The sequence below is a fragment of the Lonchura striata genome, chromosome 8 (genome assembly GCF_050655825.1).
Source record: "Lonchura striata isolate lonStrDom1 chromosome 8, ASM5065582v1, whole genome shotgun sequence".
Taxonomy (NCBI): Eukaryota; Metazoa; Chordata; class Aves; order Passeriformes; family Estrildidae; genus Lonchura; species Lonchura striata.
This window is the reverse complement of record NC_140710.1, coordinates 104136-231265: the sequence shown is the minus strand read 5'-3', so window position 1 is coordinate 231265 and position 127130 is coordinate 104136. Positions and strand designations below refer to the sequence as shown.

Genomic DNA, 127130 nt, shown 5'->3' with positions numbered 1-127130 from the left:
CTCAGTCACAAGCCCAGCCCCAGCATCCATGTCAGAGGCATAAAAGGGATGTGGCAGCAAGAACCCCACAGTCCCTGTGCCAGCCCTTCGGATCCTATGGAGTGTGCAGCCCCCTTTCCCAGCCCTGCAGTGATTACAGCAGCCGCCCTACAAATCCCCTTTCCCAGCCCCAGTGATTTCAGCTCTTCACCCACAAGCTTTATTTCACTGCCATCTCTTCCGTTTCACTTCCTCCTCAACACCTTCCCAGCAGTGCTACGTAACACTGCTTCTGGCTCTCAGGGCAGGATCTTTGCTTTTGCTTTAGCTCTGTATGGTTTCAGTTCAGCTCTTGAGCCCATATTCCTGCCCCATCCTAACCATCCCTCCCCCAGTAACTGCTCTACACTCTCTATCAGAGCCCTTGAAGCAATTTCAGCTCCAGCCATGCAATTCCCATCCCAGCTCCATATTCCCTATCCCAGCTGCACAGGGGTTTTACCCCGAACCCTACCACATTTCTGTGTCCTCCGGCTCTGCTGCCTCAGCTCCAGCTCCTCAGCTTCCTACTGCCTGCATCTAAAAGCTGCTCCTGCTTCTCACTGCTGCTTGGAGCTGTTGATAAGGGCAGAAATCAGTTAGTGTCATAATGTCAATGCCTCTTGCAGCTATCCCACCCACCCTAATGGGATCCCAACTTTAGGGACCCTTGAGCCCTGAAGCCAAACATCTACCTTCCCCCACAGCCTGGGTTTCAGCCGAGCACCTCCCCAAAGGCCCCCTCACCTCCCCCAGGCAGCCCCAGGGGCTGGGAATAGCCACCGGGCCCCTGCTCCCACATCCCAATAGGTGCCCTTGTGCTGCTGCGTGGGCCCTGGAACCCTCCGAGCCCCCACATCCTCAGCCTCTGCTTGGTTCCACGGGGCAGGGGCTGGGAACCCCCAGGCATCTCCTGCAGGCCCTGCACTGCAGCTCCATGCCCCTCTCCCAGGGCATTTATCCAACTCCAGCCCCAGCATTTCCACTGCTCCACATTGTTTTGGGCTTGACTCGTGCCAAAGTCCTTATTCCACACCCTGAGCCTTTATGTCTCCGGTGACCTCACAACCCGTGATTCAGCCCCAGCCGCACAACCCTTACTAAATCAAAATCGGAAAAAGAAAACAAACAGAAACAAATTAAACTTAATAAAACGAACAAAACAATGAAGTAATGCAATATAGATAAAATTATTAAGTAAAATCAAAATCAAATAGTAAGAAAGCAAACAACCGGCTTTATTCCCAGTATTCTCAATGTTACTTTAAATCCAGAAAGCGCGAAAGGGCTACTCCCCAGTGACAGCAGCCGGTCCCCCCTGCGCCACGCCAGGCCCCGCACCAGCCTCTGGCCGCCCGAGCCGGGCAGGGCGCGGCGCAAACAACTGGACACCGCCGGCCCCCGGACGCCGCCGCAGGCAGACGCGGGAGTCGCGTGCGTGCTCACCAGCGCTCCTCGGATCGGCAGCCGCGGGGGACCCGTCCCGGCGCAGCGGCGCTCCTCCTCGGAACGCGCTTCCGCAGCTCCCGTCGCCTCCAGCCCCGCCGCCGAACTGACGCCCCCGCCTCCCCCACGCACGCTACTTATGCCTCAGAGCCGGGCCAGCCAGCCAATCACAACCCGAGGCAGCGCCGGCCCCACCAATCCGAGCCCGCCCATTCCCGCCGCGCTCGGCTCGCGACCACCCCGCGCTCCCCTCACGCGCCGCTCCCGCCGCCGCCATTGCAGGGGCCGGGTCCGCCCGCTCCCCGCCGTCAGCCCGTTTCCCTGGGAGAAATCCCGGCCGGCGCCTGACGGGGAGCTCCCGCCCGCCCTTCCCGGCCCCAGCGCCTGCCGAGGTTGCGGCAGCAGGGATAGCGCTCCGCCGGCTCCCAAAGCGGCGCCGGGAGCGGCGCCTCAAGCGCACGGGGGAGCGGGGCCAGGCTGAGGAGTCGGGCCGCGACTGAGCGGGCCGAAATCGCAGGAACCGCGCCCGGATTGGAAGGGCGGCCGGGATTGGACAGGGCGGAGAAAGGCGGGCCGGGATTGGCGGGGCTCGGGAGCTGCGCGGCCGGGCCCGTGGCAGCATGGGGCGGAGCCCGCGCTGCTCGAAGGGCCCGCGGGCGCCCCGGGTCCCGCTCGGAGACCCCCTGTCCCCTTCTCGGCCCGTGCTCGTGCCCGGCTCCCGGCGAAAAGGGCCCCGCAGAGCCCGAACTGCAACCGCCCGTCGGCACTCGGGGCAGGGGAGAGGCGCAGCCCGGCATTGGTTCCGGGCGGCAAAGGCGGACTCCGCGCTAGCAGCTCGGATCGGGGAGCGGCGGCGACGCGGCGGGGAGGCGACTCGGTGGCGGGGAGTGGGGAGGGCGCGCAAAAACAGTGAAGTGCCCGCGTCCCCCTGCCCGCCCTCCGCCTGTTGCGAGCCCGATGCTCACCCTCTTTCTCCCGACACAGTCGTCGGATGCTATAGAGGGGACAATAATATTGACGTTCACATTCATAGATCAGCTTTTTGCAGCACAAGTATTTCGATATGGTACAACTTACTTTTAACTGCTTTGTATAGTATAATTTTTATAATAAAACCCCTACCTACTACCAAATAGAAAATAAAAATCCCCTTTATTCTAAACTATATTTAATTATTTCTATATTTCTATTTTTGATTTTTACAAGTACTTATCTATCACAACATATTGAGGTACTATATTTCGATATATAATATTTATGACACGTAATGTGTTATAATAAGACACATACAGTAAAATACGCATTACGTACTGTATTGATTCCTATTGTTTTGTAGTATTCATATATCCACACATATTAATTATACATTTCTAGATGGATATTTATATTATATAAACATATAAAATACTCTACAGCAAACAATATAATACCTAATAGTAATGGATAGCATTATTTATGTTACATGTTTAATTTATATGTTTGCCGTTTATATTTAAAATTGAAGTTTTATATTCCCATTTTCATGTTTATGCATTTGTTTTGTTTCATTAGAGTTCTAGTTAAAACACTGCAGTTATAATCTAATTCCTAAAAATAAAATGCCAAAACAAACAGCATCAAATTCCCACCAGTACCGTCCAACAAATTCAAAAAGGCTCCACCAGCCAGCCAACTACCAGCAAAAAAACCCGCACTACACTCCTTTTACTAGCAGCTCTTATCACGTCACAAAAACGAAACAAATATTTTTAAAAAGACAGATAGAAACCCACACAGCAAATCACAAAAACCACTAAAAAGAAAAGAGCGGGTGGGTGGCGAATGAGGGGAGGGAGTCACGCTGGGTGCCGTCCCGCAGAGGGATCCAAAGCTGCCCCAAAATTCCCAGGGAGGGGTGTGTGTAGAATACCAAAACCTGGCAAGTGTTTCGTTTTTATAGCTATTGGTAAAGAACAGGAATCTATGGCTAAACTCATTTGGAAAGAAGCCCTCTCTCTATCCACTCATTTGTACCCACGAATGTAGGAAACTCTGACTGGGGACGGGCAGTAGTTTTGAAAATCATGCCCTAGCGTTTTTCTCTAGGAACGAACCAAGCGAGTGCCCTGAAACCAGCGGAGCAAGGGGCTGAAGGGAACAGAAAGGGCTCCCGGCACCTTTTGCCTCCGTTCTCAGCTATTCCCCAAAACGTGTCGCAGTCCTGGAAGAGGCGTTTGCCATGCAGCCTGCCAAAATAAAGACCTGTCAAATCCTAGCTCTGCCTTTTGTTTAACGTGTTCTTACTTCCTATTTATGTCATCACAGAAAGCAAGGAAGGAAGAAATGTGACTGGTTCCCACTATTGCTCCGTGCAGGCATTTTTAAAGGCTGCTGTACTTCTATCCTCTTTTTCCCCTCCAAGCTTGACTTTTCCCCTCCTTTTTCGAGGTCTGCTGCTTTGGGTGTCCCAAGGAGGGCTGAGTTCCTCGGCAGGGGTCTTAGGAATTGGTGCTGATTCTGCTTTTTGCGAAGGTGTATCAAAGTGTGCCAGCAAAAGGACTGTTTTCTCCAGGGGAAAGCTTTCTCTCAATGACCATCAATGCATGTACGTGCTTTAATCGTGTACCCAGATGGATTAAGAAAAGACAACACCCGTAGCAGATTTCCAATGGATCAGTGTCTGTGAGAAGTGGGCTGTGTGCTGGAGATGGAGAGACGCTGTTGGAGGGTGGCAACAGCGGCAGGTGTGAGCTGATGTGAGGATGATGAGGGCTCAGAGCAGCCCCAGGTGTGAGCTGTGAGGATGAGGAGGAGGGGCGGCTCCTGCCGGGGGGAGGTTATTTTAGGGCGAGGGTTTGTCCTTGCTGGCTTTTGCACGGAGCTGCTGGAGGAGAGGAGTTTTTGGGGGGCTCCCGGGGCTGTCTCCTGGAAGGACGGTGGGCGCTTCGGACAGGGTCCGGGGAATCCCCTGGATACACACTTGGGCACGTGAAGCATTGCTCAAAGGAGGAGCCGAGGGACAAACATTTGTGCCGAGAAGCAGCAGCCAAGGAGGTGAGCCGGTGCGCCTTTATAACGGGGACTTTTCCCCTTTCCCTTTGAAATTTCGTCATCCTGAGGTTGAATTGGAGGGGGCAGTCCTGTTGTCCCCCCTTTTAAGGGGTTTGGACTGAGGTAAAAAGCCCCCTTTTGCCATGGTTTGAGGCAAGGCGCTTCTTTTCTTCTCTTCTAGAGGACGCGATTGAAGGGAAGCCTACGTTTCTGTGCCCTCGTTGGGGTGAGGTGAGCGCCGGAGCGTGGCGTCAGAGTCGGGGCTTCAGAGGAAGGGAGCTGCAGCCGTGGCAGCGCTGGCAGGGCGGGGGTCGGGCTGTGCCGCTGCATTCGGGGCGCTTCTTCTGCCCCCGGCCCGGCAGCGAAGGGTCCGGCGCGGAGCCCTGCCGGCAGTGCCGGGGCTGGCCGGGGCGGAAGGGGAGCTGGGCGCGGCTGGGCTGCCGCGGGCCCGCCGGAGCCGCGCCGGTGCGAGCCGTGCGGAGCCGAGCGGAGCTTTGGCCGGGCCGGCGGGCGGGGGAGGCGGCGCGGGCGGGGCCGGTGCCGGCCGGTGCCGCCGCTCCGTCCGCTCCGGGCGCGGGGCTCGGGCGCCGCCGGGGCCCCCCGGGCCCGGTGCCGGCCCCGCCGGGCCGGGGGCAGCGGGCGGGGGTCTGCCGGCGCGGCGCCGCCTCTGCCTGCCGGAGGAGCCGCTTTCCTGCCGGAGCCGCGCTGCGCCCGGGGCCGGGAGCGCGGCTCCGCATCTTCCAGCCTCCCTCGCTGCGCTGCTTTTGAGGCGCTCCTGAGGAGCTCCTGGGATCGGTGGCTTTTGATCGGCGTCGCTGTAGGAGAAGGGCCCCGGGCGCTTCTTGGTTGTTACCGTTCTTGCTTCGGCTGCTCATGGCAAGGTTTTTGTTTTTGGGTTGAGTGTTGTTGTTGGATTTATTTTTGATCGGTTCTTAGGTTTTTTAAGGATGCGTTTCTAAAGGTTTACACTGGTTTTTATGGGTCGGAGCATGGAGTAGAGGGTCGTTTTTCAATTCGGTTGTGGAGGCTTTTATTAGCGCGAGGGCGTAGTATTTGTTTTGCTGGGCTTGAGGGAGTGCCCTGGAGTTAATCGGTGAGGTTTTTTTTAATATTGATGAATGCATTCTTGTTTATTACACTATAGGGGTTTCATTCGTTTGGCTTATTTGATTGCCGTGTATGTTTCATTGTTGCAGAGAACTTGGGAGATATTGTTTGTGGTTACATATCTCTTTTGGCGACGTGTTTCTTTCTAGGTGGTATTTGTGTTTTGATGGTTTGAGGCAATTTTTGTTTCTTGAGTTAGGAATACTTATTTTGTTGTTGTTAATTTAATTTTTTTTGTTGTTGTTGTTTGATGTGTTTGGTTGTTGTTTTTATTGGTTTTATTTTTGGGAGCATGGGCATTTCCATGGTGGATCTCTTTAGGTGTTTATTTTATTTGGGGGGTGAATTTTTTGTTTCTTCGTGGTTCCCATATTTTTATATCTGTAATTATTTGGTGGTTTTTTTTAGTTAATTTTATAGAGCATTGGGTTCTCTTTATGAGTTAAAGTAGTGGTAGAGTTTTGGTTATTATTTTTTTTAGAATCGTTGGGAGTCTCTTGTATGGTTTGGAGTATGGTAAGTTAGTTGGCTTTTTTTTTTTTCCTTTAGAGTGGTTTTTGTGATTTGCTGTGTGGGTGTCTATAGGGTTTTTAAAATGTTTGTTTCGTTTTTGTGACGTGATAAGAGCTGCTAGTGAAAGGAGTGTAGTGCGGGTTTTTTTTTGCTGGTAGTTGTTTGGCTGGTGGAGCCTTTCTGAATTTTTTGGACGGTACTGGTGGGAATTTGATGCTGTTTGTTTTGGCATTTTATTTTTAGGAATTCGATTATAACTGCAGTGTTTTAACTATAACTCTGATGAAATAGAACACATGCATAAACATGATAATGGGAATATGAAACTTCAATTTTAAATGTAAATGGAAAACATATACATTAAACATGTAACATAAATAATGCTGTCCATTACAATTAGGTATAACCTTGTTTGATATGGAGTATTTTATATGTTTATATGCATATAAATATCGATTATAAACATAAATGTCCATACAGAAATGTATAATTAATACATGTGGATATATGAATATTACAAAACAATAGGAATCAATACAGTACCTAATGCGTATTTTACTGTATGTGTCTTATTATAACGCATTTCATGTCATAAATACTGTATATCGAAATATAGTACCTCAATATGTTGTGATAGAATAGATGAGTACTTGTAAAAATCAAAAATAGAAGTATAGAAATATTTAAATATAATTTAGAATAAAGGGGATTTTTATTTTCGATTTGGTATTAGGTAGGGGTTTTATTATTAAAATTATGACTAGAAATAAAATAAAATTAAAAGTCTTTGTATAGAAATATATCCTAAATACGTTAAGATCTATATGAAAATTTAAAGGTAAGTAAATATAAGTATTAGCAGTGTGTACAAAATAGAATTTAAAAAATAATTTATCTATCTCGCTACCTTATTATATATATATATAAAATATATTTATAAATACATCTATATAAAGTAGAAGTTCAAATGTGACTATAATGATGAAAAAAATATAAAAATATTCGAAAATCGTTTAAAAAAAGGGCTTTTTTTGTTTTTATTTGGTTGGAGGCAGGGCTTTAATGGAAAAGATATGAATATACATTTTAGTTTGATATCATTCTAAATATGGAAATATATAATCAATGTCTACAGGTGTATATATAAAAACATAAAAGTGAAATAAAAATTAGAATAGGAATAAATGTTAAGAAATTTAAAAAATACGATTATACGTCAATATCCATTACCAATCCGACTGTGAGTATAAATCTGAAAAATATAAAAACAAGCTTTGTTGAAATGCAGTTTAAGAGGAAAGCTTTTTTCTTTCGGTTCCTGTCGGGTCGCAGGCAGGCTTTTTGTTCCGTTCTTTCCCGCGCGGACGCTTTGGGGCGTTCGCTGCCGAGGCCGTGCCGGCGGGGACGGCGCGGTGCTGCCGCCGTGTGGGCAGAGAGCGGTACTGCAGCCCGCCGCCCGCGGCCGCCATCTTGGGAGTGGCGTGGCGCGGCCTCGCTTGACCTTCTCGAGAGGGCGCGAAAACGAGGACGTTGAAATTCGAGGACCCGTGTCTGTTTTTTACACTGCCTGAATTGCCCGCACCGCCGGCGTCCCCCGACGGGATTTTCCGCGGCGGTTCTGGTGCCGTGCACACGGGCTGTGGGGTCAGCAGCACCGCGAGCGTGCGGGTTTTTGGCGGGAGCCGACAGGCATGGGCGAAAAACGCCTCTCTCCGTCAAGGTCCCCACGGGCCGCCATCGTGTCGCGGACCCTCTGGACAAGTGCTGCCGCCTTGTGGGCACAGGGCGGTACTGCAGCCCCCCAGCCGGAGCCCGGCCGAAGCGGCGGGAGGGGCGAGGGGCGGGAGCGAGCGGCGAGCGGGGCGGTGTCTGTGAGTGAGGGGAGGGCTGGAGGCGGCTCCGCGGGCCGAGGGCGGCCGGGGCCGGTGCCGGCGGGCGGCGGAGGCGCGGTCGCAGCGCTCCCGGGCCGCGGCCGAGCGGCATCGGAGCAGGGCTGCGCCGCCTTTCCCGGCCCCGCGCCCCTCTCCAGACGCCGGGAGCGGCCGCGTGCCGGAAAATGCCGCCGGGGCGGCGGAGCGGGGCCCTGGCTCTGCCCGCCCCTCCTGCCGCCCTCCCTGGAATGGTTCGAGGCGTTATGGGTTTATTGAGGTAGAAACATTTATCTTGTTGTTACTAATTTAAGGGGGTTTTTTTTGTTGGTGTTTTTTTGTTGTTGTTTGGTTGGTTGGTTTTATCTTCGGTTTTGTTTTGTTTTGGGTTTTTTTGGGGGGGGAATCTAGAAAGATACCTTGTGTTCCTGGAATGTTGCATTCTACCTCTGTTCTTTTCCCAGTTAGTCTGGATCCTCTGCTTACGTTTTTCCCTTCACTTATTAGATTTCGTGGATATGCTGGCTGTTCTGATGGAGGGCAGTGATGGTTTAGATCAAGAAGTTGGGTTCTCTTTAAATGAAGATGTGATTATCCAAACAGTTCCCTGCAGTGCTGTTGCCCCTGCTGCATTAGCAGCCAGGAATATGCTGTTGCTTCAGTCTGAAAATGGAACAGGTACTGGGTTTTTTCTTATGTTTTGTGTCATTTCCAGCAATGGAGTGAAAGTAGGAGAAGGAGAAGATTTTAATTGCATTCATCCATACAGATGTCTTTTGTGGACCCATTTGGGCTAGTTGACTAAATCTGGCATAAAAGATAGCACAGAGATTTTAACTGTTGAAAAACTCTGAGCAGGAAGTGTTCCCACAGTGCAAGAATCCTTTGAGTCAGGGTGTTTTAATACTGTAATTCATAAGTTGTCTAGAGGAGGAATAGAAGAAAGTTAAACTAAGCTACCTTTTCAGGAAGAAGAACTAAACCTCATTAGAAGTCTGTATGGACACTCATTCTGCAAATTAAAGGAGCAGGAAGGAAGGCAATTGATGGTGCTTCAATTCTCCATCAGAGGCCTAAGACAAATGTCTTTTAACAGATTTCTTAATTCAGTTAGTGTATTTTCATTTCCCTGAATGACTCCAGGTAGACAAAGGCACAAGGGAATAGTGGGTTTTGAATAGCCCAGGATACTGCAGGTGGAGCTCCTCAGGAGGTGGCACGTGCTTTTTGGCTGTTGCCACAAACCATGGAGCTTTGAGCCATCCCAGGTGCCAGCAGCACCCTGAGCAGTGCTTACCAGCACCTGGCACTGGTAAACATTCCTGGCACAAAGGATTTTCTCTCTGTGGCCGAGCTGTGTCCGTGCAGGTAGCAGGGACAGCCATGCCATGGTCAGGGTTGCTGCTGCAGCACGTCCCATTGTGTCCTGGTAGGATTCGCTGAGCGCTAGTCACAAGAAGAGTGTCTAAAGTGATTTCTAAGAGAAAAGCTGCACGGGGTCAAACACGATCTTTCCTGTGGTTTTTGTAGCCAGATCACCGTCGGTTCCCAGCACTGAACCAGGGCAGGGTGTGCCGTAGCTTGGCTCGTCCCTGAACGGGTGCCACCGTGCCTCTCCCTTCTTTACTGCCCAAAGCTTTGTGTCCAGGCACAAGGGGAGTAGAGAAGCTTCCTGCCAGGAGATTGAGAGGCAGCCCGTGTGCTCATTCTTCTGTTCCATGAGCCTTTCCTGGCAGAGACGGGGCTGCATGGCGCTCCCTGCATTTGCAGCACTGGTACTTGCTGATAGCACAGCTTCTTCTCCCATCCTCTTGCTGGCTGCGAGGTCCTGTTACCTTCCCTCATGTTACCTTCTGGCTCTTTTCATCCCTAACTGAATTTAGTTTTCCCTTGGGAGTGATCCCTGGGCTTCTGGTGCTTGCCCGTTTCTCTCTGCATGCTATATAATTTTATTGTTCTGGGAAGACTTAAGTTTCCACTTAAGCTAACAGGGTGATCAAAAAAATGTATATAAAATGTCTTAGCTTTGGCCTTCTCTGCCGCAGGTGCACTGAGAAGGGAAAGAATTGTGAAAGGTATGGAGCTGCCTTCTCTGGCGTACCACCAAGCCCCCATCCCCAGGCTTCTGCTCTCCTGCTCTCTGGTTTCCAGTGCAGAATCAGCTGCCCACGGGTGCAGCATGGTGACAGTGCACTGGTGGCACAACTGCTCTGTGGTGTATTTCTTCCAGAAATAAAAAGGGCTAATTTCTTGTAATTTGCCAAAGAGAGGGGAATGATGGAATGAGTCTCTTGGAGGCATCTTTTCTCCCGTGGTCAGTAGACACTGTTACTTGCCTTCTGTCAGTAATTTCACAGTCTTACCCTTCATTTTGTTGCAGATGCAGAAGAAACAGCTATGTAACAAGGTGCTATGTGACGCGTGCTGTGAAATTCATTAACTTGCCGCTACCTGATTATTGCAAGCAATGGAAAGGTAAAGAGATAATGGTGTTAGTAGAGCAGGGCTCGGATCACATTATTTGATTTAAACCATTATCTGTTGTGAATCTTCTGTTACCAGTGAGCTACACGGCAGTGGCAGCAAAACTTGTGTAGCACACGGGTACGGTGATGTGCCAGATTGTGCCAGCTGTGTGGGCAGCTCTGCCCAGTGCCCCCAGTTGTGGCTTTGGCATGATCCCCAAGTGGCTGGCCATGGCTGTGCTTTGGCTGAGAATGGCCATCCACCAAGAAGAGGGTGGAAGCTGTGGCAGGTACCCAGAGAGGGAACGTGCTCTTGAGAGTGGCTCCAGAGGCCTCTGGTTTGAAGTCATTAGGCAGAGCCTTGTGCTTTGATGCTTTTCTGATCCACAGTCAAAGCAAAAAGCAAGGGTACTTCCTCTGACAAGAGGAAGAGCCATCATTTAGCCTGGCTGAAATCTGTCAGAAAAGTGCTTTGCAAAATGCGGTTGTACTTGGAGTGGCTATTGCATAAAACAGATGAAATTTTGCTTGAGGAAGAACTCAGAACTGTCAGCTGCTTGTGCTACTGGACACCAGATATCCCTAAGCCTCCTTCATTGCTAGACAAGAGTCTTCTTGCATGAGCACTGCATAAACACAGTGAAGGCATGGTCTCTGCACTACAGATTGTGCAGCCTGATACATGAGAGTAGATGTATCTGGATGGACAAACGGGGAATGGCAAGAAACAAGGAGAGAAATATCACAAAAGTGATTTTATGACTGTTAAAATAATAATATATCAATGACCTGAGTGGTCAGAAGTCCCCTAGAGGCTTCCTTGTTGTCTTGTCGGTTGATTGTTGGGCTCCAAGAAAAAAATACTTCCCTCATTCCTTCTGTATCACTCCTCAGCCTTGTTTAGGTGAAGAGAAGAAAGCCTTGGAACAAGCAGTGAGACATTTCTCTTGTTTCTCCTCTGAACACATGAGAGCAGACGTCCAGGCAGTATGAAGTTAATGCAGGTCTGCTAAAGCCCTTGTGCAGTAAAGATGGAATTGGGCAATAGTTGATGATTGGCTGTACAGCATGTGCATCTGTCTCTTCAAAGGCAGATGGAGGACTGCAGATCTCCATCCAGAATGTGACCCACAGTGTAACCGGGAGCATATGCTGTGCCATTGGTGATGCATGTGGCAAGGACTAGTAGCCCATTTGTCTGCAGCTTGTCCCCATATGATTTCTTGCATGCCCCGTGGCAGGGCTGGTCTGTGTTACTCAGGTTCCAGAAGGCTGCGATGCAGTGAGAGTGGCATAACAAGTAGTTCTGACCTGTAAGGGCACTGGTTCCCAAATGCCTCCCAAGCAAGGCTGCTGCTCTCTCTTTGGCTATGCCAAGCAGCACATCTTGCTGCATATGTGGTCACCAGGGTGTGCAGATTGCACTGCACCAAAAGTCTCCGCCACCAGTGTTGGCTGAATAATGTATTTTCACAACAGATATTATTCTGCATCTGCCTTGTGACTTTTAATTTCCGTTTTCTCTGGCAGCTTTTGGGCAATGTTTGTTATCCAGTATGTGCCAGATTATCACCATTGCCTGAGTGTTTCTTTTTGTCAGATTGAGTTTTCCTTTTCTCCAAGGAATTTGCGGCTTTTAAGCAGAAAATAGTTACATTTCTTAGCTGTTTGCCTGTGTGGTTAAAACAGGGCAATGCATGAGGCCAGGACCTCGCTTTGCTTTCAGAACTGATCCTGTCAATGCTTCCTGGCAGTGTTTCCTTTCTCACAGCACCAGGTCAGGACTGTTTCAGCATTTTGCTGGTAGTCAAGGGTGAGTCCAGCCATCCAGGTTGCCCCTGCTGTCCCCATATGGAGGATGCTCCAGCAGACTGAGGTCAGAGTGTGTTATGTGGCCGTGAGCTGAGCCATACACAGTCACTTCTTGTCTCTGGGCAGAGGACTTTGCTCCTCTGTTCCATTAAGTTACCAAGAGTGATCGTAGCTGAAGTTAATTTGTTAAATAATCCAGAAGTTTGCCTTTTCCTCCTTTCTTTCCTGAGTTCAGAAGTTGGTAACCTAAGCACCCAGCCGTGCTGTGCATCCCTTAGTGCTGTGTCTGTTACTGGCAGGGCTTGGGGCTTGGGTCCGGAAGATCTGGTTTGTTTGTTCCCCTGGGTCTGGAGGAATACAGATTTTATTTATTTTGGTTTTTTTTTTTTTTTTCCTTTAAAAGCTATCCAGCAGTTTGTCGGTTGAAGCAGAAGACAATCCTTTGCACCGATACGTACTCATGTGCACATGCTGATCAGCTGAGGTGTTAATGCTCAAGGTGAGTGCTCCAGCATTTAATCAATGACCAGTCATTGATTTAGCACATCCACAAGTTTCAGGAAGTAGTTCCTCCATTGCATCCAGCTTTTAGAGTACCTTTAGACACTAGAGATACTTTTTAATGTGTGCCTAAAATTCTCTATCCTAATTCAGTCAGACTGCCCAATGATACGGGCCGAACTGTCAGCAGCCTAAATAGCATTTCATGGCTGTCATTGTGGTTGGGGAATTGCTTCATGTCTGGGTTTCTTGCCAGAGCCTGAGGAAAGGAAGTAGCCAAGACCAGGTGAGAAGCGGTGTAAGGTAGGCGATTAATTTCTGGATTCCTTTGCCACTCACAGAGCAGCTGCTAATGGGCTGGGCTTGGGGAGTCTGGTTTACAGGCACTTGGAAGTGCTGATACCATCTGGTGAAATGTTAGGTGTCTTTTTAAGAGAAAAAAATGAAAGTGTTTCTGTTACAACGCTGAATAAAGAGCCTGGGCGCAGCAGTGACTGCCTAGTAGCAGAGGGACAGAGGCTGCCTGCAGGCAGGTTTGTATCCTCCATAGAGCTGGAGCAATGGCAGGATTACTTTGCCTGCACGTTCACTGCTTTGAGGGAGAAACAGGGTGGGAGAAATTAATGTAATAGGGAACAGAAGCACAGACTTGAGACTGTGCTTATTTCGTTGCCGTGGTGAAATAAAGCAGGGACATTTGATGATTTTTTTAAAATGTATTTATTTAAAGAAAAAAATGTGGCAAATCTTATCAGAAGAGTTTAGGTTTCTGGCAGCTTTACAAGTCTGGTACCCTGTGCCTACGTACAGTATTAATAATGGCTTTGCAGTATTTTTGGTTAAAATTTACGTTCATTAAAAATTCTTCAAAGCACTCCGTAATTGGTGGGCAGCATATGAAAGGTTTATGAACATTGAACATGTTTTACAGTTACCTTTGAGAAGGACCCTTTACATCCGTGAATGCCTGCCTGAGGTGGCCTCTGCTTTAGGACTTTAAAGCTTAAAGAAATCCTATATACAGAAGAAATTCGTCCCTGTTACGGTGGCGAGGCCCTAGCAGAGGTTGCCCAGAGAAGCTGAGGCAGCCCCACCCGTGGAATTGTCCAAGGCCAGGTTGGATGGGGTTTGGAACAACCTGCTCTAGTGGAAGGTGTCCCTGCAGGGGATGGGATGAGAAAAGCTTTGGGGTCCCTTCCAACCCAAACCATTCTCTGATTCTACGATTGTACATGTTGAAAAAGGAGGCTGTGGCCTTATGTGCTTAGGTACAAACCTCCCACCGATTCTTCTGAACATACCTGTTTAGTCATTTATTCTTTCCTTTGTGCTTTCACAAGAAGCCCTTGTGCCCTTCAAAATCTCCGTAGGAGTTTGTGGTCAGTTTCCAGAATAAACAGGGATGGAAACCCGAGCAGTTTGGTGCATCCCTACTTGCTGCTGGAATGATTGTGCATTTGACTGACAGGGTTTTGTTCCTAAACACAAGAAAAGTTTTATTCCAGTGCCACACTCAAGCGTAGCAGTGGGGCCGTGTGCGTGGCTGACCCAGCAGATGGGGCAGTGTCTTCATAAAGTAAATATATAGTAGCAGTCCTTAAGGATGTGGCCCTTCTGGGAGTGCTTGCATGTTTACGTATCAAAACCGTTTACAGAGAGGGACCTTTTAATGCAGTCAAACTGCTACGGAAAAATTTTGGTTTCAAGACCATTTAATTAAGGTTAATGAAGTCTGGGACTTGGGCACTGTATCTCGTGCAGTAACGCACGTCTCTGTTCTTGATAGATGTCTTCCATTTGCAACAGTAGTTACATACTGGGGACTCAAATCCCCATTGTCCCCATGCCTTCAGAGTAGGGCAGGCTCTTGTCTTAATTTTACATTATAATCCTTTCCAAATGGAGACATAATGACATAATTCATTGTTGCATTTTGAAACAGTGTGGTCAGCGTGAGGATTTGATCGAGCAGTTCCACTCTTCCAAAAGTACTAAGGTGCTTGCAGATATTTGATATTGAGCTATTTTGGCTCTCAATTGCAATATGAATAGGTCAGGCAAGGCCTTTGAAAGGAACTTAATAGATACATCTCACAGTCACAGAGAAGCAGGAAACTCTTCTGCTAAAATGAGCCTGGGTTTGTGAAAGGTCGCAGTTAACCTTTTAAAGTAAGTTTTTGCAGGTCTGCAGAGCAAATACTGCATTTTTAATGGGTATGGGTAGAATCTCTGTTTTACTGATAATGCTCCAAGTTTTATTTTTTCTCCAAATTGTAACAGAGCTTCTTGTAAGCTAAGCAGCCAGCCTTAAGGCTTTTGCTTTATTGCTTCACAGTGAATTACTGAAATAGCAAGGCATTGAGCAGTAAGTACAAGAAGCAGCATAAGCTGCCAAAATAGCAGCAAAATACTTTATTACTGTTGTTATTATTATTATTATTACTATTGGTGACTTTTAAGTGCTGTCATCATTTTTTCAGAGACTGTTGTGACACAAATAGCCACCCAAGTTGGCTTAACTTAAAAGTTCATTTTGTTTGCCTCTATAAGCACCAATCACTTAGAAATTTGGGGAAGGGTCTAAAAAGGACTTCATATAGATACCGGTGTAGGTGGGTGTACAGATGTCTGTACATATTTAGCTATCTATTTATCTATCTTTACATACAGATACATGAAACATTTATAATAACTATACTTTCCTCCATTCCTAAGCTGCTCCCAGAAGTGCTTTTCTGCTGAATTTGGTGTTGCACATGTGACACGGGGGATGGGTTAGAAACCTCTGGTGGGGAGACAGGAGTTCAAATGCAGTCTTGGGCCTGGCATCTAAACCAAAACAAGCTTCTTCCAGGCTCCTAAAGCTTGCTCTGAGCCAACAGACACTTCTCTAGGCTACGTGGGCTGGGGTTCTCAGTAAATAAGTGACAGTGTCATTGCATCATATGGAAAGTTTAGATTGGGAAAGCTGAAATTGTCCTCGCTAAACGTTGGCATGTCCTTGTATTTGATAACATAGAGGCCCAGAGGATGTTTGTCATTGAGTGTCACAGCAGGAAGGAATGCAGGAAAAACCCCTCTTTGGTGGGGTCAGGACAGGATCTGCACCCTGTTATGCTCCTGCCCTGACAGAAGCTCAGCAAGCTCCTGTTGCTCCGTCAGGCCCCTGCAGGAAAGCTTTGAACAATGGTCAATGCAGGAGAGATGTCACAGGTGATGGAGCGTGTTTGTGCCAAGGCACAGTGCAGAAGTGAGCCCTGGCTCCAGTGAATGCCACATATTTTTATGAGTTTTCAGTGTGTTTTCAAAAGTATCCCTTGGAATGCAGAACTGAGGATTAAAACTAATAGCTGGCTGTGTCAATACTGAGTGGTTTTACTCTGTAATGGTAGAATTCAGTGGCCTCTTCACTTCAAAGGTGTCAACTGAAAGGTGTTGTGATGAAAAAGAGGTGGAGATGAACAGTGCTTTGAGAGAGCAGAAATGAAGGTTGCGGGCAATACTGAAGAAGAAGCAGATGCAGGTGGTGAGGGAGTTGGATTTTTGCGAGAAGAGAGTGTTTCTCAGGAGCAGAGAGCCAGCGGGCTCTCCGGGGACAGCAGTGCTGGGGATGAGGTGAGTCTGTGCCCTGCACAGCTCCCTGGCCCCGTGATGGAGAGTTGTCCCAGTGGCTGTAGCTTGGGGGCCGAGTCTCCATCCTCTCAGCTTACCATGGGAGCCTATCCCAGCCCAGCAGAGCTCCTGGAAATCTCCCTGTATTCCTGCTTAGACTCTGGTCTTTGGTTTGGTCTGGGCAGTGCCCGGTGCTTTGCTCAGGGACCGTCCAGCCTTGCCCTGTACTTGCACTGCTGACCCCAGCATTTGCCACACTCTTCCCTGGGCTTTGATTGTGTTTCTGGACTCAAAGCTGTGCTTCTGACACTCGGTTTCCTTTGGCCTCGCTATGTGTTAGCTCAGTCTTTTGCTACCAGCCTGCTTCCCTGCTCAAGATTTCAATTGCTGGAGAGATGTGCAGACTCCCTGTAGAGCGTAGATTGGAGAAGCTCAGAAGCCATCTGAGGGCCTCCCCCAGAAATAAGCCAAGGGTTTGGTGCCTGTTTAGCTTCTCCGTGTTTGGCAAGTTCAGCTGTGCAGCCTGCCCTACAAGCAGGCATTTAAGCTAGATCATACTCAGAAGTCTCTCTTAGGCAGAGATAAATAATTGCTTCTACACTCAAGTCTCCCACCTCAGCCTGGGAACACAAGATGTGGGGCAGAATCAGTGAGGAGGGACCCAACACCAACTGCCTGAAACGCACGATATACCCTCAGAGAATGCAGCTGCAGTGGCTGAGGGGATCTTTGAGGTCCAGGAAATGAAATGTCTTAGGAACAGGCTATCAGACTGTCCCTCTGGAATTGCAGCTAAATTTAGGTTGCAGATTATCAGAGCATCCATTTGCTCTCTCCCTGGCCATGGCAATGCCTGCACAATTCCACAGCACATTCAAGAGGATGTTAGCAACTTGCTCAGTCTGAGGATCATCTGTTTCCTACCGATGGGTCTTTGCCCACCCTCTCCTTGCTGGAGGGCATGAGGAGCCCTCAGTCTCAAGGAGCTCTTGCCTTATTTGGCCCTGTGGAAACCACAGGAGAGAGTGGAGCTCTTGCTGAAATTGGATCCAGTATATTACAGGAGTGATGACTTCCAAAAGTGTCCTAAGGTGGTACAAGTCAGCATGCTGGCACCCTCAGTCTCTACCCTCATTATTTCTGACAAACACTGTTCTGTTTCCTCAATTATTCTTGTATTTGGAGAAAAAGAGTGTTCACAGCCTTGTTCTAAGGACACGGTGCAGGGATAAAGATAAGTTTCAAACCATTACGTAAGAATATATAACATAACCCCAAACGTAACAAACACAGTGGATCATATAGTGCCTCTACACGCCTTCTTCCCTCAAGGAACTTTAAATGTTCTAAGAGTCATAAGCATATTTAATTACTGGGGAATGTTTAAGCACAGTTTCTTGCAAAGGAGGAAAGAAGAGGACTGCTAGGATCCTTCCCGCTGGAGGTTTTGCGTGGTTAGTGCCTTCTGCTCTGATGGAAGGCCTTGGTATAGAGGATTCCTCTGGCGGAATCCTCTGGTATGCTGGCAATTAATTAACTTTTCCTACCTTGCACACATGGAGATAGTGAACAAAAATCCTCCTCTATTTGTGTCAGAAGGTTATTGAGAGACTGGGTTCGAGAGAGTGACTGCCTAAGAGAAATTCTCCTAGCAGCCACCTCAGAAAGCCTCAAGAAGGAAGCAGCCTTGGCTTCAGTGTTCCCACTTGTCCAGCACAGGCACCTGGCGTGGGTTGGCTTCACCTTCTCACAGGCACGGTGAGGGGCACTGCCTGTCCTGGGGCGCTGGGGCACTGCAGCCCAGCACATCCAATTGACTTTTACATTTCCAGCTCTTAGGAGTGAGTTCTTCAAAGTCACAGCTCTAGCAGCAGCAGGAGAAAAATCTAGAGGCTTTCATGAGCAGCACTTAGGCTCTGCAGAAAACAGAGTCCAAGGCCACTTCACTAGGACTACTCTGGAGAAGGACAGAAAAGAGAAATTCAGCCTAGCCTCACCCCCACGACTTTGATTACCAGCTGAGGTAGGGTTAAATGAGTATTTAAAGAGGTTGGGTTCACTGACACCTGCTGGGATGCATTACCTCTTGTTAGGATGAACTAAGAGTTCTGCTGAGCTGAAGTAAAAGGCTTATATTTGTCCTCTTTGGGATGAAGGGGCTCTCAGTTGGCTTCAGTTCTTGTAAGTTGCCCTGATGATGCTGTAATGGAACAGGCTGACCTGTGGTTTAGAGCTTGCTGAATTAAATTAGTCACAGGTGACAAATGCAGTGTCCACAGAAGTCCCTCTCTGCCTGCTGAGCTGCAGCTCTACTTTGGAGGGTAATGAGTAAGTAAGGAATAAACACATTTTGACTTTCAGGGTTCGAGCTGCACTTCCAGCTTTTTTAATTAAATAAAACATTATAAACTCAGCAGGCTTGCTCTGAAGACCCTGAAAATCACAAAATCATTAAGGTTGAAAGGGACCCACCAGTGGAGTCATCTTGTACAATGTCCCTGCTCAAGCAGGAGGAAAATGTCTGAAATCAGAGCTCAGTTCCCTATTGCAACAGTGGTAGGGTGGAATTTTGTCTCTTTTTCGAGTTTATGTTAAAAGGTGTAGGCAGCTGTGATGGAAAATTGTAAAACTGGACGTCTTGCTGACCAAGCCCAGTGTTCCTTGACTTTAAATGCTGCACAGATATGAGACTACCTAAGTTTGTGATCCTCCTGCTAGTAATCCGAGTGCAAGTGTGTCAGGGATATGGAAGTCCTAGAGACCAAGCACTGAGTCATTACAAAGGAGAAATACATGTCAAAGAGAATCATGCAGGTTCTTGCCAAAATGTATTTATTAAGAGATGGACCCTGAATTTTTCAAATCCTGCTGTAGGGCAGTGTCACTTGGGCTTTGCCCTAAGGTGGAATTCTGTGTATGCCAGGTATTCCTCTTTATTCCTCCCACTGTTAGGATAAACTGTGGCATTTTGTGTCCTAATCCAAGAATCAAAAGCTGTTCTTTCCCTGGCTGGGACGGGTTCCTCAGTCCTATGAGGGTAATACAGAGCAACAGACAGCACTCAAAGCTCCTGTCATATGGCACTGCAGGGTGCACATTGTGCAAGCAAAAGGAAGAACTGGAGACTATAGGAGATCAACCTAATGAACAGCTCCTGAGCTCTGCGGAGAAGTGATACAGCTCCCTGGAGCACTGCTGGAAGTAGCAGAATAATTGGCTGCAAATAATGCTGTCCAAATGGAGGGCTTTTCTGTCACAGAAATGGAGAAAATTACTTTCATTATTCAGTTAGCTCCTGGCACGCTGGTTTCAGTGGTGCTTTTGACGCAATCTGAGCCTCCAAGGTGTGGTACCAGAAGAGGTGTTGCCAGCTTCTCCTAAGGCCACCATACAGACATGCGAGTATGTGAAAGTAACTGATAGCTCTAGCTCTAGTTCTGGTTAGAGATGTAGGGAATGCCCCTTTACTATGATAATATGCTGTAAGAGCATCTTCAAAAGGAAGGTGTCAGAAATTCTTTAGTGTTATTTTTGTGCTGTGGTCTGCAGAGGTGTAGCTGTCATTCCAGAACTATTTTTGTTTTGATGGTTTGAGGCATTGTGGGTTTGAGTCAGGAATAATTTTTTGTTAAGTTTATTTGTGATATTTAAAAACCCAGCTCCGCGTGGGCCTGGATGCTGATCCCTTTTGCTGGTCAGTGAGAGCATCTGGCAGCTCATATTTCCAAGTGCTTTATTTAACAGGAAGCTGGTTTGTTCCTTCTTGTGAGTAGGATCGTTGGCTTTGCATGGGCAAAGCCACTCCGGAATTTCAGGCTAAGAAAAGAGTTAGGGAACTCTTTTCAAACATAGTCCTGGAGAGGTAGCAAGCAGCTTGGCTTGGTGATCCTGTGGGGAAATAGAAGAATATCTGTTCTGATTTCTGTCTTCTCTTTCTTCCACAGCTGATTCTGTATCCCTGACTTCCCTTCACGTCAGGGACACGTGGCTTGGAGCACAGGAGCTGGATTTGTCACTTAGCTGCGGCGGGTTGGTGCAGGTAACGAATTACAGGTGACTTGGAAACTGGGGAACAAAGGGAAGGATCTGTTATGTCTCTTAGCAAAAAAATTGGCTCCATCAGGGCATTAATTCAGGGGACTGACACTTCACCTTTAACGTTCTGTCCTGCTCCATCCTCATTGCCGTGAGCCATGAGAGCCTCCTGAGCTGTTCTCCTATAGACCTACCTTGTCTGGTCAAAAAACAAATCAGTATTTTATTACTGGGTGCAAACTTGGGGAAGATTTTATTCATCATCTCTCAGTGGGACATTAAAGCTCCAATTTCCCTTTTCTGGAACACTTTGAGAGACAATATTACTTCTGTAATTTTTATTACAGGCATTTTTATCTTTTTGAAGAACCAAAAAGACTGCATGCGTGTGCCCTTCATATCCATCCTCTGCCTAATACAGGACAGGAGAAGAAGGCTGCAGAGCTTCCTACACTGGGGTGTAAGTAGCCAGTATGAATAGAAGACTGGGCTAGGGAATTAGGACGGTTTGCTTGGGTTTAAAAAGCTTGAATGGCACTTCAGGACATTTATGTCAGACATGGTTTGTTTTTATTACCCTTTTTTTAATTAAAAAAAAAAAAAACAAACACGCACACAAAAAAAACCACAAACCAAACCAAAACAAAACCCTAATCCATCCCTGCTGCTGCGATGTGGGACCAAAACCCGCGTTCCCTGCGCTCGGAACAGGTGAGGGGTGGAACTAAAGCCCAAAGGATTTTCTGCTCAGTGACTGTAGCTGAGTTTTATTGGGAGCTCTCTGGGAAATCTGGCACATCGTTCGGGGATGTGGCCGTGAGGGGAGCGGAGCCCAGCTGCAAACAGGCAGTGCCGGAGCGAGAACCTCTGCAATGCAAACCGGGCTTTCTTCCGTGGAATCCCGGCTGTGTGCTGCCCCAGGGCCTTTGTACAAATAGCGTCACCGGAGCTGCACGTTCCTTGTGATGTGGATGGGATTTAGGGGGGGTTCAATAAAAAGGAGATGCAAAATGAGGGAATTGCTTTTACGTGTAACTATTCTTGTCCTAGAGGAGCCATCAGCTCTGTCCCGAGAGCTGAGTTACGAGTGTGTGTGTTGAAAGAGCCGCAAGCCTTTAGGGGCTGCAGTTTGTGTGCCCTGTGCTGAGGTGCCCTGAGGAAATGTGTGAGCCGGAGGGAGCCGGGGCCGGGCGGAGGGAGCCGAGCTGTGGGAATGGGCGAATGGAGGCGGGTGCGGGCGGGACTAGGCGAGCGTGGGCGAAAGCGGCCGAAAGGGGCCGAGGAGGCGAGCGGAGCCGAGCTTTGCCGAGTTCAGCCGAGGCGAGCCGAGCTTTGCCGAAGAGGCGAATGGAGGCGAATGCGGCCGGAAATAGCCGAGCGTGGCCGACAGTAGCCGAAGCTGGCCGAGGAGCCGAGTGCAGCCGAACGGAGCCGAGCTCTGCCGAGCGCAGCAGCCCGGGCAGGGGGGGCGCCGGGGCGGAGCCGGGGCGCTGGGAGGATCCCCTCCTGTCCCTCTCTCTACCGCTCCATCCTCCTGCCCGTATTCCCCTGAGTATACCCTCTCTTTCCCCCGTTTCCGTGTCCCCCCCAAACCCGGCTCCTTCCTGTCCTGTCCTGTCCCTGCCCCGCTGCTCCGTTCCATTCCCCCTCTCTCCCTCCTCTGTGCCCCGTCCCTCTTGCTGCCCTGCCGGCCTTTCCCTTCCCCGCCCGCTTTCCTCCGCAGCCCGACCTCCCTCCCCGCTCTTTCGCATGTCCCGCTCTCCCTCCTCTCTTCCCGTCGCCCCTTCGCTTCTTTCCCCCGCAGCCGCGGGGCTCGGGGCGCCGGAGAATAAAGCCCCGAGGGCCGGAGCCCGGCGCCCCCCGGGCCTTGCGGGAGTCCCCGCACGGGGCCGGAGCTCTCGGCGGATCCCCCGCGCCGCTCGGACCCCGCCCCGGCGCTGCCGGACCTGCGGCTCCGCCGGCATCGCGCTGCGAGCGGCCCCCGCTCCGTGCCGTGCCGGCCGTGCCGCGTCCCCGCCGCCTCTGCCGCTCCCTCTTTCTGCCCCTGGCCCGCGACAGCGAGGCGGGGCGGGAGCTTCGAGCCTTCTGGGGGCTGCCCCCCCTTTCTTGTTGCGGCGGAGTCCCTTTCTGGGGGATGGAGGTGTGGGAAGGGCTGGAAGGGAGTGCTGGGCTGCTGTCCGGGGCAGTTGGACTCGTCCTGTGCCTTCTTCGGGGGTCAGGGTTAGGGGCTGAAGACTCGGGGCTCTGATGGCATTTGGGGCACCCCAAGGTCCCCAGGAGAGGGACGCACACTGCGGTGGAGGAGCGGGTGGGTGGCGAATGAGGGGAGGGGGTCACGCTGGGTGCCGTCCCGCAGAGGGACCCAAAGCTGCCCCAAAATTCCCAGGGAGGGGTGTGTGTAGAATACCAAAACCTGGCAAGTGTTTCGTTTTTATAGCTATTGGTAAAGAACAGGAATCTATGGCTAAACTCATTTGGAAAGAAGCCCTCTCTCTATCCACTCATTTGTACCCACGAATGTAGGAAACTCTGACTGGGGACGGGCAGTAGTTTTGAAAATCATGCCCTAGCGTTTTTCTCTAGGAACGAACCAAGCGAGTGCCCTGAAACCAGCGGAGCAAGGGGCTGAAGGGAACAGAAAGGGCTCCCGGCACCTTTTGCCTCCGTTCTCAGCTATTCCCCAAAACGTGTCGCAGTCCTGGAAGAGGCGTTTGCCATGCAGCCTGCCAAAATAAAGACCTGTCAAATCCTAGCTCTGCCTTTTGTTTAACGTGTTCTTACTTCCTATTTATGTCATCACAGAAAGCAAGGAAGGAAGAAATGTGACTGGTTCCCACTATTGCTCCGTGCAGGCATTTTTAAAGGCTGCTGTACTTCTATCCTCTTTTTCCCCTCCAAGCTTGACTTTTCCCCTCCTTTTTCGAGGTCTGCTGCTTTGGGTGTCCCAAGGAGGGCTGAGTTCCTCGGCAGGGGTCTTAGGAATTGGTGCTGATTCTGCTTTTTGCGAAGGTGTATCAAAGTGTGCCAGCAAAAGGACTGTTTTCTCCAGGGGAAAGCTTTCTCTCAATGACCATCAATGCATGTACGTGCTTTAATCGTGTACCCAGATGGATTAAGAAAAGACAACACCCGTAGCAGATTTCCAATGGATCAGTGTCTGTGAGAAGTGGGCTGTGTGCTGGAGATGGAGAGACGCTGTTGGAGGGTGGCAACAGCGGCAGGTGTGAGCTGATGTGAGGATGATGAGGGCTCAGAGCAGCCCCAGGTGTGAGCTGTGAGGATGAGGAGGAGGGGCGGCTCCTGCCGGGGGGAGGTTATTTTAGGGCGAGGGTTTGTCCTTGCTGGCTTTTGCACGGAGCTGCTGGAGGAGAGGAGTTTTTGGGGGGCTCCCGGGGCTGTCTCCTGGAAGGACGGTGGGCGCTTCGGACAGGGTCCGGGGAATCCCCTGGATACATACTTGGGCACGTGAAGCATTGCTCAAAGGAGGAGCCGAGGGACAAACCTTTGTGCCGAGAAGCAGCAGCCGAGCAGGTGAGCCGGTGCGCCTTTATAACGGGGACTTTTCCCCTTTCCCTTTGAAATTTCGTCATCCTGAGGTTGAATTGGAGGGGGCAGTCCTGTTGTCCCCCCTTTTAAGGGGTTTGGACTGAGGTAAAAAGCCCCCTTTTGCCATCGTTTGAGGAAAGCCGCTTCTTCTCTTCTAGAGGACGCGATTGAAGGGAAGCCTACGTTTCTGTGCCCTCGTTGGGGTGAGGTGAGCGCCGGAGCGTGGCGTCAGAGTCGGGGCTTCAGAGGAAGGGAGCTGCAGCCGTGGCAGCGCTGGCAGGGCGGGGGTCGGGCTGTGCCGCTGCATTCGGGGCGCTTCTTCTGCCCCCGGCCCGGCAGCGAAGGGTCCGGCGCGGAGCCCTGCCGGCAGTGCCGGGGCTGGCCGGGGCGGAAGGGGAGCTGGGCGCGGCTGGGCTGCCGCGGGCCCGCCGGAGCCGCGCCGGTGCGAGCCGTGCGGAGCCGAGCGGAGCTTTGGCCGGGCCGGCGGGCGGGGGAGGCGGCGCGGGCGGGGCCGGTGCCGGCCGGTGCCGCCGCTCCGTCCGCTCCGGGCGCGGGGCTCGGGCGCCGCCGGGGCCCCCCGGGCCCGGTGCCGGCCCCGCCGGGCCGGGGGCAGCGGGCGGGGGTCTGCCGGCGCGGCGCCGCCTCTGCCTGCCGGAGGAGCCGCTTTCCTGCCGGAGCCGCGCTGCGCCCGGGGCCGGGAGCGCGGCTCCGCATCTTCCAGCCTCCCTCGCTGCGCTGCTTTTGAGGCGCTCCTGAGGAGCTCCTGGGATCGGTGGCTTTTGATCGGCGTCGCTGTAGGAGAAGGGCCCCGGGCGCTTCTTGGTTGTTACCGTTCTTGCTTCGGCTGCTCATGGCAAGGTTTTTGTTTTTGGGTTGAGTGTTGTTGTTGGATTTATTTTTGATCGGTTCTTAGGTTTTTTAAGGATGCGTTTCTAAAGGTTTACACTGGTTTTTATGGGTCGGAGCATGGAGTAGAGGGTCGTTTTTCAATTCGGTTGTGGAGGCTTTTATTAGCGCGAGGGCGTAGTATTTGTTTTGCTGGGCTTGAGGGAGTGCCCTGGAGTTAATCGGTGAGGTTTTTTTTAATATTGATGAATGCATTCTTGTTTATTACACTATAGGGGTTTCATTCGTTTGGCTTATTTGATTGCCGTGTATGTTTCATTGTTGCAGAGAACTTGGGAGATATTGTTTGTGGTTACATATCTCTTTTGGCGACGTGTTTCTTTCTAGGTGGTATTTGTGTTTTGATGGTTTGAGGCAATTTTTGTTTCTTGAGTTAGGAATACTTATTTTGTTGTTGTTAATTTAATTTTTTTTTGTTGTTGTTGTTTGATGTGTTTGGTTGTTGTTTTTATTGGTTTTATTTTTGGGAGCATGGGCATTTCCACGGTGGATCTCTTTAGGTGTTTATTTTATTTGGGGGGTGAATTTTTTGTTTCTTCGTGGTTCCCATATTTTTATATCTGTAATTATTTGGTGGGTTTTTTTAGTTAATTTTATAGAGCATTGGGTTCTCTTTATGAGTTAAAGTAGTGGTAGAGTTTTGGTTATTATTTTTTTTAGAATCGTTGGGAGTCTCTTGTATGGTTTGGAGTATGGTAAGTTAGTTGGCTTTTTTTTTTTTCCTTTAGAGTGGTTTTTGTGATTTGCTGTGTGGGTGTCTATAGGGTTTTTAAAATGTTTGTTTCGTTTTTGTGACGTGATAAGAGCTGCTAGTGAAAGGAGTGTAGTGCAGGTTTTTTTTTGCTGGTAGTTGTTTGGCTGGTGGAGCCTTTCTGAATTTTTTGGACGGTATTGGTGAGAATTTGATGCTGTTTGTTTTGGCATTTTATTTTTAGGAATTCGATTATAACTGCAGTGTTTTAACTATAACTCTGATGAAATAGAACACATGCATAAACATGATAATGGGAATATGAAACTTCAATTTTAAATGTAAATGGAAAACATATACATTAAACATGTAACATAAATAATGCTGTCCATTACAATTAGGTATAACCTTGTTTGATATGGAGTATTTTATATGTTTATATGCATATAAATATCGATTATAAACATAAATGTCCATACAGAAATGTATAATTAATACATGTGGATATATGAATATTACAAAACAATAGGAATCAATACAGTACCTAATGCGTATTTTACTGTATGTGTCTTATTATAACGCATTTCATGTCATAAATACTGTATATCGAAATATAGTATCTCAATATGTTGTGATAGAATAGATGAGTACTTGTAAAAATCAAAAATAGAAGTATAGAAATATTTAAATATAATTTAGAATAAAGGGGATTTTTATTTTCGATTTGGTAGTAGGTAGGGGTTTTATTATTAAAATTATGACTAGAAATAAAATAAAATTAGAAGTCTTTGTATAGAAATATATCCTAAATACGTTAAGATCTATATGAAAATTCAAAGGTAAGTAAATATAAGTATTAGCAGTGTGTACGAAATAGAATTTAAAAAAATAATTTATCTATCTCGCTACCTTATTATATATATATAAAATATATTTATAAATACATCTATATAAAGTAGAAGTTCAAATGTGACTATAATGATGAAAAAAATATAAAAATATTCGAAAATCGTTTAAAGAAAGGGCTTTTTTTGTTTTTATTTGGTTGGAGGCAGGGCTTTAATGGAAAAGATATGAATATATATTTTAGTTTGATATCATTCTAAATATGGAAATATATAATCAATGTCTACAGGTGTATATATAGAAATATAAAATAGAAATAAAAATGAGTATTAGGAAGAGAGAGACTATAGATAGCATCATACTTAAATCTACATTTAAAATATACATTTGAATATAAATGCGAAAAATAGAGATACATTTAAATGGAGTTTAAATAAAGGGTTTTGTTTAAAAGATTTTTACTTGGATAGAGGCAGGGGTTTTTTTTAAGCAATATAAACCTTTTAGAAATCTAAATCTAACTATAGAAATATATAAGCAATCTAATAAGATATGTATAAAAAAATAAAATGTAATAAAATCTAATAGGAATAAATGTAAGAAATGATAAAAATACAATTTTCCATCAATATCCATTACAAATCCGACTGTGAGTATAAATCTGAAAAATATAAAAACAAACCCTGTTGCAATGCAGTTTAAGAGGAAAGCTTTTTTCTTTCGGTTCCTATCGGGTCGCAGGCAGGCTTTTTGTTCCGTTCTTTCCCGCGCGGACGCTTTGGGGCGTTCGCTGCCGAGGCCGTGCCGGCGGGGACGGCGCGGTGCTGCCGCCGTGTGGGCAGAGAGCGGTACTGCAGCCCGCCGCCCGCGGCCGCCATCTTGGGAGTGGCGTGGCGCGGCCTCGCTTGACCTTCTCGAGAGGGCGCGAAAACGAGGACGTTGAAATTCGAGGACCCGTGTCTGTTTTTTACACTGCCTGAATTGCGCGCAACGCCGGCGCCCCCCGACGGGATTTTCCGCGGCGGTTCTGGTGCCGTGCACACGGGCTGTGGGGTCAGCAGCACCGCGAGCGTGCGGGTTTTTGGCGGGAGCCGACAGGCATGGGCGAAAAACGCCTCTCTCCGTCAAGGTCCCCACGGGCCGCCATCGTGTCGCGGACCCTCTGGACAAGTGCTGCCGCCTTGTGGGCACAGGGCGGTACTGCAGCCCCCCAGCCGGAGCCCGGCCGAAGCGGCGGGAGGGGCGAGGGGCGGGAGCGAGCGGCGAGCGGGGCGGTGTCTGTGAGTGAGGGGAGGGCTGGAGGCGGCTCCGCGGGCCGAGGGCGGCCGGGGCCGGTGCCGGCCGGCGCCGCCGCTCCGTCCGCTCCGGGCGCGGGGCTCGGGCGCCGCCGGGGCCCCCCGGGCCCGGTGCCGGCCCCGCCGGGCCGGGGGCAGCGGGCGAGGGTCTGCCGGCGCGGCGCCGCCTCTGCCTGCCGGAGGAGCCGCTTTCCTGCCGGAGCCGCGCTGCGCCCGGGGCCGGGAGCGCGGCTCCGCATCTTCCAGCCTCCCTCGCTGCGCTGCTTTTGAGGCGCTCCTGAGGAGCTACTGGGATCGGTGGCTTTTGATCGGCGTCGCTGTAGGAGAAGGGCCCCGGGCGCTTCTTGGTTGTTACGGTTCTTCCTTCGGGTGCTCGTGGCACGGTTTTTGTTTTTGGGTGGAGTGTTGTTGGATTTCTTTTTGATCGGTTCATATGTTTTTAAAGGATGTGTTTTTAAAGGCTTCCAATGTTTTTTCTGGGTCGTAGCATGTAGTAGAGGGTAGGTTTTTAATACGGTTGTGGAGGCTTTTATTCGAGCGAGTGCGTAGTATTTGTTTTGGTGGGCTTGAGGGGAGTGTCCTGGAGTTAATCGGTGAGGTTTTTTTAATATTGATGATTGCATTCTTGTTTATTATATTATAGGGATTTCGTTCATTTGGCTTATTTGGTTGCCGTGTATGTTTTATTGTTGGAGAGAATTTGGGAAATATTGTTTGTGGTTACATTGCTCTTTTGGCGACGTGTTTTTTTTTTCTAGGTGGTATTTGTGTTTTGATGGTTTGAGGCAATTTTTGTTTCTTGAGTTAGGAATACCTATTTTGTTGTTGTTAATTTAATTTTTTTTTTTTTTTGTAGTTTGATGTATTTGGTTGTTGGTTTTTTTTAATTAGTTTTATTTTTGGGAACATGGGCATTTCCGTGGTGGATCTCTTTAGGTATTTATTTTATTTGGTGGTGATTTTTTTGTTTCTTCGTGGTTCCGATTTTTTAATATCTGTAATGATTTGGTGGGGTTTTTTAGTTAATTTTATAGAGCATTGGGTTCTCTTTATGAGTTAGCGTAGTGGTAGAGTTTTGGTTATTATTTTTTTTAGAAACGTTGGGGGTCTCTTGTATGGTTTTGGAGTATGGTAAGTTAGTTGGCGTTTTCTTTTCTTTTTAGTGGTTTTTGTGATTTGCTGTGTGGGTTTCTATCTGTCTTTTTTAAAATGTTTGTTTCGTTTTTGTGACGTGATAAGAACTGCTAGTAAAAGGAGTGTAGTGCGGGTTTTTTTGCTGGTAGTTGGCTGGCTGGTGGAGCCTTTCTGAATTTGTTGGACGGTACTGGTGGGAATTTGATGCTGTTTGTTTTGGCATTTTATTTTTAGGAATTCGATTATAACTGCAGTGTTTTAACTAGAACTCTAATGAAACAAAACAAATGCATAAACATGAAAATGGGAATATAAAACTTCAATTTTAAATATAAACGGCAAACCTATAAATTAAACATGTAACATAAATAATGCTATCCATTACTATTAGGTATTATATTGTTTGCTGTAGAGTATTTTATATGTTTATATAATATAAATATCCATCTAGAAATGTATAATTAATATGTGTGGATATATGAATACTACAAAACAATAGGATTCAATACAGTACGTAATGCGTATTTTACTGTATGTGTCTTATTATAACACATTACGTGTCATAAATATTATATCGAAATATAGTACCTCAATATGTTGTGATAGATAAGTACTTGTAAAAATCAAAAATAGAAATATAGAAATAATTAAATATAGTTTAGAATAAAGGGGATTTTTATTTTCTATTTGGTAGTAGGTAGGGGTTTTATTATAAAAATTATACTATACAAAGCAGTTAAAAGTAAGTTGTACCATATCGAAATACTTGTGCTGCAAAAAGCTGATCTATGAATGTGAACGTCAATATTATTGTCCCCTCTATAGCATCCGACGACTGTGTCGGGAGAAAGAGGGTGAGCATCGGGCTCGCAACAGGCGGAGGGCGGGCAGGGGGACGCGGGCACTTCACTGTTTTTGCGCGCCCTCCCCACTCCCCGCCACCGAGTCGCCTCCCCGCCGCGTCGCCGCCGCTCCCCGATCCGAGCTGCTAGCGCGGAGTCCGCCTTTGCCGCCCGGAACCAATGCCGGGCTGCGCCTCTCCCCTGCCCCGAGTGCCGACGGGCGGTTGCAGTTCGGGCTCTGCGGGGCCCTTTTCGCCGGGAGCCGGGCACGAGCACGGGCCGAGAAGGGGACAGGGGGTCTCCGAGCGGGACCCGGGGCGCCCGCGGGCCCTTCGAGCAGCGCGGGCTCCGCCCCATGCTGCCACGGGCCCGGCCGCGCAGCTCCCGAGCCCCGCCAATCCCGGCCCGCCTTTCTCCGCCCTGTCCAATCCCGGCCGCCCTTCCAATCCGGGCGCGGTTCCTGCGATTTCGGCCCGCTCAGTCGCGGCCCGACTCCTCAGCCTGGCCCCGCTCCCCCGTGCGCTTGAGGCGCCGCTCCCGGCGCCGCTTTGGGAGCCGGCGGAGCGCTATCCCTGCTGCCGCAACCTCGGCAGGCGCTGGGGCCGGGAAGGGCGGGCGGGAGCTCCCCGTCAGGCGCCGGCCGGGATTTCTCCCAGGGAAACGGGCTGACGGCGGGGAGCGGGCGGACCCGGCCCCTGCAATGGCGGCGGCGGGAGCGGCGCGTGAGGGGAGCGCGGGGTGGTCGCGAGCCGAGCGCGGCGGGAATGGGCGGGCTCGGATTGGTGGGGCCGGCGCTGCCTCGGGTTGTGATTGGCTGGCTGGCCCGGCTCTGAGGCATAAGTAGCGTGCGTGGGGGAGGCGGGGGCGTCAGTTCGGCGGCGGGGCTGGAGGCGACGGGAGCTGCGGAAGCGCGTTCCGAGGAGGAGCGCCGCTGCGCCGGGACGGGTCCCCCGCGGCTGCCGATCCGAGGAGCGCTGGTGAGCACGCACGCGACTCCCGCGTCTGCCTGCGGCGGCGTCCGGGGGCCGGCGGTGTCCAGTTGTTTGCGCCGCGCCCTGCCCGGCTCGGGCGGCCAGAGGCTGGTGCGGGGCCTGGCGTGGCGCAGGGGGGACCGGCTGCTGTCACTGGGGAGTAGCCCTTTCGCGCTTTCTGGATTTAAAGTAACATTGAGAATACTGGGAATAAAGCCGGTTGTTTGCTTTCTTACTATTTGATTTTGATTTTACTTAATAATTTTATCTATATTGCATTACTTCATTGTTTTGTTCGTTTTATTAAGTTTAATTTGTTTCTGTTTGTTTTCTTTTTCCGATTTTGATTTAGTAAGGGTTGTGCGGCTGGGGCTGAATCACGGGTTGTGAGGTCACCGGAGACATAAAGGCTCAGGGTGTGGAATAAGGACTTTGGCACGAGTCAAGCCCAAAACAATGTGGAGCAGTGGAAATGCTGGGGCTGGAGTTGGATAAATGCCCTGGGAGAGGGGCATGGAGCTGCAGTGCAGGGCCTGCAGGAGATGCCTGGGGGTTCCCAGCCCCTGCCCCGTGGAACCAAGCAGAGGCTGAGGATGTGGGGGCTCGGAGGGTTCCAGGGCCCACGCAGCAGCACAAGGGCACCTATTGGGATGTGGGAGCAGGGGCCCGGTGGCTATTCCCAGCCCCTGGGGCTGCCTGGGGGAGGTGAGGGGGCCTTTGGGGAGGTGCTCGGCTGAAACCCAGGCTGTGGGGGAAGGTAGATGTTTGGCTTCAGGGCTCAAGGGTCCCTAAAGTTGGGATCCCATTAGGGTGGGTGGGATAGCTGCAAGAGGCATTGACATTATGACACTAACTGATTTCTGCCCTTATCAACAGCTCCAAGCAGCAGTGAGAAGCAGGAGCAGCTTTTAGATGCAGGCAGTAGGAAGCTGAGGAGCTGGAGCTGAGGCAGCAGAGCCGGAGGACACAGAAATGTGGTAGGGTTCGGGGTAAAACCCCTGTGCAGCTGGGATAGGGAATATGGAGCTGGGATGGGAATTGCATGGCTGGAGCTGAAATTGCTTCAAGGGCTCTGATAGAGAGTGTAGAGCAGTTACTGGGGGAGGGATGGTTAGGATGGGGCAGGAATATGGGCTCAAGAGCTGAACTGAAACCATACAGAGCTAAAGCAAAAGCAAAGATCCTGCCCTGAGAGCCAGAAGCAGTGTTACGTAGCACTGCTGGGAAGGTGTTGAGGAGGAAGTGAAACGGAAGAGATGGCAGTGAAATAAAGCTTGTGGGTGAAGAGCTGAAATCACTGGGGCTGGGAAAGGGGATTTGTAGGGCGGCTGCTGTAATCACTGCAGGGCTGGGAAAGGGGGCTGCACACTCCATAGGATCCGAAGGGCTGGCACAGCGACTGTGGGGTTCTTGCTGCCACATCCCTTTTATGCCTCTGACATGGATGCTGGGGCTGGGCTTGTGACTGAAACTAGAACAGGATGTGTAGTGCGCACGTGGCGGGTTTAACATTGCGCCTGAAAATCCCGGCAATGCAGTGATATGTTCTCGGTCTGCGACGGCACCTGTGGGGCTGGGGGCAAAGTCACTGTGGGGCTGGCAAATGGACTGTGGGGCTGGGATTGTGTCTGAAAATTGTAAAAGAACTCTATTGCTGAGAGCGGGGTTCTGGGCTTTGAATTGAAATAATACAGGCTAGGCACAGTGGCTGGGCATTTTTGGGTAGGAGCTGAAATCACTGCAGGACTGGGATATTGATTCTGGGGTGGGCTTAGACACCCTGGGGCACGAGCTGAAGTGTTGCAGAGCTGCAGCCAAGGCCAAGATCCTGCACGCTGAAGATGGAGAAAGGCACAGCTGGAGCTAACGAAGAGAGCTGGCAGTTAAATAAAGCTTGTGGGTGAAGAGCTGAAATCACTGGGGCTGGGAAAGGGGATTTGTAGGGCGGCTGCTGTAATCACTGCAGGGCTGGGAAAGGGGGCTGCACACTCCATAGGATCCAAAGGGCTGGCACAGGGACTGTGGGGTTCTTGCTGCCACATCCCTTTATGCCTGTGACATGGATGCTGGGGCTGGGCTTGTGACTGAAACTAGAACAGGATGTGTAGTGCGCACGTGGGGGCTCTAACATTGCGCCTGAAAATCCCGGCAATGCAGTGATATGTTCTCGGTCTGCGACGGCACCTGTGGGGTTGGGGGCAAAGTCACTGTGGGGCTGGGATTGTGTCTGAAAATTGTAAAAGAACTCTATTGCTGAGAGCGGGGTTCTGGGCTTTGAATTGAAATAATACAGGCTAGGCACAGTGGCTGGGCATTTTTGGGTAGGAGCTGAAATCACTGCAGGACTGGGATATTGATTCTGGGGTGGGCTTAGACACCCTGGGGCACGAGCTGAAGTGTTGCAGAGCTGGAGCCAAGGCCAAGATCCTGCACGCTGAAGATGGAGAAAGGCACAGCTGGAGCTAACGAAGAGAGCTGGCAGTTAAATAAAGCTTGTGGGTGAAGAGCTGAAATCACTGGGGCTGGGAAAGGGGATTTGTAGGGCGGCTGCTGTAATCACTGCAGGGCTGGGAAAGGGGGCTGCACACTCCATAGGATCCAAAGGGCTGGCACAGGGACTGTGGGGTTCTTGCTGCCACATCCCTTTTATGCCTCTGACATGGATGCTGGGGCTGGGCTCGTGACTGAAACTAGAACAGGATGTGTAGTGCGCACGTGGGGGCTCTAACATTGCGCCTGAAAATCCCGGCAATGCAGTGATATGTTCTCGGTCTGCGACGGCACCTGTGGGGCTGGGGGCAAAGTCACTGTGGGGCTGGCAAATGGACTGTGGGGCTGGGATTGTGTCTGAAAATTGTAAAAGAACTCTATTGCTGAGAGCGGGGTTCTGGGCTTTGAATTGAAATAATACAGGCTAGGCACAGTGGCTGGGCATTTTTGGGTAGGAGCTGAAATCACTGCAGGACTGGGATATTGATTCTGGGGTGGGCTTAGACACCCTGGGGCACGAGCTGAAGTGTTGCAGAGCTGCAGCCAAGGCCAAGATCCTGCACGCTGAAGATGGAGAAAGGCACAGCTGGAGCTAACGAAGAGAGCTGGCAGTTAAATAAAGCTTGTGGGTGAAGAGCTGAAATCACTGGGGCTGGGAAAGGGGATTTGTAGGGCGGCTGCTGTAATCACTGCAGGGCTGGGAAAGGGGGCTGCACACTCCATAGGATCCAAAGGGCTGGCACAGGGACTGTGGGGTTCTTGCTGCCACATCCCTTTATGCCTGTGACATGGATGCTGGGGCTGGGCTTGTGACTGAAACTAGAACAGGATGTGTAGTGCGCACGTGGGGGCTCTAACATTGCGCCTGAAAATCCCGGCAATGCAGTGATATGTTCTCGGTCTGCGACGGCACCTGTGGGCCTGGGGGCAAAGTCACTGTGAGGCTGGGATTGTGTCTGAAAATGGAAAAAGAATTCTATTGCTGAGAGCGGGGTTCTGGGCTTTGAATTGAAATAATACAGCGTAGGCACAGTGGCTGGGCATTGGTGGGTGGCAGCTGAAATCACTTCGGAACTGGGATATTGATTCTGGGGTGGGCTTAGACACTCTGGGGCACGAGCTGAAGTGTTGCAGAGCTGCAGCCAAGGCCAAGATCCTGCACGCTGAAGATGGAGAAAGGCACAGCTGGAGCTAACGAAGAGAGCTGGCAGTTAAATAAAGCTTGTGGGTGAAGAGCTGAAATCACTGGGGCTGGGAAAGGGGATTTGTAGGGCGGCTGCTGTAATCACTGCAGGGCTGGGAAAGGGGGCTGCACACTCCATAGGATCCAAAGGGCTGGCACAGGGACTGTGGGGTTCTTGCTGCCACATCCCTTTATGCCTGTGACATGGATGCTGGGGCTGGGCTTGTGACTGAAACTAGAACAGGATGTGTAGTGTGCACGTGGGGGCTCTAAGATTGCGCCTGAAAATCCCGGCAATGCAGTGATATGTTCTCGGTCTGCGACGGCACCTGTGGGGCTGGGGGCAAAGTCACTGTGGGGCTGGGATTGTGTCTGAAAATTGTAAAAGAACTCTATTGCTGAGAGCGGGGTTCTGGGCTTTGAATTGAAATAATACAGGCTAGGCACAGTGGCTGGGCATTTTTGGGTAGGAGCTGAAATCACTGCAGGACTGGGATATTGATTCTGGGGTGGGCTTAGACACCCTGGGGCACGAGCTGAAGTGTTGCAGAGCTGCAGCCAAGGCCAAGATCCTGCACGCTGAAGATGGAGAAAGGCACAGCTGGAGCTAACGAAGAGAGCTGGCAGTTAAATAAAGCTTGTGGGTGAAGAGCTGAAATCACTGGGGCTGGGAAAGGGGATTTGTAGGGCGGCTGCTGTAATCACTGCAGGGCTGGGAAAGGGGGCTGCACACTCCATAGGATCCAAAGGGCTGGCACAGGGACTGTGGGGTTCTTGCTGCCACATCCCTTTATGCCTGTGACATGGATGCTGGGGCTGGGCTTGTGACTGAAACTAGAACAGGATGTGTAGTGCGCACGTGGGGGCTCTAAGATTGCGCCTGAAAATCCCGGCAATGCAGTGATATGTTCTCGGTCTGCGACGGCACCTGTGGGCCTGGGGGCAAAGTCACTGTGAGGCTGGGATTGTGTCTGAAAATGGAAAAAGAATTCTATTGCTGAGAGCGGGGTTCTGGGCTTTGAATTGAAATAATACAGCGTAGGCACAGTGGGTGGGCATTGGTGGGTGGCAGCTGAAATCACTTCGGAACTGGGATATTGATTCTGGGGTGGGCTTAGACACTCTGGGGCACGAGCTGAAGTGTTGCAGAGCTGCAGCCAAGGCCAAGATCCTGCACGCTGAAGATGGAGAAAGGCACAGCTGGAGCTAACGAAGAGAGCTGGCAGTTAAATAAAGCTTGTGGGTGAAGAGCTGAAATCACTGGGGCTGGGAAAGGGGATTTGTAGGGCGGCTGCTGTAATCACTGCAGGGCTGGGAAAGGGGGCTGCACACTCCATAGGATCCGAAGGGCTGGCACAGGGACTGTGGGGTTCTTGCTGCCACATCCCTTTTATGCCTCTGACATGGATGCTGGGGCTGGGCTCGTGACTGAAACTAGAACAGGATGTGTAGTGCGCACGTGGGGGCTCTAACATTGCGCCTGAAAATCCCGGCAATGCAGTGATATGTTCTCGGTCTGCGACGGCACCTGTGGGGCTGGGGGCAAAGTCACTGTGGGGCTGGGATTGTGTCTGAAAATGGAAAAAGAATTCTATTGTTGAGAGCGGGGTTCTGGGCTTTGAATTGAAATAATATAGGCTAGGCACAGTGGCTGGGCATTGGTGGGTGGCAGCTGAAATCACTTCGGAACTGGGATATTGATTCTGGGGTGGGCTTAGACACCCTGGGGCACGAGCTGAAGTGTTGCAGAGCTGCAGCCAAGGCCAAGATCCTGCACGCTGAAGATGGAGAAAGGCACAGCTGGAGCTAACGAAGAGAGCTGGCAGTTAAATAAAGCTTGTGGGTGAAGAGCTGAAATCACTGGGGCTGGGAAAGGGGATTTGTAGGGCGGCTGCTGTAATCACTGCAGGGCTGGGAAAGGGGGCTGCACACTCCATAGGATCCGAAGGGCTGGCACAGGGACTGTGGGGTTCTTGCCGCCACATCCCTTTTATGCCTCTGACATGGATGCTGGGGCTGGGCTTGTTACTGAAACTGGATCAGGATGTTTGGTGTATATGTTTTTTAATTGTGTAATCAGATGGATTAAGAAAAGCAGACACCCGTAGCAGAATTCTGTTGGATCTGTGTCTGTGAGAATTGGGATGCGTGCTGGAGATGGAGAGACGCTGTTCGAGAGTGGCAACAGCGGCAGGTGTGAGCTGTGAGGATGATGAGGGCTCTGAGCAGCCCCAGGTGTGAGCTGTGAGGATGATGAGGAGGGGGCAGCTCCTTCAGTGGCTGATTTAGGGGGTTTTCCTCACATCTCTTTTGCACGGAGCTGCTGGAGGAGAGGAGTTTTTGGGGGTTCCCGTGGCTGTCTCCTGGAAGGACGGTGAGCGCTTCAGACAGGGTCCGGGGGATCACCTGGATCCCCACCTGGATACGTGGAGCATTGCTCAAAGGAGGGGCCGAGGGACAAATCTTTGTGTCGAGAAGCAGCAGCCAAGGAGGTGAGCCGGTGCGCCTTTGTAGCGGGGACTTTTCCCCTTTCCCTTTGAGATTTTGTCATCCTGAGGTTGAATTGGAGGGGGCAGTCCTCTGGTCCCGCCTTTTAAGGTGTTTGGATTGAGGTAAGAAGCCCCCTTTTGCCATCATTTGAGGCAAGCTGCTTCTTTTCTTCTCTTCTAGGGGACGCGATTGAAGGGAAGCCTACATTTCTTTTCCCTTGTTGGGGTGAGGTGAGCGCTGGAGCGTGGCGTCAGAGTCGGGGCTGCAGAGGAAGGGAGCTGCAGCCGTGGCAGCGCTGGCAGGGCGGGGGTCGGGCTGTGCCGCTGCATTCGGGGCGCTTCTTCTGCCCCCGGCCCGGCAGCGAAGGGTCCGGCGCGGAGCCCTGGCGGCAGTGCCGGGGCTGGCCGGGGCGGAAGGGGAGCTGGGCGCGGCTGGGCTGCCGCGGGCCCGCCGGAGCCGCGCCGGTGCGAGCCGTGCGGAGCCGAGCGGAGCTTTGGCCGGGCCGGCGGGCGGGGGAGGCGGCGCGGGCGGCGCGCCGGTGCCGGCCGGTGCCGCCGCTCCGGGCGCGGGGCTCGGGCGCCGCCGGGGCCCCCCGGGCCCGGTGCCGGCCCCGCCGGGCCGGGGGCAGCGGGCGGGGGTCTGCCGGCGCGGCGCCGCCTCTGCCTGCCGGAGGATCCGCTTTCCTGCCGGAGCCGCGCTGCGCCCGGGGCCGGGAGCGCGGCTCCGCATCTTCCAGCCTCCCTCGCTGCGGTGGTTTTGAGGAATTTATGGGATCCTTTTCTTTTGTTCGTAGTTGCTGTAGGAGAAGGGCCATGGTGTTACTTTTTGGTTGTTACGGTTCTTGCTTCAGGTGCGCATGACAAGGGGGTTTTTTTTGATTGAGTGTTGTTGGATTTCTTTTTGATCCGTTCTTATGTTTCTAAAGAATGTGTTCTTAAAGGTTTACAATGGTTTTTATGGGTCGTAGCATGAAGTAGACGTTAGGTTTTTAATTCGTTTGTGAAGGCTTTTATTAGCATGAGCATATGTAGTGTTTGTTTTGGTGGGTTTGAGGTAGTGTCCTGTAGTTAATCAGTGAGGTTTTTTTTAATATTGATTATTGCATTCTTGTTTATTATGTTATAGGGGTTTTATGCATTTGGCATATTTGATTGCCGCGTATGTTTTATTGTTGCAGAGAGTTCGGGAGTTATTAAAATTGTTACATTTCTCTTTTGGCGACGTGTTTATTTCTAGGTGGTATTTGTGTTTTGATGGTTTGAGGCATAATGGGTTTATTGAGTTAGGAATAATTATTTTGTTGTTGTTAATATATATATATATATTTTTTTTAGTTTGATGTATTTGGCTGTTGTTTATTTATTAGTTTTATTTTTGGGAACATGGGTATATCTATGGTGGGTCTTTATGCGCAGTTATTTTATCTGGGTGGTGAATTTTTTTTCCTTCGTGGTTTCGATTTTTTAATATCTGTAATTATTTGGTGGGTTTTTTTAGTTCATTTTATAGAGCATTGGGTTCTCTTTATGAGTTAGTGTAGTGGTAGAGTTTTGGTTATTTTTTTTAGAAACGTTCGGGGTCTGTTGTATGATTTGCAGTATAGTAAGTTAGTTGGGTTTTTTTTTTTTTCATTTTAGTGGTTTTTGTGATTTGCTGTGTGGATTTCTATAGGTTGTTTTAAATGTTTGTTTCATTTTTGTGATGTGATAAGAACTGTTAGTGAAAGGAGTGTAGTGTGGGTTTTTCTGCTGGTAGTTGGTTGGCTGGTGGAGCCTTTCTGAATTTTTTGGATGGTATTGGTGGGAATTTGATGCTGTTTGTTTTGGCATTTTATTTTTAGGAATTGGATTATAACTGCAAAGTTTTAACTATAACTCTAATGAAACAAAAGAAATGCATAAATATGAAAATGGAATATAAACCTTCAATTTTAAATATAAACGGAATACATATAAATAAAACATGTAACATAAATAATGTTATCCATTACTATTAGGTATTATATTGTTTGATATAGAGTATTTTATATGTATATATAAATACATATAAATAGAGATTATAAATACAAGCAAAATAACCATATAGAGTTGTATAATTAATTCGTGTGGATATATAAATATAAAAATTACAAAATAATAGAAATCAATGCAGTACATAATGCATATTTTACAGTATATGTGTTATTATAACACATTATATGTCATAAATATTATATATCAAAATATAGTACCTCAATATATTGTGATAGAAGATATAAGTACTATTAAAAATAAAATATAGAAATATTTAAATATCGTTTAAAATAAAGGGGATTTTTATTTTCTATTTGGTAGTAGGTAGGGGTTTTATTACAAAAATTATAAATATAAATAAAATAAAATTAGAAATCTATGTGTAGAAATATATCCTAAATACATTAAGATCTATATAAAAATTCAGTGGTAAGTAAATATAAGTATTAGCAGTATGTACGAAATAGAGTTTAAATAATAATTTATCTATCTTGCTACCTTATAATATATATAATATATATTTATAAATACATCAGTGTAAAGTAGAAATACAAATGTGACTATAATGATGAAAAATTATATGAATAATCAAGTATTGCTTATAGACAGAGCTTTTTTTTTTAAATTTGGTTAGAGACAGGGCTTTAATAGAAAAAATATGAATATACATTTTATTTTGATATCGTTCTAAATATGGAAATATATATTCGATGTATACAGATATATATAAAAATATAAAAAAATAAAAATAAGTATTAGGAAGAGATAGGCTATAAATAACATCATACATCAATCTACATTTAAAATGTAAATTTGAATATAAATGCAAAAAATAGAGATAAATGTAAACGGAGCTTAAATAATGGGATTTTTTTAAAGATTTTGACTTGGATGGAGGCAGGGGTTTATTTTAAGCAATATAAACCTTCTAGAAATCTAAATCTAACTATAGAAATATATAAGCAATACATTAAGATATGTACTAAAATAGAATAAAATATAATAGAAATAAATGTAAGAAATTATAAAAATTCAGTTATACATCAATATACATTATAAATCCGAATGTGAATATAAATATGAAAAATATAAAAATAAAATACATTGAAATGCAGTTTAAAAGAAAAGGTTTTTTCTTTTGGTTCTTGTTGGGTTAGAGGCAAGGGGTTTTTTTTTGTTGGCGTTCTTTTCCGCGCGGGATATTTTGGGGCATTTGCTACCGAGGATGTTCCGGAGGGGACGGCGCCCGTTCTTTTTGCCGCCTGCCCCGCCCGCGGCCCCGAGGCGAGCGGCGGCCCCCGGCGGTGGCGGGCGGCAGTGCTGCCGCCTTGTGGACAGAGGTGGGTACTACAGACACAGCCCGCGGGCGCCATCTTGGGAGTGGCTTGGCGCGGACTCGGCTTGACCTTCTCAAGAGGGTGCAAAAACGAGGACAAGAAAGTCGAGGACCCGTGTCTGTTTTCCACACTGCCTGAATTGCCCGCACCGCCGGCGCCCCCCTAGGGGATTTTCCGCGGCAGTTCTGGTGCCGTGCACACGGGCTGTGGGGTCAGCAGCACCGCGAGCCTGCGGGATTTTGGCACGAGCCGACAGGCATCGGCAAAACGCCTGTCTCCGTCAAGGTCCTCACGGGCCGCCATCTTGCGAGTGCTTGTCGCGCACTCTCTTGACAAGTGCTGCCGCCTTGTGGACAGAGGGTGGTACTGCAGCCCCCCAGCCAGCGCCCGGCAAAACCACCGAGACGGGGCGGGAGCGAGCGGCGAGTGGGGCGGTGTCTGTGAGTGAGGGGAGGGCTGAAGGCGGCTCAGCGGCGGCGAGGATGGCGGCGAGGGCAGCCCGGTGGGGCCGGTGCCGGCGGGCGGCGGAGGCGCGGTCGCAGCGCTCCCGGGCCGCGGCCGAGCGGCATCGGAGCAGGGCTGCGCCGCCTTTCCCGGCCCCGCGCCCCTCTCCAGACGCCGGGAGCGGCCGCGTGCCGGAAAATGCCGCCGGGGCGGCGGAGCGGGGCCCTGGCTCTGCCCGCCCCTCCTGCCGCCCTCCTTGGAATGGTTCGAGGCGTTATGGGTTTATTGAGGTAGGAATAATTATTTTGTTGTTGTTAATTTAATGTGGGTTTTTTTTTATTTGTTTGTTTTTGTCGTTTGATGTATTTGGTTTGTAGAGCAGGAACTGCAGACAGAATCCTGCAGAAGTAATATGGAATTTGTCCTCCCAAAACCCACCCGGCTTCAAACCACTTTCAGCACGTGGTCTTCCTTAGCAGCACATGGTTCCCCCATGCTTGAGAGGCGCTGCACTCTACTTTTCTCTCCACCTTTGCTGACAGATCCTGCTGAAGGCTGAGGACAAAGCCCTACCGCTACACGGACAAAGCAGCAGACCTGGTTCGGGAAGCCAGCGTGCTCCAGGTTGCTACAGGACTCTGATCAAACATCAGCATCCCCGTCTCTCACATTGATGGTATGTGGTAACCCCTTAAGAACAGAACTCCACGACTTGGGGCTACCTTTTCTAACCCTAAGCAACAAACTGGGGATGGATAACTCTAGAGATCCTGTTATGTAAGGATCTCCAGGATTCAGCCCTCCATGTGTCCTTGGAATCAGCAGAGTTTCCACTTTACTCCCAGACGTAATTTTTGATGTGGTTGTGCCACTTTAACGGTATTTGAAATCTCTCTTCGTGTTCTTGCAGCAGCATTATTGAACTACAATGGAAATGTAGTCCTGCCTGAAGCTGTTCACAGAATCGTGGAATCCCAGAAGGGTTTGGATGGGAAGGCACCTTTTTTTAAAGCTCATCCCGTTCCACCCCCTGCCATGGGCAGGGACACCTTCCACCATGCCAGGGTGCTCTAAGCCCTGTCCAGCCTGGCCTTGGACACTTCCATGGATCCGGGGGCAGCCACAGCTTCTCTGGGCAACCTGTGCTGGACAGCAGCTTTGAAAGGCAGAATGAAGTACAGCTGTGATTTTTGTGCTGCCCCCAACATTGTATTGCCTGGCAAATGTGCCTTTGAATTTTTTTTTTTTTTTTTTTTAAGGTTTTCTTGTTTGTTTTGTTTGCTTTCGTTTTTTTTTTTTTTTTTTTTTTTTGTTGTTTTGTTTTTGGGTTTTTTTGGGAACTAAAAAGATACCTTGTGTTCCTGGAATGTTGCATTCTACCTCTGTTGTTTTCCCAGTTAGTCTGGATCCTCTGCTTACATTTTTTCCTTCACTTATTAGATGTCGTGGATATGCTGGCTGTTCTGATGGAGGGCAGTGATGGCTTAGATGAGGAAATTGTGTTCTCTTTAAATGAAGGCGTGATTATCCAGACATTTCCCTTCAGTGCTGTTGTCCCTGCTGCATTAGCAGCCAGGAATATGCTGTTGCTTCAGTCTGAAAACGGAACAGGTACAGTTTTTTTTTTTTATGTTTTATGTGTCGTTTCTAGCAGTGGAGTGAAAGTGGCATCATTTCTACTCTCTTGTAATAATTTTTTACCGTTTATAATTTTTTACCTTGAGGCATGTTATTACCTTCCCTGCAAGCAGAAGGAGGTGCAGATTGATGGTGTTTTGTGCTCAAGAGGGGCATTGAAGCTCTGTAGGTGCTTCTGCCCTAATTCCCTGACCCTGAAGAGAAGGGACACTGTCCCTGCATGGACAGTCTTGGTCTGGAAGTAGTTGGCCTCAGTAACACAGCGTTTTAAGGGCAGAGCATGGCGATCAGGAGAGGAAGGTGTTTCCCGTGCCTGTGGGCAGCTCTTCCCGAGATCAGGGAGAGGGGACTGCCTTGTTAAGTAGGAAATGGATGCGTTTCCCAAGGAAAACTTCAGAAATTAAGCTCCAGGGGCAAATACTGCGAGGTTCTACTACCTCCTTGAGGACAGCGTTAAAACCACAGGGGCATCAGCAGGGCTTGGAACAGGACTGGCCAACCGCAGAGCACCTCACGAAGCCCTGTCTGTGTATGTGGCAGTCGAGTAGCACCTGGGGGGTGCTGAAAGTCCCAGTTCTGACAGAAAATTCTGTTTAACTTGTACACGTTGGCTGGGTGTATCCCCCCAGTACAGCTCGGTTCTTCTCTGAGGCGGTGCCTGGCAGGGTGTCTCCCTGTAAAGAGACGGGCGTGTTTTTGGCACAAGACAGCGAAGGTGGATTGTTTGCTTCAGCAGGAGCTGATGATGTCTGGAGGGTTTTTCAGGTACCTCTGCAGTCAGGAGCACGTGTCTAGGTCACTGCGAACACTTTTTGATCTCGTTCAGTTCTTTTCTGCGTGAGGCTCTGTGGGCTGCTGGCAAGGCCCAAAGTAAGGAAGGTTGCCCCAGTGTCCGTGCTCATGTCAATAGTTTAATTTATTTGGCTTTTCTAGGAGCAGATGTCGTGGAGGACTTTGTTGCTGTTTTCACTGGCCTCCTGCACTCTCCGAGAGAGCCCCTTTCTCCCTGCTTGACGTTCCAGCTCTGTGACAAAGCTGCTAAGTATCCTCAGCTCTACCAGTTTAACCGATACTATAGACTCTGGATGCCCAAGTAGTCCCAGGAACCTGTGGTATGGAATACCTGAAGTCACTGAATTCTTGAGCCAGTATTCCTATAAAATCCTCACAGTTGACAGAGGTTACATTTCCATCAGGAACAGCGTTTTTATTGAGGAGGTAATTCTGCATCCTTGTTGATCGTGCTGGGGACACACGTTTGCTCCAGGGCTTTTCTCTGATGACACAAGAGGTCTCTGTGGTGTTTGGGAGGCGATACCAGGCCTCAGGGCTCATACAGAGACTCCTCAGCAGGCACAGCAGAGCCTGGTGTGCGCTGTGGCCTCTGTTTACAGTGCCCGGAGTTCCCCCGGGTGGGTGGAGGATCACAGGCCCCTGGGCTGGGTTTGGTGAGTTTTTCTCAGTTCAGCAGTGTGAACACTCCAGATACCCCTGGGGACACTACTGGACAGCTCTGTTCTAGCAGGACTGCACGCCTGTGCTCCCAGAGCTTCAGTTCAGAGCTCATCTCAAACCAAAGGTGGCTGAAGAGACTTTTGTTTCATACTCATCACTGTTTTTCTCTTACGCTTTTTGTTTCGCTTTAAACAGTTTGAAAACCACAAGGAGGTCAGGCAAGAGCCTTCTGTGGCACCGGATTCTGTATTTGCTACTTTGCTGAAGGGAGCCTGGGAGAGAGGAAGCAGTACCTTCCTGGAAGATGGTGTTCAGACAAAGTGGAGAGACTTGGCTTCCCGGCTCCCCCCACCTGAGCAGCTTTTGTTGGGAGTAAAGCACGTGCTGCTGTACCTTAAACCTACAGTGGAGAACTTCAGCAGATAATACTGTAGTGATGCTTGGTTTACTTTATGGCACAAGTTACAAATGACTCAGCTGCTAAAACTTAGGTTCCAGTGCTGTAGCTCTTTTTCCTCGACTCGCCTCCGAGGGTACGCAGCACCATACAAAACTGCACCTAATTTGTAAACAAATGTCAGTTGTTCTGATTATTGAAGCTGGGCTTTATTCAGTTGTGTGTGCTGTGGCCAGGTCCTTTGTACAAATAGTATACGGAGGGTGGGGAAACCAGAACTGCACATTCCTTGTGATATGTATGGGATTTTGGGGGGGGTTAAATGAAAAGGAGATGCAAAATGAGGGAATTGCTTTTAGATGTAACTATTCTTGTCCTAAAGGAGCCATCAGCTCTGTCCCGAGAGTTGAGTTACAAGTGTGTGTTGAAAGAGCCGCAAGCCTTTAGGGGCTGCAATTTGTGTGCCCTGGAATGAGGTGCCCTGAGGAAATGTGTGAGCCGGAGGGAGCCGAGCTGTGGGAGTGGGCGAATGGAGGCGGGTGCGGGCGGGAATAGCCGAGCGTGGCCGAAAGTGGCCGGGAGGGCCCGTGGAGGCGAGTGGAGCCGAGCTGCGCCGAAGAGGCGAGTGGGGCCGAATGCGGTCGGAAATAGCCGAGCTTAGCCGAAAGTAACCGAAGCTGGCCGAGGAGCCGAGCGTAGCCGAGCGGCTCCGAGTACAGCCGAGGCGAGCCGAGCTTTGCCGAAGAGGCTAATCGAGCCGAATGCGGCTGGTAATAGCCGAGCGTGGCCCAAAGTAGCCGAAGCTGGCCGAGGAGCCGAGTCCAGCCGAACCGAGCCGAGCTCGGCCGAGCGCAGCAGCCCGGGCAGGGCGGGGCGCCGGGGCGGAGCCGGGGCGCTGGGAGGATCCCCTCCTGTCCCTCTCTCTACCGCTCCATCCTCCTCCCCGTATTCCCCTCAGTTACCTCTCTTTCCCCCGTTTCCGTGTCCCCCCCCAAACTCGGCTCCTTCCTGTCCTGTCCCTGCCCTGCTCCTCCGTTCCATTCCCCCTCTCTCCCTCCTCTGTTCACCGTCCCTCTTCCTCCCCTGCCGGCCTTTCCCTTCCCCGCCCGCTTTCCTCCGCAGCCCGTCCTCCCTCCCCGACCTTTCGCATGCCCCGCTCTCCCTCCTCTCTTCCCGTCGCCCCTTCGCTTCTTTCCCCCGCAGCCGCGGGGCTCGGGGCGCCGGAGAATAAAGCCCCGAGGGCCGGAGCCCGGCGCCCCCCGGGCCTTGCGGGAGTCCCCGCACGGGGCCGGAGGCTCTCGGCGGATCCCCCGCGCCGCTCGGACCCCGCCCCGGCGCTGCCGGACCTGCGGCTCCGCCGGCATCGCGCTGCGAGCGGCCCCCGCTCTGTGCCGTGCCGGCCGTGCCGCGTCCCCGCCGCCTCTGCCGCTCCCTCTTTCTGCCCCTGGCCCGCGACAGCGAGGCGGGGCAGGAGCTTCGAGCCTTCTGGGGGCTGCCCCCCCTTCCTTGTTGCGGCGGAGTCCCTTTCTGGGGGGATGGACGCGTGGGAAGGGCTGGAAGGGAGTGCTGGGCTGCTGTCCGGGGCAGTTGGACTCGTCCTGTGCCTTCTTCGGGAGTCAGGGTTAGGGGCTGAAGACTCGGGGCTCTGATGTCATTTGGGGCACCCCAAGGTCGCTAGGAGAGGGACGCACACTGCGGTGGGGGAGCGGGTGGGTGGCAGATGAGAGGGGGGGTCACGCTGGGTGCCGTCCCGCAGAGGGACCCAAAGCTACCCCAAAATTCCCAGGGAGGGGTGTGTGTAGAATACTAAAACCTGGCAAGTGTTTCGTTTTCACAGGTATTGGTAAAGAATAGGAAGCTATGGCTAAACTAATTTGAAAAGAAGCCCTCTCTCGATCCACTCATTTGTACCCAGGAATGTAGGAAACTCTGACTGTGGATGGGCAGTAGTTTTGAAAATCATGCCGTAGCCTTTTTCTCTAGGAACGAACCAAGCGAGTGCCCTGAAACCAGCGGAGCAGCTGCAGGGGCTAAATGGAACAGAAAGGGCTCCCCGGCACCTTTTGCCTCCGTTCTCTGCCATTCCTCAAAACGTGTCGCAGCCCCGGAAGAGGCGTTTGTCATTCCAGCCTGCCAAAATAAAGACCTGTAAAATCCTAGCTCTGCCTTTTGTTTAACGTGTTCTTACTTTCTATTTATGTCATCACAGAAAGCAAGGAAAGAAGAAATGTGACTGGTTCCCACTATTGCTCCATGCAGGCATTTTTAAAGGCTTCTGTACTTCTATCCTCTTTTTCCACTCCAAGCTTCATTTTTCCCCTCCTTTTTCGAGGTCTGCTGCTTTGGGTGTCCCAAGGAGGGCTGGGTTCCTCAGCAGGGGTCTTAGGAGTTGGTGCTGATTCTGCTTTTCCACAGATATATCAAAGTGTGCTACCAAAGTGACTATTTTCTCCAGGGGAAAGCTTTCTCTCAATGACCATCAATGCATGTATGTGTTTTAATCGTGTAACCAGATGGATTAAGAAAAGCTGACACCCGTAGCAGATTTCTGTTGGATCTGTGTCTGTGAGAAGTGCGCTGTGTGCTGGAGAGGGAGAGACGCTGTTGGAGAGTGGCAACAGCGGCAGGTGTGAGCTGTTAGGATGATGGGGGCTCAGAGCAGCCCCAGGTGTGAGCTGTGAGGATGATGAGGAGGGGGCGGCTCCTCCGGGGGCTGATTTAGGGGGTTTTCCTCACATCGCTTTTGCACGGAGCTGCTGGAGAAGAGGAGTTTATGGGGGGCTCCCGGGGCTGTCTCCTGGAAGGACGGTGAGTGCTTCGGACGGGGTCTGGGGGATCACCTGGATATGCACTTGGAGACGTGGAGCATTGCTCAAAGGAGGAGCCGAGGGACAAACCCTTGTGCCGAGAAGCAGTAGCCAAACAGGTGAGCCGGTGCGCCTTTGTAGTGGGGGCTTTTGTCCTTTCCCTTTGAAATTTCGTCATCCTGAGGTTGAAATGGAGGGGTCAGTCCTGTGGTCCCGCCTTTTAAGAGGTTTGGATTGAGGTAAAATTCTCCCTTTTACCATTATTTGAGGCAGGCCCCTTGTTTTCTGCTCTTCTAGGGGACGCAATTGAAGGGGGGGAGCGCACGTTTCTGTGCCCTCGTTGGGGTGAGGTGAGCGCCGGAGCGTGGCGTCACTGTCGGGCCTTCAGAGGAAGGGAGCTGCAGCCGTGGCAGCGCTGGCAGGGCGGGGATCGCGCTGTGCCGCTGCATTCGGGGCGCTTCTTCTGCCCCCGGCCCGGCAGCGAAGGGTCCGGCGCGGAGCCCTGGCGGCAGTGCCGGGGCTGGCCGGGGCGGAAGGGGAGCTGGGCGCGGCTGGGCTGCCGCGGGCCCGCCGGAGCCGCGCCGGTGCGAGCCGTGCGGAGCCGAGCGGAGCTTTGGCCGGGCCGGCGGGCGGGGGAGGCGGCGCGGGCGGCGCGCCGGTGCCGGCCGGTGCCGCCGCTCCGGGCGCGGGGCTCGGGCGCCGCCGGGGCCCCCCGGGCCCGGTGCCGGCCCCGCCGGGCCGGGGGCAGCGGGCGGGGGTCTGCCGGCGCGGCGCCGCCTCTGCCTGCCGGAGGATCCGCTTTCCTGCCGGAGCCGCGCTGCGCCCGGGGCCGGGAGCGCGGCTCCGCATCTTCCAGCCTCCCTCGCTGCGGTGGTTTTGAGGAATTTATGGGATCCTTTTCTTTTGTTCGTAGTTGCTGTAGGAGAAGGGCCATGGTGTTACTTTTTGGTTGTTACGGTTCTTGCTTCAGGTGCGCATGACAAGGGGGTTTTTTTTGATTGAGTGTTGTTGGATTTCTTTTTGATCCGTTCTTATGTTTCTAAAGAATGTGTTCTTAAAGGTTTACAATGGTTTTTATGGGTCGTAGCATGAAGTAGACGTTAGGTTTTTAATTCGTTTGTGAAGGCTTTTATTAGCATGAGCATATGTAGTGTTTGTTTTGGTGGGTTTGAGGTAGTGTCCTGTAGTTAATCAGTGAGGTTTTTTTTAATATTGATTATTGCATTCTTGTTTATTATGTTATAGGGGTTTTATGCATTTGGCATATTTGATTGCCGCGTATGTTTTATTGTTGCAGAGAGTTCGGGAGTTATTAAAATTGTTACATTTCTCTTTTGGCGACGTGTTTATTTCTAGGTGGTATTTGTGTTTTGATGGTTTGAGGCATAATGGGTTTATTGAGTTAGGAATAATTATTTTGTTGTTGTTAATATATATATATATTTTTTTTTTAGTTTGATGTATTTGGTTGTTGTTTATTTATTAGTTTTATTTTTGGGAACATGGGTATATCTATGGTGGGTCTTTATGCGCAGTTATTTTATCTGGGTGGTGAATTTTTTTTCCTTCGTGGTTTCGATTTTTTAATATCTGTAATTATTTGGTGGGTTTTTTTAGTTCATTTTATAGAGCATTGGGTTCTCTTTATGAGTTAGTGTAGTGGTAGAGTTTTGGTTATTTTTTTTAGAAACGTTCGGGGTCTGTTGTATGATTTGCAGTATAGTAAGTTAGTTGGGTTTTTTTTTTTTTCATTTTAGTGGTTTTTGTGATTTGCTGTGTGGATTTCTATAGGTTGTTTTAAATGTTTGTTTCATTTTTGTGATGTGATAAGAACTGTTAGTGAAAGGAGTGTAGTGTGGGTTTTTCTGCTGGTAGTTGGTTGGCTGGTGGAGCCTTTCTGAATTTTTTGGATGGTATTGGTGGGAATTTGATGCTGTTTGTTTTGGCATTTTATTTTTAGGAATTGGATTATAACTGCAAAGTTTTAACTATAACTCTAATGAAACAAAAGAAATGCATAAATATGAAAATGGAATATAAACCTTCAATTTTAAATATAAACGGAATACATATAAATAAAACATGTAACATAAATAATGTTATCCATTACTATTAGGTATTATATTGTTTGATATAGAGTATTTTATATGTATATATAAATACATATAAATAGAGATTATAAATACAAGCAAAATAACCATATAGAGTTGTATAATTAATTCGTGTGGATATATAAATATAAAAATTACAAAATAATAGAAATCAATGCAGTACATAATGCATATTTTACAGTATATGTGTTATTATAACACATTATATGTCATAAATATTATATATCAAAATATAGTACCTCAATATATTGTGATAGAAGATATAAGTACTATTAAAAATAAAATATAGAAATATTTAAATATCGTTTAAAATAAAGGGGATTTTTATTTTCTATTTGGTAGTAGGTAGGGGTTTTATTACAAAAATTATAAATATAAATAAAATAAAATTAGAAATCTATGTGTAGAAATATATCCTAAATACATTAAGATCTATATAAAAATTCAGTGGTAAGTAAATATAAGTATTAGCAGTATGTACGAAATAGAGTTTAAATAATAATTTATCTATCTTGCTACCTTATAATATATATAATATATATTTATAAATACATCAGTGTAAAGTAGAAATACAAATGTGACTATAATGATGAAAAATTATATGAATAATCAAGTATTGCTTATAGACAGAGCTTTTTTTTTTAAATTTGGTTAGAGACAGGGCTTTAATAGAAAAAATATGAATATACATTTTATTTTGATATCGTTCTAAATATGGAAATATATATTCGATGTATACAGATATATATAAAAATATAAAAAAATAAAAATAAGTATTAGGAAGAGATAGGCTATAAATAACATCATACATCAATCTACATTTAAAATGTAAATTTGAATATAAATGCAAAAAATAGAGATAAATGTAAACGGAGCTTAAATAATGGGATTTTTTTAAAGATTTTGACTTGGATGGAGGCAGGGGTTTATTTTAAGCAATATAAACCTTCTAGAAATCTAAATCTAACTATAGAAATATATAAGCAATACATTAAGATATGTACTAAAATAGAATAAAATATAATAGAAATAAATGTAAGAAATTATAAAAATTCAGTTATACATCAATATACATTATAAATCCGAATGTGAATATAAATATGAAAAATATAAAAATAAAATACATTGAAATGCAGTTTAAAAGAAAAGGTTTTTTCTTTTGGTTCTTGTTGGGTTAGAGGCAAGGGGTTTTTTTTTGTTGGCGTTCTTTTCCGCGCGGGATATTTTGGGGCATTTGCTACCGAGGATGTTCCGGAGGGGACGGCGCCCGTTCTTTTTGCCGCCTGCCCCGCCCGCGGCCCCGAGGCGAGCGGCGGCCCCCGGCGGTGGCGGGCGGCAGTGCTGCCGCCTTGTGGACAGAGGTGGGTACTACAGACACAGCCCGCGGGCGCCATCTTGGGAGTGGCTTGGCGCGGACTCGGCTTGACCTTCTCAAGAGGGTGCAAAAACGAGGACAAGAAAGTCGAGGACCCGTGTCTGTTTTCCACACTGCCTGAATTGCCCGCACCGCCGGCGCCCCCCTAGGGGATTTTCCGCGGCAGTTCTGGTGCCGTGCACACGGGCTGTGGGGTCAGCAGCACCGCGAGCCTGCGGGATTTTGGCACGAGCCGACAGGCATCGGCAAAACGCCTGTCTCCGTCAAGGTCCTCACGGGCCGCCATCTTGCGAGTGCTTGTCGCGCACTCTCTTGACAAGTGCTGCCGCCTTGTGGACAGAGGGTGGTACTGCAGCCCCCCAGCCAGCGCCCGGCAAAACCACCGAGACGGGGCGGGAGCGAGCGGCGAGTGGGGCGGTGTCTGTGAGTGAGGGGAGGGCTGAAGGCGGCTCAGCGGCGGCGAGGATGGCGGCGAGGGCAGCCCGGTGGGGCCGGTGCCGGCGGGCGGCGGAGGCGCGGTCGCAGCGCTCCCGGGCCGCGGCCGAGCGGCATCGGAGCAGGGCTGCGCCGCCTTTCCCGGCCCCGCGCCCCTCTCCAGACGCCGGGAGCGGCCGCGTGCCGGAAAATGCCGCCGGGGCGGCGGAGCGGGGCCCTGGCTCTGCCCGCCCCTCCTGCCGCCCTCCTTGGAATGGTTCGAGGCGTTATGGGTTTATTGAGGTAGGAATAATTATTTTGTTGTTGTTAATTTAATGTGGGTTTTTTTTTATTTGTTTGTTTTTGTCGTTTGATGTATTTGGTTTGTAGAGCAGGAACTGCAGACAGAATCCTGCAGAAGTAATATGGAATTTGTCCTCCCAAAACCCACCCGGCTTCAAACCACTTTCAGCACGTGGTCTTCCTTAGCAGCACATGGTTCCCCCATGCTTGAGAGGCGCTGCACTCTACTTTTCTCTCCACCTTTGCTGACAGATCCTGCTGAAGGCTGAGGACAAAGCCCTACCGCTACACGGACAAAGCAGCAGACCTGGTTCGGGAAGCCAGCGTGCTCCAGGTTGCTACAGGACTCTGATCAAACATCAGCATCCCCGTCTCTCACATTGATGGTATGTGGTAACCCCTTAAGAACAGAACTCCACGACTTGGGGCTACCTTTTCTAACCCTAAGCAACAAACTGGGGATGGATAACTCTAGAGATCCTGTTATGTAAGGATCTCCAGGATTCAGCCCTCCATGTGTCCTTGGAATCAGCAGAGTTTCCACTTTACTCCCAGACGTAATTTTTGATGTGGTTGTGCCACTTTAACGGTATTTGAAATCTCTCTTCGTGTTCTTGCAGCAGCATTATTGAACTACAATGGAAATGTAGTCCTGCCTGAAGCTGTTCACAGAATCGTGGAATCCCAGAAGGGTTTGGATGGGAAGGCACCTTTTTTTAAAGCTCATCCCGTTCCACCCCCTGCCATGGGCAGGGACACCTTCCACCATGCCAGGGTGCTCTAAGCCCTGTCCAGCCTGGCCTTGGACACTTCCATGGATCCGGGGGCAGCCACAGCTTCTCTGGGCAACCTGTGCTGGACAGCAGCTTTGAAAGGCAGAATGAAGTACAGCTGTGATTTTTGTGCTGCCCCCAACATTGTATTGCCTGGCAAATGTGCCTTTGAATTTTTTTTTTTTTTTTTTTTTTTTAAGGTTTTCTTGTTTGTTTTGTTTGCTTTAGTTTGTTTTTTTTTTTTTTTTTTTTTTTTGTTGTTTTGTTTTTGGGTTTTTTTGGGAACTAAAAAGATACCTTGTGTTCCTGGAATGTTGCATTCTACCTCTGTTGTTTTCCCAGTTAGTCTGGATCCTCTGCTTACATTTTTTCCTTCACTTATTAGATGTCGTGGATATGCTGGCTGTTCTGATGGAGGGCAGTGATGGCTTAGATGAGGAAATTGTGTTCTCTTTAAATGAAGGCGTGATTATCCAGACATTTCCCTTCAGTGCTGTTGTCCCTGCTGCATTAGCAGCCAGGAATATGCTGTTGCTTCAGTCTGAAAACGGAACAGGTACAGTTTTTTTTTTTTATGTTTTATGTGTCGTTTCTAGCAGTGGAGTGAAAGTGGCATCATTTCTACTCTCTTGTAATAATTTTTTACCGTTTATAATTTTTTACCTTGAGGCATGTTATTACCTTCCCTGCAAGCAGAAGGAGGTGCAGATTGATGGTGTTTTGTGCTCAAGAGGGGCATTGAAGCTCTGTAGGTGCTTCTGCCCTAATTCCCTGACCCTGAAGAGAAGGGACACTGTCCCTGCATGGACAGTCTTGGTCTGGAAGTAGTTGGCCTCAGTAACACAGCGTTTTAAGGGCAGAGCATGGCGATCAGGAGAGGAAGGTGTTTCCCGTGCCTGTGGGCAGCTCTTCCCGAGATCAGGGAGAGGGGACTGCCTTGTTAAGTAGGAAATGGATGCGTTTCCCAAGGAAAACTTCAGAAATTAAGCTCCAGGGGCAAATACTGCGAGGTTCTACTACCTCCTTGAGGACAGCGTTAAAACCACAGGGGCATCAGCAGGGCTTGGAACAGGACTGGCCAACCGCAGAGCACCTCACGAAGCCCTGTCTGTGTATGTGGCAGTCGAGTAGCACCTGGGGGGTGCTGAAAGTCCCAGTTCTGACAGAAAATTCTGTTTAACTTGTACACGTTGGCTGGGTGTATCCCCCCAGTACAGCTCGGTTCTTCTCTGAGGCGGTGCCTGGCAGGGTGTCTCCCTGTAAAGAGACGGGCGTGTTTTTGGCACAAGACAGCGAAGGTGGATTGTTTGCTTCAGCAGGAGCTGATGATGTCTGGAGGGTTTTTCAGGTACCTCTGCAGTCAGGAGCACGTGTCTAGGTCACTGCGAACACTTTTTGATCTCGTTCAGTTCTTTTCTGCGTGAGGCTCTGTGGGCTGCTGGCAAGGCCCAAAGTAAGGAAGGTTGCCCCAGTGTCCGTGCTCATGTCAATAGTTTAATTTATTTGGCTTTTCTAGGAGCAGATGTCGTGGAGGACTTTGTTGCTGTTTTCACTGGCCTCCTGCACTCTCCGAGAGAGCCCCTTTCTCCCTGCTTGACGTTCCAGCTCTGTGACAAAGCTGCTAAGTATCCTCAGCTCTACCAGTTTAACCGATACTATAGACTCTGGATGCCCAAGTAGTCCCAGGAACCTGTGGTATGGAATACCTGAAGTCACTGAATTCTTGAGCCAGTATTCCTATAAAATCCTCACAGTTGACAGAGGTTACATTTCCATCAGGAACAGCGTTTTTATTGAGGAGGTAATTCTGCATCCTTGTTGATCGTGCTGGGGACACACGTTTGCTCCAGGGCTTTTCTCTGATGACACAAGAGGTCTCTGTGGTGTTTGGGAGGCGATACCAGGCCTCAGGGCTCATACAGAGACTCCTCAGCAGGCACAGCAGAGCCTGGTGTGCGCTGTGGCCTCTGTTTACAGTGCCCGGAGTTCCCCCGGGTGGGTGGAGGATCACAGGCCCCTGGGCTGGGTTTGGTGAGTTTTTCTCAGTTCAGCAGTGTGAACACTCCAGATACCCCTGGGGACACTACTGGACAGCTCTGTTCTAGCAGGACTGCACGCCTGTGCTCCCAGAGCTTCAGTTCAGAGCTCATCTCAAACCAAAGGTGGCTGAAGAGACTTTTGTTTCATACTCATCACTGTTTTTCTCTTACGCTTTTTGTTTCGCTTTAAACAGTTTGAAAACCACAAGGAGGTCAGGCAAGAGCCTTCTGTGGCACCGGATTCTGTATTTGCTACTTTGCTGAAGGGAGCCTGGGAGAGAGGAAGCAGTACCTTCCTGGAAGATGGTGTTCAGACAAAGTGGAGAGACTTGGCTTCCCGGCTCCCCCCACCTGAGCAGCTTTTGTTGGGAGTAAAGCACGTGCTGCTGTACCTTAAACCTACAGTGGAGAACTTCAGCAGATAATACTGTAGTGATGCTTGGTTTACTTTATGGCACAAGTTACAAATGACTCAGCTGCTAAAACTTAGGTTCCAGTGCTGTAGCTCTTTTTCCTCGACTCGCCTCCGAGGGTACGCAGCACCATACAAAACTGCACCTAATTTGTAAACAAATGTCAGTTGTTCTGATTATTGAAGCTGGGCTTTATTCAGTTGTGTGTGCTGTGGCCAGGTCCTTTGTACAAATAGTATACGGAGGGTGGGGAAACCAGAACTGCACATTCCTTGTGATATGTATGGGATTTTGGGGGGGGTTAAATGAAAAGGAGATGCAAAATGAGGGAATTGCTTTTAGATGTAACTATTCTTGTCCTAAAGGAGCCATCAGCTCTGTCCCGAGAGTTGAGTTACAAGTGTGTGTTGAAAGAGCCGCAAGCCTTTAGGGGCTGCAATTTGTGTGCCCTGGAATGAGGTGCCCTGAGGAAATGTGTGAGCCGGAGGGAGCCGAGCTGTGGGAGTGGGCGAATGGAGGCGGGTGCGGGCGGGAATAGCCGAGCGTGGCCGAAAGTGGCCGGGAGGGCCCGTGGAGGCGAGTGGAGCCGAGCTGCGCCGAAGAGGCGAGTGGGGCCGAATGCGGTCGGAAATAGCCGAGCTTAGCCGAAAGTAACCGAAGCTGGCCGAGGAGCCGAGCGTAGCCGAGCGGCTCCGAGTACAGCCGAGGCGAGCCGAGCTTTGCCGAAGAGGCTAATCGAGCCGAATGCGGCTGGTAATAGCCGAGCGTGGCCCAAAGTAGCCGAAGCTGGCCGAGGAGCCGAGTCCAGCCGAACCGAGCCGAGCTCGGCCGAGCGCAGCAGCCCGGGCAGGGCGGGGCGCCGGGGCGGAGCCGGGGCGCTGGGAGGATCCCCTCCTGTCCCTCTCTCTACCGCTCCATCCTCCTCCCCGTATTCCCCTCAGTTACCTCTCTTTCCCCCGTTTCCGTGTCCCCCCCCAAACTCGGCTCCTTCCTGTCCTGTCCCTGCCCTGCTCCTCCGTTCCATTCCCCCTCTCTCCCTCCTCTGTTCACCGTCCCTCTTCCTCCCCTGCCGGCCTTTCCCTTCCCCGCCCGCTTTCCTCCGCAGCCCGTCCTCCCTCCCCGACCTTTCGCATGCCCCGCTCTCCCTCCTCTCTTCCCGTCGCCCCTTCGCTTCTTTCCCCCGCAGCCGCGGGGCTCGGGGCGCCGGAGAATAAAGCCCCGAGGGCCGGAGCCCGGCGCCCCCCGGGCCTTGCGGGAGTCCCCGCACGGGGCCGGAGGCTCTCGGCGGATCCCCCGCGCCGCTCGGACCCCGCCCCGGCGCTGCCGGACCTGCGGCTCCGCCGGCATCGCGCTGCGAGCGGCCCCCGCTCTGTGCCGTGCCGGCCGTGCCGCGTCCCCGCCGCCTCTGCCGCTCCCTCTTTCTGCCCCTGGCCCGCGACAGCGAGGCGGGGCAGGAGCTTCGAGCCTTCTGGGGGCTGCCCCCCCTTCCTTGTTGCGGCGGAGTCCCTTTCTGGGGGGATGGACGCGTGGGAAGGGCTGGAAGGGAGTGCTGGGCTGCTGTCCGGGGCAGTTGGACTCGTCCTGTGCCTTCTTCGGGAGTCAGGGTTAGGGGCTGAAGACTCGGGGCTCTGATGTCATTTGGGGCACCCCAAGGTCGCTAGGAGAGGGACGCACACTGCGGTGGGGGAGCGGGTGGGTGGCAGATGAGAGGGGGGGTCACGCTGGGTGCCGTCCCGCAGAGGGACCCAAAGCTACCCCAAAATTCCCAGGGAGGGGTGTGTGTAGAATACTAAAACCTGGCAAGTGTTTCGTTTTCACAGGTATTGGTAAAGAATAGGAAGCTATGGCTAAACTAATTTGAAAAGAAGCCCTCTCTCGATCCACTCATTTGTACCCAGGAATGTAGGAAACTCTGACTGTGGATGGGCAGTAGTTTTGAAAATCATGCCGTAGCCTTTTTCTCTAGGAACGAACCAAGCGAGTGCCCTGAAACCAGCGGAGCAGCTGCAGGGGCTAAATGGAACAGAAAGGGCTCCCCGGCACCTTTTGCCTCCGTTCTCTGCCATTCCTCAAAACGTGTCGCAGCCCCGGAAGAGGCGTTTGTCATTCCAGCCTGCCAAAATAAAGACCTGTAAAATCCTAGCTCTGCCTTTTGTTTAACGTGTTCTTACTTTCTATTTATGTCATCACAGAAAGCAAGGAAAGAAGAAATGTGACTGGTTCCCACTATTGCTCCATGCAGGCATTTTTAAAGGCTTCTGTACTTCTATCCTCTTTTTCCACTCCAAGCTTCATTTTTCCCCTCCTTTTTCGAGGTCTGCTGCTTTGGGTGTCCCAAGGAGGGCTGGGTTCCTCAGCAGGGGTCTTAGGAGTTGGTGCTGATTCTGCTTTTCCACAGATATATCAAAGTGTGCTACCAAAGTGACTATTTTCTCCAGGGGAAAGCTTTCTCTCAATGACCATCAATGCATGTATGTGTTTTAATCGTGTAACCAGATGGATTAAGAAAAGCTGACACCCGTAGCAGATTTCTGTTGGATCTGTGTCTGTGAGAAGTGCGCTGTGTGCTGGAGAGGGAGAGACGCTGTTGGAGAGTGGCAACAGCGGCAGGTGTGAGCTGTTAGGATGATGGGGGCTCAGAGCAGCCCCAGGTGTGAGCTGTGAGGATGATGAGGAGGGGGCGGCTCCTCCGGGGGCTGATTTAGGGGGTTTTCCTCACATCGCTTTTGCACGGAGCTGCTGGAGAAGAGGAGTTTATGGGGGGCTCCCGGGGCTGTCTCCTGGAAGGACGGTGAGTGCTTCGGACGGGGTCTGGGGGATCACCTGGATATGCACTTGGAGACGTGGAGCATTGCTCAAAGGAGGAGCCGAGGGACAAACCCTTGTGCCGAGAAGCAGTAGCCAAACAGGTGAGCCGGTGCGCCTTTGTAGTGGGGGCTTTTGTCCTTTCCCTTTGAAATTTCGTCATCCTGAGGTTGAAATGGAGGGGTCAGTCCTGTGGTCCCGCCTTTTAAGAGGTTTGGATTGAGGTAAAATTCTCCCTTTTACCATTATTTGAGGCAGGCCCCTTGTTTTCTGCTCTTCTAGGGGACGCAATTGAAGGGGGGGAGCGCACGTTTCTGTGCCCTCGTTGGGGTGAGGTGAGCGCCGGAGCGTGGCGTCACTGTCGGGCCTTCAGAGGAAGGGAGCTGCAGCCGTGGCAGCGCTGGCAGGGCGGGGATCGCGCTGTGCCGCTGCATTCGGGGCGCTTCTTCTGCCCCCGGCCCGGCAGCGAAGGGTCCGGCGCGGAGCCCTGGCGGCAGTGCCGGGGCTGGCCGGGGCGGAAGGGGAGCTGGGCGCGGCTGGGCTGCCGCGGGCCCGCCGGAGCCGCGCCGGTGCGAGCCGTGCGGAGCCGAGCGGAGCTTTGGCCGGGCCGGCGGGCGGGGGAGGCGGCGCGGGCGGCGCGCCGGTGCCGGCCGGTGCCGCCGCTCCGGGCGCGGGGCTCGGGCGCCGCCGGGGCCCCCCGGGCCCGGTGCCGGCCCCGCCGGGCCGGGGGCAGCGGGCGGGGGTCTGCCGGCGCGGCGCCGCCTCTGCCTGCCGGAGGATCCGCTTTCCTGCCGGAGCCGCGCTGCGCCCGGGGCCGGGAGCGCGGCTCCGCATCTTCCAGCCTCCCTCGCTGCGGTGGTTTTGAGGAATTTATGGGATCCTTTTCTTTTGTTCGTAGTTGCTGTAGGAGAAGGGCCATGGTGTTACTTTTTGGTTGTTACGGTTCTTGCTTCAGGTGCGCATGACAAGGGGGTTTTTTTTGATTGAGTGTTGTTGGATTTCTTTTTGATCCGTTCTTATGTTTCTAAAGAATGTGTTCTTAAAGGTTTACAATGGTTTTTATGGGTCGTAGCATGAAGTAGACGTTAGGTTTTTAATTCGTTTGTGAAGGCTTTTATTAGCATGAGCATATGTAGTGTTTGTTTTGGTGGGTTTGAGGTAGTGTCCTGTAGTTAATCAGTGAGGTTTTTTTTAATATTGATTATTGCATTCTTGTTTATTATGTTATAGGGGTTTTATGCATTTGGCATATTTGATTGCCGCGTATGTTTTATTGTTGCAGAGAGTTCGGGAGTTATTAAAATTGTTACATTTCTCTTTTGGCGACGTGTTTATTTCTAGGTGGTATTTGTGTTTTGATGGTTTGAGGCATAATGGGTTTATTGAGTTAGGAATAATTATTTTGTTGTTGTTAATATATATATATATTTTTTTTTTAGTTTGATGTATTTGGTTGTTGTTTATTTATTAGTTTTATTTTTGGGAACATGGGTATATCTATGGTGGGTCTTTATGCGCAGTTATTTTATCTGGGTGGTGAATTTTTTTTCCTTCGTGGTTTCGATTTTTTAATATCTGTAATTATTTGGTGGGTTTTTTTAGTTCATTTTATAGAGCATTGGGTTCTCTTTATGAGTTAGTGTAGTGGTAGAGTTTTGGTTATTTTTTTTAGAAACGTTCGGGGTCTGTTGTATGATTTGCAGTATAGTAAGTTAGTTGGGTTTTTTTTTTTTTCATTTTAGTGGTTTTTGTGATTTGCTGTGTGGATTTCTATAGGTTGTTTTAAATGTTTGTTTCATTTTTGTGATGTGATAAGAACTGTTAGTGAAAGGAGTGTAGTGTGGGTTTTTCTGCTGGTAGTTGGTTGGCTGGTGGAGCCTTTCTGAATTTTTTGGATGGTATTGGTGGGAATTTGATGCTGTTTGTTTTGGCATTTTATTTTTAGGAATTGGATTATAACTGCAAAGTTTTAACTATAACTCTAATGAAACAAAAGAAATGCATAAATATGAAAATGGAATATAAACCTTCAATTTTAAATATAAACGGAATACATATAAATAAAACATGTAACATAAATAATGTTATCCATTACTATTAGGTATTATATTGTTTGATATAGAGTATTTTATATGTATATATAAATACATATAAATAGAGATTATAAATACAAGCAAAATAACCATATAGAGTTGTATAATTAATTCGTGTGGATATATAAATATAAAAATTACAAAATAATAGAAATCAATGCAGTACATAATGCATATTTTACAGTATATGTGTTATTATAACACATTATATGTCATAAATATTATATATCAAAATATAGTACCTCAATATATTGTGATAGAAGATATAAGTACTATTAAAAATAAAATATAGAAATATTTAAATATCGTTTAAAATAAAGGGGATTTTTATTTTCTATTTGGTAGTAGGTAGGGGTTTTATTACAAAAATTATAAATATAAATAAAATAAAATTAGAAATCTATGTGTAGAAATATATCCTAAATACATTAAGATCTATATAAAAATTCAGTGGTAAGTAAATATAAGTATTAGCAGTATGTACGAAATAGAGTTTAAATAATAATTTATCTATCTTGCTACCTTATAATATATATAATATATATTTATAAATACATCAGTGTAAAGTAGAAATACAAATGTGACTATAATGATGAAAAATTATATGAATAATCAAGTATTGCTTATAGACAGAGCTTTTTTTTTTAAATTTGGTTAGAGACAGGGCTTTAATAGAAAAAATATGAATATACATTTTATTTTGATATCGTTCTAAATATGGAAATATATATTCGATGTATACAGATATATATAAAAATATAAAAAAATAAAAATAAGTATTAGGAAGAGATAGGCTATAAATAACATCATACATCAATCTACATTTAAAATGTAAATTTGAATATAAATGCAAAAAATAGAGATAAATGTAAACGGAGCTTAAATAATGGGATTTTTTTAAAGATTTTTACTTGGATGGAGGCAGGGGTTTATTTTAAGCAATATAAACCTTCTAGAAATCTAAATCTAACTATAGAAATATATAAGCAATACATTAAGATATGTACTAAAATAGAATAAAATATAATAGAAATAAATGTAAGAAATTATAAAAATTCAGTTATACATCAATATACATTATAAATCCGAATGTGAATATAAATATGAAAAATATAAAAATAAAATACATTGAAATGCAGTTTAAAAGAAAAGGTTTTTTCTTTTGGTTCTTGTTGGGTTAGAGGCAAGGGGTTTTTTTTTGTTGGCGTTCTTTTCCGCGCGGGATATTTTGGGGCATTTGCTACCGAGGATGTTCCGGAGGGGACGGCGCCCGTTCTTTTTGCCGCCTGCCCCGCCCGCGGCCCCGAGGCGAGCGGCGGCCCCCGGCGGTGGCGGGCGGCAGTGCTGCCGCCTTGTGGACAGAGGTGGGTACTACAGACACAGCCCGCGGGCGCCATCTTGGGAGTGGCTTGGCGCGGACTCGGCTTGACCTTCTCAAGAGGGTGCAAAAACGAGGACAAGAAAGTCGAGGACCCGTGTCTGTTTTCCACACTGCCTGAATTGCCCGCACCGCCGGCGCCCCCCTAGGGGATTTTCCGCGGCAGTTCTGGTGCCGTGCACACGGGCTGTGGGGTCAGCAGCACCGCGAGCCTGCGGGATTTTGGCACGAGCCGACAGGCATCGGCAAAACGCCTGTCTCCGTCAAGGTCCTCACGGGCCGCCATCTTGCGAGTGCTTGTCGCGCACTCTCTTGACAAGTGCTGCCGCCTTGTGGACAGAGGGTGGTACTGCAGCCCCCCAGCCAGCGCCCGGCAAAACCACCGAGACGGGGCGGGAGCGAGCGGCGAGTGGGGCGGTGTCTGTGAGTGAGGGGAGGGCTGAAGGCGGCTCAGCGGCGGCGAGGATGGCGGCGAGGGCAGCCCGGTGGGGCCGGTGCCGGCGGGCGGCGGAGGCGCGGTCGCAGCGCTCCCGGGCCGCGGCCGAGCGGCATCGGAGCAGGGCTGCGCCGCCTTTCCCGGCCCCGCGCCCCTCTCCAGACGCCGGGAGCGGCCGCGTGCCGGAAAATGCCGCCGGGGCGGCGGAGCGGGGCCCTGGCTCTGCCCGCCCCTCCTGCCGCCCTCCTTGGAATGGTTCGAGGCGTTATGGGTTTATTGAGGTAGGAATAATTATTTTGTTGTTGTTAATTTAATGTGGGTTTTTTTTTATTTGTTTGTTTTTGTCGTTTGATGTATTTGGTTTGTAGAGCAGGAACTGCAGACAGAATCCTGCAGAAGTAATATGGAATTTGTCCTCCCAAAACCCACCCGGCTTCAAACCACTTTCAGCACGTGGTCTTCCTTAGCAGCACATGGTTCCCCCATGCTTGAGAGGCGCTGCACTCTACTTTTCTCTCCACCTTTGCTGACAGATCCTGCTGAAGGCTGAGGACAAAGCCCTACCGCTACACGGACAAAGCAGCAGACCTGGTTCGGGAAGCCAGCGTGCTCCAGGTTGCTACAGGACTCTGATCAAACATCAGCATCCCCGTCTCTCACATTGATGGTATGTGGTAACCCCTTAAGAACAGAACTCCACGACTTGGGGCTACCTTTTCTAACCCTAAGCAACAAACTGGGGATGGATAACTCTAGAGATCCTGTTATGTAAGGATCTCCAGGATTCAGCCCTCCATGTGTCCTTGGAATCAGCAGAGTTTCCACTTTACTCCCAGACGTAATTTTTGATGTGGTTGTGCCACTTTAACGGTATTTGAAATCTCTCTTCGTGTTCTTGCAGCAGCATTATTGAACTACAATGGAAATGTAGTCCTGCCTGAAGCTGTTCACAGAATCGTGGAATCCCAGAAGGGTTTGGATGGGAAGGCACCTTTTTTTAAAGCTCATCCCGTTCCACCCCCTGCCATGGGCAGGGACACCTTCCACCATGCCAGGGTGCTCTAAGCCCTGTCCAGCCTGGCCTTGGACACTTCCATGGATCCGGGGGCAGCCACAGCTTCTCTGGGCAACCTGTGCTGGACAGCAGCTTTGAAAGGCAGAATGAAGTACAGCTGTGATTTTTGTGCTGCCCCCAACATTGTATTGCCTGGCAAATGTGCCTTTGAATTTTTTTTTTTTTTTTTTTTTTAAGGTTTTCTTGTTTGTTTTGTTTGCTTTAGTTTGTTTTTTTTTTTTTTTTTTTTTTTTGTTGTTGTTTTGTTTTTGGGTTTTTTTGGGAACTAAAAAGATACCTTGTGTTCCTGGAATGTTGCATTCTACCTCTGTTGTTTTCCCAGTTAGTCTGGATCCTCTGCTTACATTTTTTCCTTCACTTATTAGATGTCGTGGATATGCTGGCTGTTCTGATGGAGGGCAGTGATGGCTTAGATGAGGAAATTGTGTTCTCTTTAAATGAAGGCGTGATTATCCAGACATTTCCCTTCAGTGCTGTTGTCCCTGCTGCATTAGCAGCCAGGAATATGCTGTTGCTTCAGTCTGAAAACGGAACAGGTACAGTTTTTTTTTTTTATGTTTTATGTGTCGTTTCTAGCAGTGGAGTGAAAGTGGCATCATTTCTACTCTCTTGTAATAATTTTTTACCGTTTATAATTTTTTACCTTGAGGCATGTTATTACCTTCCCTGCAAGCAGAAGGAGGTGCAGATTGATGGTGTTTTGTGCTCAAGAGGGGCATTGAAGCTCTGTAGGTGCTTCTGCCCTAATTCCCTGACCCTGAAGAGAAGGGACACTGTCCCTGCATGGACAGTCTTGGTCTGGAAGTAGTTGGCCTCAGTAACACAGCGTTTTAAGGGCAGAGCATGGCGATCAGGAGAGGAAGGTGTTTCCCGTGCCTGTGGGCAGCTCTTCCCGAGATCAGGGAGAGGGGACTGCCTTGTTAAGTAGGAAATGGATGCGTTTCCCAAGGAAAACTTCAGAAATTAAGCTCCAGGGGCAAATACTGCGAGGTTCTACTACCTCCTTGAGGACAGCGTTAAAACCACAGGGGCATCAGCAGGGCTTGGAACAGGACTGGCCAACCGCAGAGCACCTCACGAAGCCCTGTCTGTGTATGTGGCAGTCGAGTAGCACCTGGGGGGTGCTGAAAGTCCCAGTTCTGACAGAAAATTCTGTTTAACTTGTACACGTTGGCTGGGTGTATCCCCCCAGTACAGCTCGGTTCTTCTCTGAGGCGGTGCCTGGCAGGGTGTCTCCCTGTAAAGAGACGGGCGTGTTTTTGGCACAAGACAGCGAAGGTGGATTGTTTGCTTCAGCAGGAGCTGATGATGTCTGGAGGGTTTTTCAGGTACCTCTGCAGTCAGGAGCACGTGTCTAGGTCACTGCGAACACTTTTTGATCTCGTTCAGTTCTTTTCTGCGTGAGGCTCTGTGGGCTGCTGGCAAGGCCCAAAGTAAGGAAGGTTGCCCCAGTGTCCGTGCTCATGTCAATAGTTTAATTTATTTGGCTTTTCTAGGAGCAGATGTCGTGGAGGACTTTGTTGCTGTTTTCACTGGCCTCCTGCACTCTCCGAGAGAGCCCCTTTCTCCCTGCTTGACGTTCCAGCTCTGTGACAAAGCTGCTAAGTATCCTCAGCTCTACCAGTTTAACCGATACTATAGACTCTGGATGCCCAAGTAGTCCCAGGAACCTGTGGTATGGAATACCTGAAGTCACTGAATTCTTGAGCCAGTATTCCTATAAAATCCTCACAGTTGACAGAGGTTACATTTCCATCAGGAACAGCGTTTTTATTGAGGAGGTAATTCTGCATCCTTGTTGATCGTGCTGGGGACACACGTTTGCTCCAGGGCTTTTCTCTGATGACACAAGAGGTCTCTGTGGTGTTTGGGAGGCGATACCAGGCCTCAGGGCTCATACAGAGACTCCTCAGCAGGCACAGCAGAGCCTGGTGTGCGCTGTGGCCTCTGTTTACAGTGCCCGGAGTTCCCCCGGGTGGGTGGAGGATCACAGGCCCCTGGGCTGGGTTTGGTGAGTTTTTCTCAGTTCAGCAGTGTGAACACTCCAGATACCCCTGGGGACACTACTGGACAGCTCTGTTCTAGCAGGACTGCACGCCTGTGCTCCCAGAGCTTCAGTTCAGAGCTCATCTCAAACCAAAGGTGGCTGAAGAGACTTTTGTTTCATACTCATCACTGTTTTTCTCTTACGCTTTTTGTTTCGCTTTAAACAGTTTGAAAACCACAAGGAGGTCAGGCAAGAGCCTTCTGTGGCACCGGATTCTGTATTTGCTACTTTGCTGAAGGGAGCCTGGGAGAGAGGAAGCAGTACCTTCCTGGAAGATGGTGTTCAGACAAAGTGGAGAGACTTGGCTTCCCGGCTCCCCCCACCTGAGCAGCTTTTGTTGGGAGTAAAGCACGTGCTGCTGTACCTTAAACCTACAGTGGAGAACTTCAGCAGATAATACTGTAGTGATGCTTGGTTTACTTTATGGCACAAGTTACAAATGACTCAGCTGCTAAAACTTAGGTTCCAGTGCTGTAGCTCTTTTTCCTCGACTCGCCTCCGAGGGTACGCAGCACCATACAAAACTGCACCTAATTTGTAAACAAATGTCAGTTGTTCTGATTATTGAAGCTGGGCTTTATTCAGTTGTGTGTGCTGTGGCCAGGTCCTTTGTACAAATAGTATACGGAGGGTGGGGAAACCAGAACTGCACATTCCTTGTGATATGTATGGGATTTTGGGGGGGGTTAAATGAAAAGGAGATGCAAAATGAGGGAATTGCTTTTAGATGTAACTATTCTTGTCCTAAAGGAGCCATCAGCTCTGTCCCGAGAGTTGAGTTACAAGTGTGTGTTGAAAGAGCCGCAAGCCTTTAGGGGCTGCAATTTGTGTGCCCTGGAATGAGGTGCCCTGAGGAAATGTGTGAGCCGGAGGGAGCCGAGCTGTGGGAGTGGGCGAATGGAGGCGGGTGCGGGCGGGAATAGCCGAGCGTGGCCGAAAGTGGCCGGGAGGGCCCGTGGAGGCGAGTGGAGCCGAGCTGCGCCGAAGAGGCGAGTGGGGCCGAATGCGGTCGGAAATAGCCGAGCTTAGCCGAAAGTAACCGAAGCTGGCCGAGGAGCCGAGCGTAGCCGAGCGGCTCCGAGTACAGCCGAGGCGAGCCGAGCTTTGCCGAAGAGGCTAATCGAGCCGAATGCGGCTGGTAATAGCCGAGCGTGGCCCAAAGTAGCCGAAGCTGGCCGAGGAGCCGAGTCCAGCCGAACCGAGCCGAGCTCGGCCGAGCGCAGCAGCCCGGGCAGGGCGGGGCGCCGGGGCGGAGCCGGGGCGCTGGGAGGATCCCCTCCTGTCCCTCTCTCTACCGCTCCATCCTCCTCCCCGTATTCCCCTCAGTTACCTCTCTTTCCCCCGTTTCCGTGTCCCCCCCCAAACTCGGCTCCTTCCTGTCCTGTCCCTGCCCTGCTCCTCCGTTCCATTCCCCCTCTCTCCCTCCTCTGTTCACCGTCCCTCTTCCTCCCCTGCCGGCCTTTCCCTTCCCCGCCCGCTTTCCTCCGCAGCCCGTCCTCCCTCCCCGACCTTTCGCATGCCCCGCTCTCCCTCCTCTCTTCCCGTCGCCCCTTCGCTTCTTTCCCCCGCAGCCGCGGGGCTCGGGGCGCCGGAGAATAAAGCCCCGAGGGCCGGAGCCCGGCGCCCCCCGGGCCTTGCGGGAGTCCCCGCACGGGGCCGGAGGCTCTCGGCGGATCCCCCGCGCCGCTCGGACCCCGCCCCGGCGCTGCCGGACCTGCGGCTCCGCCGGCATCGCGCTGCGAGCGGCCCCCGCTCTGTGCCGTGCCGGCCGTGCCGCGTCCCCGCCGCCTCTGCCGCTCCCTCTTTCTGCCCCTGGCCCGCGACAGCGAGGCGGGGCAGGAGCTTCGAGCCTTCTGGGGGCTGCCCCCCCTTCCTTGTTGCGGCGGAGTCCCTTTCTGGGGGGATGGACGCGTGGGAAGGGCTGGAAGGGAGTGCTGGGCTGCTGTCCGGGGCAGTTGGACTCGTCCTGTGCCTTCTTCGGGAGTCAGGGTTAGGGGCTGAAGACTCGGGGCTCTGATGTCATTTGGGGCACCCCAAGGTCGCTAGGAGAGGGACGCACACTGCGGTGGGGGAGCGGGTGGGTGGCAGATGAGAGGGGGGGTCACGCTGGGTGCCGTCCCGCAGAGGGACCCAAAGCTACCCCAAAATTCCCAGGGAGGGGTGTGTGTAGAATACTAAAACCTGGCAAGTGTTTCGTTTTCACAGGTATTGGTAAAGAATAGGAAGCTATGGCTAAACTAATTTGAAAAGAAGCCCTCTCTCGATCCACTCATTTGTACCCAGGAATGTAGGAAACTCTGACTGTGGATGGGCAGTAGTTTTGAAAATCATGCCGTAGCCTTTTTCTCTAGGAACGAACCAAGCGAGTGCCCTGAAACCAGCGGAGCAGCTGCAGGGGCTAAATGGAACAGAAAGGGCTCCCCGGCACCTTTTGCCTCCGTTCTCTGCCATTCCTCAAAACGTGTCGCAGCCCCGGAAGAGGCGTTTGTCATTCCAGCCTGCCAAAATAAAGACCTGTAAAATCCTAGCTCTGCCTTTTGTTTAACGTGTTCTTACTTTCTATTTATGTCATCACAGAAAGCAAGGAAAGAAGAAATGTGACTGGTTCCCACTATTGCTCCATGCAGGCATTTTTAAAGGCTTCTGTACTTCTATCCTCTTTTTCCACTCCAAGCTTCATTTTTCCCCTCCTTTTTCGAGGTCTGCTGCTTTGGGTGTCCCAAGGAGGGCTGGGTTCCTCAGCAGGGGTCTTAGGAGTTGGTGCTGATTCTGCTTTTCCACAGATATATCAAAGTGTGCTACCAAAGTGACTATTTTCTCCAGGGGAAAGCTTTCTCTCAATGACCATCAATGCATGTATGTGTTTTAATCGTGTAACCAGATGGATTAAGAAAAGCTGACACCCGTAGCAGATTTCTGTTGGATCTGTGTCTGTGAGAAGTGCGCTGTGTGCTGGAGAGGGAGAGACGCTGTTGGAGAGTGGCAACAGCGGCAGGTGTGAGCTGTTAGGATGATGGGGGCTCAGAGCAGCCCCAGGTGTGAGCTGTGAGGATGATGAGGAGGGGGCGGCTCCTCCGGGGGCTGATTTAGGGGGTTTTCCTCACATCGCTTTTGCACGGAGCTGCTGGAGAAGAGGAGTTTATGGGGGGCTCCCGGGGCTGTCTCCTGGAAGGACGGTGAGTGCTTCGGACGGGGTCTGGGGGATCACCTGGATATGCACTTGGAGACGTGGAGCATTGCTCAAAGGAGGAGCCGAGGGACAAACCCTTGTGCCGAGAAGCAGTAGCCAAACAGGTGAGCCGGTGCGCCTTTGTAGTGGGGGCTTTTGTCCTTTCCCTTTGAAATTTCGTCATCCTGAGGTTGAAATGGAGGGGTCAGTCCTGTGGTCCCGCCTTTTAAGAGGTTTGGATTGAGGTAAAATTCTCCCTTTTACCATTATTTGAGGCAGGCCCCTTGTTTTCTGCTCTTCTAGGGGACGCAATTGAAGGGGGGGAGCGCACGTTTCTGTGCCCTCGTTGGGGTGAGGTGAGCGCCGGAGCGTGGCGTCACTGTCGGGCCTTCAGAGGAAGGGAGCTGCAGCCGTGGCAGCGCTGGCAGGGCGGGGATCGCGCTGTGCCGCTGCATTCGGGGCGCTTCTTCTGCCCCCGGCCCGGCAGCGAAGGGTGCGGCGCGGAGCCCTGCCGGCAGTGCCGGGGCTGGCCGGGGCGGAAGGGGAGCTGGGCGCGGCTGGGCTGCCGCGGGCCCGCCGGAGCCGCGCCGGTGCGAGCCGTGCGGAGCCGAGCGGAGCTTTGGCCGGGCCGGCGGGCGGGGGAGGCGGCGCGGGCGGCGCGCCGGTGCCGGCCGGTGCCGCCGCTCCGGGCGCGGGGCTCGGGCGCCGCCGGGGCCCCCCGGGCCCGGTGCCGGCCCCGCCGGGCCGGGGGCAGCGGGCGGGGGTCTGCCGGCGCGGCGCCGCCTCTGCCTGCCGGAGGATCCGCTTTCCTGCCGGAGCCGCGCTGCGCCCGGGGCCGGGAGCGCGGCTCCGCATCTTCCAGCCTCCCTCGCTGCGGTGGTTTTGAGGAATTTATGGGATCCTTTTCTTTTGTTCGTAGTTGCTGTAGGAGAAGGGCCATGGTGTTACTTTTTGGTTGTTACGGTTCTTGCTTCAGGTGCGCATGACAAGGGGGTTTTTTTTGATTGAGTGTTGTTGGATTTCTTTTTGATCCGTTCTTATGTTTCTAAAGAATGTGTTCTTAAAGGTTTACAATGGTTTTTATGGGTCGTAGCATGAAGTAGACGTTAGGTTTTTAATTCGTTTGTGAAGGCTTTTATTAGCATGAGCATATGTAGTGTTTGTTTTGGTGGGTTTGAGGTAGTGTCCTGTAGTTAATCAGTGAGGGTTTTTTTAATATTGATTATTGCATTCTTGTTTATTATGTTATAGGGGTTTTATGCATTTGGCATATTTGATTGCCGCGTATGTTTTATTGTTGCAGAGAGTTCGGGAGTTATTAAAATTGTTACATTTCTCTTTTGGCGACGTGTTTATTTCTAGGTGGTATTTGTGTTTTGATGGTTTGAGGCATAATGGGTTTATTGAGTTAGGAATAATTATTTTGTTGTTGTTAATATATATATATATATTTTTTTTAGTTTGATGTATTTGGTTGTTGTTTATTTATTAGTTTTATTTTTGGGAACATGGGTATATCTATGGTGGGTCTTTATGCGCAGTTATTTTATCTGGGTGGTGAATTTTTTTTCCTTCGTGGTTTCGATTTTTTAATATCTGTAATTATTTGGTGGGTTTTTTTAGTTCATTTTATAGAGCATTGGGTTCTCTTTATGAGTTAGTGTAGTGGTAGAGTTTTGGTTATTTTTTTTAGAAACGTTCGGGGTCTGTTGTATGATTTGCAGTATAGTAAGTTAGTTGGGTTTTTTTTTTTTCATTTTAGTGGTTTTTGTGATTTGCTGTGTGGATTTCTATAGGTTGTTTTAAATGTTTGTTTCATTTTTGTGATGTGATAAGAACTGTTAGTGAAAGGAGTGTAGTGTGGGTTTTTCTGCTGGTAGTTGGTTGGCTGGTGGAGCCTTTCTGAATTTTTTGGATGGTATTGGTGGGAATTTGATGCTGTTTGTTTTGGCATTTTATTTTTAGGAATTGGATTATAACTGCAAAGTTTTAACTATAACTCTAATGAAACAAAAGAAATGCATAAATATGAAAATGGAATATAAACCTTCAATTTTAAATATAAACGGAATACATATAAATAAAACATGTAACATAAATAATGTTATCCATTACTATTAGGTATTATATTGTTTGATATAGAGTATTTTATATGTATATATAAATACATATAAATAGAGATTATAAATACAAGCAAAATAACCATATAGAGTTGTATAATTAATTCGTGTGGATATATAAATATAAAAATTACAAAATAATAGAAATCAATGCAGTACATAATGCATATTTTACAGTATATGTGTTATTATAACACATTATATGTCATAAATATTATATATCAAAATATAGTACCTCAATATATTGTGATAGAAGATATAAGTACTATTAAAAATAAAATATAGAAATATTTAAATATCGTTTAAAATAAAGGGGATTTTTATTTTCTATTTGGTAGTAGGTAGGGGTTTTATTACAAAAATTATAAATATAAATAAAATAAAATTAGAAATCTATGTGTAGAAATATATCCTAAATACATTAAGATCTATATAAAAATTCAGTGGTAAGTAAATATAAGTATTAGCAGTATGTACGAAATAGAGTTTAAATAATAATTTATCTATCTTGCTACCTTATAATATATATAATATATATTTATAAATACATCAGTGTAAAGTAGAAATACAAATGTGACTATAATGATGAAAAATTATATGAATAATCAAGTATTGCTTATAGACAGAGCTTTTTTTTTTAAATTTGGTTAGAGACAGGGCTTTAATAGAAAAAATATGAATATACATTTTATTTTGATATCGTTCTAAATATGGAAATATATATTCGATGTATACAGATATATATAAAAATATAAAAAAATAAAAATAAGTATTAGGAAGAGATAGGCTATAAATAACATCATACATCAATCTACATTTAAAATGTAAATTTGAATATAAATGCAAAAAATAGAGATAAATGTAAACGGAGCTTAAATAATGGGATTTTTTTAAAGATTTTGACTTGGATGGAGGCAGGGGTTTATTTTAAGCAATATAAACCTTCTAGAAATCTAAATCTAACTATAGAAATATATAAGCAATACATTAAGATATGTACTAAAATAGAATAAAATATAATAGAAATAAATGTAAGAAATTATAAAAATTCAGTTATACATCAATATACATTATAAATCCGAATGTGAATATAAATATGAAAAATATAAAAATAAAATACATTGAAATGCAGTTTAAAAGAAAAGGTTTTTTCTTTTGGTTCTTGTTGGGTTAGAGGCAAGGGGTTTTTTTTTGTTGGCGTTCTTTTCCGCGCGGGATATTTTGGGGCATTTGCTACCGAGGATGTTCCGGAGGGGACGGCGCCCGTTCTTTTTGCCGCCTGCCCCGCCCGCGGCCCCGAGGCGAGCGGCGGCCCCCGGCGGTGGCGGGCGGCAGTGCTGCCGCCTTGTGGACAGAGGTGGGTACTACAGACACAGCCCGCGGGCGCCATCTTGGGAGTGGCTTGGCGCGGACTCGGCTTGACCTTCTCAAGAGGGTGCAAAAACGAGGACAAGAAAGTCGAGGACCCGTGTCTGTTTTCCACACTGCCTGAATTGCCCGCACCGCCGGCGCCCCCCTAGGGGATTTTCCGCGGCAGTTCTGGTGCCGTGCACACGGGCTGTGGGGTCAGCAGCACCGCGAGCCTGCGGGATTTTGGCACGAGCCGACAGGCATCGGCAAAACGCCTGTCTCCGTCAAGGTCCTCACGGGCCGCCATCTTGCGAGTGCTTGTCGCGCACTCTCTTGACAAGTGCTGCCGCCTTGTGGACAGAGGGTGGTACTGCAGCCCCCCAGCCAGCGCCCGGCAAAACCACCGAGACGGGGCGGGAGCGAGCGGCGAGTGGGGCGGTGTCTGTGAGTGAGGGGAGGGCTGAAGGCGGCTCAGCGGCGGCGAGGATGGCGGCGAGGGCAGCCCGGTGGGGCCGGTGCCGGCGGGCGGCGGAGGCGCGGTCGCAGCGCTCCCGGGCCGCGGCCGAGCGGCATCGGAGCAGGGCTGCGCCGCCTTTCCCGGCCCCGCGCCCCTCTCCAGACGCCGGGAGCGGCCGCGTGCCGGAAAATGCCGCCGGGGCGGCGGAGCGGGGCCCTGGCTCTGCCCGCCCCTCCTGCCGCCCTCCTTGGAATGGTTCGAGGCGTTATGGGTTTATTGAGGTAGGAATAATTATTTTGTTGTTGTTAATTTAATGTGGGTTTTTTTTTATTTGTTTGTTTTTGTCGTTTGATGTATTTGGTTTGTAGAGCAGGAACTGCAGACAGAATCCTGCAGAAGTAATATGGAATTTGTCCTCCCAAAACCCACCCGGCTTCAAACCACTTTCAGCACGTGGTCTTCCTTAGCAGCACATGGTTCCCCCATGCTTGAGAGGCGCTGCACTCTACTTTTCTCTCCACCTTTGCTGACAGATCCTGCTGAAGGCTGAGGACAAAGCCCTACCGCTACACGGACAAAGCAGCAGACCTGGTTCGGGAAGCCAGCGTGCTCCAGGTTGCTACAGGACTCTGATCAAACATCAGCATCCCCGTCTCTCACATTGATGGTATGTGGTAACCCCTTAAGAACAGAACTCCACGACTTGGGGCTACCTTTTCTAACCCTAAGCAACAAACTGGGGATGGATAACTCTAGAGATCCTGTTATGTAAGGATCTCCAGGATTCAGCCCTCCATGTGTCCTTGGAATCAGCAGAGTTTCCACTTTACTCCCAGACGTAATTTTTGATGTGGTTGTGCCACTTTAACGGTATTTGAAATCTCTCTTCGTGTTCTTGCAGCAGCATTATTGAACTACAATGGAAATGTAGTCCTGCCTGAAGCTGTTCACAGAATCGTGGAATCCCAGAAGGGTTTGGATGGGAAGGCACCTTTTTTTAAAGCTCATCCCGTTCCACCCCCTGCCATGGGCAGGGACACCTTCCACCATGCCAGGGTGCTCTAAGCCCTGTCCAGCCTGGCCTTGGACACTTCCATGGATCCGGGGGCAGCCACAGCTTCTCTGGGCAACCTGTGCTGGACAGCAGCTTTGAAAGGCAGAATGAAGTACAGCTGTGATTTTTGTGCTGCCCCCAACATTGTATTGCCTGGCAAATGTGCCTTTGAATTTTTTTTTTTTTTTTTTTTTTAAGGTTTTCTTGTTTGTTTTGTTTGCTTTCGTTTTTTTTTTTTTTTTTTTTTTTTTGTTGTTTTGTTTTTGGGTTTTTTTGGGAACTAAAAAGATACCTTGTGTTCCTGGAATGTTGCATTCTACCTCTGTTGTTTTCCCAGTTAGTCTGGATCCTCTGCTTACATTTTTTCCTTCACTTATTAGATGTCGTGGATATGCTGGCTGTTCTGATGGAGGGCAGTGATGGCTTAGATGAGGAAATTGTGTTCTCTTTAAATGAAGGCGTGATTATCCAGACATTTCCCTTCAGTGCTGTTGTCCCTGCTGCATTAGCAGCCAGGAATATGCTGTTGCTTCAGTCTGAAAACGGAACAGGTACAGTTTTTTTTTTTTATGTTTTATGTGTCGTTTCTAGCAGTGGAGTGAAAGTGGCATCATTTCTACTCTCTTGTAATAATTTTTTACCGTTTATAATTTTTTACCTTGAGGCATGTTATTACCTTCCCTGCAAGCAGAAGGAGGTGCAGATTGATGGTGTTTTGTGCTCAAGAGGGGCATTGAAGCTCTGTAGGTGCTTCTGCCCTAATTCCCTGACCCTGAAGAGAAGGGACACTGTCCCTGCATGGACAGTCTTGGTCTGGAAGTAGTTGGCCTCAGTAACACAGCGTTTTAAGGGCAGAGCATGGCGATCAGGAGAGGAAGGTGTTTCCCGTGCCTGTGGGCAGCTCTTCCCGAGATCAGGGAGAGGGGACTGCCTTGTTAAGTAGGAAATGGATGCGTTTCCCAAGGAAAACTTCAGAAATTAAGCTCCAGGGGCAAATACTGCGAGGTTCTACTACCTCCTTGAGGACAGCGTTAAAACCACAGGGGCATCAGCAGGGCTTGGAACAGGACTGGCCAACCGCAGAGCACCTCACGAAGCCCTGTCTGTGTATGTGGCAGTCGAGTAGCACCTGGGGGGTGCTGAAAGTCCCAGTTCTGACAGAAAATTCTGTTTAACTTGTACACGTTGGCTGGGTGTATCCCCCCAGTACAGCTCGGTTCTTCTCTGAGGCGGTGCCTGGCAGGGTGTCTCCCTGTAAAGAGACGGGCGTGTTTTTGGCACAAGACAGCGAAGGTGGATTGTTTGCTTCAGCAGGAGCTGATGATGTCTGGAGGGTTTTTCAGGTACCTCTGCAGTCAGGAGCACGTGTCTAGGTCACTGCGAACACTTTTTGATCTCGTTCAGTTCTTTTCTGCGTGAGGCTCTGTGGGCTGCTGGCAAGGCCCAAAGTAAGGAAGGTTGCCCCAGTGTCCGTGCTCATGTCAATAGTTTAATTTATTTGGCTTTTCTAGGAGCAGATGTCGTGGAGGACTTTGTTGCTGTTTTCACTGGCCTCCTGCACTCTCCGAGAGAGCCCCTTTCTCCCTGCTTGACGTTCCAGCTCTGTGACAAAGCTGCTAAGTATCCTCAGCTCTACCAGTTTAACCGATACTATAGACTCTGGATGCCCAAGTAGTCCCAGGAACCTGTGGTATGGAATACCTGAAGTCACTGAATTCTTGAGCCAGTATTCCTATAAAATCCTCACAGTTGACAGAGGTTACATTTCCATCAGGAACAGCGTTTTTATTGAGGAGGTAATTCTGCATCCTTGTTGATCGTGCTGGGGACACACGTTTGCTCCAGGGCTTTTCTCTGATGACACAAGAGGTCTCTGTGGTGTTTGGGAGGCGATACCAGGCCTCAGGGCTCATACAGAGACTCCTCAGCAGGCACAGCAGAGCCTGGTGTGCGCTGTGGCCTCTGTTTACAGTGCCCGGAGTTCCCCCGGGTGGGTGGAGGATCACAGGCCCCTGGGCTGGGTTTGGTGAGTTTTTCTCAGTTCAGCAGTGTGAACACTCCAGATACCCCTGGGGACACTACTGGACAGCTCTGTTCTAGCAGGACTGCACGCCTGTGCTCCCAGAGCTTCAGTTCAGAGCTCATCTCAAACCAAAGGTGGCTGAAGAGACTTTTGTTTCATACTCATCACTGTTTTTCTCTTACGCTTTTTGTTTCGCTTTAAACAGTTTGAAAACCACAAGGAGGTCAGGCAAGAGCCTTCTGTGGCACCGGATTCTGTATTTGCTACTTTGCTGAAGGGAGCCTGGGAGAGAGGAAGCAGTACCTTCCTGGAAGATGGTGTTCAGACAAAGTGGAGAGACTTGGCTTCCCGGCTCCCCCCACCTGAGCAGCTTTTGTTGGGAGTAAAGCACGTGCTGCTGTACCTTAAACCTACAGTGGAGAACTTCAGCAGATAATACTGTAGTGATGCTTGGTTTACTTTATGGCACAAGTTACAAATGACTCAGCTGCTAAAACTTAGGTTCCAGTGCTGTAGCTCTTTTTCCTCGACTCGCCTCCGAGGGTACGCAGCACCATACAAAACTGCACCTAATTTGTAAACAAATGTCAGTTGTTCTGATTATTGAAGCTGGGCTTTATTCAGTTGTGTGTGCTGTGGCCAGGTCCTTTGTACAAATAGTATACGGAGGGTGGGGAAACCAGAACTGCACATTCCTTGTGATATGTATGGGATTTTGGGGGGGGTTAAATGAAAAGGAGATGCAAAATGAGGGAATTGCTTTTAGATGTAACTATTCTTGTCCTAAAGGAGCCATCAGCTCTGTCCCGAGAGTTGAGTTACAAGTGTGTGTTGAAAGAGCCGCAAGCCTTTAGGGGCTGCAATTTGTGTGCCCTGGAATGAGGTGCCCTGAGGAAATGTGTGAGCCGGAGGGAGCCGAGCTGTGGGAGTGGGCGAATGGAGGCGGGTGCGGGCGGGAATAGCCGAGCGTGGCCGAAAGTGGCCGGGAGGGCCCGTGGAGGCGAGTGGAGCCGAGCTGCGCCGAAGAGGCGAGTGGGGCCGAATGCGGTCGGAAATAGCCGAGCTTAGCCGAAAGTAACCGAAGCTGGCCGAGGAGCCGAGCGTAGCCGAGCGGCTCCGAGTACAGCCGAGGCGAGCCGAGCTTTGCCGAAGAGGCTAATCGAGCCGAATGCGGCTGGTAATAGCCGAGCGTGGCCCAAAGTAGCCGAAGCTGGCCGAGGAGCCGAGTCCAGCCGAACCGAGCCGAGCTCGGCCGAGCGCAGCAGCCCGGGCAGGGCGGGGCGCCGGGGCGGAGCCGGGGCGCTGGGAGGATCCCCTCCTGTCCCTCTCTCTACCGCTCCATCCTCCTCCCCGTATTCCCCTCAGTTACCTCTCTTTCCCCCGTTTCCGTGTCCCCCCCCAAACTCGGCTCCTTCCTGTCCTGTCCCTGCCCTGCTCCTCCGTTCCATTCCCCCTCTCTCCCTCCTCTGTTCACCGTCCCTCTTCCTCCCCTGCCGGCCTTTCCCTTCCCCGCCCGCTTTCCTCCGCAGCCCGTCCTCCCTCCCCGACCTTTCGCATGCCCCGCTCTCCCTCCTCTCTTCCCGTCGCCCCTTCGCTTCTTTCCCCCGCAGCCGCGGGGCTCGGGGCGCCGGAGAATAAAGCCCCGAGGGCCGGAGCCCGGCGCCCCCCGGGCCTTGCGGGAGTCCCCGCACGGGGCCGGAGGCTCTCGGCGGATCCCCCGCGCCGCTCGGACCCCGCCCCGGCGCTGCCGGACCTGCGGCTCCGCCGGCATCGCGCTGCGAGCGGCCCCCGCTCTGTGCCGTGCCGGCCGTGCCGCGTCCCCGCCGCCTCTGCCGCTCCCTCTTTCTGCCCCTGGCCCGCGACAGCGAGGCGGGGCAGGAGCTTCGAGCCTTCTGGGGGCTGCCCCCCCTTCCTTGTTGCGGCGGAGTCCCTTTCTGGGGGGATGGACGCGTGGGAAGGGCTGGAAGGGAGTGCTGGGCTGCTGTCCGGGGCAGTTGGACTCGTCCTGTGCCTTCTTCGGGAGTCAGGGTTAGGGGCTGAAGACTCGGGGCTCTGATGTCATTTGGGGCACCCCAAGGTCGCTAGGAGAGGGACGCACACTGCGGTGGGGGAGCGGGTGGGTGGCAGATGAGAGGGGGGGTCACGCTGGGTGCCGTCCCGCAGAGGGACCCAAAGCTACCCCAAAATTCCCAGGGAGGGGTGTGTGTAGAATACTAAAACCTGGCAAGTGTTTCGTTTTCACAGGTATTGGTAAAGAATAGGAAGCTATGGCTAAACTAATTTGAAAAGAAGCCCTCTCTCGATCCACTCATTTGTACCCAGGAATGTAGGAAACTCTGACTGTGGATGGGCAGTAGTTTTGAAAATCATGCCGTAGCCTTTTTCTCTAGGAACGAACCAAGCGAGTGCCCTGAAACCAGCGGAGCAGCTGCAGGGGCTAAATGGAACAGAAAGGGCTCCCCGGCACCTTTTGCCTCCGTTCTCTGCCATTCCTCAAAACGTGTCGCAGCCCCGGAAGAGGCGTTTGTCATTCCAGCCTGCCAAAATAAAGACCTGTAAAATCCTAGCTCTGCCTTTTGTTTAACGTGTTCTTACTTTCTATTTATGTCATCACAGAAAGCAAGGAAAGAAGAAATGTGACTGGTTCCCACTATTGCTCCATGCAGGCATTTTTAAAGGCTTCTGTACTTCTATCCTCTTTTTCCACTCCAAGCTTCATTTTTCCCCTCCTTTTTCGAGGTCTGCTGCTTTGGGTGTCCCAAGGAGGGCTGGGTTCCTCAGCAGGGGTCTTAGGAGTTGGTGCTGATTCTGCTTTTCCACAGATATATCAAAGTGTGCTACCAAAGTGACTATTTTCTCCAGGGGAAAGCTTTCTCTCAATGACCATCAATGCATGTATGTGTTTTAATCGTGTAACCAGATGGATTAAGAAAAGCTGACACCCGTAGCAGATTTCTGTTGGATCTGTGTCTGTGAGAAGTGCGCTGTGTGCTGGAGAGGGAGAGACGCTGTTGGAGAGTGGCAACAGCGGCAGGTGTGAGCTGTTAGGATGATGGGGGCTCAGAGCAGCCCCAGGTGTGAGCTGTGAGGATGATGAGGAGGGGGCGGCTCCTCCGGGGGCTGATTTAGGGGGTTTTCCTCACATCGCTTTTGCACGGAGCTGCTGGAGAAGAGGAGTTTATGGGGGGCTCCCGGGGCTGTCTCCTGGAAGGACGGTGAGTGCTTCGGACGGGGTCTGGGGGATCACCTGGATATGCACTTGGAGACGTGGAGCATTGCTCAAAGGAGGAGCCGAGGGACAAACCCTTGTGCCGAGAAGCAGTAGCCAAACAGGTGAGCCGGTGCGCCTTTGTAGTGGGGGCTTTTGTCCTTTCCCTTTGAAATTTCGTCATCCTGAGGTTGAAATGGAGGGGTCAGTCCTGTGGTCCCGCCTTTTAAGAGGTTTGGATTGAGGTAAAATTCTCCCTTTTACCATTATTTGAGGCAGGCCCCTTGTTTTCTGCTCTTCTAGGGGACGCAATTGAAGGGGGGGAGCGCACGTTTCTGTGCCCTCGTTGGGGTGAGGTGAGCGCCGGAGCGTGGCGTCACTGTCGGGCCTTCAGAGGAAGGGAGCTGCAGCCGTGGCAGCGCTGGCAGGGCGGGGGTCGGGCTGTGCCGCTGCATTCGGGGCGCTTCTTCTGCCCCCGGCCCGGCAGCGAAGGGTCCGGCGCGGAGCCCTGGCGGCAGTGCCGGGGCTGGCCGGGGCGGAAGGGGAGCTGGGCGCGGCTGGGCTGCCGCGGGCCCGCCGGAGCCGCGCCGGTGCGAGCCGTGCGGAGCCGAGCGGAGCTTTGGCCGGGCCGGCGGGCGGGGGAGGCGGCGCGGGCGGCGCGCCGGTGCCGGCCGGTGCCGCCGCTCCGGGCGCGGGGCTCGGGCGCCGCCGGGGCCCCCCGGGCCCGGTGCCGGCCCCGCCGGGCCGGGGGCAGCGGGCGGGGGTCTGCCGGCGCGGCGCCGCCTCTGCCTGCCGGAGGATCCGCTTTCCTGCCGGAGCCGCGCTGCGCCCGGGGCCGGGAGCGCGGCTCCGCATCTTCCAGCCTCCCTCGCTGCGGTGGTTTTGAGGAATTTATGGGATCCTTTTCTTTTGTTCGTAGTTGCTGTAGGAGAAGGGCCATGGTGTTACTTTTTGGTTGTTACGGTTCTTGCTTCAGGTGCGCATGACAAGGGGGTTTTTTTTGATTGAGTGTTGTTGGATTTCTTTTTGATCCGTTCTTATGTTTCTAAAGAATGTGTTCTTAAAGGTTTACAATGGTTTTTATGGGTCGTAGCATGAAGTAGACGTTAGGTTTTTAATTCGTTTGTGAAGGCTTTTATTAGCATGAGCATATGTAGTGTTTGTTTTGGTGGGTTTGAGGTAGTGTCCTGTAGTTAATCAGTGAGGTTTTTTTTAATATTGATTATTGCATTCTTGTTTATTATGTTATAGGGGTTTTATGCATTTGGCATATTTGATTGCCGCGTATGTTTTATTGTTGCAGAGAGTTCGGGAGTTATTAAAATTGTTACATTTCTCTTTTGGCGACGTGTTTATTTCTAGGTGGTATTTGTGTTTTGATGGTTTGAGGCATAATGGGTTTATTGAGTTAGGAATAATTATTTTGTTGTTGTTAATATATATATATATTTTTTTTTTAGTTTGATGTATTTGGTTGTTGTTTATTTATTAGTTTTATTTTTGGGAACATGGGTATATCTATGGTGGGTCTTTATGCGCAGTTATTTTATCTGGGTGGTGAATTTTTTTTCCTTCGTGGTTTCGATTTTTTAATATCTGTAATTATTTGGTGGGTTTTTTTAGTTCATTTTATAGAGCATTGGGTTCTCTTTATGAGTTAGTGTAGTGGTAGAGTTTTGGTTATTTTTTTTAGAAACGTTCGGGGTCTGTTGTATGATTTGCAGTATAGTAAGTTAGTTGGGTTTTTTTTTTTTTCATTTTAGTGGTTTTTGTGATTTGCTGTGTGGATTTCTATAGGTTGTTTTAAATGTTTGTTTCATTTTTGTGATGTGATAAGAACTGTTAGTGAAAGGAGTGTAGTGTGGGTTTTTCTGCTGGTAGTTGGTTGGCTGGTGGAGCCTTTCTGAATTTTTTGGATGGTATTGGTGGGAATTTGATGCTGTTTGTTTTGGCATTTTATTTTTAGGAATTGGATTATAACTGCAAAGTTTTAACTATAACTCTAATGAAACAAAAGAAATGCATAAATATGAAAATGGAATATAAACCTTCAATTTTAAATATAAACGGAATACATATAAATAAAACATGTAACATAAATAATGTTATCCATTACTATTAGGTATTATATTGTTTGATATAGAGTATTTTATATGTATATATAAATACATATAAATAGAGATTATAAATACAAGCAAAATAACCATATAGAGTTGTATAATTAATTCGTGTGGATATATAAATATAAAAATTACAAAATAATAGAAATCAATGCAGTACATAATGCATATTTTACAGTATATGTGTTATTATAACACATTATATGTCATAAATATTATATATCAAAATATAGTACCTCAATATATTGTGATAGAAGATATAAGTACTATTAAAAATAAAATATAGAAATATTTAAATATCGTTTAAAATAAAGGGGATTTTTATTTTCTATTTGGTAGTAGGTAGGGGTTTTATTACAAAAATTATAAATATAAATAAAATAAAATTAGAAATCTATGTGTAGAAATATATCCTAAATACATTAAGATCTATATAAAAATTCAGTGGTAAGTAAATATAAGTATTAGCAGTATGTACGAAATAGAGTTTAAATAATAATTTATCTATCTTGCTACCTTATAATATATATAATATATATTTATAAATACATCAGTGTAAAGTAGAAATACAAATGTGACTATAATGATGAAAAATTATATGAATAATCAAGTATTGCTTATAGACAGAGCTTTTTTTTTTAAATTTGGTTAGAGACAGGGCTTTAATAGAAAAAATATGAATATACATTTTATTTTGATATCGTTCTAAATATGGAAATATATATTCGATGTATACAGATATATATAAAAATATAAAAAAATAAAAATAAGTATTAGGAAGAGATAGGCTATAAATAACATCATACATCAATCTACATTTAAAATGTAAATTTGAATATAAATGCAAAAAATAGAGATAAATGTAAACGGAGCTTAAATAATGGGATTTTTTTAAAGATTTTGACTTGGATGGAGGCAGGGGTTTATTTTAAGCAATATAAACCTTCTAGAAATCTAAATCTAACTATAGAAATATATAAGCAATACATTAAGATATGTACTAAAATAGAATAAAATATAATAGAAATAAATGTAAGAAATTATAAAAATTCAGTTATACATCAATATACATTATAAATCCGAATGTGAATATAAATATGAAAAATATAAAAATAAAATACATTGAAATGCAGTTTAAAAGAAAAGGTTTTTTCTTTTGGTTCTTGTTGGGTTAGAGGCAAGGGGTTTTTTTTTGTTGGCGTTCTTTTCCGCGCGGGATATTTTGGGGCATTTGCTACCGAGGATGTTCCGGAGGGGACGGCGCCCGTTCTTTTTGCCGCCTGCCCCGCCCGCGGCCCCGAGGCGAGCGGCGGCCCCCGGCGGTGGCGGGCGGCAGTGCTGCCGCCTTGTGGACAGAGGTGGGTACTACAGACACAGCCCGCGGGCGCCATCTTGGGAGTGGCTTGGCGCGGACTCGGCTTGACCTTCTCAAGAGGGTGCAAAAACGAGGACAAGAAAGTCGAGGACCCGTGTCTGTTTTCCACACTGCCTGAATTGCCCGCACCGCCGGCGCCCCCCTAGGGGATTTTCCGCGGCAGTTCTGGTGCCGTGCACACGGGCTGTGGGGTCAGCAGCACCGCGAGCCTGCGGGATTTTGGCACGAGCCGACAGGCATCGGCAAAACGCCTGTCTCCGTCAAGGTCCTCACGGGCCGCCATCTTGCGAGTGCTTGTCGCGCACTCTCTTGACAAGTGCTGCCGCCTTGTGGACAGAGGGTGGTACTGCAGCCCCCCAGCCAGCGCCCGGCAAAACCACCGAGACGGGGCGGGAGCGAGCGGCGAGTGGGGCGGTGTCTGTGAGTGAGGGGAGGGCTGAAGGCGGCTCAGCGGCGGCGAGGATGGCGGCGAGGGCAGCCCGGTGGGGCCGGTGCCGGCGGGCGGCGGAGGCGCGGTCGCAGCGCTCCCGGGCCGCGGCCGAGCGGCATCGGAGCAGGGCTGCGCCGCCTTTCCCGGCCCCGCGCCCCTCTCCAGACGCCGGGAGCGGCCGCGTGCCGGAAAATGCCGCCGGGGCGGCGGAGCGGGGCCCTGGCTCTGCCCGCCCCTCCTGCCGCCCTCCTTGGAATGGTTCGAGGCGTTATGGGTTTATTGAGGTAGGAATAATTATTTTGTTGTTGTTAATTTAATGTGGGTTTTTTTTTATTTGTTTGTTTTTGTCGTTTGATGTATTTGGTTTGTAGAGCAGGAACTGCAGACAGAATCCTGCAGAAGTAATATGGAATTTGTCCTCCCAAAACCCACCCGGCTTCAAACCACTTTCAGCACGTGGTCTTCCTTAGCAGCACATGGTTCCCCCATGCTTGAGAGGCGCTGCACTCTACTTTTCTCTCCACCTTTGCTGACAGATCCTGCTGAAGGCTGAGGACAAAGCCCTACCGCTACACGGACAAAGCAGCAGACCTGGTTCGGGAAGCCAGCGTGCTCCAGGTTGCTACAGGACTCTGATCAAACATCAGCATCCCCGTCTCTCACATTGATGGTATGTGGTAACCCCTTAAGAACAGAACTCCACGACTTGGGGCTACCTTTTCTAACCCTAAGCAACAAACTGGGGATGGATAACTCTAGAGATCCTGTTATGTAAGGATCTCCAGGATTCAGCCCTCCATGTGTCCTTGGAATCAGCAGAGTTTCCACTTTACTCCCAGACGTAATTTTTGATGTGGTTGTGCCACTTTAACGGTATTTGAAATCTCTCTTCGTGTTCTTGCAGCAGCATTATTGAACTACAATGGAAATGTAGTCCTGCCTGAAGCTGTTCACAGAATCGTGGAATCCCAGAAGGGTTTGGATGGGAAGGCACCTTTTTTTAAAGCTCATCCCGTTCCACCCCCTGCCATGGGCAGGGACACCTTCCACCATGCCAGGGTGCTCTAAGCCCTGTCCAGCCTGGCCTTGGACACTTCCATGGATCCGGGGGCAGCCACAGCTTCTCTGGGCAACCTGTGCTGGACAGCAGCTTTGAAAGGCAGAATGAAGTACAGCTGTGATTTTTGTGCTGCCCCCAACATTGTATTGCCTGGCAAATGTGCCTTTGAATTTTTTTTTTTTTTTTTTTTTTTAAGGTTTTCTTGTTTGTTTTGTTTGCTTTAGTTTGTTTTTTTTTTTTTTTTTTTTTTTGTTGTTTTGTTTTTGGGTTTTTTTGGGAACTAAAAAGATACCTTGTGTTCCTGGAATGTTGCATTCTACCTCTGTTGTTTTCCCAGTTAGTCTGGATCCTCTGCTTACATTTTTTCCTTCACTTATTAGATGTCGTGGATATGCTGGCTGTTCTGATGGAGGGCAGTGATGGCTTAGATGAGGAAATTGTGTTCTCTTTAAATGAAGGCGTGATTATCCAGACATTTCCCTTCAGTGCTGTTGTCCCTGCTGCATTAGCAGCCAGGAATATGCTGTTGCTTCAGTCTGAAAACGGAACAGGTACAGTTTTTTTTTTTTATGTTTTATGTGTCGTTTCTAGCAGTGGAGTGAAAGTGGCATCATTTCTACTCTCTTGTAATAATTTTTTACCGTTTATAATTTTTTACCTTGAGGCATGTTATTACCTTCCCTGCAAGCAGAAGGAGGTGCAGATTGATGGTGTTTTGTGCTCAAGAGGGGCATTGAAGCTCTGTAGGTGCTTCTGCCCTAATTCCCTGACCCTGAAGAGAAGGGACACTGTCCCTGCATGGACAGTCTTGGTCTGGAAGTAGTTGGCCTCAGTAACACAGCGTTTTAAGGGCAGAGCATGGCGATCAGGAGAGGAAGGTGTTTCCCGTGCCTGTGGGCAGCTCTTCCCGAGATCAGGGAGAGGGGACTGCCTTGTTAAGTAGGAAATGGATGCGTTTCCCAAGGAAAACTTCAGAAATTAAGCTCCAGGGGCAAATACTGCGAGGTTCTACTACCTCCTTGAGGACAGCGTTAAAACCACAGGGGCATCAGCAGGGCTTGGAACAGGACTGGCCAACCGCAGAGCACCTCACGAAGCCCTGTCTGTGTATGTGGCAGTCGAGTAGCACCTGGGGGGTGCTGAAAGTCCCAGTTCTGACAGAAAATTCTGTTTAACTTGTACACGTTGGCTGGGTGTATCCCCCCAGTACAGCTCGGTTCTTCTCTGAGGCGGTGCCTGGCAGGGTGTCTCCCTGTAAAGAGACGGGCGTGTTTTTGGCACAAGACAGCGAAGGTGGATTGTTTGCTTCAGCAGGAGCTGATGATGTCTGGAGGGTTTTTCAGGTACCTCTGCAGTCAGGAGCACGTGTCTAGGTCACTGCGAACACTTTTTGATCTCGTTCAGTTCTTTTCTGCGTGAGGCTCTGTGGGCTGCTGGCAAGGCCCAAAGTAAGGAAGGTTGCCCCAGTGTCCGTGCTCATGTCAATAGTTTAATTTATTTGGCTTTTCTAGGAGCAGATGTCGTGGAGGACTTTGTTGCTGTTTTCACTGGCCTCCTGCACTCTCCGAGAGAGCCCCTTTCTCCCTGCTTGACGTTCCAGCTCTGTGACAAAGCTGCTAAGTATCCTCAGCTCTACCAGTTTAACCGATACTATAGACTCTGGATGCCCAAGTAGTCCCAGGAACCTGTGGTATGGAATACCTGAAGTCACTGAATTCTTGAGCCAGTATTCCTATAAAATCCTCACAGTTGACAGAGGTTACATTTCCATCAGGAACAGCGTTTTTATTGAGGAGGTAATTCTGCATCCTTGTTGATCGTGCTGGGGACACACGTTTGCTCCAGGGCTTTTCTCTGATGACACAAGAGGTCTCTGTGGTGTTTGGGAGGCGATACCAGGCCTCAGGGCTCATACAGAGACTCCTCAGCAGGCACAGCAGAGCCTGGTGTGCGCTGTGGCCTCTGTTTACAGTGCCCGGAGTTCCCCCGGGTGGGTGGAGGATCACAGGCCCCTGGGCTGGGTTTGGTGAGTTTTTCTCAGTTCAGCAGTGTGAACACTCCAGATACCCCTGGGGACACTACTGGACAGCTCTGTTCTAGCAGGACTGCACGCCTGTGCTCCCAGAGCTTCAGTTCAGAGCTCATCTCAAACCAAAGGTGGCTGAAGAGACTTTTGTTTCATACTCATCACTGTTTTTCTCTTACGCTTTTTGTTTCGCTTTAAACAGTTTGAAAACCACAAGGAGGTCAGGCAAGAGCCTTCTGTGGCACCGGATTCTGTATTTGCTACTTTGCTGAAGGGAGCCTGGGAGAGAGGAAGCAGTACCTTCCTGGAAGATGGTGTTCAGACAAAGTGGAGAGACTTGGCTTCCCGGCTCCCCCCACCTGAGCAGCTTTTGTTGGGAGTAAAGCACGTGCTGCTGTACCCGAAATCCACAGTAGAGAACTTCAGCAGATAATACTGTAGTTATCCTTGGTTTACTTTATGGCACAAGTTACAGATGACTAGGCTGCTAAAACTTAGGTTCCAGTGCTGTAGCTCTTTTTCCTTGACTCGGCTCCGTGGGTACGCAGCACCATACAACATGCAGTTGCACCTAATTTGTAAAAAAATGTCATTTGTTCTGATTATTGAAGCCAGGCTTTATTCCGTGGAATCCCAGCTGTGTGCTGCCCCAGGGCCTTTGTACAAATAGCGTACGGGGGGGGGGGGGTAGGGGAACCAGAACTTCACATTCCTTGTGGTAGGGATGGGATTTCGGGGGGGGGGGTTAAATAAAAAGGAGATGCAAAATAAGGGAATTGCTTTTACGTGTAACTATTCTTGTCCTAGAGGAGCCATCAGCTCTGTCCCCAGAGCTGAGTTACGAGTGTGTGTGTTGAAAGAGCTGCAAGCCTTTAGGGGCTGCAGTTTGTGTGCCCTGTGCTGAGGTGCCCTGAGGAAATGTGTGAGCCGGAGGGAGCCGGGGCCGGGCGGAGGGAGCCGAGGTGTGGGAATGGGCGAATGGAGGCGGGTGCGGGCGGGACTAGGCGAGCGTGGGCGAAAGCGGCCGAAAGGGGCCGAGGAGGCGAGCGGAGCCGAGCTTGGCCGAGTTCAGCCGAGGCGAGCCGAGCTTTGCCGAAGAGGCGAATGGAGGCGAATGCGGCCGGAAATAGCCGAGCGTGGCCGAAAGTAGCCGAAGCTGGCCGAGGAGCCGAGTCCAGCCGAACGGAGCCGAGGTCTGCCGAGCGCAGCAGCCCGGGCCGGGCGGGGCGCCAGGGCGGGGCCGGGGCGCCGGGAGGATCCCCTCCTGTCCCTCTCTCTCCCGCTCCATGCTCCTGCCCGTATTCAGTTACCTCTCTTTCCCCCGTTTCCATGTCCCCCCCAAACCCGGCTCCTTCCTGTCCTGTCCCTGCCCCGCTGCTCCGTTCCATTCCCCCTCTCTCCCTCCTCTGTGCCCCGTCCCTCTTGCTGCCCTGCCGGCCTTTCCCTTCCCCGCCCGCTTTCCTCCGCAGCCCGACCTCCCTCCCCGCCCTTTCGCATGTCCCGCTCTCCCTCCTCTCTTCCCGTCGCCCCTTCGCTTCTTTCCCCCGCAGCCGCGGGGCTCGGGGCGCCGGAGAATAAAGCCCCGAGGGCCGGAGCCCGGCGCCCCCCGGGCCTTGCGGGAGTCCCCGCACGGGGCCGGAGCTCTCGGCGGATCCCCCGCGCCGCTCGGACCCCGCCCCGGCGCTGCCGGACCTGCGGCTCCGCCGGCATCGCGCTGCGAGCGGCCCCCGCTCCGTGCCGTGCCGGCCGTGCCGCGTCCCCGCCGCCTCTGCCGCTCCCTCTTTCTGCCCCTGGCCCGCGACAGCGAGGCGGGGCGGGAGCTTCGAGCCTTCTGGGGGCTGCCCCCCCTTCCTTGTTGCGGCGGAGTCCCTTTCTGGGGGGATGGAGGCGTGGGAAGGGCTGGAAGGGAGTGCTGGGCTGCTGTCCGGGGCAGTTGGACTCGTCCTGTGCCTTCTTCGGGGGTCAGGGTTAGGGGCTGAAGCCTCGGGCCTCTGATGGCATTTGGGGCACCCCAAGGTCGCTAGGAGAGGGACGCACACTGCGGTGGAGGAGCGGGTGGGTGGCGAATGAGGGGAGGGGGTCACGCTGGGTGCCGTCCCGCAGAGGGACCCAAAGCTGCCCCAAAATTCCCTGGGAGGGGTGTGTGTAGAATACTAAAACCGGGCAAGTGTTTCGTTTTCACAGCTATTGGTAAAGAATAGGAAGCTATGGCTAACCTCATTTGGAAAGAAGCCCTCTCTCGACCACTCATTTGTACCCAGGAATGTAGGAAACTCTGACTGTGGATGGGCAGTAGTTTTGAAAATCATGCCCTAGCCTTTTTCTCTAGGAACGAACCAAGCAAGTGCCCTGAAACCAGCGGTGCAGCTGCAGGGGCTGAAGGGAACAGAAAGGGCTCCCGGCACCTTTTGCCTCCGTTCTCTGCCATTCCCCCAAACGTGTCGCAGTCCCGGAAGAGGCGTTTGTCATGCAGCCTGCCAAAATAAAGACCTGTAAAATCCTAGCTCTGCCTTTTGTTTAACGTGTTTTTACTTCCTATTTATGTCATCACAGAAAGCAAGGAAAGAATAAATATGTCTGGTTCCCACTATTGCTCCGTGCAGGCATTTTTAAAGGCTGCTGTACTTCTGTCCTCTTTTTCCACTCCAAGCTTGACTTTTCCCCTCCTTTTTCGAGGTCTGCTGCTTTGGGTGTCCCAAGCAGGGCTGGGTTCCTCGGCAGGGGTCTTAGGAGTCGGTGCTGATTCTGCTTTTTCCGAAGGTGTAGCAAAGTGTGCCAGCAAAAGGACTGTTTTCTCCAGGGGAAAGCTTTCTTTCAATCACCATCAGTGCATGTATGTGTTTTAATTGTGTAACCAGGTGGATTAAGAAAAGCCGACAGCCGTAGCAGATTTCTGTTGAATCTGTATCTGTGAGAAGTGGGCTGTGTGCTGGAGACGGAGAGACGCTTTTGGAGAGTGGAAACAGCGGCAGGTGTGAGCTGTTAGGATGATGAGGGCTCAGAGCAGGCCCCAAGTGTGAGCTGTGAGGATGATGAGGAGGGCTCAGAGCAGCCCCAGGTGTGAGTTATTAGGATGATGAGGGCTCAGACCAGCCACAGGTGTGAGTTGTTAAGATGATGAGGGCTCAGAGCAGCCACAGGTGTGAGCTGAGAGGATGATGAGGAGGGGGCGGCTCCTCCGGCGGCTGATTTAGGGGGTTTTCCTCCCATCGGTTTTGCACAAAGCTGCTGGAGAAGCGGAGTTTATGAGGGGCTCCCGGGGCTGTCTCCTGGAAGGATGGTGAGTGCTTTGGACAGGGTCCGGGGGATCACCTGGATTCGTGGAGCATTGCTCAAAGGAGGAGCCGAGGGACAAACCTTTGTGCCGAGAAGCAGCAGCCGAGCAGGTGAGCTGGTGCGCTTTTTTAGCCGGGACTTTTCTCCTTTCCCTTGAAATTTCGTCATCCTGAGGTTGAATTGGAGGGGGCAGTCCTGTGGTCCCGCCTTTTAAGGGGTTTGGATTGAGGTAAGAAGCCCCCTTTTGCCATCATTTGAGGCAAGCCGCTTCTTTTCTGCTCTTCTAGGGGACGTAGTTGAAGGGGATCCCACATTTCTTTTCCCTTGTTGGAGGGAGGTGAGCGCCGGAGCGTGGCGTCAGTGTCGGGCCTTCAGAGGAAGGGAGCTGCAGCCGTGGCAGCGCTGGCAGGGCGGGGATCGGGCTGTGCCGCTGCATTCGGGGCGCTTCTTCTGCCCCCGGCCCGGCAGCGAAGGGTCCGGCGCGGAGCCCTGCCGGCAGTGCCGGGGCTGGCCGGGGCGGAAGGGGAGCTGGGTGCGGCTGGGCTGCCGCGGGCCCGCCGGAGCCGCGCCGGTGCGAGCCGTGCGGAGCCGAACGGAGCTTTGGCCGGGCCGGCGGGCGGGGGAGGCGGCGCGGGCGGGGCCGGTGCCGGCCGGTGCCGCCGCTCCGTCCGCTCCGGGCGCGGGGCTCGGGCGCCGCCGGGGCCCCCCGGGCCCGGTGCCGGCCCCGCCGGGCCGGGGGCAGCGGGCGGGGGTCTGCCGGCGCGGCGCCGCCTCTGCCTGCCGGAGGAGCCGCTTTCCTGCCGGAGCCGCGCTGCGCCCGGGGCCGGGAGCGCGGCTTCGCATCTTCCAGCCTCCCTCGCTGCGCTGGTTTTGAGGCGCTCCTGAGGAGTTTATTGGGTCGTAGTTGGTGTATGAGAAGGGTCACGGTGTACTTGTTGGTTGTTACGGTTCTTGGTTCAGGTGCTGTGACAAGGGTTTTTTTGGATTGAGTTTGTTGTTGGATTTTTTTTTTTTGTGCGATATGTTGGATTTTTTTTTTTCGTTGTTTTTATATTATAAAAATATAATTGTTGTTATCTTCTTAAAGGATATTTTTTTTAAGGTTTACAATAGTTTTTATGGGTCGTAGCATGAAGTACAGGGTTGGTTTTTAATTAGGTTGTGGCGGCTTTTATTAGCGCGAGTATGTAGTGTTAGTTTTAGTGGGTTTGAGGTAGTGTCCTGTAGTGAATTAGTGAGGGTTTTTTTTTAAATGTTGAGTATTGCTTTTTTAAAAATTCTCTTATAGAGGTTTTATTCATTTGGTTTCTTTAATTGTCGTGGATGTTATATTGTTACCGGTAATTTGGGAGTTATCGTTTATGGTTACATTTATCTTTTGGTGACGTGTTTATTTCTTGGTGGTATTTGTATTTTGATGGATTGAGGCATTATGGGTTTATTGAGTTAGGAGTAATTTTTTTGGTTGTTAATTTCAGTTTATTTATTTGAGTTTTTGTTTTAGTTTGATGTATTTGTTGATTGCTTTTTATTAGTGGTTTTTTTTAGGAACTTGTGTATTTATACGGTGGATTTTTTAGGTAGTTTTTTATTTGGGTGCTTTTTATTGTCTAGTGGTTTAGATTTTTTTAATATCGTTTATTACTTTGGTTTTTAAAGATAACTTAGCAGAGTACTGGTTACTCTTTGAGTTAGTGTAGAGATCTGGTTTTCATTTTTAGTAGCTTTCAGGGTCTCTTGTATGGTTTGAAGTTTAGTATGTTGGTTGGACTTCTTTTTCTAGGGGGTTTTGTGATTTGTGGGTTTCTATAGGGCTATTTTTTATTTTTGTTTCGTTTTTGTGATGTGCCTCACTAACAACTGGTAGTAAAAAGAGTAGTTTGGGGTTTTTTTTGCTGGTAGTTGGTTCTATGGTGGTGTATTTTTAGTTTCTGTTGTTTGTTTTTGGGTTTCTTTTGTTAGAGATTAAAGTTTTTATTTTGGGGTTAATTTGTAATTATTTTTAAGGTTTTAGGGTGATTGAGATTTTTTATATGGATGTCCTGTATGATAACAGTTAATTTATTTGCTTTATGTGGCATTGATGGCAGGGTAGAGGACATTTTTGTCTGTGTTTTATTGTTTGTTTCTGAGGTGGTTTGGCATTTTCTTATAGGTTGGGGTTCTTTTTGTTGGCTCATGGAGCCATTCTGGCTGTTTTTGATGAAATTGGTGGGAATTTGATGTTTCTTTTGTTATTTTATTTTTAGGAATTGGATCTTTTCAGTAGGCTTTTTGATATTCCTTTTTTTTTTTTTTTTTTTGGTGGTGTAATAGTCTTTTAGAAGAATTTGGATGATTTTAAAAAATATTTTTGTTATACTTTTCATCTAATGTTGTTGGATTATTACAGATGTTTTGGAGTTTTATTTTTTTAAGTTTCATTTGGATGAATTTATGCTAGATGGTAGGATTGTGTTTTTATTTTTGGGGTAGTTGGTTGTAGGTGTATTGTATGTTTTTCAAGTGAAGGTAAATTGAGGTTTGTATTCAGTTGTTAGAGGAATGGAGAAAAATATTGGTAATGTTAACAGTGGTGTGTTATTTTGTGGTTTTTGATTTATAGTAAGTCTGGTACAGTAGTGTTTAATGGTGGCGTTATTTAAGGTATGATAGTTTATAGTTAATTCTTATTTGTTTTAGATTTGTGTGTAGGTTAGAGGAGGTTGTTGAAGGGTGAGTGGGTTTTGTAGATTAATTTTAGTGTTTCAGTTTATAGAGCATTTTTTGGATGGGAGTTACGGTATTTTGGGTTGTTTGGTATTGCTGGTGATGTATTGTTGAAGTCGTAAGGGGTATTTGTTGTTTTTTTTTCAAGAAGGTTTATTGTAGATAGTTTTAGATAGTTGTGGTGGGTTGCTTAATTGTTTTATGTTTTTTGGCTTTTTAGTAGTTGTTTGAAATATGTTAGAGTTTTTTGGGTTTATTGAAATACTTGATTTTGAGGAAGTTCCTGTTTAGAATGTATGATTTTTTTTTTGCTTAAAATAAAAATTTTATATTTTATTTTTAGTGAGGTTTATTTTTTTTTTTCTTTTCTTACTGCTATATTTTGTGATATTTGTGTTAGGTTAGTAATAGGAATAGCTTTACTCTTATACGTTGAAATGAGAGTAGTGTGTAATGCGTACTGGTGTTCATAAAAGTTTAATATTTTTATGGTTCTGATGTGTTAGGTTAATGAATTTATAAAGTTTACAAGACTTTTTTTTTTTTTTATTTCGATACAGGCAGGGTTATCTTAGTTTCAAGGATTTTTTGGCATAGATTAAGAGGTCTTATTGAGGGGATAGGACAGGGTGTCTCTGTCAATCTATTTGGATACTGGGTAAATAAAATTAATATTTTGGTAGAATTTTTGGATTTTGTTAGTTTATTTATTTATGAATTTGTGTGCCTGCAGTTGTAGTGTCTCTCAGTATCCATTCATGTTTGTGTGTGTTAGGCAGTCCACATGTGTACCAGCGAGTCCCCCCTGCAAGCGGCCGCAGAGCCGCTCCTTCGCTCTCCTGGGAATTCGGGGAGCGGCACACGGCTCTGCGACGAAGCCTTGATCTTTGTCACTTGAAGGTGGCACCAGGGAGCCTCAGGAGCAGACGAGGAGTTGCTGTAAGTCGGGGAACTACTAGTGAGGGGGACCAGGGTCCACTCGAGTTTTGGGAACGCCACCTCACCTCGCCTGCTCTTCAGCCAGGCAGACCCTGCCAGGAGAGCGTGGGTGAAGCGTGTGGCCCGAGGAGCCTGGCGTTCTCAGGAGAATAATGGTGAGCAGCAGGATTGCTGGGTTTTGTCCATTGTGCAGCTAAGATCATGCAGTGATGCTTGGTGTTCTCGATTGTAGCTGAGCACGGGACCACAGCCCGGTGACCATTGGACATTCCCCGCAGGCGAGGCAGCCTCCATTGGCACGCGATGTGGATTCTCATCCCCAGATGCCTGAGAGATAAGTTGAGTGCTCAGGCCCACAGTGGGGGTGAAAGCGGGGTGCTCTCATCCCCAGATGCCTGAGAGATAACTATAGGGGTCAGGCCCACATTGGGGGTGAAAGTGGGGTGCTGGGAGGGCCTTATGAATGAGCTTTGGGGGCAGGGATGTGCAAGAAGCATCTCCTAAGGCCATCTAAAGGCAAAAAGTGTCTGTTTTGATCACAGTGCTGAGGTGCTCAGGGCAGAGCAGTTGCGGTGTGTGTCCTGTCACTTGTCTCTGGTGCACTGTGTGTTCTTTGGGTCTCTCGGTCCTTTCTTCTCCTCAAAAGCTCTCTCTCCCTTTCCTGTGTCACGGATGTCTGCACGTATTTTTCCTGGAGCTGTTCTGCCCTGCTGCATAGCCTGTAACAACACAAGTCCTGGGGACTTGAAATTGGCAGTGCAGGGTGTAGTTGGGCTCTAGATTGTATGGGGAGATTGGCTTAATATGTTTAGTTGTGTTAAGTTGTCCTGCAGCCGTTTGACACCAGTCCTAACTTTCTTTCAGATGCTGACAGTTCAAATCTGTGGCCAAGGGCCCCAGTCCTGGGTGAGGGTTTTCCCATGAGCAGGTCAGTCATTTTTTGCATTTGCAGGGGATGCTTGAAGGGTGTCTTTGCCACAGCAGTGTTCTTTGCCTTTATTTTCAGGAGGTCCAGGCAGATAGCAGCAGTCAAGGCCAAGTGTGCCAGGTGAGCAGTGGGCCAAAGCAGTTGTTTGTGCTCAGGTTTCAGGTTTTGGAGCAATTGTATGTATCTGTTCTTGTTTGTGTGTTTAGGGAATCCACCCAGAGTATGCCAAGCCCCTGTCACCAACAGCTGATGGCCTGGATTTCCTGTGCTTGTGAGCTCTCTGGATGTATTTTAGGACTCTGAGATGAAGCCTTGAAATTTTGTATTTCACGATGGCATCCAGAGAGCCTTTGGCAATGGCTGAGGAGTTGCGGTGAGTTGCCGAGGTAGGGAGGGGGAGCCAAGGTCCACTCGTGTTTCAGCCATGTCGAATCACTTTGTCTCTTCTTAACCCAGGCAGACCCTGCGATGACGGTGGCAGCCTCCGAGCCTGGCCAAAGTGCGTGGCCCGAGCATTCTTAGGAGAACGGTGAGTAGCAGGATTGCTGGGTTTTGTCCATTGTGCAGCTAAGATCATGCAGTGATGTTTGGTGTTCTCGATTGTAGCTGAGCGCGGGACCACAGCCCGGTGACCATTGGACATTCCCCGCAGGCGAGGCAGCCTCCATTGGCACGCGATGTGGATTCTCATCCCCAGATGCCTGAGAGATAAGTTGAGGGCTCAGGCCCACAGTGGGGATGAAAGCGGGGTGCTTTCATCCCCAGATGGCTGAGAGATAAGTTGAGGGCTCAGGCCCACATTGGGGGTGAAAGTGGGGTGCTGGGAGGGCCTTATGAATGAGCTTTGGGGGCAGGGATGTGCAAGAAGCATCTCCTAAGGCCATCTAAAGGCAAAAAGTGTCTGTTTTGATCACAGTGCTGAGGTGCTCAGGGCAGAGCAGTTGCGGTGTGTGTCCTGTCACTTGTCTCTGGTGCACTGTGTGTTCTTTGGGTCTCTCGGTCCTTTCTTCTCCTCAAAAGCTCTCTCTCCCTGTCCTGTGTGGTGGATGTCTGTACGTATTTTTCCTGGAGCTGTTCCGCCCTGCTGCATAGCCTGTAACAACACAAGTCCTGGGGACTTGAAATTGGCAGTGCAGGGTGTAGTTGGGCTCTAGATTGTATGGGGAGATTGGCTTAATATGTTTAGTCGTGTTAAGTTGTCCTGCAGCCGTTTGACACTAGTCCTAACTTTCTTTCAGATGCTGACAGTTCAAATCTGTGGCCAAGGGCCCCAGTCCTGGGTCAGGGTTTTCCCATGAGCAGGTCAGTCATTTTTTGCATTTGCAGGGGATGCTTGAATGGTGTCTTTGTCACAGCGGTGTTCTTTGCCTTTATTTTCAGGAGGTCCAGGCAGATAGCAGCAGTCAAGGCCAAGTGTGCCAGGTGAGCAGTGGGCCAAAGCAGTTGTTTGTGCTCAGGTTTCAGGTTTTGGAGCAATTGTATGTATCTGTTCTTGTTTGTGTGTTTAGGGAATCCACCCAGAGTATGCCAAGCCCCTGTCACCAACAGCTGATGGCCTGGATTTCCTGTGCTTGTGAGCCCTCTGGATGTATTTTAGGACTCTGAGATGAAGCCTTGAAATTTTGTATTTCGAGATGGCATCCAGGGAGCCTTTGGCAATGGCTGAGGAGTTGCGGTGAGTTGCCGAGGTAGGGAGGGGGAGCCAAGGTCCACTCGTGTTTCAGCAATGCCGAGTCACTTTGTCTCTTCTTAACCCAGGCAGACCCTGCGATGACGGTGGCAGCCTCCGAGCCTGGCCAAAGTGCGTGGCCCGAGCATTCTTAGGAGAACGGTGAGTAGCAGGATTGCTGGGTTTTGTCCATTGTGCAGCTAAGATCATGCAGTGATGTTTGGTGTTCTCGATTGTAGCTGAGCGCGGGACCACAGCCCGGTGACCATTGGACATTCCCCGCAGGCGAGGCAGCCTCCATTGGCACGCGATGTGGATTCTCATCCCCAGATGCCTGAGAGATAAGTTGAGTGCTCAGGCCCACAGTGGGGATGAAAGCGGGGTGCTTTCATCCCCAGATGGCTGAGAGATAAGTTGAGGGCTCAGGCCCACATTGGGGGTGAAAGTGGGGTGCTGGGAGGGCCTTATGAATGAGCTTTGGGGGCAGGGATGTGCAAGAAGCATCTCCTAAGGCCATCTAAAGGCAAAAAGTGTCTGTTTTGATCACAGTGCTGAGGTGCTCAGGGCAGAGCAGTTGCGGTGTGTGTCCTGTCACTTGTCTCTGGTGCACTGTGTGTTCTTTGGGTCTCTCGGTCCTTTCTTCTCCTCAAAAGCTCTCTCTCCCTGTCCTGTGTCGTGGATGTCTGCATGTATTTTTCCTGGAGCTGTTCTGCCCTGCTGCATAGCCTGTAACAACACAAGTCCTGGGGACTTGAAATTGGCAGTGCAGGGTGTAGTTGGGCTCTAGATTGTATGGGGAGAATGGCTTAATATGTTTAGTTGTGTTAAGTTGTCCTGCAGCCGTTTGACACCAGTCCTAACTTTCTTTCAGATGCTGACAGTTCAAATCTGTGGCCAAGGGCCCCAGTCCTGGGTCAGGGTTTTCCCATGAGCCGGTCTGTGGGATGAGTATTCCTCTTCAACACAGGTTAGTCATTTTTTGCATTTGCAGGGGATGCTTGAATGGTGTCTTTGTCACAGCGGTGTTCTTTGCCTTTATTTTCAGGAGGTCCAGGCAGATAGCAGCAGTCAAGGCCAAGTGTGCCAGGTGAGCAGTGGGCCAAAGCAGTTGTTTGTGCTCAGGTTTCAGGTTTTGGAGCAATTGTATGTATCTGTTCTTGTTTGTGTGTTTAGGGAATCCACCCAGAGTATGCCAAGCCCCTGTCACCAACAGCTGATGGCCTGGATTTCCTGTGCTTGTGAGCCCTCTGGATGTATTTTAGGACTCTGAGATGAAGCCTTGAAATTTTGTATTTCACGATGGCATCCAGGGAGCCTTTGGCAATGGCTGAGGAGTTGCGGTGAGTTGCCGAGGTAGGGAGGGGGAGCCAAGGTCCACTCGTGTTTCAGCCATGTCGAATCACTTTATCTCTTCTTAACCCAGGCAGACCCTGCGATGACGGTGGCAGCCTCCGAGCCTGGCCAAAGTGCGTGGCCCGAGCATTCTTAGGAGAACGGTGAGTAGCAGGATTGCTGGGTTTTGTCCATTGTGCAGCTAAGATCATGCAGTGATGTTTGGTGTTCTCGATTGTAGCTGAGCACGGGACCACAGCCCGGTGACCATTGGACATTCCCCGCAGGCGAGGCAGCCTCCATTGGCACGCGATGTGGATTCTCATCCCCAGATGCCTGAGAGATAAGTTGAGTGCTCAGGCCCACAGTGGGGATGAAAGCGGGGTGCTTTCATCCCCAGATGGCTGAGAGATAAGTTGAGGGCTCAGGCCCACATTGGGGGTGAAAGTGGGGTGCTGGGAGGGCCTTATGAATGAGCTTTGGGGGCAGGGATGTGCAAGAAGCATCTCCTAAGGCCATCTAAAGGCAAAAAGTGTCTGTTTTGATCACAGTGCTGAGGTGCTCAGGGCAGAGCAGTTGCGGTGTGTGTCCTGTCACTTGTCTCTGGTGCACTGTGTGTTCTTTGGGTCTCTCGGTCCTTTCTTCTCCTCAAAAGCTCTCTCCCTGTCCTGTGTTGTGGATGTCTGCACGTATTTTTCCTGGAGCTGTTCCGCCCTGCTGCATAGCCTGTAACAACACAAGTCCTGGGGACTTGAAATTGGCAGTGCAGGGTGTAGTTGGGCTCTAGATTGTATGGGGAGATTGGCTTAATATGTTTAGTCATGTTAAGTTGTCCTGCAGCCGTTTGACACCAGTCCTAACTTTCTTTCAGATGCTGACAGTTCAAATCTGTGGCCAAGGGCCCCAGTCCTGGGTGAGGGTTTTCCCATGAGCAGGTCAGTCATTTTTTGCATTTGCAGGGGATGCTTGAAGGGTGTCTTTGCCACAGCGGTGTTCTTTGCCTTTATTTTCAGGAGGTCCAGGCAGATAGCAGCAGTCAAGGCCAAGTGTGCCAGGTGAGCAGTGGGCCAAAGCAGTTGTTTGTGCTCAGGTTTCAGGTTTTGGAGCAATTGTATGTATCTGTTCTTGTTTGTGTGTTTAGGGAATCCACCCAGAGTATGCCAAGCCCCTGTCACCAACAGCTGATGGCCTGGATTTCCTGTGCTTGTGAGCCCTCTGGATGTATTTTAGGACTCTGAGATGAAGCCTTGAAATTTTGTATTTCGAGATGGCATCCAGGGAGCCTTTGGCAATGGCTGAGGAGTTGCGGTGAGTTGCCGAGGTAGGGAGGGGGAGCCAAGGTCCACTCGTGTTTCAGCAATGCCGAGTCACTTTGTCTCTTCTTAACCCAGGCAGACCCTGCGATGACGGTGGCAGCCTCCGAGCCTGGCCAAAGTGCGTGGCCCGAGCATTCTTAGGAGAACGGTGAGTAGCAGGATTGCTGGGTTTTGTCCATTGTGCAGCTAAGATCATGCAGTGATGTTTGGTGTTCTCGATTGTAGCTGAGCGCGGGACCACAGCCCGGTGACCATTGGACATTCCCCGCAGGCGAGGCAGCCTCCATTGGCACGCGATGTGGATTCTCATCCCCAGATGCCTGAGAGATAAGTTGAGTGCTCAGGCCCACAGTGGGGATGAAAGCGGGGTGCTTTCATCCCCAGATGGCTGAGAGATAAGTTGAGGGCTCAGGCCCACATTGGGGGTGAAAGTGGGGTGCTGGGAGGGCCTTATGAATGAGCTTTGGGGGCAGGGATGTGCAAGAAGCATCTCCTAAGGCCATCTAAAGGCAAAAAGTGTCTGTTTTGATCACAGTGCTGAGGTGCTCAGGGCAGAGCAGTTGCGGTGTGTGTCCTGTCACTTGTCTCTGGTGCACTGTGTGTTCTTTGGGTCTCTCGGTCCTTTCTTCTCCTCAAAAGCTCTCTCTCCCTGTCCTGTGTCGTGGATGTCTGCACGTATTTTTCCTGGAGCTGTTCTGCCCTGCTGCATAGCCTGTAACAACACAAGTCCTGGGGACTTGAAATTGGCAGTGCAGTGTGTAGTTGGGCTCTAGATTGTATGGGGAGATTGGCTTAATATGTTTAGTTGTGTTAAGTTGTCCTGCAGCCGTTTGACACCAGTCCTAACTTTCTTTCAGATGCTGACAGTTCAAATCTGTGGCCAAGGGCCCCAGTCCTGGGTCAGGGTTTTCCCATGAGCCGGTCTGTGGGATGAGTATTCCTCTTCAACACAGGTTAGTCATTTTTTGCATTTGCAGGGGATGCTTGAATGGTGTCTTTGTCACAGCGGTGTTCTTTGCCTTTATTTTCAGGAGGTCCAGGCAGATAGCAGCAGTCAAGGCCAAGTGTGCCAGGTGAGCAGTGGGCCAAAGCAGTTGTTTGTGCTCAGGTTTCAGGTTTTGGAGCAATTGTATGTATCTGTTCTTGTTTGTGTGTTTAGGGAATCCACCCAGAGTATGCCAAGCCCCTGTCACCAACAGCTGATGGCCTGGATTTCCTGTGCTTGTGAGCCCTCTGGATGTATTTTAGGACTCTGAGATGAAGCCTTGAAATTTTGTATTTCACGATGGCATCCAGGGAGCCTTTGGCAATGGCTGAGGAGTTGCGGTGAGTTGCCGAGGTAGGGAGGGGGAGCCAAGGTCCACTCGTGTTTCAGCCATGTCGAATCACTTTATCTCTTCTTAACCCAGGCAGACCCTGCGATGACGGTGGCAGCCTCCGAGCCTGGCCAAAGTGCGTGGCCCGAGCATTCTTAGGAGAACGGTGAGTAGCAGGATTGCTGGGTTTTGTCCATTGTGCAGCTAAGATCATGCAGTGATGTTTGGTGTTCTCGATTGTAGCTGAGCACGGGACCACAGCCCGGTGACCATTGGACATTCCCCGCAGGCGAGGCAGCCTCCATTGGCACGCGATGTGGATTCTCATCCCCAGATGCCTGAGAGATAAGTTGAGTGCTCAGGCCCACAGTGGGGATGAAAGCGGGGTGCTTTCATCCCCAGATGGCTGAGAGATAAGTTGAGGGCTCAGGCCCACATTGGGGGTGAAAGTGGGGTGCTGGGAGGGCCTTATGAATGAGCTTTGGGGGCAGGGATGTGCAAGAAGCATCTCCTAAGGCCATCTAAAGGCAAAAAGTGTCTGTTTTGATCACAGTGCTGAGGTGCTCAGGGCAGAGCAGTTGCGGTGTGTGTCCTGTCACTTGTCTCTGGTGCACTGTGTGTTCTTTGGGTCTCTCGGTCCTTTCTTCTCCTCAAAAGCTCTCTCCCTGTCCTGTGTTGTGGATGTCTGCACGTATTTTTCCTGGAGCTGTTCCGCCCTGCTGCATAGCCTGTAACAACACAAGTCCTGGGGACTTGAAATTGGCAGTGCAGGGTGTAGTTGGGCTCTAGATTGTATGGGGAGATTGGCTTAATATGTTTAGTCATGTTAAGTTGTCCTGCAGCCGTTTGACACCAGTCCTAACTTTCTTTCAGATGCTGACAGTTCAAATCTGTGGCCAAGGGCCCCAGTCCTGGGTGAGGGTTTTCCCATGAGCAGGTCAGTCATTTTTTGCATTTGCAGGGGATGCTTGAAGGGTGTCTTTGCCACAGCAGTGTTCTTTGCCTTTATTTTCAGGAGGTCCAGGCAGATAGCAGCAGTCAAGGCCAAGTGTGCCAGGTGAGCAGTGGGCCAAAGCAGTTGTTTGTGCTCAGGTTTCAGGTTTTGGAGCAATTGTATGTATCTGTTCTTGTTTGTGTGTTTAGGGAATCCACCCAGAGTATGCCAAGCCCCTGTCACCAACAGCTGATGGCCTGGATTTCCTGTGCTTGTGAGCTCTCTGGATGTATTTTAGGACTCTGAGATGAAGCCTTGAAATTTTGTATTTCACGATGGCATCCAGAGAGCCTTTGGCAATGGCTGAGGAGTTGCGGTGAGTTGCCGAGGTAGGGAGGGGGAGCCAAGGTCCACTCGTGTTTCAGCCATGTCGAATCACTTTGTCTCTTCTTAACCCAGGCAGACCCTGCGATGACGGTGGCAGCCTCTGAGCCTGGCCAAAGTGCGTGGCCCGAGCATTCTTAGGAGAACGGTGAGTAGCAGGATTGCTGGGTTTTGTCCATTGTGCAGCTAAGATCATGCAGTGATGTTTGGTGTTCTCGATTGTAGCTGAGCGCGGGACCACAGCCCGGTGACCATTGGACATTCCCCGCAGGCGAGGCAGCCTCCATTGGCACGCGATGTGGATTCTCATCCCCAGATGCCTGAGAGATAAGTTGAGGGCTCAGGCCCACAGTGGGGATGAAAGCGGGGTGCTTTCATCCCCAGATGGCTGAGAGATAAGTTGAGGGCTCAGGCCCACATTGGGGGTGAAAGTGGGGTGCTGGGAGGGCCTTATGAATGAGCTTTGGGGGCAGGGATGTGCAAGAAGCATCTCCTAAGGCCATCTAAAGGCAAAAAGTGTCTGTTTTGATCACAGTGCTGAGGTGCTCAGGGCAGAGCAGTTGCGGTGTGTGTCCTGTCACTTGTCTCTGGTGCACTGTGTGTTCTTTGGGTCTCTCGGTCCTTTCTTCTCCTCAAAAGCTCTCTCTCCCTGTCCTGTGTCGTGGATGTCTGCACGTATTTTTCCTGGAGCTGTTCTGCCCTGCTGCATAGCCTGTAACAACACAAGTCCTGGGGACTTGAAATTGGCAGTGCAGTGTGTAGTTGGGCTCTAGATTGTATGGGGAGATTGGCTTAATATGTTTAGTCGTGTTAAGTTGTCCTGCAGCCGTTTGACACTAGTCCTAACTTTCTTTCAGATGCTGACAGTTCAAATCTGTGGCCAAGGGCCCCAGTCCTGGGTCAGGGTTTTCCCATGAGCAGGTCAGTCATTTTTTGCATTTGCAGGGGATGCTTGAATGGTGTCTTTGTCACAGCGGTGTTCTTTGCCTTTATTTTCAGGAGGTCCAGGCAGATAGCAGCAGTCAAGGCCAAGTGTGCCAGGTGAGCAGTGGGCCAAAGCAGTTGTTTGTGCTCAGGTTTCAGGTTTTGGAGCAATTGTATGTATCTGTTCTTGTTTGTGTGTTTAGGGAATCCACCCAGAGTATGCCAAGCCCCTGTCACCAACAGCTGATGGCCTGGATTTCCTGTGCTTGTGAGCCCTCTGGATGTATTTTAGGACTCTGAGATGAAGCCTTGAAATTTTGTATTTCGAGATGGCATCCAGGGAGCCTTTGGCAATGGCTGAGGAGTTGCGGTGAGTTGCCGAGGTAGGGAGGGGGAGCCAAGGTCCACTCGTGTTTCAGCAATGCCGAGTCACTTTGTCTCTTCTTAACCCAGGCAGACCCTGCGATGACGGTGGCAGCCTCCGAGCCTGGCCAAAGTGCGTGGCCCGAGCATTCTTAGGAGAACGGTGAGTAGCAGGATTGCTGGGTTTTGTCCATTGTGCAGCTAAGATCATGCAGTGATGTTTGGTGTTCTCGATTGTAGCTGAGCGCGGGACCACAGCCCGGTGACCATTGGACATTCCCCGCAGGCGAGGCAGCCTCCATTGGCACGCGATGTGGATTCTCATCCCCAGATGCCTGAGAGATAAGTTGAGTGCTCAGGCCCACAGTGGGGATGAAAGCGGGGTGCTTTCATCCCCAGATGGCTGAGAGATAAGTTGAGGGCTCAGGCCCACATTGGGGGTGAAAGTGGGGTGCTGGGAGGGCCTTATGAATGAGCTTTGGGGGCAGGGATGTGCAAGAAGCATCTCCTAAGGCCATCTAAAGGCAAAAAGTGTCTGTTTTGATCACAGTGCTGAGGTGCTCAGGGCAGAGCAGTTGCGGTGTGTGTCCTGTCACTTGTCTCTGGTGCACTGTGTGTTCTTTGGGTCTCTCGGTCCTTTCTTCTCCTCAAAAGCTCTCTCTCCCTGTCCTGTGTTGTGGATGTCTGCACGTATTTTTCCTGGAGCTGTTCTGCCCTGCTGCATAGCCTGTAACAACACAAGTCCTGGGGACTTGAAATTGGCAGTGCAGGGTGTAGTTGGGCTCTAGATTGTATGGGGAGATTGGCTTAATATGTTTAGTTGTGTTAAGTTGTCCTGCAGCCGTTTGACACCAGTCCTAACTTTCTTTCAGATGCTGACAGTTCAAATCTGTGGCCAAGGGCCCCAGTCCTGGGTCAGGGTTTTCCCATGAGCCGGTCTGTGGGATGAGTATTCCTCTTCAACACAGGTTAGTCATTTTTTGCATTTGCAGGGGATGCTTGAATGGTGTCTTTGTCACAGCGGTGTTCTTTGCCTTTATTTTCAGGAGGTCCAGGCAGATAGCAGCAGTCAAGGCCAAGTGTGCCAGGTGAGCAGTGGGCCAAAGCAGTTGTTTGTGCTCAGGTTTCAGGTTTTGGAGCAATTGTATGTATCTGTTCTTGTTTGTGTGTTTAGGGAATCCACCCAGAGTATGCCAAGCCCCTGTCACCAACAGCTGATGGCCTGGATTTCCTGTGCTTGTGAGCCCTCTGGATGTATTTTAGGACTCTGAGATGAAGCCTTGAAATTTTGTATTTCACGATGGCATCCAGGGAGCCTTTGGCAATGGCTGAGGAGTTGCGGTGAGTTGCCGAGGTAGGGAGGGGGAGCCAAGGTCCACTCGTGTTTCAGCCATGTCGAATCACTTTATCTCTTCTTAACCCAGGCAGACCCTGCGATGACGGTGGCAGCCTCCGAGCCTGGCCAAAGTGCGTGGCCCGAGCATTCTTAGGAGAACGGTGAGTAGCAGGATTGCTGGGTTTTGTCCATTGTGCAGCTAAGATCATGCAGTGATGTTTGGTGTTCTCGATTGTAGCTGAGCACGGGACCACAGCCCGGTGACCATTGGACATTCCCCGCAGGCGAGGCAGCCTCCATTGGCACGCGATGTGGATTCTCATCCCCAGATGCCTGAGAGATAAGTTGAGTGCTCAGGCCCACAGTGGGGATGAAAGCGGGGTGCTTTCATCCCCAGATGGCTGAGAGATAAGTTGAGGGCTCAGGCCCACATTGGGGGTGAAAGTGGGGTGCTGGGAGGGCCTTATGAATGAGCTTTGGGGGCAGGGATGTGCAAGAAGCATCTCCTAAGGCCATCTAAAGGCAAAAAGTGTCTGTTTTGATCACAGTGCTGAGGTGCTCAGGGCAGAGCAGTTGCGGTGTGTGTCCTGTCACTTGTCTCTGGTGCACTGTGTGTTCTTTGGGTCTCTCGGTCCTTTCTTCTCCTCAAAAGCTCTCTCCCTGTCCTGTGTTGTGGATGTCTGCACGTATTTTTCCTGGAGCTGTTCCGCCCTGCTGCATAGCCTGTAACAACACAAGTCCTGGGGACTTGAAATTGGCAGTGCAGGGTGTAGTTGGGCTCTAGATTGTATGGGGAGATTGGCTTAATATGTTTAGTCATGTTAAGTTGTCCTGCAGCCGTTTGACACCAGTCCTAACTTTCTTTCAGATGCTGACAGTTCAAATCTGTGGCCAAGGGCCCCAGTCCTGGGTCAGGGTTTTCCCATGAGCAGGTCAGTCATTTTTTGCATTTGCAGGGGATGCTTGAAGGGTGTCTTTGTCACAGCAGTGTTCTTTGCCTTTATTTTCAGGAGGTCCAGGCAGATAGCAGCAGTCAAGGCCAAGTGTGCCAGGTGAGCAGTGGGCCAAAGCAGTTGTTTGTGCTCAGGTTTCAGAGCAATTGTATGTATCTGTTCTTGTTTGTGTGTTTAGGGAATCCACCCAGAGTATGCCAAGCCCCTGTCACCAACAGCTGATGGCCTGGATTTCCTGTGCTTGTGGGCTCTCTGGATGTATTTTAGGACTCTGAGATGAAGCCTTGAAATTTTGTATTTCACGATGGCATCCAGGGAGCCTTTGGCAATGGCTGAGGAGTTGCGGTGAGTTGCCGAGGTAGGGAGGGGGAGCCAAGGTCCACTCGTGTTTCAGCAATGCCGAGTCACTTTGTCTCTTCTTAACCCAGGCAGACCCTGCGATGATGGTGGCAGCCTCCGAGCCTGGCAAAAGTGAGCGGCCCGAGCATTCTTAGGAGAACGGTGAGTAGCAGGATTGCTGGGTTTTGTCCATTGTGCAGCTAAGATCATGCAGTGATGTTTGGTGTTCTCGATTGTAGCTGAGCGCGGGACCACAGCCCGGTGACCATTGGACATTCCCCGCAGGCGAGGCAGCCTCCATTGGCACGCGATGTGGATTCTCATCCCCAGATGCCTGAGAGATAAGTTGAGTGCTCAGGCCCACAGTGGGGATGAAAGCGGGGTGCTTTCATCCCCAGATGGCTGAGAGATAAGTTGAGGGCTCAGGCCCACATTGGGGGTGAAAGTGGGGTGCTGGGAGGGCCTTATGAATGAGCTTTGGGGGCAGGGATGTGCAAGAAGCATCTCCTAAGGCCATCTAAAGGCAAAAACTGTCTGTTTTGATCACAGTGCTGAGGTGCACAGGGCAGAGCAGTTGCGGTGTGTGTCCTGTCACTTGTCTCTGGTGCACTGTGTGTTCTTTGGGTCTCTCGGTCCTTTCTTCTCCTCAAAAGCTCTCTCTCCCTTTCCTGTGTCACGGATGTCTGCACGTATTTTTCCTGGAGCTGTTCTGCCCTGCTGCATAGCCTGTAACAACACAAGTCCTGGGGACTTGAAATTGGCAGTGCAGTGTGTAGTTGGGCTCTAGATTGTATGGGGAGATTGGCTTAATATGTTTAGTCATGTTAAGTTGTCCTGCAGCCGTTTGACACCAGTCCTAACTTTCTTTCAGATGCTGACAGTTCAAATCTGTGGCCAAGGGCCCCAGTCCTGGGTGAGGGTTTTCCCATGAGCAGGTCAGTCATTTTTTGCATTTGCAGGGGATGCTTGAAGGGTGTCTTTGCCACAGCAGTGTTCTTTGCCTTTATTTTCAGGAGGTCCAGGCAGATAGTAGCAGTCAAGGCCAAGTGTGCCAGGTGAGCAGTGGGCCAAAGCAGTTGTTTGTGCTCAGGTTTCAGGTTTTGGAGCAATTGTATGTATCTGTTCTTGTTTGTGTGTTTAGGGAATCCACCCAGAGTATGCCAAGCCCCTGTCACCAACAGCTGATGGCCTGGATTTCCTGTGCTTGTGAGCCCTCTGGATGTATTTTAGGACTCTGAGATGAAGCCTTGAAATTTTGTATTTCGAGATGGCATCCAGGGAGCCTTTGGCAATGGCTGAGGAGTTGCGGTGAGTTGCCGAGGTAGGGAGGGGGAGCCAAGGTCCACTCGTGTTTCAGCAATGCCGAGTCACTTTGTCTCTTCTTAACCCAGGCAGACCCTGCGATGATGGTGGCAGCCTCCGAGCCTGGCCAAAGTGCGTGGCCCGAGCATTCTTAGGAGAGCGGTGAGTAGAAGGATTGCTGGGTTTTGTCCATTGTGCAGCTAAGATCATGCAGTGATGTTTGGTGTTCTCGATTGTAGCTGAGCACGGGACCACAGCCTGGTGACCATTCGACATTCCCCGCAGGCGAGGCAGCCTCCATTGGCACGCGATGTGGATTCTCATCCCCAGATGCCTGAGAGATAAGTTGAGTGCTCAGGCCCACAGTGGGGATGAAAGCGGGGTGCTTTCATCCCCAGATGGCTGAGAGATAAGTTGAGGGCTCAGGCCCACATTGGGGGTGAAAGTGGGGTGCTGGGAGGGCCTTATGAATGAGCTTTGGGGGCAGGGATGTGCAAGAAGCATCTCCTAAGGCCATCTAAAGGCAAAAAGTGTCTGTTTTGATCACAGTGCTGAGGTGCTCAGGGCAGAGCAGTTGCGGTGTGTGTCCTGTCACTTGTCTCTGGTGCACTGTGTGTTCTTTGGGTCTCTCGGTCCTTTCTTCTCCTCAAAAGCTCTCTCTCCCTGTTCTGTGTTGTGGATGTCTGCACGTATTTTTCCTGGAGCTGTTCTGCCCTGCTGCATAGCCTGTAACAACACAAGTCCTGGGGACTTGAAATTGGCAGTGCAGGGTGTAGTTGGGCTCTAGATTGTATGGGGAGATTGGCTTAATATGTTTAGTCGTGTTAAGTTGTCCTGCAGCCGTTTGACACCAGTCCTAACTTTCTTTCAGATGCTGACAGTTCAAATCTGTGGCCAAGGGCCCCAGTCCTGGGTGAGGGTTTTCCCATGAGCAGGTCAGTCATTTTTTGCATTTGCAGGGGATGCTTGAATGGTGTCTTTGTCACAGCGGTGTTCTTTGCCTTTATTTTCAGGAGGTCCAGGCAGATAGCAGCAGTCAAGGCCAAGTGTGCCAGGTGAGCAGTGGGCCAAAGCAGTTGTTTGTGCTCAGGTTTCAGGTTTTGGAGCAATTGTATGTATCTGTTCTTGTTTGTGTGTTTAGGGAATCCACCCAGAGTATGCCAAGCCCCTGTCACCAACAGCTGATGGCCTGGATTTCCTGTGCTTGTGAGCCCTCTGGATGTATTTTAGGACTCTGAGATGAAGCCTTGAAATTTTGTATTTCACGATGGCATCCAGGGAGCCTTTGGCAATGGCTGAGGAGTTGCGGTGAGTTGCCGAGGTAGGGAGGGGGAGCCAAGGTCCACTCGTGTTTCAGCCATGTCGAATCACTTTGTCTCTTCTTAACCCAGGCAGACCCTGCGATGACGGTGGCAGCCTCCGAGCCTGGCCAAAGTGCGTGGCCCGAGCATTCTTAGGAGAACGGTGAGTAGCAGGATTGCTGGGTTTTGTCCATTGTGCAGCTAAGATCATGCAGTGATGTTTGGTGTTCTCGATTGTAGCTGAGCACGGGACCACAGCCCGGTGACCATTGGACATTCCCCGCAGGCGAGGCAGCCTCCATTGGCACGCGATGTGGATTCTCATCCCCAGATGCCTGAGAGATAAGTTGAGTGCTCAGGCCCACAGTGGGGATGAAAGCGGGGTGCTTTCATCCCCAGATGGCTGAGAGATAAGTTGAGGGCTCAGGCCCACATTGGGGGTGAAAGTGGGGTGCTGGGAGGGCCTTATGAATGAGCTTTGGGGGCAGGGATGTGCAAGAAGCATCTCCTAAGGCCATCTAAAGGCAAAAAGTGTCTGTTTTGATCACAGTGCTGAGGTGCTCAGGGCAGAGCAGTTGCGGTGTGTGTCCTGTCACTTGTCTCTGGTGCACTGTGTGTTCTTTGGGTCTCTCAGTCCTTTCTTCTCCTCAAAAGCTCTCTCTCCCTTTCCTGTGTCACGGATGTCTGCACGTATTTTTCCTGGAGCTGTTCTGCCCTGCTGCATAGCCTGTAACAACACAAGTCCTGGGGACTTGAAATTGGCAGTGCAGGGTGTAGTTGGGCTCTAGATTGTATGGGGAGATTGGCTTAATATGTTTAGTTGTGTTAAGTTGTCCTGCAGCCGTTTGACACCAGTCCTAACTTTCTTTCAGATGCTGACAGTTCAAATCTGTGGCCAAGGGCCCCAGTCCTGGGTGAGGGTTTTCCCATGAGCAGGTCAGTCATTTTTTGCATTTGCAGGGGATGCTTGAAGGGTGTCTTTGCCACAGCGGTGTTCTTTGCCTTTATTTTCAGGAGGTCCAGGCAGATAGCAGCAGTCAAGGCCAAGTGTGCCAGGTGAGCAGTGGGCCAAAGCAGTTGTTTGTGCTCAGGTTTCAGGTTTTGGAGCAATTGTATGTATCTGTTCTTGTTTGTGTGTTTAGGGAATCCACCCAGAGTATGCCAAGCCCCTGTCACCAACAGCTGATGGCCTGGATTTCCTGTGCTTGTGAGCTCTCTGGATGTATTTTAGGACTCTGAGATGAAGCCTTGAAATTTTGTATTTCACGATGGCATCCAGAGAGCCTTTGGCAATGGCTGAGGAGTTGCGGTGAGTTGCCGAGGTAGGGAGGGGGAGCCAAGGTCCACTCGTGTTTCAGCCATGTCGAATCACTTTGTCTCTTCTTAACCCAGGCAGACCCTGCGATGACGGTGGCAGCCTCCGAGCCTGGCCAAAGTGCGTGGCCCGAGCATTCTTAGGAGAACGGTGAGTAGCAGGATTGCTGGGTTTTGTCCATTGTGCAGCTAAGATCATGCAGTGATGTTTGGTGTTCTCGATTGTAGCTGAGCACGGGACCACAGCCCGGTGACCATTGGACATTCCCCGCAGGCGTGGCAGCCTCCATTGGCACGCGATGTGGATTCTCATCCCCAGATGCCTGAGAGATAAGTTGAGTGCTCAGGCCCACAGTGGGGATGAAAGCGGGGTGCTTTCATCCCCAGATGGCTGAGAGATAAGTTGAGGGCTCAGGCCCACATTGGGGGTGAAAGTGGGGTGCTGGGAGGGCCTTATGAATGAGCTTTGGGGGCAGGGATGTGCAAGAAGCATCTCCTAAGGCCATCTAAAGGCAAAAAGTGTCTGTTTTGATCACAGTGCTGAGGTGCTCAGGGCAGAGCAGTTGCGGTGTGTGTCCTGTCACTTGTCTCTGGTACACTGTGTGTTCTTTGGGTCTCTCGGTCCTTTCTTCTCCTCAAAAGCTCTCTCTCCCTTTCCTGTGTCACGGATGTCTGCACGTATTTTTCCTGGAGCTGTTCCGCCCTGCTGCATAGCCTGTAACAACACAAGTCCTGGGGACTTGAAATTGGCAGTGCAGGGTGTAGTTGGGCTCTAGATTGTATGGGGAGATTGGCTTAATATGTTTAGTCGTGTTAAGTTGTCCTGCAGCCGTTTGACACCAGTCCTAACTTTCTTTCAGATGCTGACAGTTCAAATCTGTGGCCAAGGGCCCCAGTCCTGGGTCAGGGTTTTCCCATGAGCAGGTCAGTCATTTTTTGCATTTGCAGGGGATGCTTGAATGGTGTCTTTGTCACAGCGGTGTTCTTTGCCTTTATTTTCAGGAGGTCCAGGCAGATAGCAGCAGTCAAGGCCAAGTGTGCCAGGTGAGCAGTGGGCCAAAGCAGTTGTTTGTGCTCAGGTTTCAGGTTTTGGAGCAATTGTATGTATCTGTTCTTGTTTGTGTGTTTAGGGAATCCACCCAGAGTATGCCAAGCCCCTGTCACCAACAGCTGATGGCCTGGATTTCCTGTGCTTGTGAGCCCTCTGGATGTATTTTAGGACTCTGAGATGAAGCCTTGAAATTTTGTATTTCGAGATGGCATCCAGAGAGCCTTTGGCAATGGCTGAGGAGTTGCGGTGAGTTGCCGAGGTAGGGAGGGGGAGCCAAGGTCCACTCGTGTTTCAGCAATGCCGAGTCACTCTGTCTCTTCTTAACCCAGGCAGACCCTGCGAAGACGGTGGCAGCCTCCGAGCCTGGCCAAAGTGCGTGGCCCGAGCATTCTTAGGAGAGCGGTGAGTAGCAGGATTGCTGGGTTTTGTCCATTGTGCAGCTAAGATCATGCAGTGATGTTTGGTGTTCTCGATTGTAGCTGAGCACGGGACCACAGCCCGGTGACCATAGGACATTCCCCGCAGGCGAGGCAGCCTCCATTGGCACGCGATGTGGATTCTCATCCCCAGATGCCTGAGAGATAAGTTGAGTGCTCAGGCCCACAGTGGGGGTGAAAGCGGGGTGCTCTCATCCCCAGATGGCTGAGAGATAAGTTGAGGGCTCAGGCCCACATTGGGGGTGAAAGTGGGGTGCTGGGAGGGCCTTATGAATGAGCTTTGGGGGCAGGGATGTGCAAGAAGCATCTCCTAAGGCCATCTAAAGGCAAAAAGTGTCTGTTTTGATCACAGTGCTGAGGTGCTCAGGGCAGAGCAGTTGCGGTGTGTGTCCTGTCACTTGTCTCTGGTGCACTGTGTGTTCTTTGGGTCTCTCGGTCCTTTCTTCTCCTCAAAAGCTCTCTCTCCCTTTCCTGTGTCACGGATGTCTGCACGTATTTTTCCTGGAGCTGTTCTGCCCTGCTGCATAGCCTGTAACAACACAAGTCCTGGGGACTTGAAATTGGCAGTGCAGGGTGTAGTTGGGCTCTAGATTGTATGGGGAGATTGGCTTAATATGTTTAGTTGTGTTAAGTTGTCCTGCAGCCGTTTGACACCAGTCCTAACTTTCTTTCAGATGCTGACAGTTCAAATCTGTGGCCAAGGGCCCCAGTCCTGGGTCAGGGTTTTCCCATGAGCAGGTCAGTCATTTTTTGCATTTGCAGGGGATGCTTGAAGGGTGTCTTTGCCACAGCGGTGTTCTTTGCCTTTATTTTCAGGAGGTCCAGGCAGATAGCAGCAGTCAAGGCCAAGTGTGCCAGGTGAGCAGTGGGCCAAAGCAGTTGTTTGTGCTCAGGTTTCAGGTTTTGGAGCAATTGTATGTATCTGTTCTTGTTTGTGTGTTTAGGGAATCCACCCAGAGTATGCCAAGCCCCTGTCACCAACAGCTGATGGCCTGGATTTCCTGTGCTTGTGAGCCCTCTGGATGTATTTTAGGACTCTGAGATGAAGCCTTGAAATTTTGTATTTCGAGATGGCATCCAGGGAGCCTTTGGCAATGGCTGAGGAGTTGCGGTGAGTTACCGAGGTAGGGAGGGGGAGCCAAGGTCCACTCGTGTTTCAGCAATGCCGAGTCACTTTGTCTCTTCTTAACCCAGGCAGACCCTGCGATGATGGTGGCAGCCTCCGAGCCTGGCCAAAGTGCGTGGCCCGAGCATTTCTAGGAGAGCGGTGAGTAGAAGGATTGCTGGGTTTTGTCCATTGTGCAGCTAAGATCATGCAGTGATGTTTGGTGTTCTCGATTGTAGCTGAGCGCGGGACCACAGCCCGGTGACCATTGGACATTCCCCGCAGGCGAGGCAGCCTCCATTGGCACGCGATGTGGATTCTCATCCCCAGATGCCTGAGAGATAAGTTGAGTGCTCAGGCCCACAGTGGGGATGAAAGCGGGGTGCTTTCATCCCCAGATGGCTGAGAGATAAGTTGAGGGCTCAGGCCCACATTGGGGGTGAAAGTGGGGTGCTGGGAGGGCCTTATGAATGAGCTTTGGGGGCAGGGATGTGCAAGAAGCATCTCCTAAGGCCATCTAAAGGCAAAAAGTGTCTGTTTTGATCACAGTGCTGAGGTGGTCAGGGCAGAGCAGTTGCAGTGTGTGTCCTGTCACTTGTCTCTGGTGCACTGTGTGTTCTTTGGGTCTCTCGGTCCTTTCTTCTCCTCAAAAGCTCTCTCTCCCTGTCCTGTGTCGTGGATGTCTGCACGTATTTTTCCTGGAGCTGTTCTGCCCTGCTGCATAGCCTGTAACAACACAAGTCCTGGGGACTTGAAATTGGCAGTGCAGGGTGTAGTTGGGCTCTAGATTGTATGGGGAGATTGCCAGAACATGTTTGGTGATGCTAAGTTGTTCTCCCCCCTGCCAGTCCCTCTGGGACTCCCCCTTCCTCCCCATATCTCAATTGGGAGATCTGACCCCTGGGACCCTACAAAACTCTCTCGGTACCCCTAAAAAGATCCCCCAGGGACCTACCTTGATCTTTCTGGGACCCTCTGAATGATCCCCAGTAACCCTAAGGGATCCCTGGTACCCCCCAGTGGTCCCCAGGACACCCTGGGATGCCCTTGGGACCCCTCCCCATATGACCATTGAGAGACCCCCTTGAACACTCCATGCCCCCCTCCCGAAATCCATCTGGATTTCCAACCCCCAGAGTGACATCGCTGGGACCCCTGCATTCCTCCCCACCATCCCCAAGAACCCGCAGAGCCTTCCTGTGGTGTCAGTAAGGGCTACAAGCAGTGATAAAACTGCTTCTACTGCGTCCTGTACCTGCTATGGGAGCACTGGGAGGGACACTGGGAAAATCAGGAGGGAAGTGGGAATGTTGGGTGGCACACTGGGAGGGAACTGGGGCAGCTGAGACGACTTGGGGACACCTGGGAGAGATCTCCTGTGGAAAAGGAGACAAAGGGAGCCGAAGTCATCCCAGTGCCATGGGATATTCCAGATGGAGATCCCGGGGCCACCCAGGACCACGGCAAGAGCAGTCAGGCCATGAGCTGGGGGCAGCTTTGGTGTGGAAGGCATCTGGCATCCCAATTGGAATTTCAGGAGGCCCAGTGGTGTCCACAAGGCCGTGAGCACAAACAGTGCTTCTTTTCCCTGGGAAAGAAAACTCACCAGTCCAGGTTCCTGATGTCAGTTTGTGGGGCTCCCTTGGGTCTATCAGGGCAGCACAAGTTATAAGTTGGGGCAGATGAAGTCTCGGAGATCTCCTTTGATGTTTGTACTTGTTGCTGTCAGGGCCCAGCCCAGGGCCACAGGATCTTGTGCGCAAATTCCAGACTTTTTGAATGGGAAAGAAAACTCACAAATCCAGGATCCTGATGTCAGTTTGTTGGTCTCCCTTGGCACTGTAGTGGCAGCACAAATTTGAGGTGGGGACAGCTTTGTTCTGGGAGATATTCTTTGATGTTCCTATTTGTTGCAGTCAGCCTCCCACCCTGGGTCAGGGGGTCCTGTGCGCTAATTCCAGCCTTTTTCCCTGGGAAAGAAAACTCACCAGTCCAAGTTCCTGATGTCAGTTCGTAGGGATGCCTTGGGTCTATCAGGGCAACACAAGTTTGAGGCCGGGACAGCTTTGTTCTGGGATGCATCCTTTGATGTTTGGCGTTTTTGGAGTGAGGTGACAGCTCAGGGCCTGGGGCACCTGGGCACATTTCCCAGCCTTTTCCCTGAAAAGGAAACTCACCAGTCCAGGTTCCTGATGTCAGTTTGTAGGTCTCCCTTTGCACTGTACAAGCAGCACAAGTTTGAGGTGGGGATAACTTCGGTTTGGGGTCCATCCTTAGATATGAGGATTTTTTGCGGTCAGGGTCCAGAACAGGGCTGGGGGCCCCTGGGCACATACTTTGGCCATTTTCCCTGGAAAGAAAACTCAGCAGTCCAGATTCCTGATGTCAGTTTGTAGGTCTCCCTTGGCACTGTACTGGCAGCACAAGATTGAGGTGGGGACAGCTTTGTTCTGGGATGCATCCTTCGATGTTTGGAGTTTTTGGAGTGAGGCGCCTGCTCAGGGCCTGGGGCACCTGGGCACATTTCCCAGCCTTTTCCCTGGAAAGAAAACTCACCAGTCCAGGTTCCTAATGTCAGTTTGTAGGGCTCCCTTGGGACTCTCAGGGCAGCGCAAGTTTGAGGTGGGGACAGCTTTGTTCTGGGATGCAGCCTTCGATGTTTTGATTTTTTGCATTCAGGTGCCCACCCAGGGCCGGGGGCCCCTGGGCTCATTTCCCAGACTTTTCCCTGGAAAGAAAACTCACCAGTCCAGGTTCCTGATGTCAGTTTGTAGGTCTGCCTTGGCACTGTAGTGGCAGCACAAATTTTCTGGTGGGGACAGCTTTGTTCTGGGAGATATTCTTTGATGTTCCTATTTGTTGCAGTCAGCCTCCCACCCGGGGTCAGGGCAACCTTTGTTCTAATTCCAGCCTTTTTGCCTGGGAAAGAAAACTCACCAGTCCAAGTTCCTGATGTCAGTCTGTAGGGCTCCCTTGGGACTCTCAGGGCAGCACAAGTTTGAGGTGGGGGCAGATGAAGTCTCGGAGATATCCTTTGATGTTCTTATGAGTTGCAGCCAGGCGCCTGCCCAAGGCCAGGGGGACCTTTGCTCTAATTCCAGCCCTTTTCCCTGAAAAGGAAACTCACCAGTCCAGGTTCCTGATGTCAGTTTGTAGGTCTCCCTTGGGACTCTCAGGGCAGCGCAAGTTTGAGGTGGGGACAGCTTTGTTCTGGGATGCATCCTTCGAAGTTTTGATTTTTTGCATTCAGGTGCCCACCCAGGGCCGCGGGCCCCTGGGCACATTTCCCAGACTTTTCCCTGGAAAGAAAACTCACCACTCCAGGTTCCTGATGTCAGTTTGTAGGTCTCCCTTGGCACTGTACCGGCAGCACAAGTTAGAGGTGGGGACAGCTTTGTTCTGGGATGCATCCTTTGATGTTTGGAGTTTTTGGAGTGAGGTGCCAGCTCAGGGCCTGGGGCACCTGGGCATATTTCCCAGCCTTTTCCCTGGAAAGAAAACTCACCAGTCGAGGTTCCTGATGTCAGTTTGTAGGTCTCCCTTGGCACTGTACTGGCAGCACAAATTTGAGGTGGGGACAGCTTTGTTCTGGGATGAATCCTTTGATGTTTGTAGTTTCTGCAGTCACGCACTAGCTCAGGGTCAGGGGCCCCTGGGCACATACTTTGGCCATTTTCCCTGGGAAAGAAAACTCACGAGTCCAGGTTCCTGATGTCATTTTGTAGGTCTCCCTTGGCACTGTAGTGGCAGCACAAATTTTCTGGTGGGGACAGCTTTGTTCTGGGAGATATTCTTTGATGTTCCTATTTGTTGCAGTCAGGTGCCCACCCGGGGTCAGGGGGTCCTGTGCGGTAATTCCAGCCTTTTTGCCTGGGAAAGAAAACTCACCAGTCCAAGTTCCTGATGTCAGTTTGTAGGGCTCCCTTGGGACTCTCAGGGCAGCGCAAGTTTGAGGTGGGGGCAGATGAAGTCTCGGTGATATCCTTCGATGTTCTTATGAGTTGCAGCCAGGCGCCTGCCCAAGGCCAGGGGGACCTTTTCTCTAATTCCAGCCCTTTTCCCTGGAAAGGAAACTCACCAGGCCAGGTTCCTGATGTCAGTTTCTAGGGAACCATTGGGACTGTCAGGGCAGCGCAATTTCGAGGCGGGGACAGCTTTGTTCTGGGATGCATCCTTTGATGTTTGGAGTTTTTGGAGTGAGACGCCAGCTCAGGGCCAGGGGCCCCTGGTCACATTTCCCAGCCTTTTCCCTGAAAAGGAAACTCACCAGTCCAGGTTCCTGATGTCAGTTTGTAGGGCTCCCTTGGGACTCTCAGGGCAGCACAAGTTTCATGTTGGGGCAGATGAAGTCTCGGAGATATCCTTTGATGTTCTTAGGAGTTGCAGTCAGGCGCCTGCCCAAGGCCAGGGGGACTTTGTTCTAATTCCAGCCTTTTTCCCTGGAAAGGAAACTCACCAGGCCAGGTTCCTGATGTCAGTTTGTAGGGAACCATTGGAACTGTCACGGCAGCGCAAGTTTGAGGCCGGGACAGCTTTGTTCTGGGATGCATCTTTTGATGTTTGGAGTTTTTGGAGGGAGGTGCCAGCTCAGGGCCTGGGGCACCTGGGCACATTTCCCAGCCTTTTCCCTGGAAAGAAAACTCACCAGTCCAGGTTCCTAATGTCAGTTTGTAGGGCTCCCTTGGGACTCTCAGGGCAGCGCAAGTTTGAGGTGGGGGCAGATGAAGTCTCGGAGATATCCTTTGATGTTCTTATGAGTTGCAGTCAGGCGCCTGCCCAAGGCCAGGGGGACCTTTGCTCTAATTCCAGCACTTTTCCCTGAAAAGGAAACTCACCCGTCCAGGTTCCTGATGTCAGTTTGTAGGGCTCCCTTGGGACTCTCAGGGCAGCGCAAGTTTGAGGTGGGGGCAGACGAAGTCTCGGAGATATGCTTTGATATTCTTAAGAGTTGCAGTCAGGCGCCTGCCCAAGGCCAGGGGGACCTTTGCTCTAATTCCAGCCCTTTTCCCTGAAGAGAAAACTCACCAGTCCAGTTCCTGATGTCAGTTTGTAGGGCTCGCTTGGCACTCTCAGGGCAGCACAAGTTACATGTTGGGGCAGATGAAGTCTCGGAGATATCCTTTGATGTTCTTATGTGTTGCAGTCAGGTGCCTTCCCAAGTCCAGGGCGACCTTTGTTCTAATTCCAGCCTTTTTCCCTGGAAAGAAAACTCACCAGTCCAGGTTCCTGATGTCAGTTTGTAGGGCTCCTTTGGGACTCTCAGGGCAGCGCAAGTTTGAGGTGGGGGCAGATGAAGTCTCGGATATATCCTTTGATGTTCTTATTTTTGCAGTCAGGCGCCCACCCGGGGTCAGGGGACCTGTGCGCCAATTCCAGACTTTTTCCCTGGGAAAGAAAACTCACCAGTCCAAGTTCCTGATGTCAGTTTGTAGGTCTGCCTTGGCACTGTAGTGGCAGCACAAATTTTCTGGTGGGGACAGCTTTGTTCTGGGAGATATTCTTTGATGTTCCTATTTGTTGCAGTCAGCCTCCCACCCGGGGTCAGGGGGTCCTGTGCGCTAATTCCAGCCCTTTTCCCCGAAAAGGAAACTCACCAGTCCAGGTTCCTGATGTCAGTTTGTAGGTCTCCCTTGGGACTCTCAGGGTAGTGCAAGTTTGAGGTGGGGACAGCTTTGTTCTGGGATGCATCCTTCAAAGTTTTGATTTTTTCCATTCAGGTGCCCACCCAGGGCCGGGGGCCCCTGGGCACATTTCCCAGACTTTTCCCTGGAAAGAAAACTCACCAGTCGAGGTTCCTGATGTCAGTTTGTAGGTCTCCCTTGGCACTGTACTGGCAGCACAAATTTGAGGTGGGGACAGCTTTGTTCTGGGATGAATCCTTCGATGTTTGTAGTTTCTGCAGTCACGCACTAGCTCAGGGTCAGGGGCCCCTGGGCACATACTTTGGCCATTTTCCCTGGGAAAGAAAACTCACCAGTCCAGGTTCCTGATGTCAGTTTGTAGGTCTCCCTTGGCACTGTAGTGGCAACACAAATTTTGTGGTGGGGACAGCTTTGTTCTGGGAGATATTCTTTGATGTTCCTATTTGTTGCAGTCAGGTGCCCACCCAGAGTCAGGGGGTCCTGTGCGGTAATTCCAGCCTTTTTGCCTGGGAAAGAAAACTCACCAGTCCAAGTTCCTGATTTCAGTTTGTAGGGCTCCCTTGGGACTCTCAGGGCAGCGCAAGTTTGAGGTGGGGGCAGATGAAGTCTCGGAGATATCCTTTGATGTTCTTATGAGTTGCAGCCAGGCGCCTGCCCAAGGCCAGGGGGGCCTTTTCTCTAATTCCAGCCCTTTTCCCTGAAAGGACACTCACCAGGCCAGGTTCCTGATGTCAGTTTCTAGGGAACCATTGGAACTGTCACAGCAGCGCAATTTCGAGGCGGGGACAGCTTTGTTCCGGGATGCATCCTTCGAAGTTTTGATTTTTTGCATTCAGGTGCCCACCCAGGGCCGGGGGCCCCTGGGCACATTTCCCAGACTTTTCCCTGGAAAGAAAACTCACCAGTCCAGGTTCCTGATGTCAGTTTGTAGGGCTCCCTTGGCACTGTACCGGCAGCACAAGTTAGAGGTGGGGACAGCTTTGTTCTGGGATGCATCCTTTGATGTTTGGAGTTTTTGGAGTGAGGTGCCAGCTCAGGGCCTGGGGCACCTGGGCATATTTCCCAGCCTTTTCCCTGGAAAGAAAACTCACCAGTCGAGGTTCCTGATGTCAGTTTGTAGGTCTCCTTTGGCACTGTACTGGCAGCACAAATTTGAGGTGGGGACAGCTTTGTTCTGGGATGAATCCTTCGATGTTTGTAGTTTCTGCAGTCACGCACTAGCTCAGGGTCAGGGGCCCCTGGGCACATACTTTGGCCATTTTCCCTGGGAAAGAAATCTCACGAGTCCAGGTTCCTGATGTCAGTTTGTAGGTCTCCCTTGGCACTGTAGTGGCAGCACAAATTTTCTGGTGGGGACAGCTTTGTTCTGGGAGATATTCTTTGATGTTCCTATTTGTTGCAGTCACGTGCCCACCCGGGGTCAGGGGGTCCTGTGCGGTAATTCCAGCCTTTTTGCCTGGGAAAGAAAACTCACCAGTCCAAGTTCCTGATTTCAGTTTGTAGGGCTCCCTTGGGACTCTCAGGGCAGCGCAAGTTTGAGGTGGGGGCAGATGAAGTCTCGGAGATATCCTTTGATGTTCTTATGAGTTGCAGCCAGGCACCTGCCCAAGGCCAGGGGGACCTTTTCTCTAATTCCAGCCCTTTTCCCTGGAAAGGAAACTCACCAGGCCAGGTTCCTGATGTCAGTTTCTAGGGAACCATTGGAACTGTCACAGCAGCGCAATTTCGAGGCGGGGACAGCTTTGTTCTGGGATGCATCCTTTGATGTTTGGAGTTTTTGGAGTGAGACGCCAGCTCAGGGCCAGGGGCCCCTGGTCACATTTCCCAGCCCTTTCCCTGAAAAGGAAACTCACCAGTCCAGGTTCCTGATGTCAGTTTGTAGGGCTCCCTTGGGACTCTCAGGGCAGCACAAGTTTCATGTTGGGGCAGATGAAGTCTCGGAGATATCCTTTGATGTTCTTATGAGTTGCAGTCAGGCGCCTGCCCAAGGCCAGGGGGACCTTTGTTCTAATTCCAGCCTTTTTCCGTGGAAAGGAAACTCACCAGGCCAGGTTCCTGATGTCAGTTTGTAGGGAACCATTGGAACTGTCTCGGCAGCGCAAGTTTGAGGCCGGGGCAGCTTTGTTCTGGGATGCATCTTTTGATGTTTGGAGTTTTTGGAGTGAGGTGCCAGCTCAGGGCCTGGGGCACCTGGGCACATTTCCCAGCCTTTTCCCTGGAAAGAAAACTCACCAGTCCAGGTTCCTGATGTCAGTTTGTAGGGCTCCTTTGGGACTCTCAGGGCAGCGCAAGTTTGAGGTGGGGGCAGATGAAGTCTCGGATATATCCTTTGATGTTCTTATTTTTGCAGTCAGGCGCCCACCCGGGGTCAGGGGACCTGTGCGCCAATTCCAGACTTTTTCCCTGGGAAAGAAAACTCACCAGTCCAAGTTCCTGATGTCAGTTTGTAGGTCTGCCTTGGCACTGTAGTGGCAGCACAAATTTTCTGGTGGGGACAGCTTTGTTCTGGGAGATATTCTTTGATGTTCCTATTTGTTGCAGTCAGCCTCCCACCCGGGGTCAGGGGGTCCTGTGCGCTAATTCCAGCCCTTTTCCCCGAAAAGGAAACTCACCAGTCCAGGTTCCTGATGTCAGTTTGTAGGTCTCCCTTGGGACTCTCAGGGTAGTGCAAGTTTGAGGTGGGGACAGCTTTGTTCTGGGATGCATCCTTCAAAGTTTTGATTTTTTCCATTCAGGTGCCCACCCAGGGCCGGGGGCCCCTGGGCACATTTCCCAGACTTTTCCCTGGAAAGAAAACTCACCAGTCGAGGTTCCTGATGTCAGTTTGTAGGTCTCCCTTGGCACTGTACTGGCAGCACAAATTTGAGGTGGGGACAGCTTTGTTCTGGGATGAATCCTTCGATGTTTGTAGTTTCTGCAGTCACGCACTAGCTCAGGGTCAGGGGCCCCTGGGCACATACTTTGGCCATTTTCCCTGGGAAAGAAAACTCACCAGTCCAGGTTCCTGATGTCAGTTTGTAGGTCTCCCTTGGCACTGTAGTGGCAACACAAATTTTGTGGTGGGGACAGCTTTGTTCTGGGAGATATTCTTTGATGTTCCTATTTGTTGCAGTCAGGTGCCCTCCCAGAGTCAGGGGGTCCTGTGCGGTAATTCCAGCCTTTTTGCCTGGGAAAGAAAACTCACCAGTCCAAGTTCCTGATTTCAGTTTGTAGGGCTCCCTTGGGACTCTCAGGGCAGCGCAAGTTTGAGGTGGGGGCAGATGAAGTCTCGGAGATATCCTTTGATGTTCTTATGAGTTGCAGCCAGGCGCCTGCCCAAGGCCAGGGGGGCCTTTTCTCTAATTCCAGCCCTTTTCCCTGAAAGGACACTCACCAGGCCAGGTTCCTGATGTCAGTTTCTAGGGAACCATTGGAACTGTCACGGCAGCACAAGTTCGAGGCGGGGACAGCTTTGTTCTGGGATGCATCCTTCGATGTTTGGAGTTTTTGGAGTGAGGCGCCAGCTCAGGGCCAGGGGCACCTGGGCACATTTCCCAGCCTTTTCCCTGGAAAGAAAACTCACCAGTCCAGGTTCCTAATGTCAGTTTGTAGGGCTCCCTTGGGACTCTCAGGGCAGCGCAAGTTTGAGGTGGGGGCAGATGAAGTCTCGGAGATATCCTTTGATGTTCTTATGTGTTGCAGTCAGGTGCCTTCCCAAGTCCAGGGCGACCTTTGTTCTAATTCCAGCCTTTTTCCCTGGAAAGAAAACTCACCAGTCCAGGTTCCTGATGTCAGTTTGTAGGGCTCCTTTGGGACTCTCAGGGCAGCGCAAGTTTGAGGTGGGGGCAGATGAAGTCTCGGATATATCCTTTGATGTTCTTATTTTTGCAGTCAGGCGCCCACCCGGGGTCAGGGGACCTGTGCGCCAATTCCAGACTTTTTCCCTGGGAAAGAAAACTCACCAGTCCAAGTTCCTGATGTCAGTTTGTAGGTCTGCCTTGGCACTGTAGTGGCAGCACAAATTTTCTGGTGGGGACAGCTTTGTTCTGGGAGATATTCTTTGATGTTCCTATTTGTTGCAGTCAGCCTCCCACCCGGGGTCAGGGGGTCCTGTGCGCTAATTCCAGCCCTTTTCCCCGAAAAGGAAACTCACCAGTCCAGGTTCCTGATGTCAGTTTGTAGGTCTCCCTTGGGACTCTCAGGGTAGTGCAAGTTTGAGGTGGGGACAGCTTTGTTCTGGGATGCATCCTTCAAAGTTTTGATTTTTTCCATTCAGGTGCCCACCCAGGGCCGGGGGCCCCTGGGCACATTTCCCAGACTTTTCCCTGGAAAGAAAACTCACCAGTCGAGGTTCCTGATGTCAGTTTGTAGGTCTCCCTTGGCACTGTACTGGCAGCACAAATTTGAGGTGGGGACAGCTTTGTTCTGGGATGAATCCTTCGATGTTTGTAGTTTCTGCAGTCACGCACTAGCTCAGGGTCAGGGGCCCCTGGGCACATACTTTGGCCATTTTCCCTGGGAAAGAAAACTCACCAGTCCAGGTTCCTGATGTCAGTTTGTAGGTCTCCCTTGGCACTGTAGTGGCAACACAAATTTTGTGGTGGGGACAGCTTTGTTCTGGGAGATATTCTTTGATGTTCCTATTTGTTGCAGTCAGGTGCCCTCCCAGAGTCAGGGGGTCCTGTGCGGTAATTCCAGCCTTTTTGCCTGGGAAAGAAAACTCACCAGTCCAAGTTCCTGATTTCAGTTTGTAGGGCTCCCTTGGGACTCTCAGGGCAGCGCAAGTTTGAGGTGGGGGCAGATGAAGTCTCGGAGATATCCTTTGATGTTCTTATGAGTTGCAGCCAGGCGCCTGCCCAAGGCCAGGGGGGCCTTTTCTCTAATTCCAGCCCTTTTCCCTGAAAGGACACTCACCAGGCCAGGTTCCTGATGTCAGTTTCTAGGGAACCATTGGAACTGTCACGGCAGCACAAGTTCGAGGCGGGGACAGCTTTGTTCTGGGATGCATCCTTCGATGTTTGGAGTTTTTGGAGTGAGGCGCCAGCTCAGGGCCAGGGGCACCTGGGCACATTTCCCAGCCTTTTCCCTGGAAAGAAAACTCACCAGTCCAGGTTCCTAATGTCAGTTTGTAGGGCTCCCTTGGGACTCTCAGGGCAGCGCAAGTTTGAGGTGGGGGCAGATGAAGTCTCGGAGATATCCTTTGATGTTCTTATGTGTTGCAGTCAGGTGCCTTCCCAAGTCCAGGGCGACCTTTGTTCTAATTCCAGCCTTTTTCCCTGGAAAGAAAACTCACCAGTCCAGGTTCCTGATGTCAGTTTGTAGGGCTCCTTTGGGACTCTCAGGGCAGCGCAAGTTTGAGGTGGGGGCAGATGAAGTCTCGGATATATCCTTTGATGTTCTTATTTTTGCAGTCAGGCGCCCACCCGGGGTCAGGGGACCTGTGCGCCAATTCCAGACTTTTTCCCTGGGAAAGAAAACTCACCAGTCCAAGTTCCTGATGTCAGTTTGTAGGTCTGCCTTGGCACTGTAGTGGCAGCACAAATTTTCTGGTGGGGACAGCTTTGTTCTGGGAGATATTCTTTGATGTTCCTATTTGTTGCAGTCAGCCTCCCACCCGGGGTCAGGGGGTCCTGTGCGCTAATTCCAGCCCTTTTCCCCGAAAAGGAAACTCACCAGTCCAGGTTCCTGATGTCAGTTTGTAGGTCTCCCTTGGGACTCTCAGGGTAGTGCAAGTTTGAGGTGGGGACAGCTTTGTTCTGGGATGCATCCTTCAAAGTTTTGATTTTTTCCATTCAGGTGCCCACCCAGGGCCGGGGGCCCCTGGGCACATTTCCCAGACTTTTCCCTGGAAAGAAAACTCACCAGTCGAGGTTCCTGATGTCAGTTTGTAGGTCTCCTTTGGCACTGTACTGGCAGCACAAATTTGAGGTGGGGACAGCTTTGTTCTGGGATGAATCCTTCGATGTTTGTAGTTTCTGCAGTCACGTACTAGCTCAGGGTCAGGGGCCCCTGGGCACATACTTTGGCCATTTTCCCTGGGAAAGAAATCTCACGAGTCCAGGTTCCTGATGTCAGTTTGTAGGTCTCCCTTGGCACTGTAGTGGCAGCACAAATTTTCTGGTGGGGACAGCTTTGTTCTGGGAGATATTCTTTGATGTTCCTATTTGTTGCAGTCACGTGCCCACCCGGGGTCAGGGGGTCCTGTGCGGTAATTCCAGCCTTTTTGCCTGGGAAAGGAAACTCACCAGTCCAAGTTCCTGATTTCAGTTTGTAGGGCTCCCTTGGGACTCTCAGGGCAGCGCAAGTTTGAGGTGGGGGCAGATGAAGTCTCGGAGATATCCTTTGATGTTCTTATGAGTTGCAGCCAGGCGCCTGCCCAAGGCCAGGGGGACCTTTGCTCTAATTCCAGCCCTTTTCCCTGGAAAGGAAACTCACCAGGCCAGGTTCCTGATGTCAGTTTCTAGGGAACCATTGGAACTGTCACAGCAGCGCAATTTCGAGGCGGGGACAGCTTTGTTCTGGGATGCATCCTTTGATGTTTGGAGTTTTTGGAGTGAGACGCCAGCTCAGGGCCAGGGGCCCCTGGTCACATTTCCCAGCCTTTTCCCTGAAAAGGAAACTCACCAGTCCAGGTTCCTGATGTCAGTTTGTAGGGCTCCCTTGGGACTCTCAGGGCAGCACAAGTTTCATGTTGGGGCAGATGAAGTCTCGGAGATATCCTTTGATGTTCTTATGAGTTGCAGTCAGGCGCCTGCCCAAGGCCAGGGGGACCTTTGTTCTAATTCCAGCCTTTTTCCGTGGAAAGGAAACTCACCAGGCCAGGTTCCTGATGTCAGTTTGTAGGGAACCATTGGAACTGTCTCGGCAGCGCAAGTTTGAGGCCGGGGCAGCTTTGTTCTGGGATGCATCTTTTGATGTTTGGAGTTTTTGGAGTGAGGTGCCAGCTCAGGGCCTGGGTCACCTGGGCACGTTTCCCAGCCTTTTCCCTGGAAAGAAAACTCACCAGTCCAGGTTCCTAATGTCAGTTTGTAGGGCTCCCTTGGGACTCTCAGGGCAGCGCAAGTTTTAGGTGGGGGCAGATGAAGTCTCGGAGATATCCTTTGATGTTCTTATGAGATGTAGTCAGGCGCCTGCCCAAGGCCAGGGGGACCTTTGCTCTAATTCCAGCACTTTTCCCTGAAAAGGAAACTCACCAGTCCAGGTTCCTGATGTCAGTTTGTAGGGCTCCCTTGGGACTCTCAGGGCAGCGCAAGTTTGAGGTGGGGGCAGATGAAGTCTCGGAGATATGCTTTGATATTCTTAAGAGTTGCAGTCAGGCGCCTGCCCAAGGCCTGGGGGACCTTTGCTCTAATTCCAGCCCTTTTCCCTGAAAAGGAAACTCATCAGTCCAGGTTCCTGATGTCAGTTTGTAGGGCTCGCTTGGCACTCTCGGGGCAGCACAAGTTACATGTTGGGGCAGATGAAGTCTCGGAGATATCCTTTGATGTTCTTATGTGTTGCAGTCAGGCGCCTGCCCAAGGCCAGGGGGACCTTTGTTCTAATTCCAGCACTTTTCCCTGGAAAGAAAACTCACCAGTCCAGGTTCGTGATGTCAGTTTGTAGGGCTCCTTTGGGACTCTCAGGGCAGCGCAAGTTTGAGGTGGGGGCAGATGCAGTCTCGGAGATATCCTTTGATGTTCTTATTTTTGCAGTCAGGCGCCCACCGGGGGTCAGGGGACCTGTGCGCCAATTCCAGACTTTTTCCCTGGGAAAGAAAGCTCACCAGTCCAGGTTCCTGATGTCAGTTTGTAGGTCTGCCTTGGCACTGTAGTGGCAGCACAAATTTTCTGGTGGGGACAGCTTTGTTCTGGGATGCATCCTTCGAAGTTTTGATTTTTTGCATTCAGGTGCCCACCCAGGGCCGGGGGCCCCTGGGCACATTTCCCAGACTTTTCCCTGGAAAGAAAACTCACCAGTCCAGGTTCCTGATGTCAGTTTGTAGGGCTCCCTTGGCACTGTACCGGCAGCACAAGTTAGAGGTGGGGACAGCTTTGTTCTGGGATGCATCCTTTGATGTTTGGAGTTTTTGGAGTGAGGTGCCAGCTCAGGGCCTGGGGCACCTGGGCATATTTCCCAGCCTTTTCCCTGGAAAGAAAACTCACCAGTCGAGGTTCCTGATGTCAGTTTGTAGGTCTCCTTTGGCACTGTACTGGCAGCACAAATTTGAGGTGGGGACAGCTTTGTTCTGGGATGAATCCTTCGATGTTTGTAGTTTCTGCAGTCACGCACTAGCTCAGGGTCAGGGGCCCCTGGGCACATACTTTGGCCATTTTCCCTGGGAAAGAAATCTCACGAGTCCAGGTTCCTGATGTCAGTTTGTTGGTCTCCCTTGGCACTGTAGTGGCAGCACAAATTTTCTGGTGGGGACAGCTTTGTTCTGGGAGATATTCTTTGATGTTCCTATTTGTTGCAGTCAGGTGCCCACCCGGGGTCAGGGGGTCCTGTGCGGTAATTCCAGCCTTTTTGCCTGGGAAAGAAAACTCACCAGTCCAAGTTCCTGATTTCAGTTTGTAGGGCTCCCTTGGGACTCTCAGGGCAGCGCAAGTTTGAGGTGGGGGCAGATGAAGTCTCGGAGATATCCTTTGATGTTCTTATGAGTTGCAGCCAGGCGCCTGCCCAAGGCCAGGGGGACCTTTGCTCTAATTCCAGCCCTTTTCCCTGGAAAGGAAACTCACCAGGCCAGGTTCCTGATGTCAGTTTCTAGGGAACCATTGGAACTGTCACAGCAGCGCAATTTCGAGGCGGGGACAGCTTTGTTCTGGGATGCATCCTTTGATGTTTGGAGTTTTTGGAGTGAGACGCCAGCTCAGGGCCAGGGGCCCCTGGTCACATTTCCCAGCCTTTTCCCTGAAAAGGAAACTCACCAGTCCAGGTTCCTGATGTCAGTTTGTAGGGCTCCCTTGGGACTCTCAGGGCAGCACAAGTTTCATGTTGGGGCAGATGAAGTCTCGGAGATATCCTTTGATGTTCTTATGAGTTGCAGTCAGGCGCCTGCCCAAGGCCAGGGGGACCTTTGTTCTAATTCCAGCCTTTTTCCGTGGAAAGGAAACTCACCAGGCCAGGTTCCTGATGTCAGTTTGTAGGGAACCATTGGAACTGTCTCGGCAGCGCAAGTTTGAGGCCGGGGCAGCTTTGTTCTGGGATGCATCTTTTGATGTTTGGAGTTTTTGGAGTGAGGTGCCAGCTCAGGGCCTGGGGCACCTGGGCACATTTCCCAGCCTTTTCCCTGGAAAGAAAACTCACCAGTCCAGGTTCCTAATGTCAGTTTGTAGGGCTCCCTTGGGACTCTCAGGGCAGCGCAAGTTTGAGGTGGGGGCAGATGAAGTCTCGGAGATATTCTTTGATGTTCTTATGTGTTGCAGTCAGGTGCCTTCCCAAGTCCAGGGCGACCTTTGTTCTAATTCCAGCCTTTTTCCCTGGAAAGAAAACTCACCAGTCCAGGTTCCTGATGTCAGTTTGTAGGGCTCCTTTGGGACTCTCAGGGCAGCGCAAGTTTGAGGTGGGGGCAGATGAAGTCTCGGATATATCCTTTGATGTTCTTATTTTTGCAGTCAGGCGCCCACCCGGGGTCAGGGGACCTGTGCGCCAATTCCAGACTTTTTCCCTGGGAAAGAAAACTCACCAGTCCAAGTTCCTGATGTCAGTTTGTAGGTCTGCCTTGGCACTGTAGTGGCAGCACAAATTTTCTGGTGGGGACAGCTTTGTTCTGGGAGATATTCTTTGATGTTCCTATTTGTTGCAGTCAGCCTCCCACCCGGGGTCAGGGGGTCCTGTGCGCTAATTCCAGCCCTTTTCCCCGAAAAGGAAACTCACCAGTCCAGGTTCCTGATGTCAGTTTGTAGGTCTCCCTTGGGACTCTCAGGGTAGTGCAAGTTTGAGGTGGGGACAGCTTTGTTCTGGGATGCATCCTTCAAAGTTTTGATTTTTTCCATTCAGGTGCCCACCCAGGGCCGGGGGCCCCTGGGCACATTTCCGAGACTTTTCCCTGGAAAGAAAACTCACCAGTCGAGGTTCCTGATGTCAGTTTGTAGGTCTCCTTTGGCACTGTACTGGCAGCACAAATTTGAGGTGGGGACAGCTTTGTTCTGGGATGAATCCTTCGATGTTTGTAGTTTCTGCAGTCACGCACTAGCTCAGGGTCAGGGGCCCCTGGGCACATACTTTGGCCATTTTCCCTGGGAAAGAAATCTCAAGAGTCCAGGTTCCTGATGTCAGTTTGTAGGTCTCCCTTGGCACTGTAGTGGCAGCACAAATTTTCTGGTGGGGACAGCTTTGTTCTGGGAGATATTCTTTGATGTTCCTATTTGTTGCAGTCAGGTGCCCACCCGGGGTCAGGGGGTCCTGTGCGGTAATTCCAGCCTTTTTGCCTGGGAAAGAAAACTCACCAGTCCAAGTTCCTGATTTCAGTTTGTAGGGCTCCCTTGGGACTCTCAGGGCAGCGCAAGTTTGAGGTGGGGGCAGATGAAGTCTCGGAGATATCCTTTGATGTTCTTATGAGTTGCAGCCAGGCGCCTGCCCAAGGCCAGGGGGACCTTTTCTCTAATTCCAGCCCTTTTCCCTGGAAAGGAAACTCACCAGGCCAGGTTCCTGATGTCAGTTTCTAGGGAACCATTGGAACTGTCACAGCAGCGCAATTTCGAGGCGGGAACAGCTTTGTTCTGGGATGCATCCTTTGATGTTTGGAGTTTTTGGAGTGAGACGCCAGCTCAGGGCCAGGGGCCCCTGGTCACATTTCCCAGCCTTTTCCCTGAAAAGGAAACTCACCAGTCCAGGTTCCTGATGTCAGTTTGTAGGGCTCCCTTGGGACTCTCAGGGCAGCACAAGTTTCATGTTGGGGCAGATGAAGTCTCGGAGATATCCTTTGATGTTCTTATGAGTTGCAGTCAGGCGCCTGCCCAAGGCCAGGGGGACCTTTGTTCTAATTCCAGCCTTTTTCCGTGGAAAGGAAACTCACCAGGCCAGGTTCCTGATGTCAGTTTGTAGGGAACCATTGGAGCTGTCTCGGCAGCGCAAGTTTGAGGCCGGGGCAGCTTTGTTCTGGGATGCATCTTTTGATGTTTGGAGTTTTTGGAGTGAGGTGCCAGCTCAGGGCCTGGGTCACCTGGGCACGTTTCCCAGCCTTTTCCCTGGAAAGAAAACTCACCAGTCCAGGTTCCTAATGTCAGTTTGTAGGGCTCCCTTGGGACTCTCAGGGCAGCGCAAGTTTTAGGTGGGGGCAGATGAAGTCTCGGAGATATCCTTTGATGTTCTTATGAGATGTAGTCAGGCGCCTGCCCAAGGCCAGGGGGACCTTTGCTCTAATTCCAGCACTTTTCCCTGAAAAGGAAACTCACCAGTCCAGGTTCCTGATGTCAGTTTGTAGGGCTCCCTTGGGACTCTCAGGGCAGCGCAAGTTTGAGGTGGGGGCAGACGAAGTCTCGGAGATATGCTTTGATATTCTTAAGAGTTGCAGTCAGGCGCCTGCCCAAGGCCTGGGGGACCTTTGCTCTAATTCCAGCCCTTTTCCCTGAAAAGGAAACTCATCAGTCCAGGTTCCTGATGTCAGTTTGTAGGGCTCGCTTGGCACTCTCGGGGCAGCACAAGTTACATGTTGGGGCAGATGAAGTCTCGGAGATATCCTTTGATGTTCTTATGTGTTGCAGTCAGGCGCCTGCCCAAGGCCAGGGGGACCTTTGTTCTAATTCCAGCACTTTTCCC

General features: G+C 50.2%; 8 long non-coding RNA genes and 1 pseudogene across 8 annotated transcripts; 8 read left to right on the top strand and 1 right to left on the bottom strand.

Annotated features, from left to right (window-relative positions):
- Positions 1–20794: 20794 nt before the first annotated feature.
- On the top strand, positions 20795–87048 carry LOC144248597 (uncharacterized). The gene is made up of 2 exons (XR_014956965.1): positions 20795–20867; positions 86730–87048. It is a non-coding gene; the product is annotated as an uncharacterized LOC144248597 (long non-coding RNA).
- Positions 37414–46243, top strand: LOC144248596 (uncharacterized). Its single transcript, XR_014956964.1, has 2 exons — positions 37414–42205; positions 43166–46243. It is a non-coding gene; the product is annotated as an uncharacterized LOC144248596 (long non-coding RNA).
- Positions 52108–56461, top strand: LOC144247047 (uncharacterized). Its single transcript, XR_014956963.1, has 2 exons — positions 52108–52423; positions 53384–56461. It is a non-coding gene; the product is annotated as an uncharacterized LOC144247047 (long non-coding RNA).
- LOC144248592 (uncharacterized) lies at positions 62304–66680 on the top strand. The gene is made up of 2 exons (XR_014956962.1): positions 62304–62642; positions 63603–66680. It is a non-coding gene; the product is annotated as an uncharacterized LOC144248592 (long non-coding RNA).
- On the top strand, positions 68061–76892 carry LOC144246686 (uncharacterized). Its single transcript, XR_014956961.1, has 2 exons — positions 68061–72854; positions 73815–76892. It is a non-coding gene; the product is annotated as an uncharacterized LOC144246686 (long non-coding RNA).
- On the bottom strand, positions 78308–81727 carry LOC146766709 (uncharacterized; annotated as a pseudogene).
- LOC144246685 (uncharacterized) lies at positions 82746–85321 on the top strand. The gene is made up of 2 exons (XR_014956960.1): positions 82746–83070; positions 84031–85321. It is a non-coding gene; the product is annotated as an uncharacterized LOC144246685 (long non-coding RNA).
- Positions 87049–97095: 10047 nt separating the features above from the next.
- Positions 97096–99568, top strand: LOC146766708 (uncharacterized). The gene is made up of 3 exons (XR_014956956.1): positions 97096–97787; positions 97874–98040; positions 99424–99568. It is a non-coding gene; the product is annotated as an uncharacterized LOC146766708 (long non-coding RNA).
- Positions 99569–105577: 6009 nt separating this feature from the next.
- LOC146766707 (uncharacterized) lies at positions 105578–109112 on the top strand. Its single transcript, XR_014956955.1, has 3 exons — positions 105578–105873; positions 108561–108633; positions 108711–109112. It is a non-coding gene; the product is annotated as an uncharacterized LOC146766707 (long non-coding RNA).
- Positions 109113–127130: the final 18018 nt, after the last annotated feature.